This window comes from Benincasa hispida, chromosome 10 (genome assembly GCF_027475165.1).
Source record: "Benincasa hispida cultivar pf3 chromosome 10, pf3_genome.v1.1, whole genome shotgun sequence".
NCBI classification, from domain to species: Eukaryota; Viridiplantae; Streptophyta; class Magnoliopsida; order Cucurbitales; family Cucurbitaceae; genus Benincasa; species Benincasa hispida.
This window is the reverse complement of record NC_143487.1, coordinates 12,569,514-12,710,473: the sequence shown is the minus strand read 5'-3', so window position 1 is coordinate 12,710,473 and position 140,960 is coordinate 12,569,514. Positions and strand designations below refer to the sequence as shown.

The following is a 140,960-nucleotide window of genomic DNA, read 5'->3' as shown; positions in this document are numbered from 1 at the left end:
ACACATGCGTCTGGCAAGCCTAGACCCTGAAATGGCGAGAACTACCTTTATGATCATTCCATAACTCTAAAGGTGTTCCAGTAATACTTTTGGATAGAATACGGTTCAAAATATAGGTTGCAGTCCATACTACATAACCGCAAAACGAGTCAAGTAAGAAAGGGTAACTCATCATAGATTGAACCATATCCAACAGGGTTTGATTTCTCCTTTCTGACATATAATATTGTTGTGTACCAAGTACTGAGAATTGGGATACAATTCCATGTTCTATCAAATCGTTTTAAAAATTCAAATTCATATACTCTTCACCTCAATCAAATCGGAATGTTTTAATCGTTTTACTTAATGCATTTTCAACTTCAGCTTTGTACTCCTTGAACTTTTTATGTGCTCCTGACTTATGTTGCATTAAATTAACATACCCATATCTTAAATAATCATTAGTGAAGGTGATGAAATATTCAAACCCTTCTCTTGCCTTAACATTCATAAGACCACAAAAGTCTGAATGTACAAGTTCTAAGGGCTCTTTAGCTCTGTGACCTTTTTCGATAACAGATCTCTTAATCATTTTGTCTTCAAGACATAACTCACATACAGGTAAAGAATTTTGTTATAACTCACTTAGAAGTCCATTCTTAACCAATCTCTCACTTCTATTTATTAGGATTGATGCTCTAAATCTCGTAGGGTCCTATAGTTTGTAATTCTAATATAAAAACGTTTTATTTATGTAATAAAATATGTGATGTTTTATTTCAAAATTAGTTGCATTAACCACAAACCAATAAACTAACATCTCATGTCATCTTTTAGCTTAAATTTGTATGCAGAGACATACGGGTAGATCATGTTTAAATGATAACCTAAATGGTTTATAGTAGATGGATAAGGCTGGATACCTTATCCTGGTGACACTACGAGTATAACCCGCTTTGTAGATGTTACAACTATTGTAAAGTGCTACAAATGATTTGATCCTAATCATTCATATGGAGACATGTGAGCGGGAATGTGATTTATATTAAATGTAGTGAGAGAAAAGAAACTATAGGTGATATTGGATATGATAATATTAAAACTATAGGTTATATGTTATGTTTGATATAACATATAGTTTAATGTATATTATATAATAAGATAGTTATCATATTAATATATATTATATTATTTATACATAAATAAATTATTTTATTAATTTAATTATTTTCTGAAATAACTCCCTTCCATCCTTTTTTTTTCAAAACAATCTTTTTTTATCCTCTCCTCTCCTCTCAATCTCCCTTCCCTCACCAAAATAGTCAGAACCCCACAAACTTCTGGGTTCTCACCTGAGAATATCGAGATATCCATCATGGTGTTGTCCAATTTGGAGATCGAGGGTTTTTTCCAATTGAAGAAACGTTCTTCAAAAGGTAAGAGCTTTCTAATCAATTTTAATTTTCAGCAATTTCTATATTATGTATGTTGTATTTCTGATTTAAATGCATATGTTCTTTTTATCTCTATAAAAATTTATGTTCTGTAAAATAGGGGAAGATTGGGAAGATCCATTGCTTCTGCTCAAGAACCCTTCAAAGTGATCCTATAATTGGTATCAGAGCCTTTAGGTTTGATCCCAATTTTTTTTCTTAATTTTTAGATTTTTTTTACAGTACACTAGTGGGATTTTTTTTATGCATTCTGTTCATATAATGAATGTTTATGTTAATAGTTTGCATTAATGGATAATTTCATGATTGTAATGTATAGTTTATGGCTTTCTATTGTGAATTTGGTTTCGTAAAGGCCCATCTTTTGGGGCATAATTTTTTTTTAGAGTTTCTAAATTCACATGTTGAGTCGTCCGTGGTTGTTTCTGACTTGTTACTGGAGAATTAAAGATGGAAAAATGATGAAGTTTCGAAGCAGTTTGAAACTGTACAATGGCGACTGTACAAATGTGTCCCGACGCTGTGCCCTAGCATCGCGACGCTGCGATGCGAGGATCGAGAACAATTTTCGTAGCTTTGCGATGCTGGGCACGATGTCACGACGCTCTGAAACGGAGATTTCACTCGGTTCTGCTCTGGTTCACACTTGGTTCGTGGTCTATCGATCTAGTTCGGTTTGTGGGTTCTCTGGTTCGAGTTGTTTAGGTTCATCTGGATTGGTTCTTGGTCTGGTTCGAGCGGTTCAAGGCTTGGTTCACCTATGTCGAACTGGATGGCTTTATTTTTCTTTTTTCTTTTTTTTTTTAAATAATAGTTAGCCTTTTATTTATGTTTTTTAGAAGTCCAATCCTTGTCCGTTAATTGTTTTTATTATTATACATGTGATGTATGGTTAATCTTATATATATGTCATATTGTATGTCATATAATATAAAATCCTACAATAGGTTATGCATTTAATTTCATTCATCATTTGTATTATAAGTGTTATAATGTATGTATATGCATGATTTAATTAATATAGCATGCACATGCATCATATAATATAAATGTTATAATATATGCATGCATGCATTAATAGAATATTCATGCATTATTTATCTTATAATTGTTATAATATATGGTTCAATGAATGTATGATGTATGCTATAGTATGTTTCATTACTTTATTATATAAATGTATATATAATAGTAATGAAATGAAATTGCATGAAGCATGACACTACCTTAGATAATTTATAAAAGTTATAATTTACTAAAGTATGTCAAAGCATGCAATGTATGGTTTTAATTTATTTCTTTTGTTTATGACTATGATAATAAAATGAAATTAGAAATTAAAATCAATAATTTAGAGTTGCATGCAAACCTTAGGTTATAATCATATTTTAAAATTATTTTAAAACATGATTCACATAGACCTAAGATCACTTTTCTAATGAGATTATAAATTTAAGTTTAATATTTTAATCAATTTGATAGGATTAAATTGATCTTAATTAAAAAATTAAATATTGTAACAAATGTATTTATAAGGGACCTTTTGTCTAAGGTTAGTTTTGTCTAGATTGGGGTATTTAAGTTGACGGAAGCATAATACCCCTACCTGGGAACTTACCCGAAAAGGTGAATTAAATAGATCTATTACATGCATACAAGTTCGATTAAAGTTTGTTAAAGAGTTTAATGGACCTTAATCAAAATTGTTTAAACCATCCAAAGGCAAGTGTTGTTTTTTGGCAAATTAAATAATCACTTAGATAAAATCAATAGCCAAATTCTCTGAAGTTAATTACCCTAGGTAAAACGCTCAGTGGGAGGAAAATGGGGTAGATGTTACTTCATTTCATCCTCTTCACATTTATTCTTAAAGTTCACACCGTGAGATCTATACTCGACCTCGAGGCACCATAGGTGCCCCCAATGGGTGGCATTTGTATAGATCAATATCGAGGTGAATGGAGAGAATGGTTTTAGTAAGTGGGAGCGGGACATGTGACAACACATCCCTCGATCTCTCTCATTAGTTTGAAGTAAAATTTTATACATGGCCTCATGGCACAGTGGGTGTCCCTCTAAATGATGCTATTTTTGCATGACGCTTTATTCAAACTCCAGCAATGGATAGGGTTCCTTTAGTTTCATGTATCAATCGGTTTTTCCCCTATAGTTGGCTCATTGGGGCGGAACCCTATGACCTAAAATGAAGGGTTACACTTACAATAGTTGTTAAGCAAGTTTAACAAATTCTGGATCGAACAGTGGTGATTGATAGTTACAGTAAAATGTGTTGTTTTGTCTATTGATTGAAAATGTCTCATTTCAGTGAATGGGCACTTGATCACCCTACGGTGACTTTTGTCCTACCTCACTGAAACATCATTACAAAATAGATGTCACTTAGGGTACATTAGACTATTTTGCTAAAAACTGATTGGTTGTCTTATTGGTTTAATACAAATAAACTAATAATAAATAATGTCTATGGTTTCAGCAATATTTTATCAATATGACTTATGCTACCTTAAATCTACTCGTCGCTGACAAAATAACGGGCGAAAAGTACACTTCATAGAAAAATAGGACCAACACAATACTTATCATCAATGACCTCTTTTTTTTCCTTATGGAGGACTGTCCTCCCATTCCAGCTCTTGATGCTACTCGAAATGTTCGAGAAGCATACAAGCATTAGACACGGACAAACGAGAAGGCCCAAGCGTACATCTTGGCGAACCTTTCCGAAGTCTTGGACAAGAAGCATGAGCCCATGCTCACAGCCCGTGAGATCATGAAGTTCCTGAGGGGAATGTTCAGACAATCATCTGCATAGCTCAGGCATGATGCTCTCAAACACATCTTCAATGCCCGTATGCAAGAAGGGGCATCTGTTCGAGAACATGTTCTCAACATGATGGTCCACTTCAACGTGGCAGAAATGAATAGGTCCATCATCGATGAAGCTAGCCAGGTTAGCTTCATTTGGAATCTTTACCTGAAAGTTTTCTACACTTCTATAGTAATGCTGTTTTGAACAGGATTGACTACAATCAAACCATCTTGCTCAACAAGCTACAGAACTTCCAGTCTTTGAGGACGAGGCAACATTTGCCTTACTCTTCTGTTCCTTGACTTTTATCAAGGTGGTATATTTGTAGCTCGTTGAGCAAGGTGGTTAGGTTATGGTCAATCCTGTTCATAACAACATTACTACAGAGCTGTAGAAAACTTCCAGGTAAAGTTTCCAAGATGAAATTAACATGACTGGCTTCAACAACGACAGACCCATTCATCTCTGTCACATTAAAATGGACCATCATGTTCAGAACATGTTCTCCAATAGAGGCTTTTGAAGATGTATTTTAGTGCATCGTGCCTGAGTTTAGTGGATGACTGTCCAAAAATTCCCCTCAGGGACTCTATGATCTCACGGGCAGTAAGCATGGGCTCATTCTTGGCTAGGACCTCATATAGGCTTGCCAAGATGTACGCTCAAGCCTTTTCATTTGTCTGGACCCATCACTCATATGCCTCCCGAAAATTTCAGGTAGCATTGGCTGGTGGGACTTGAGAAACTCCTCAGCCAGGACAAAACGTAGGTCATCGATTATTAAAACTATATTGATTGTTTTTTCCAGATTACGTAGTTATCGTCGTTTAATTTATCGGGGGCAATCATATTAATTATAGTAGAAGTCATATTGAATACCGTTGAAACATACAATTTATTTATATTAGTTAAAGAAGCATAACCCAATTTGTAAAACCAATCGATTTTGCAAAATAATTTAGTGCACCCTTTGTGACATCTATTTTACAATGATGTTTCAGTGGGGCAGAGTAAAAGCCACTATAGGTGAACCATTACCCCTTCACTGAATTGAGACTATCTTAACCATTAATTACACCAGAACAACTCTTGTTCCTATAATTATTAGTCACCTTTGTTTGGTCCATAAAATTGAGACTATCTTAACCATTAAGAGTAACCTCTCATTTTAGATTATAAAGTTCTGCCCCAATGAGCTAACTATAGGGAAAAATCGATTGGGGCAAAAACTAAAGCAATCATATCCATTTATGAAGTTTGAGTAAAATGTCATGCAAATGCCATCCATAGAGGGACACAAGAAAAGGTGCCTCGAAGCCGAGCATGAAAGTTTACTCCAAACTAATGAGAGAGACCGTGGGATGTGTTAACACACATCCTGCTCCCACTTATTATAAAAACTCTCTCCATTCATCTTGTTATTGATCTATACAAACACCACTCGTTGGGAGCCACAAGCAAAGGTGTCTCGAGGTCGAGTATAGGTCTCACGATGTGAACTTTTAGGGAGAAATGTGATAAGAAAAATTAAGTATCATATACCTCATTTTCCTTCCACTAAGTATTTTACTTAGGATTAATTAACTTAGAAAAATATGGCTAATTATTTTTACTAAGTGATTGTTTACTTTGTCCAATGTAACATTACTTTGGATAGTTAAACAATACTGATTATTGTTTATTAAATGCTTTAATAAACTTTTATTAATCATGGCATGCTTGTAACAAATCTATCTAATTCATCTTCCAGGTAAGTTCTCAGGTAGGAGTGTTCCGTTTTCGTCAGCTTAAATACCCCAGTCTAGACAGAACCGATCTTAGATAAAGGTCCCTTATATATACATTTATTACAAATTTAATCTTTTAAAATTAACCAATTTAATCCTATTAAACTGATTAAAAGATTAAATTTATTTCTAATCATATTAGAAATAATGTGATCATAGGTCTACAGTGAATCATATTTTAAACTATTTAAAAAATGATTTTTAACCTATGTGAGCATGCATGTTTTATTATTGATTTTAATTTTTAATTTCATTTATTTATTTATTACTATTATAAAGAATAAATTAAGTAAAACCTAAGATTGCATCTAAATGATATACTTTAGAATATATATATATATATCATTTATAAATTACCTAAAGTAGTATATACTTCATGCAATCTCATTTTCATTACTTAACATACATAACATTTGTATATTAGAGTAATGAAAATAATTAACAACATTTACTCATACATACAAACCATATATTAAAACCATTATAATAGGAATGATGCATGGTAATGTTATATTAAAACCTTATATTATATGATGCATATGCATGCTATTAAATAAATCATGCAATTATGTTATAACATTTATAATATATATTATGCATGAATAATGCATAACCCATAGTGAGATTTTCTCTATATGACACACATTATTGTTGGGGTTGATGCCTTAAATCTCGTAGGGTCCTATAGTTTGTAAACATTGTATGAACAAACTCTTATGTGATTAATAATATATGATATTTTATTCACTTTGTCTATAAAATATGTGATATTTTAGTTGCATTAACCACATACCAATAAATTAACATCCAAGGTTATTGTTGTAACTTAAACATGTATGTAGAAACATACAGGTGGATCATATTTAAGTGATAACCTAAATAGTTTGTAGTAAATGGATAAGACTGGGTACCTTATCCTGGTGACACTACGAGTTAGACCCGCTTTGTAGGTGTTACAATTGTTGTAAAGTGCTACAAATGATTTGATCCTGATCATTCATGTATTAGACATACGAGCGAGGATATTATATACAAAGGAGTTTGTATAAGACCAGACCACGAAATGTTTAGTCTGGTTATATAAAACCGTTCATCATAGAGACTTTCATTTCACTAGGATGACCATAGGTAACATGACCTTAATCCTGAGTGAGTTATGAACTCCTATCTATGAGGGCGGTCCTCTGATTTGTATGGGTGAGAGTGGTCAGATCGCTGACTCAACAAGCCTACCATTTTGGGGATTCTTCTGATTGAGGAGCTGGGAACACAACTACACAAGATGGAATTCACTCATTCCTCAAAGTAGGGGTAAGTAGATAAATTGCTCCCTTAAGGGCTGATTCTAGGTCTTGAACAATGTGGTGCTACACTCTCTCCTAGTCCGAGAAAGGTTTAGTCATAGTAGGACTATGATCTATTGTTCATTGAGGGATCAGTGATACTTAAAGAGTTAGATGTAACTACAGGGGCAGAATGTTAATTTGGTCAAGCTAGAACAATTTTTGAAAGATCATCATACTGTTGATTGACACAAAAATATATCTGTAGTGCGAAGAGTGCAACTGTTAGTCTTTAATGGAGTGCCCGACAGTTAACATGATAATGTAATTAAAGAGTTTAGTTAATTATTCATGTATCGTTGGAGTTTCAAGCTACACGTCCATAAGGTTCCCTTGGTAGCTCAAAAGGATTTAGTTGAAAATCATTTTTTGGGTTAATTTGAATTGTTCAAATTAATAAGAGGGAATTTAATTATATATGATGTAATTAAATTGATTCAATTATATATGATGAAATTATTATAATGTATTTGATTCATTATAGTTTAATTGGAAGAAATAATATTTGAATGAGATTCAAATATTTATTCTATGAATGTGATTCATAGTTGTTAAATTTAATATAAATATGATTTATATTAAATGTCATAAAATAGAGAAAATGAACTATATTTTATATTGTATCTGATACAATATTAAAACTATAGGTTATGTGTTATATTAGATATAACATATAGTTTAATATAAATAAGATATGATAAGTTAATTATCATATTTATTTATATTATTTTGAATAATAATTCCCATTTTCTCTCCAACCACCTTAGTGGATGGTTAGTTGGTTTTATGGCAAATAAAATAAAGAATTTATTTTCTATTCTTCCTTACAGACATACGTGAGTACCTAGACGGTTGAAGTTTTTCTATACGATAGAGTGAACAGAAGTATTCTATATTCTTCAATCTTTTTCCTCCTTCAGACTCAAACAAACCCTCCAAACCAAAATAGTCAGAGCCCACCACTTCTGGACTCTCACCCTGAGAATACCAAAGACTCCCTATGGTAGTGTCTACTTTTGGTTCAAGAAGTTCTTGAAGAGGGTCTTCAAGTGGGTTGCTGTGTTCGAGTTCATGATCGTTCGAGGGATTTACAAGAAGAAAAATTCTTCAAAGGTAGTATCTCTTGAACTCTATTTCTTTATAAAGAGCATGTTGTAATTTGTTTATGAATGCGTATACTGTATGTTTACTGTAAATTTAGTTTTTCAATCAAAATAGAATTTGGACGATCCACTTCCGCTCAAGGATCTTTGTAAAACGAGTTTCTTCAACATATTATAAAATTAAATCATACATCAAGTGAATAATTTAAAATAAATAAATAAACACATGATGGGATTTGGATTGACTTCCTAACAATTAATTAAATTAATATAACATTTATATTAATTTAATTAATTAAAAAAACTAATTATTACAATAATAATAAAGAAAAAATAGCAGCTAAACCGCCTAGACCAAACCAACAGTTCGAACCACTGACAAATAGGACCAACCAAGCAAACCGACCCAACCACACTAATCGTAAGCGAACCAGACGAATACGCGTGCATCCTTTGTGTCTCGGAGCTTCGCAATGCTACGGAAACTTTTCCTATTCACCTCGCATCGGAGCGTCGCGACACTAGGGTACAGCACCGCAACGTTGCTGTATAGAAAGCTTCTGTACAACACGTATTTGCACCATTATTCTCTGTTTTTGCCCCGAAACGTCCAGATCTTCGTCATAACAAAAAACGAACGACCCGGACTATGAATATACAAACTCGATTGCAATTCACGCCAAAAAATATATAGGCCCTTACATACCAAATTTGTAAAATTAACAGCCAACAACTAAAAGCCAATCCCGAAAATATCCATAATATGAAAAAACCCTCATTCATCACATAAATTTAGTAATTAAACAGAACCCACTATAACTCTGAATTTTAATTCCAACAATTAAAAAAAAAATTAGGACTCAAAACCACATGCTCTCATACCAAATAAAGGTTTGTGAAAACCGTGCAGAAGCGAGACTGAATCCCAATTTAATTGTTTTACATAAACATATTAATTCAGAGGATGAAAACAATATGCATAATCAATTACAACATGCTTTAATTATAGAAAAGAGAGGAAATTAGGGTTTGCATTACATACCCTTGAAGTCACAAAATCTTCTTGTTTCCTCTCCGATCTACTGCTCGAACAATCACGAACAAAACTTCTTCCACTAACGCACGAACAACCAATTGAACACCACCAATAGTGTAACGTCTGTATTCCCTAAAGGGTGAGAATCAATAAGAGGTGTGAGCTTTACATTCAATTTTGGAAGGGAGGAAGAGAGATTTTTAAGAAGATGCAAAAAAACGCAGAGAGAAAAATCTTTGAATAGAACTCTTCTATCAAAAATCGAATAAAGAAGACGATCCTCTACCCCCTTGTCCCACGTTTCTGAGAGAGAAAAGGGGGAGGGAAGTTATTTTCATTACTCCCTCCCTTTAATTCAAATTTAAAATTAAATTAAAAACTAATAATTTTTTAAATTTAATTAATATATATTTTTTATAATAATTAACTTACTATATAATATATATTATACTATATGTTATATCTGATATAACATATAATCTATAATTTATATTATATCAAATATAATATAACCTACAGTTCGATATTCTCTCAGTAATCCTATAGTATTTAATATAAATCAAATTCATATTAAATTTAACCTATAGTTTTATATGAATCAAATTTATATAGTTAATATTTGAATCATATTCAAATATTTATTCCTCTCAAAATAAACTTTATATATTATAATGCATCAAATACATTATACTGTATCACATAAAATTAATTAATTATATCATATATAATTAATTCTATCAATTAATTTGAACAATTCAAATTAACCCAAAATTAATTTAATTCTTAATAATTCCAGTTGAGCTACCGATGGGGACCTTTTGGACCTATAGATTGAAGCTCTAATTGTACATGGATAATTAATTAAACTTTTAAAGAAATTGCCCTACTTCCATTAATTGTCGGTCATTCCACTAAAGACATTCGCACTACAGATATATTTATGTGTCCATTGGATATAACCAATCAACGGTGTGTGGCCCTTCACAAATTGCTTGTAAGTACAGTTGGGCAAAATTTATCGTTTTCCCTTGTAGTTAATCTATCTTCTTAAGTACCATTAATCCCTCTAATGAACAATAAGTCATAGTCAAACTATGATCCAACCCCTTTTGGCCTAAGAGAAGGTGTAGCATTACATTGTTCAAGCCCCAAAATGAGCCCTTATGGGAGCAATTTCTCTACTTACCCCAGCTTTGGGGAAGGAGTGAATTTCGTCTTATGTAGCTGAGTTGCCAGCTCCCCAATCCGACTAATCCCCAAAGTGGTAGATTTGAGTCGGCAATCTGGCCACTCGCACCCATACAAATCAAAGGACCGCCTTCATAGGCAGGAGTTCACAACTCACTAATGATTAAGGTCATATTACCTATGGTCATCCTAATGAAATGAAAATCTCTGTTATGAACGGCGTTGTATAACAAGACTAAATATTTTATGGTCTGGTATTATACAAACTCCTTTATATAAAGCATCCCGCTCGCATGTCTAATACATCAATGGTCAGGATCAGACCATTTGTAGTACAAACTTAATAAGTCTACTTGCATTACCACTTTTAAGACCAATTTTAGGTTTTAGCAAAATAGTTCTATTGTACCCTAAGTGACATCTATTTTGCAATGATGCCCCAGCGAGGCAGGATAAAAGTCACCATTGGCGTGATAAAGTATCCCTTCACTGGGATGAGACATTCTCAACCATTAGACAGAAACAACTCCTTGTAACTGACTCTAACAGTCACCATTGTTCGGTCCAGAATTTGTTAACAACCTTAACAATTCCGCATAAGTGTAACCTCTCCTTTTAGACACTAGAGTCCCGCCCTAATATGCCCACCATAAGAAAAAAGCAGATTAGGACAAGAGACTAAAGAAACCTTATCCTTTTCAAAAGACCAGATAAAGAGTTATGCAAATATAGCCATCCTTTAGGGGAACACTCCCAGGGTGCCTCGAGGCGATGCACTAAAACGTTATCCAACCTAATGAGAGAGACCATGGGATATGTTGTCACACGTCCTGCTCCCACTTACTATGAATATTCTCTCCATTCACCTTGGTATTGACCTACCCAAATACCATCCTTTGGGGGGACACTCACAAGGTGCCTCGAGGTCAAGGATAGATCTTATGGTGTGAACTTTTAGGGAGAAACGTGTAGAGGTTTAAGTGAATTATCATATACCCTAAGTACCTCCCACTGAATGTTCTATCTAGGGATCCATTAATTTAGTAAATTCGGCTACTGATTTTAACTAAGTGGATGTTTAATTTGCTAAAAACAATACTTGCTTTTGATAATTAAACAAGTTTAAATCAAGTCTTATTAAACACTTTAACAGACTATCATCAAATTTGCATGCATGCATCATATCTAATTCACTTTTCTAAGTAGGTTCCCAGGTAGGGGTGCTCCGTTTCCGTCAGCTTAAATACCCCAGCCTAGCCAGAACCCGCCTTAGACAAAAGGTTCCTTATAGATAGATTTGGTACATATTTAATCTTTTATTAGTCAATTTAATCCTATTAAACCGAATTAAAAGATTAAACTTAGGTATCTAATCTCATTAGAACCATGATCTTAGGTCTATCTCAATCAAATTTTAAAACTCTTTTAAAACATGATTAAAGCCTAAGTTTGCATGCATGTCTTTCTTATTGATTTTAGTTCTGATTTCATTAATTATAACACTTATAAAAAATGAAACAACTAAAACATCCACATTGCCAAGCTAGACTGGTATTTATAACTTTTATAAACTAACCTAAGTGTCATGCTTCATGCAATGTTCATTCATTACTACATATAACTCTTATATAACTTCTAATGAACTAAGCATACATGTTTCATACACCCTTATACTATAATACTTATAATATAAAGATGATGCATGGGTATGCTTAATGCATGCATATATTATAACTCTTATATTATATGATGCATGAGCGTGCTTTAATGTAATTTAATCATGCAAGCTACTATATTATAACTCTTATAATATAAAGATGATGCATGAATAAATGCATAACCTATGGTGGGGTTTAAAACTATATGACATACTTTATGACATATAATTAAACATACATCACATGTACATTCATCAAAAATCGATGGACCGGGATGATTAGCCTCCAAAAATCGAAAATAAAATTATCTATTACATAAGCCATCGAGTCAACCGGTTCAAACAGGCAAATCGGGTCCTGAACCGCCCGGGCAAAGCCTCGTTCCTTGATTATATAGCAGCTCCTTGTGTTCTTCGAGTAACGTTGATCGGGTAGAAACGATCGTGTAGCATGGATCGAGTGCCTTGGACAATGCGATGAAGCATGAAGGCCACGCGATTGTGAAACAAGCATCGTGTAACGCATTCCTAAACGATCGAGTAGACGAAAACTATGCGATGAAGAATGATCGTCTAAAAGATTGAGGAGTAAGCGTCGAGTATCTTACACCAGTGATCAAGTAGCCAGTGATTATGTGATGAGCATGCTGGCCTACTCGATCGTTTAGTGTGCGCGCCTACCATGTGTCGAGTATCATATACTCAGCGATCATTTACCTCAGCGTCTACGCGATCGAGTAACCAATGCAACACGATCAAGTAAACTCTTTACTCGATTGCTTAGCATCGGCCATGCGATCGTTTAGTAAATACTACACGATCAAGTAGAAATTTTCTACACGATTGTGTAGCCAAATCTAAACGATTGTTTAGCCTAGGCTACATGATGCGACCAACCCTTGGTCTCTTTCCTCAAAGTGAACACCATCTCCATGCGTTGAAGCTTCATCATGAACGACTTTTACAGACCAAAACACTTTGAATACAGACTCGATAGCAACATAATTATGCCAAGAAATGCAGGGGCCCTTACAAATTAACTTTGAAATGTAAAGAAAGCTTTAAAACCAGAGGAAATCATCCTATATATCCATCAATTCACATCCACAACTATATCTAACACTTAAGCGCATTGTGGAAACATAAAACCCACCAAGTCTGCAAATGTAATTCAATACATCAATGGAATTTGGAATATCATAACAACCTAGCTCTGATACTAATTGAAGGAACTCTAAACATAGAGAACCAATGAGCGGAAGCAGATCGTTCTAAATCCCATTGTAAAAGAACATGAACATTTACAATCTAACAACACAGTTATGCACCAAGGAGTAAATTACAGCATGCTACAAAGGTAAAAACCAACAAGGGATCGAGTGAACATACCTTTGAAGAACTTTTCTTCTAGTGTTTCCTCGATCCAACACCAAAGCATCAAATAGCACAAACATAACGTGAGCAAGCCAGTAAACAACATAAACTTTAAAATCCTCGATCACAATCGAGTTAAACTCGATACTCGACCCTCGAATAGAAACTCGACACTACCACGAGACTACCTTAGTATTCTCGGTGTGAGAATCCAGGAGGTATGGGCTCTGTATGAATTTCGTAGAGGGAATGAGGAATTGGACAATCGTGTAGACGATCAAGTAAGTGGGAGAAGACAGAAGTCTATCGTTTGGACTTGGGTACTCGATCGTTTAACAGCAAGTATCCATCGTATAGGATACTCGTTCGATCGTTTACTCTCTCAAAGCTATCGTATAACTTTTGCTTCTTGCATGTTGGATATCCAAAATGAAAACAATTTTCATTTTTTATCCATTCGGTTGCCATAAACTTACTAAAACCACCCATAAGGTGGTTATTGGAGAAAAAACTAAAATCAATTATCTTATAATTAATTTTATTATAAATAAATATCTTAATTAATTTATCATATTATATTTATGATCTATAGTTTTAATATTACATCATATGTAATATATAAACCATAGTTCTTTTTCTCCTTTATGACATTTAATATAATTCATATTTATATTAATTCCTCTAATCAAATAATGTATCAAATACAATAAATCAATTATATCACTTATAATTGAATCAATTTAATTATACCATATATAATCAAACTTCCTCTTGTTAATTTGAACACTTCAAACTGACCAAAAACCTGATTTTCAACATGAATCCATTTAACTACCAAGGGGACCTTATGAACCTGTAGCTTGAAGCTCCAACGGTACGTGAATAACTAACTAAACTCTTTAATCATGACATCCACCATCTGTTAACTGTTGGGCACTCCACTAAAGACCGACAGCTACACGTACTACAGATATATTTTCGTGTCCATCGGATATAACCAATCAACAGTATGATGACTCTTCATAAATCATTTGCAAGTACGGTTGGACCAATTTACCAGTTTGCCCCTGTAGTTACATCTAACTCTTTAAGTACCACTGATTCCTCTAATAAATAATATATCATAGTCCCACTATGAGTAACCATTATCGAGCCAAGAGAAGGTGTGACACCACATTGTTCAAGTCCCGAAATCAGCCCTTAAGGGAGCAATTTATCTGCTTACCCTTGCTTTAGGGAAGGAGTGAATTTTTTCTTGTGAAGCTGAGTTCTCAGCTCCTCAATCGGAAAAATCCCCAAAGTGGTAGGTATCAATCGGCGATCTGGCCACTCGCACCTATGCAAATCAAAGGACCACCCTCATAGGCAGGAACTCACAACTCATTCAGGGTTAAGATCATGTTACTTATGGTCATTCTAATGAAATGAAAATCTCTGTTATGAACGGTGTTATATAACGAGACTAAATATTTTATGGTCCGGTCTTATACAAACTCCTTCGTATAGAGCATCCCCCGCTTGCATGTCTAATATATGAATGGTCAGGATCAGACTATTTATAGCACTTTACAATACTTGTAATATTTACAAAGTGAGTCACACTCGTAGTGTCACCAGGATAAGGTTTCCCTTCTTTATCCATATACTACAAACCATTTAGGTTATCACTTAAAGCACGATCTACTTGTAGTCTCCACATACATGCTTAAGTTACAATGATAACCAAGGATCTTAGTTTATTGATTTGTGGTTAATGTAACTAAAATATCTCATATTTCGTAGACTGAAGTGAATAAAATATCTCATATTATAAATTATCAAACTGTTTGTTCATACATATTTTATAAACTACAGAACCCTATAAATTATCAAACTACAGAACTCCCTCCTACCCGATTTTAAGGATAGTAGATAGGTTGTTCTCTTAAGTGTTGACTCCGAGTCTTGAACAAGGAAGCCCCACCCTCTCATTGGCCTAAGAGGACTTGGTTTTGTGGTTGAACCACAAACCAATTGTTCATAGATGATTAGTGGGACTTAAAGAACAAGATATAATTACAGAGGTAAAACGAAAATTTTAACCCAGTTGTAAATATGAACAACCTGTGAAAGATTGACTTACTAATCATGGTTATATCGAGTGGGCAAAAATATATTTACAGTGAGGCGAGTGCAGCTACTAGGCTATAGTGGAGTGTTCTGGTAGTTAACGAATGTTGGTTAGTGATGCGTTATTTTATGATGTGGAATTATAGATGAAATGCGTTGATGGAGTTGCGTTGAGCACTCAAGTTTTCTCAGCGGAATCCAAGTGTAAACCCCACTGAGTTTCCTGATAAGTCCAGGGTCGAACTCAAGGACTTGGGAAAACAGGTTGCGGTGGTAATTTTTAGGAAAACTTTGCGGTAACCAAATAAATAAATAAGTTGTTCGAGTTGTTGTTTGCGGTAATGAAAATAGACAAATGCGGCAAATTTGAGAAAAGTCTGATTGTGTGATAGATGCACTGAGTATACAGAAGAACGGGTTGAGAAGGTCTTTAGCTAGCATTACTTGGGGATTGCGTCAGACTATGCGATCATGGTACAACCATGCATAGCAAGTCATTTTCCAATGCAAATGCGATGTTCCTAAGTCTAGGACGCATGTGTTGAATGCAAAAGTGTCCATAGAGCTTATTCCTAAGTCTCTACTCTTTTTCTATGCGGTGATGCAAGATGCACAAAGACAAGGTGACCGCACACAACCATATCTTATCTCTAGGATGCATGCGATGCTTAATAGCAAACAGTGCTTATTCCTAAGCTTCTATCTCTTGATCATGGTTCTAATCTGACTCTCCCGAGCCTAGATTCTGATCTGACCTTCCCAAGACTAGATCCTTCCTTAGACTACCTTCCCGAGTATCTCTAATGGACGAATGAAGCATACATAATACAAGATAATTGCATAGAATGAAGATCCCCAGTTAAGCTAGCTAAGTGCTTCTCAACCTATTCAACAGATTTAGCTACTCATGCGTAAATAACAGAGAATGAACAGATATAGAGAAGTAAATTCCATTTTTATAAATGAGGTTGAATACAAAATAACAATGGAAGTTAAAGGTAAAGAGCCCGGTAACAATCCCTTGCTGCCTAAGGCTTTTACACTAGCAACTCTATTCGGTTAAAAAAATATTCATGCTTCCACAGGAGTCAGCCCTCTCTCTGATCTTGAAACTTCTGGCGCTCTCCTAAGCCTACTAGAATGATCTGCCGGCACAACCTCCTTCTCTCACGTCCGCCTTAAAACAAAAGAAAATCTAAGAATAAGGCTAAACTATGAACAAAACTTATAAACTCCGAACTTTTGAATTGGTGACCCTTTTCTGAAGGATGCCTTTGGTATTATAGCTTCTGGGGTGAAATGCGGCTTCTCTTTTATGAATGCACAGATGGGATGACTTTAATTCCCTAACTAATGCGCCAAATATTTGTCACCGAAAAGCTGAATGTACTTGTTATCGTTAGCGGCTGTCAACTTAATTCGGATTCAACCGTCATTAGCTTTCTGTCCTATCGTGATTAATTATGCCTTTCACCCAGATGTGGCCACCAAGTTGCGCCAACTCTATGCGGCAATCCTTCTTGAGTGGATGTTTGCGAACACCATCACCGCAAAGCCTTGCAGTAATGCTGCGCTCGACCAATGATTTCTTATGATCGCTCTTTTCACCTTACGTCAACGCATATTCTGCATAAAAACACAAAAATCAACTGTTTCTATGCGATGAACGCATGCGATCGCAATATTGTGAATTTGATGCTTTTTGGACGCAATCGAACATATTTTATCAATGTAAACCGGCATTGTTTAAGAACTTAGCACTATGATAACGTGCATTTCTACCCGTTATCAGTTAGCTAGGTTAAAGAATTTAGCTAGTTAATCACGGATCGTTGGAGCTCATGATCTGTAGGTCAATTAGGTCCCTCTGCTAGCTCGTATAGGACAAAACCTTAAAATAGTGTGATGAGAGAATTTGAATTGTTCAAATTTGACTTAGGGAGTAAGCGTTAATTATACACGATGCAATTGACATAATCATATATAGTTTAATTGTGAATTAAACTATCTTACAAAGAGAGATGGAAATATTTAAATAACACATGAATAGAGATTCATGATTGGGATTGGTGTTATTTATTAATTTTATATTTGATATTAAATTAATACTATTAATTAAATTGTTTAAGTAATTATTTAAAATTAATTTTAATAATTTAATATTTGATATTAAATTAATACTTATTAAATTTTTCAACTAATTTTTTAAATTAATTTTATTTAAAATTGGTTTTAAGATTAATTATTTGAGTTAATTTAAAGTTTGAATTTTGGAAATTCAAAAATTAGAATTAGTGGAATTATCTCACATTTTACCTCGTTCTAACACCTCAAATTCCATTTACCATTAATGCTTAATTTGATGTCAATTTGGGATGATTGTTACTTTGCATGATTTCTTCTTTAAATAGAAGAATAATTTGCTGAAGTTGAGGTTGAAAAATAAGATTTTGAAGTTGAATTTTATCACTCAAAATAAAAGCTTCAAACTCTCTCAAACGCTATTTTCCCTTCAATTTCATCACAAATTTGGATCCCACAATCCGTTCTAAGGCCAGAGAATAGTGGGGAATACTCTAGCGGTTGTCCATAGAGTGTTCATGATCAGAAACAATCAAAAGATTATTTTAATTTTGAGCTACACTAAGGTTTGTTCATTAAACTCCGTTTTTACAATTTTGAACAAGCATGCTTAATCCTTAAAATTAATGTAAAGTATTTAAGATCCTAATTGCTTTCGCTTGCATGTTTCTAACTCCATCAACTGGTATCAAAGCATGTTTTAAGTACTCAATTTGCATTAATTTAAGCTTGATGGGTGAATTTTCATGAGATGAACGTTGTGGTTGCTAAAGTTGGATATATTACGGATTTGGCATCTTTTTAATTGTAATTATTGTAGTTGCTTGTATATGGGCTTTAATGTGTGAGGAAATGTCTAATTTTGCTAGAGTCATTAGAGTTGAAATTAGGTTGTAATTTGCAGAATTTTGGGGCAAAACACAATCTGAAACTGAAACAGGGCACTAGGACCCAAGGCAAAGCGTCACAATGCCCTTTAACAGCATTGAGTTCATCTTTTTTCCAAAAACGCGCATGCGAAAGAACAACGGTCCAGTTGGATCGATTCGGTTCGGGTCATTTTAGGCGGTTCTGTCCTGTTTCAAGCCTTGGAGGTTCGATTCGTGTTGGTTTGAAGTGTTCAAGAGCAATTTAAGCCTTTTTTAAAATTATTATTGTAATAATTTAGTTGTTTAATTTCTTAAGGTGCCAAAACCGGCCCACTTTAGTGTGTTTGTTTTATTATGCATTGTGAATGGATGTTTTAATTAAATTAAATTTGTTTGTGCATGAAGTATGCCATATAGATTTAAAATCTCACCATAGAATAAGCATGTAGCATGCATTGAAATTAGGTTATAAGTGCTATAATATATAGTATGCATGTGTAGGATTTCATGAGAATTAATATACGTTGTTTTATGAATTTATGAAATGTTTGATGTACATTATAGATATTGTTTAATTGTTTTAAAATGAATTGGACTTTTAAAATATATAACAAAGATAATTGCATGCTCACATAGATTTAACAACCATAACCTATTTTAATAGTAGAAATAGGTCGATAACTTGTAAAACTATGGTTACAACAAAACTCACCTGGCAAGATCATGTCTAAGGCTAGAGGTACTTAAGTTGACAGTTTATGGAATACCTACTACTTGCCGATTGAGCTAATTCTTAAGTTATGTTAGAATCGATTTTATGAACATGCGTAAACGATGTGAGGTTTTAAAGATTTTATCACTTAGACATTGTAGGTTAAATCCAGTATAAAAGTTATACATTTATAAACACCTAAACTTAGGTTGTATTTAATAAGCCGGAAGATACCTAACTAAAAATATGTCTAGAATACTTCAGCTGGAGAAAAATGGTATATATGATATATTATTTTTAGCTTTAACATCCCTAAGATTTCACACCGTGAGATCCATGCTCTGCTTCATGTCGTGCAGGGCATGGCATCCATTCAAAAAATGTTTGCATGGGCCAATAACAAGGTTAATAGGGGAAGTTGTTCAAAGTAAGTAGGAAAAGAAAGTGTGTCAACACATCCTACAGTCTCCTCCATTAGGTTGCACCGTGAGATTCTCATGTTCTGCCTGCTTGTCATCCTAGAGCAATCACCCATTTGGACGGTCGTAATATGAGGGTTGAAACACCAAAAACTTCATAAATGAATAGGGTCTCTTAGGTCTGTTATCAACATTGTCTTTCCATTTGGTAGCTTGTTGGGACCGATCTCTGGGATCTGAAAATGGAGGGTTACACTTACAAGAATTACTAAGTGTTTGTAGGTTATTGACTAAACAAGCGATAACTAAATGTTATAGGAATGAGAGTTATTCTAGTATTAGTATTTAGTCAAGAATATCTTGGTTCAGTGAATGAGTAATTGACGGCCCCTCGTTAGCGGTTATTTTGACTCACAGAAGTATCGTTGCAAATTAATAATGAGTTATATGGATACATTATTACTTTTTCTAAAACTTGATTAAATTTAATAGAAATTCACTAATCGAACTTGCTTATTTTGCAGCATATGTAGCTCTTTAGTTCAACTATTCGCTTCTAAAAAAAAATAAACGGAGACAACTACACAACTTAAAAATTGAATTTAAACATGATACTAGTAATTGATGATCTTAGGTTCTTTTTAAATAGGAATGTCCTCCGCATCTTGGCTCGTTAACAAACCAAAATGTTCGGGAATCCTATAATAGATGGATTAAGGCAAATGATAAGGTTTGAATCTATATCTTGGCGAGCATATCTGATGTTCTGACTAAGAATCACGAGAGCATGGTCACCGTTCTGGCTAAAGGATAAGAACGGGAAGCAAATGTTGTTACCTCAAAGAAGTTCCAAAAGGGATCATCCTTAGAAACTAAGTCCGAATCTTTATTTCAGAAAATAAGAGTATTCAAATGTAAAAGAAAGGAAAAGGGAAAGGTAAGAGTTCTAATTTCTGCAAAGGCAAAGGAAAAGCTGTAGATAAAGGATAGTGTTTTTACTACAAAGACGATGGGTACTGAAAATGAAACTACCCAAAATACCTTGCTGAGAAGAAAGCTGACAAAAAAAAAAAAAAAACAAGATAAATATGATTTACTCGTTGTTGAAACATGTTTAGTGGTGTATGATAACTCCACCTAGATACTGGATTTAGGGACCACTAACTATTCTTGTATTTCTTTTCAGGAAACTAGTTCCTAGAGGCAACTTGAAGAAGGCAAGACAACTCTCAAAGTTTGAACAAGAGAGGTTGTCTCAGCTAAAGCAGTGGGAGACTTGAAGTTGTTTTTTTGGAGATAGATTCATTTTATTATAAAATGTACTTTTACTTCCTAAAATGAGAAGGAAACTAATATCTATCTCTTGTTTGTTAGAACAAATGTACAAACTATCTTTTGAAGTTAATGAAGTGTTTGTTAGCTTAAGAGATATACAAATTTGTTCTATAAAATTTGAAGTAAACTTATATATATTAAGACCAATCGAGGCAAAAGCTATTTTAAATATTGAAATGTTTAAAATAGCTGAAACTATAAATAAAAGGCAAAAAGCTTCTCCTAGTGCCTATCTTTGACACTTGAGACTTGGCCACACTAATCTCAATAAGATTGGGAGATTGGTCGAGAGTGGACTCCTAAGTTAGCTAGAAGACAACTCTTTATCTCCATGTGAGTCTTGTCTTAAGGGTAAGATGACCAAAAGATCTTTTATAGAAAATGGTCTTAAAGCCAAAGAACCCTTAGAACTCGTGCATTTAGTTCTCTGTGGTTCGATGAATGTCAAAGCATAAGAAGGATATGTGTATTTCATCAATTTTTTTAAAAAATAATTATTTAAGGTATGGCTATGTTTACCTAATGCATCACAAGTCTGAAGCCCTTGAAAAGTTCAAGGAGTATAAGGCAGAGGTTGAGAACCTATTAGGTAAAACAATTAAAACACTTTAATCAGATCGAGGTGGAGAATCTATGGACTTGAGATTTCAGGACTAGTTAATAGAAAATGGAATCCAGTCTCAGCTCTCAGCACCCGGTATGCTGCAGCATAATGGTGTATCGAAAAGGAGAAATATAACCTTGTTGGACATGGTTCATTCGATGGTAAGCTATGCTCAGTTGCATGATTCATCTTGGGATATGCAGTAGAGGTTATTGTATACATTTTGAACATGATTCCATCAAAAGGCGTTTATGAAACACCATATGAGTTTTGGAGAGGGCGTAAAGGTAGTTTACATCACTTCATAATTTGAGGATGCCTTGCAAATGGCTTGGTACAAAATCCAAAAAAATTGGAACGTCGTTCAAAATTGTGCCCATTTGTAGGATACCCCAAAGAAACGAAATGTGGTTTATTTTATGATCCTCAAGATAACAAAGTATTTGTGTCAAAAAATGCTACATTCTTAGAGGAAGACCACATGAGAGATCATCAATCTCGCAGTAAACTAGTATCGAGTGAAATTTCCAAAGAAGCTACAGATAAACCAACAAAAGCTATTGATCAGGTCAGTCATTCAACAAAAGTTGTTGATGAAGCTGGTAAATCTGGTCAGTCACATCCTTCTCAAGAGTTAAAAGTGTCTCGACATAGTGAGTGGGTTAATCGTTAGCCCAACTGTTACATGGGATTAATAAAAACCTAGGTTGTCATACTCGATGATGGCATTGAGGATTCATTGACCTATGAACAGATAATGAATGATGTAAACCAAGACTAATGGATTAATACCATGGACCTCGAAATAGAGTCTATATATTTCCATTCGGTTTGGGATCTTGTAGATCAACCGGATGGGATAAAACTTATTGGTTATAAATGGATCTACAAAAAGAAATGAGACCAAGTTGGTAAGGTACAGACCTTTAAGACTCGACTGGTAGCAAAGGGTTATACCCAGAAAGATGAGGTGAACTATGAAGAAACATTCTCCCCTGTTGCTATGCTAAAATTTAATTAGAATCTCTTGTCCATTGCCACATTTTACGATTATGAAATTTGGAAAATGGATGTCAAGACATCCTTTCTAAATGGCAATCTTGAAGATAGTATCTATATGGCTCAACCATAAGGGTTTATTAAACAGGGTCAAGAGCAAAAGATTTGCAAGTTTAAACGATCCATTAAAGGGTTAAAACAAGCAGCTAGATCCTGGAATAAGATTTGACACTGCGATCAAATCTTATGGCTCTGAACAAAATATTAACGAATATTGTGTCTATAAGAAAATTGTTAAAACCACTGTAGCCTTTCTAGTGTTGTATGTTGATGACATCTTACTCATTGGGAATGATATAGGATTCTTTATTGACATTAAGCAATGGCTAGCAACGTAATTCCAAATGAAAGATTTGGGAGAGGCTTAGTATGTTCTTGGAATGCAAATCATTCGAAATTGCGAGAACATGACGTTAACTCTGTCTTACGCATCGTATATAGATAAGATGTTGTCTAGATATAAGATGCAAAATTCAGAGAGGGGTTTGTTACCTTTAGGAATAGAGTTCATCTGTCGAAGGAACATTGTCTTAAGAAACCTCAAGAAGTTGAGATATGAGACATATTCCCTATTTATCAGCAGTTGGTAGTATGATGTATGCCATGTTATGTACACGACCTAACATATGCTATGCAATGAAAATAGTAAGCAGGTACCAGTCCAATCCAGGATACGATCATTGGACTGCCACTAAAAATATCCTTAAGTATTTTAGGAGAATAGAGGACTATATGCTCGTGTATGGTGCTAAAGATCTGATTCTTATAGGATACACTGATTCTGATTTTCAAACCAATAAAGATTCAAAGAAATCTATATCGGGATCAATGTTCACTCTAAACGAAGGAGTTGTAGTTTGGAGAAGTATAAAGCAAGACTGCATTGCTGACTCCACCATGGAGGTTAAGCACATTGTTGCATGTGAAGTGACAAAGGAAACTGTATGGCTTAAGAAGTTCTTAATGGATTTGGAACTGGTTCCAAATATGCATTTGCCTATCACCCTCTATTGTGATAACAGTGACACTGTTGCAAATTTTAAAGAACTCAAAAGCCATAAGCGTGGAAAGCACATTGAGCACAAATATCATCTCCTCAGGGAGATTGTGCAGTGAGGAGACGTAATCGTCAAATAGATAGCCTTGGAGCATGAAATTGTTGATCCGTGGCCTTCACGGCTAAAGTATTTGAGGGTCATCTAGTGAGTCTAGAACTACGAATTATGTAAACCTAGGGCAAGTGGGAGAAGCCATGGGTATGTGATGCCCTAGTTTATTGTATTTATGTTTTTCTCTCACGCCCAACATTATATGTAAATGACCCCACTAGAGTTTTAGTCCAAGTGGGACTTTGTTGGGATTTATGTCTTAAAACTCGTGATTTGTAAAAAAAAATAAACGAATTCTATTTTAAGTTGTTATTGAGGTTTATTTAATAAAGATGTTATTGAGTATGTGAATTGGATTTAAAATCCCTAAATCCAATAAACTAAGAACCTCTGGCTATAGCATGAATACTTGATTTATATGTGGAGACATAAAAGTGGATTGAGTTCGAGTAATAGCCAAATCGGTCTATAATATAATGACAAGGTTAGGTACCTTATAATGAGGACACTATGGATGTGACTCATTTTGTATTTGATATGAATGATGTGATCCTGAATCATTCATGTAAAAACATGCAAGTGAGGCATCCTATGCAATGATTTTGCATAAGATTGGACCGCGAAATAGTCATTTTTACTTTATAACCCTGTTTACTGTTAAGACTGTCTATTTCAATACAATGACCTAAGTAATTCGATCTCAATCCTGAGCTAACTATGAACTCCCGTTTATTCAGGATTATCCTTTAATCTGGATAGGTGACAGTGGCCTAGTTCGCCGACTCAATAAGCCTACCATTTTAGAGGTAAGATCGGGTACATACCTGGGGATACCTGCAAGATGGAACTCCCTCCTACCCAATATTAGGGATAATAGATAGGTTGTTCACTTAAGTGCTAACGCCGAGTCTTGAACAAATGACCCACATCCTCTCATTGGCTTGAAAGGGACTCGATTTTGTGGTTAGACCACAAACCTTGTTCATTATAGGATCAGTGGGACTTAAGGAACAAGATATAATTACAGGGGTAAAACGGTAATTTTGACCCAACTATAATTACAAACATTCTGTGAAGGATAGACTTACTACTCGTGATTATATCAAATGAACAAAAATATATTTACAGTGAGAAGAGTGCAGTTACTAGGCTATAGTAGAGTGTCCTCGTAGTTAACAAATGTTGGTTAGCTAGGTTAAAGAGTTTAGTCGATTAATCTCGGATCATTGGAGTTCATGATCTGTAGGCTCATTAGATCCCTCTGCTAGCTCATATTGGATCGAACCTTCAAACAGTGTGATGAGAGAATATGAATTGTTCGAATTCGGCTTAGGGAGTAAGCTTTAATTATATGTGATTTAATTGACATAATCATATATAGTTTAATTGTGAATTAAACTATATTACAAAGAGAGATTGAAATATTTAAATATGATTTAAATATTATACACGTGAATAGGGATTCATGAACGGGATTGGTGTTATTTAGTAATTTAATATTTGATATTAAATTTATATTATTAATTAAGTTATTTAATTAATTATTTAAAATTAATTTTAAATAATTTAATATTCGATATCAAATTAATATTAATTAAATTTTTAATTGATTTTTGAAATTAATTTTATTTAAAATTAATTGTTAGAATTAATTTTATTTAAAATTTGTTTCAAAATTAATTTTATTTAAAATTAATTATTTGAATTAATTTAAAGTTTGAATTTTGGAAATTCAGAAATTAGAGTTAGTGGAATTATCTCACATTTTACCTCATTCTAACACCTCAAATCCCATTTATAATTAGTGCTTAATTTGGTGTCAATTTGGATTGATTCTTACTTTGCATGATTCTTCTTTAAATAGAAGAATTGTTAGGTTTAATGTCCTATAAACTCGTAGTTTGTAAATCATTAAACATATTCTATTTCCAATAAAGACGTTATTGAGGTTATTCAGTAAAAGATGTTATTGAATATGTAAGTTGTGAATATCTAACCTAAATCTAATAAATTAAGATCCTTGGCTATAACATGAATACTCGAACTATATGTAGAGATATATCATTGGATCAAGTTCAAGTATATAGCCAAAACTGTCTATAGTATAAGGATAGGGTTGGGTACCTTATCCTGGGGACACTATGGACACGACACACTTTGTATTAATTACAAACGATGAAATCCTAAATCGTTCGTGTAGAGACATGTGAGTAGGGGTATCCTATGCAATGAGTTTGCATAAGACAGAACCGTGAAATTAGTCACTTTCTCTTTATAACGCCGTTTACTGAAGAAACTGACTATTTCACAAGATGACCTAGGTAACTCGATCTTAATCCTGAGCAAACTATGAACTTCTGTTTATACGAGATTATCCTTTGATCTGCATGGGTGAGAGTGGCCAGACATCGCCGACTCAACAAGCCTACTATTTTGGGGATAAGATCGAATAGATAGCTGTGGATATATTCTCGCAAGACGTAATTCGCTCCTACCCATTTCAAGGATAGTAGAGAGGTTGTTCCGTTAAGTACTAACTCTAGGACTTGAACAAAGGGCCCCACCCTCTCCTTGGCCCGAGAGGGATTTAGGTTTGCTGGTTGGACCACAAACCGATTGTTCATTAGAGGATTAGTGGATCTTAACGAACAAGAAGTTCTATAAAGATAAAATAGACATTTGACCCGGCTATAGCTATGAACAACCTGTGAATGATTGACTTACCGAACATGGTTATATTAAGTGGACGGAAATATATCTACGGTGAGGGAAGTGTAGCTACTGGGCTATAATGGAGTGTCCTGGTAGTTAACGAATGTTGGTTAGCTTGGTTAATGAGATTAGTCGATTAACCTCGAATCATTGGAGCCCATGATCTGTAGGTCCATTAGGTCCTCTTACTAGCTCATATCGGAATAAAGTCTAGAACAATTAGATAGGAAACTTTGAATCGTTCAAAATCGGGAAAGGGTATTATCATCAATTGTGTTTGACACAATAATTTAATTATGAATTAAATTATTAAATGAGAGATAAAGTATTTAAAAGTGTTTTAAATACTATATACATGAATCAGGATTCATATATAATGGATTGCACAAGGTTAGAATGATTAATTGGATTAATCATATGAAATTAATTGAAAAAGTTTCAAATTAATTACCAAAAATTAATTTCAAGTTAGAAATGAAATTAAAATTAAAATGCAAGCTAAAATCAGATTTTGGATCAAGGATAGTAGATTTTGTTAGAATCCCACTTATGCATGGTGATTCAAAGTGGAAAAACAACTCATCTATGCACTCTTGCATGTCATACATGAACACCTAGAATCCACTATTGCTTGCATCTTGAGGCTTCTTGATGCATGGATTCACTCTATAATTAGAGGTAGAATCAGATTGAGAGCTGAAGACAACCATTTCCATACTGTTATGCTGGTGGAATTTGGTCTCAAACTCGCCTACTTTCATATATCTCTCTAAAGCTTGAACCTTCAAGTATTCCCTTCCCATTCCCTATCTCTATAGACTCCCACAAGTCCTTCTTGGCCTGGAGAATAGTAGGGCAGACACTAGAGGTGGTCCACACACCGTTCGTGAGCAAAGGAATTAAAGGGAGTTGCTGAATCGGTCTCCAAAAAGGTTGGTACAAATTCTGCTCTCTATTTACGGTATTTAGAAAACATGCTTTCATTTTCTAAAATTGATGTAGTTAAGTGCCTCTGATCCTAAAATTTCTTCCGCATGTGTTATATGAACACCTTCAAGAATGATTTGCTGAAGTTGAGGTTGAAAAATTAGATTTTGAAGCTGAATTTTATCACTCAAAATAAAAGCTCTAAACTCTCTCAAACTCTATTTTCCCTTCCAATTCATCACAAATTTGGATCTCATCCGTTCTAAAGCCAAAGAATAGTAGGGAAGGGGGAAGACTCTAGCGGTGGTCCGAAGTGTTCATGATTAGAAACAACCAAAAGATTTCTTTAATTTCGAGCTACAATAAGGTTTGTTCATCAAACTCTATTTTTATAGTTTTGAATAAGTATGCTTAATCCTTAAAATTAATGTAATTAGAGTGTTTAACATTCTAATTTCTTCCGCTTGTATGTGTCTAACTCCATCATGTTCCTAGCTCCCCAATCAGACGAATCCCCAAAATGGTAGGTATATTGAGTCAATAACACTAGCCACTCTCACTATGCAGATCAAATGACCGACTTCATAGGCAGGAGTTCACAACTCACTTAGGATTCAGGTTAAGTCACCTATGGTCATCCTGGTGAAATGTAAGTCTCTTCTATCAACGGTGTTATATAGTGAGAATAGTCATCTCGTGGTCCTGTATTATACAAATTCTTTGTATAGAACATCCCCGCTCACATGTCTCCACATAAATGATCAAAATCAGATGATTTGTAGCACTTTACAACAATTGTAACATATACAAAGCTGACCATATTTGTAGTATCACCAGGATAAGGTACTCAGCCTTATTCATCTATTACAGACCGTTTAAGTTGTCTCTTAAACATGATCTACTTATATGACTTCATATACATATTTAAGTTATAGAAGGCAACCTTGGATTTATTGGTGTTATGGTTTAATGCTACTAAATGTCAAATAAAATATTATTGTGGGTTAATGCTATTAAATATCAAATAAAAGACTACTTGTTTTATTAAATAAATAAATTGCTTGTATATTACAACTACAAACTACAGGACCCATGAGATTTAGGGCATCAACCCCAACACTGATCTCATTGTCTTGTAGTTTGTGAACTTTATTTGTACAAACAGATTATTTATTTATTTGTACAAACAAATTAGTTGTCTTAACCAAAAACTAATAAACTAAGATCCAAGGTTATTCGATATAGTTTAAACATGTTTGTGGTGGCATATAGGTGGATCATGTTTAAGTAATAACCTAAATGATCTGTAGTAGATGGATAAGGCTAAGTACCTTATCCTGTTAACACTACGGATACGACCCACTTTGTAGTTATTACAATTGTTGTAAAATGCTACAAATAATCTGATCCTGATCATTCGTGCTACATGTGAGTAAGGGTATCCTATATAAAGAGTTTGTATAAGTCTAGACCATGAAATGAATAGTCTCTCTTTATAACATCGTTACTAGAAGAGACTTACATTTCACTAGGATGACCATAGGTAACTTGACCTTAACCCTGAGTGAGTTGTGAACTCCTGCCTATGAAGGTAGTCCTTTGATCTGCATGGGGAGAGTGGCTAGATTACATGACTCAATAAGCCTACCATTTTGGGGATTTGTCTGATTGGGGAGCTGGAAACATAGCTACACAAGAAGAAATTCGTTCCTTCCCATTATTAGAGAAAGTAGATAAATTGCTCCCTTAAGGGCTGACTACGAGTATTGAACAATGTGAGACCACACCCTCTTCTAGCCCGAGAGGGGTTAAGTTGTAGTTGGACGATGACTAATTGTTCATTTGAGGGATCAGTGGTACTTAAGGAATTAGATGTAACTACATGGGTAAAATATGGGTAAAATGGTAATTTGACCCAGCTATAATTAGGAGCAATTTGTGAAGGGTCAACGCACTATTGATTGGTTATATCTAATGGACACATGAATATATCAACAATGTGAAGAGTGCAACTGTTAGTCTTTAATGGAGTGGCCGACAATTAATGAAGGTTGATTAATTTAATTAAAGAGTTTAATTAATTAATCTTGTATCATTGGAGCTTCAATCTGTAGATCCATGAGGTCCCATTATTAGTTCAATAAGGATTAATGAGAATCAAATTAAATTTTGATTAATTTGAATTGTTCAAATTAATTATAGTGAATTAATTGTATAAGATACAATTAATATGATGTATGATGATATATTATAATAAAAGTTTAATGAGAGAAATATATATTTGAATATGATTCAAATAGTATTTATATGATCCTCTTGATCTTCCTCTGTGAATATGATTCAAATAGTATTTATATGATCCTCCAAAAATCTTGATCTTCTTCCTCTGTGTTTTTTTCCTATGCAAAAACTCTCTCAATCACCCATCTCTCTTCACCAAAATTAAAACCAAAAGCCCATAACTCTTTATGATTCTTACCTTAACCCGACTTTCATTATGATCGTGTCCAATAGGAGGCTGTTGTGGTTGTGGTTGTTCTATTCGTGAGGAGATTTTGTGTTACTGTGAATGGGAGAGGTTCATGATCTTGCTAAGGAGTGGAAAGATGAAGAATTGGTTCTTCAAAGATTAGATTCCATTTCCCTTTTTCTTCTCTATAAATTCAATAGAAAAGCATGTTTAATAGTTGTTAGTTTATCCTTGTTTTCGTTCTCTGTTTTCTTAAGTTCTGAAAAACGAAAAGCTAATACGAATGCGTTCATATGCTTCCGTTGTGGAAATTTTAATCCTTTCAGTTGGTATCAGAGTCAGATTGTGTCTCTACTTTTTCATTTTGTAACTTGCATTCAGAGTTTTGGTGGGTGTTTAAAATGCATTTTGAGTTTGTTGGTTTGCACTTGGACGTTTAAAAAATTGGCATTAGTTTTACTGCCTTAAAGAGTTTAAAGTTGTAAGGCCCCAGTGTTTTGGACATTTATTTTTCGCTCTCGAGTCTGTAATTTAGTTTCAATCATTGTACAAGTGTTCTTGAAGAGTTTGGTGGCATTTGGAGCATGTTCGGGCTGAGATCAAAGTATAAAATATGCTTATGTGTTAGAGCGTAACGAGCAGCATAATTACATTACTCTTTATGTTGTTACACAAAATGATCAACGTTGTTACGCTGCCTTGAGGGCAAGGCTACGCTAGGCTAATATAGAGAGATGAAAGCCTCGTAACAACACTGTCGTGGAGCGTCATTACGCTCCGAGTGAGACGCACGTGGCCAAGCAGTTCCAAAACGTGGTTTCGAAATTTATAGTTGGTGTTTTGGAGCAGTTTTGTATTTTCTTGAATTTCTTGTAATTTAATTATATTTTAATTAATATAAAAGTTATATTAATTTAATTAATTGTTTAGGATGCCAATTTTTGGTCCAAAGTTGTTGTTTATTATTTTATGCATGTGATGTATGATTTAATTTATTATATTACATATTGGATGCAATATAGTTTAAAATCCCACCATAGGATAAATATAGAATCACGCATCATTTTCTAATATAAGTGTTATATTATGTAGTTGTATGATTTATTAAACATGCTCATGCTTCATATTAAATATAAATATTATATTATATGATTGCATGCATCAATAACATGTCCATGCATCATACTATATTATAATTTTTATATTATATAATTTGGATGATGGATTGTGTGTTTATTTTCATTACTTTATAACATAAGAGTTATGTTATGTAGTGAAAATGGGAATGCATGAGGCATGAAACTACATAGAAATTTTAATTGTTATTTTTTTCATATATGTCATTAGATGCATGTTTAAAGGTTTTAGTTGTTTTATTAAGCTTTATAAGTGTTATAAAATAATGAAATTAGAATTAAAATCTATAATCAATAGTGACGTAATCATATGTTAAAATTGATTTCACATAGATCAATGTTAAAATATTTCTAATGAGATTGAAAATAAGTTAATTTTTTTTTTTAATTTTCTCTTCAATGGAATTAAATTGAATTAATAAAAGATTAATTTATAACATAATTTTCTATAAGAGACCTTTGTCTAAGGAAGGTTCTATCTAGGTTGGGGTACTTAAGCTGACGAAAACAGAATACCCATACTTAGGAATTGACGTGAAAGATGAATTAGACAATTACGTTACAAGCATGCAATAAATGATTGTATTTATTAAAGTGTTTAATAAAAAAGAATCATTATTGTCAAACGATCCAATATAAGAGTTATATTGTGCAAATTTAACAATCACTTAATTAAATTGTTTGTCAGATTTACCTAAGTTAATAAACTCGGGTTTAAAATACTCGGTGGGAGGAAAATGATATATATGATATGACAATTTCCTTTCACGTTTCTCCCTAAATAGTTCACACTGTGAAATCTATGTTCAGCCTTAAGGCACCTTTGCAACACAAGTCTGCAGCCCTTGCAATGTTTAAAACCTTTGAAAAGTTCAAGGAGTACAAGGTTGAAGTTGGGAATTCATTAGGTAAAATAATTAAAACACTTCAAACTGGTCAAGATGGAGAGTATATGAATTTAAAATTCCTGGACTATTTGATAGAACATGAAATTGCATCCCAACTCTCAGCACCCTGTACACCTCAGCAGAACTGTGTATTAGAAAGGAGAAATAAAATCTTGTTAGACATGGTTCAGTCTATGATGAGTTATGCTCATTTATCTTACTCATTTTAGGGATTATGCAGTGCATACTACAATTTACATTTTGAACTGAGTTCTGTTCAAGAGTGTTAATGAAACACCTTTGGCACTATGGAATTGTCGTCAAGGTAATTTACGCCTTTCCAGGATTTAAGGTTCCCAACACACGTGTTTGAGGCAAATCCTAAGAAATTGAAACATCGTTAAAATTTATGCCTATCTATAGACTATCCCAAAGGAACAAGGAATTACTTCTACGATCCTAAAGATAATAAAGTATTTGTGTCGACAAATTCTACATTTTTAGAAGAAGACCGCATCAGGGATGATAAGCCCCACAGTAAAATTTTGTTAAGTGACTTTTCCAACGAAACAACTGAAACTTCAACAAGAGTTGTAGAAAAGGCTAGTAAATCAACAAGAGTTGTTGATATAAGTTCAACTAGTCGAACACATCCACCTCAACCGTTGAGGGAACCTCGACGTCATGGATGTTGAGGTTGATGCCCTAAATCTCGTGGGTTCTGTAGTTTATAATTGTAATATATAAACATTTTATTTATATAATAAAATATAAGATATTTTATTTGATATTTAATAGCATTAACCCACAAACCAATAAACTAACATCCAATGTTAACTTCTGTAGCGTAAACATGTATATAGAGACATGCAGATGGATCATGTTTAAGTGATAACCTAAATGGTCTGTAGTAGATGGATAAGGTGGGGTACCTTATCCTGGTGACACTACGAATACGGCCCGCATTGTAGATGTTACAATTGTTGTAAAATTTTATAAATGATCTGATCCTGATCATTGATGCGTTTGTACCATGCGATGAAATGAATAATGATTATGAGGTTATAACGCTTTTTTTTCCTGGTAGAACCCAAGTGTAAGTCCAACCAGAGTCTTGATAAGTCTAGGGTCGAACTTGGGGTTTGTTTACAAGTGTGCGATGAACTAATACTCAGATCTTAATGCAAATGAAATGTTCATATAATTGGTCGATTTTTAGTATTAGTCTAAATATAAATTTTATGCATTGAGGGTTGTGCTTTAAGTGAAATTTTGTGAGCGGTTGTTGTGGATACTAACATGCGATGATAGGGTCGAGAAGAATTTTCACCATTACTCCCTAAGCAATTGATGAGTTATGCGTTTAAGCAATGCACTCGATATACGATCAACACTTTTCAGTGTATCTAGCCACACTATCCTATCTCTAGGATGCATGCGGTGAGTAATATGTAAAAGATGTACTTATTTCTAAGGAGCATCTCCTCTTGTTTTACAAGTTCTAAATCCGAATTTATTCAAGTGACGTGAGTAGGCATACATAAAACAAGTGATCGCATAATTCTTTTGTTGCTTAGTTCATGTTGGTTATATGTTTCTCAACCCATAAAGAAATTTAGCTACTCATTATAATGATAGAAGAAATGAATAAAGAATGGGATAGAAAAGTATTCATATTGCAGACTTGAATTCTTCAATGTTGACGATACGACATAAATAAACTGTAAGATAAAGGAAGGGATAAACAATCAAGACCTGGTGTGCAATGTCTTGCTCCCTCCGGCTTTTATGCTAACTGCTTCACTCGGATATCGAACAATGGAGCTTCTCTTCCTCCATAAGAGACCCAAGCTTTCACCAGGGTGTTTTTATGATTGAACGAGAGGGATTCTTGCCAGAGTTTTTCTCTCATAAGTTTTATGACCCTCGTTTGTTTTGCATGGTGATTGCATGGGTATTTATAGGCGTCTGATGATGACTTCTCTTCTCTCACTCATGATTGTGCTAATAAGAATCATTAAATTCCATACCCTGATGCACCGCCTGGAACGCGTCAGAAGTTCATCGAATCTTCAACAAAGTTCTCTAATCAGCTACTAACTCAATCTGAGATTTAACTTCCACCGCTCATGTCATATCATACTTCATCGCCTAAGGTTGTCGGATTAACTTGTTATGTGATTGTGCTTTTGTTTCTATATTTCTTGTTTGATCGCATCAATGGATGTTCTGTATCAAAATAGCAACATTAGCTCAAAATTTAGATAGATTAGGCATTAGAGATGTAAGCATATTGTGATTACTTTATAAATTCTTTAGCAAAAATGTCCCACTTTTAGTGATTTTTTCCTTATTCTTTTAAGAGAGATAAAATAACTTGTATTTCTATAAGTTATCAATCATTCATGTGGAGACATGTGAGCGGGGATATTATATACAAAGGAGTTTGTATAAAATCGAACCACAAAATGACTAGACTCATTATATAACACCGTTAATAATAGAGACTTACATTTCACCAGGATAATCATAGGTGACATGACCTAAATCCTGAGTGAGTTGTGAACTTCTGCCTATAAAAGCGGTTCTTTGATTTGTATAGGTGAGAGTGACCAGATCGTCGACTCAATAAACCTAGCATTTTGGAGATTCGTCTGATTGAGGAGTTGTGAACACAACTACACAAGATGAAATTTATTCATTCCCCAATGTCAAGGTAAGTAGATAAATTGCTCATTTAAAGGCTCATTCGGGGGCTTGAACAATATGACGCCATATCCTCTCTTGGCTTTAGAGGGGTTTGGTCATGTGGGACTATGACTTAGTTCATTAGAGGGATTAGTGGTACTAAAAGAGTTAAATGTAACTGTAGGGGCATACGGTAATTTTGGCCCAGTGGTACCTACGAGTAATTTGTGAAGAGTCATCGCACTGTTGACTTGTTATATTTAATGGACATAAAAATATATCTGTAGTGCGAAGAGTGAAGCTGCTGGTCTATAGTGGAGTGACCGACAATTAATGGATGTTGGGTAATTTAATTAAAGAAGTTTAATTAATTATCCAAGTACCATTGGAGCTTCAATCTACAGGTCCATAAGGTCCCTTTAGTAGCTCTGGAATTATTGAGAATTAATTTTGGATTAATTTGAAATGTTCAAATTAATTGAGGAAATTAATTATATATGATATAATTAATTTGAATTAATTATAAATGTTATAGTTAATGTGAATTAATTATAAATGTTATAGTTAATGTAATGTATTTGATACATTCTAATATAAAGTTTATTTGAGAGGAAATAAATATTTGAATATGATTTAAATATCAGTTATATGAATTTGATTTATATTAAATGCTATAGGTTATATGAGAGATTATTAAGCTTATGTTATATTTGATATAACATAAAGTTAGTTATATATATTTTAATTATTAATATATATATATATATTATGGCTTTATTTTTTAAAAAGCACTTTTGAAAATAAAAGTGGAAGGGAGGTATGTAACTCCTTCCACATATCTTTCTAATTTGGGAATCATGAAAGTAGTTTCACAGGAAGGTGTTTTTTTGTGTGAGAAAAGAGATTCTCCGGTAGTGAGAGATCACACATAGAACTCTAGGTTTTTTTTCCCTTGAAGTACACAGAAAAACTCTCCCTAAAAAATTCCTCTCACCTCTAACTCTTTCCTCTACCAAAATTGAAGCAAAGCTCACACTTCTAGCATATTCTCAACCCTTAGGAGAATACCAAGGTTTCTATTGTGGTGTTGTCTAGCCTTTTTAGGTGTTTCTATTTTTTTGTCGATTACCAAGGAGGGTTCATGACCAATTGAAATGGAATACGTGAAGACTAGTTTCTTCAAGAGGTCAGTAAATCAACCATAATATTTTTTCACTGTATTTGTTATAGCATGTGGTAAATTTATGAAAAAATGCATAATATTGATCTTTGTAATTTGAATTCACTGTGAATTGTAGATTAGGACCGATCCTCGCTTTCACATCAGACCTTACAACTTTTCAATAGTAGCTTGCGAAGCTGCCAAGGAGACTGTTGTTAGGAAACTGATTCTTATTAATACTCTAATTACGTAACCGGCCGACACAACAATTAAATGAAGACTGAGTTTTTTATTAAACAATAGCGTCAAACAGGACTAAACAATCACTTACAATTACTACTCGATCGTTTATCAAATACTAAATGATTGTTTACAAGTTCTACATGATCGCTAAGGATTACTAGAAGATCGCTTACAAAATACTTCTGCGATCACTTACAAACTCCTATGCGATCGCTTACATTTTATTATATGATCGTTTACTGATTACAATACGATTCCTTACTACTGCTACACCATCACTTAGAAGAAGTAAACGATAGACAACACTCAATGATAGGAACTACATGATGGAACACCTGGACTCCCACTCTCGAGAGCACCCCTTTCCAACTTCAGAAATGCAAATCTTCACTGCCCGCCTTTCTGTTTCTTCCTTCTTTTAAACGATCAACTTCTGAACATAATTTCAGTTGCGGCTCTTAACCTCCCTAACGGACTCAATCGCTGACGTTAACGCTCTTTCCAACCTTTTACTCCTTATTCTTTGAGTAAGACGCCTATCATTACCTCCCCCCTCCACCTTTACCTTGTCCTCAAGGTAAAATTCGGGAAACTGATTTTGGAAGTCATCGAGGACCTCATGCTCCAGCAAGCTTTTCCACTTTACCAAAATTTCACGTCCCTGCTGCGACAGCCCCAGTCTAGAGCTCAAAACAACTTCTGGTTCCGGCAACCAAGTGTGATTTTCATTGATTAAGCAATCCATAGACGACTCCCCCCGGGGTTGGCCAACCAACTTCTTTAACTGCGAGACATGAAACACGGGATGTATAGACACCGTTGATGGAAGGTTCAATTTGTAGGCCACCGCGCCCACTCTGTCGACCACCTGATATGGTCTATAATACTTGGGAGATAATTTTACAAACTTCTTTTGTCGAGCTGAAATTCGGTGATAAGGCCTTAACTTCAACCACACCCAATCACCAATCTGAAATTCAACATCACGACGCTTCTTGTCAGCAAACTTCTTCATTTTCTCTTGAGCCTCCAGCAAATGGTCCTTGAGCACATGCAACGCCACATCTCTGTCTCTCATCTGTTGATCTAAAGTTTCATTGGCAGTACAATCATCCCCATAATAAACCAGCACTGGAGGCTGTCTTCCATACACAATCTGAAAAGGAGAGAAGCCAGTAGAAACGTTATATGTTATGTTATACCAATATTCTGCCCAAGGCAACCAGTTGATCCATTCTCTCGACCACTCTCCACAAAAGCACCTGAGATACATTTCTACACTGTGATTCACCACCTCTGTCTGACCATCCAACTGAGGATGATAAGCTGTGCTGCGGTGGAGCTTGGTACTCGTCAATCGGAATAACTCCTGCCAAAAGTTACTCACAAACACCTTGTCCCGATCCGACACAATTGACTTCGATATGCCATGAAGATTAACTATTTCTCTACAAAATGTATCAGCTACAATACTAGCATTAAAACGGTGCTTTAATGGCAGAAAATGAGCATATTTACTCAATCAATCCACGACTACTAAGATCACCTCATATCCCCTCGCCTTCAGTAAGCCTTCAATAAAATCCATTGAAATGTCTGCCCACATAACATCAGGGATAGGCAACGGCATCAACAATCCGGTTGGTGACAATGCTAACGATTTATTCTTCTGACAAACGATGCATTCCTCCATATACCTCTTAACAGCCGTTTTCATGCCTTCCCAATACAACTCCCATGCTATTCTCTTATATGTTCTCAAGAACCCGGAATGACCACCAAACACCGAATCATGATACGTATATAAGATTGTAGGGATCAATAAAGAGGAGCTAGAGAATACTAACCTCCCTTTATACTTCAACACCCTTGCTATATAGAAAAATCCTACACCCCATTCTCTTTCTTCAATATACAGTCTTTAATTCCTCGTAACCGGTCATTGAGCTCAACTTCCATTTGAATTACAGCTATATCAATCAAAGTAAGAGCTGATATTTGAGCCAGCTGAGCCTCGATCTCCACCCTGGATAAGGCATCCGCGACACCATTCTCCAATCTTGGTCGGTATATCACTTCAAAGTCATAGCCAAGTAACTTAGCTACCCACTTCTGATACTGTGGTTGTATCGTCCTCTGTTCCAGCAGAAATTCCATAGCCTTCTGATCGGTCTTGATAACAAATGTCGTCCTAACAAATAAGGACGTCACCTCTACATGGCCATGACAACCGCCAACAATTCCCTCTCATACACCGGCTTCGCACAATCCCACAAGGACAAAGTGTGGCTATAAAAAGTGATCAGCCACTTCTGTTGCACCAACACTGTGCCTATGCCATAACCGGATGCATCTGTCTCCACCTCAAATGGAATACTAAAATCAGGGAGTGTTAACACCGATAACGTCATCATGGTTATTTTGAGCTTTCAAAATCAAACTGAGCATCCTCTGTCCATCGGAATGTCCCACCCTTCAAAATTTGCGTCAAAGCCGCTGCTATACTAACATAATTTTGTACAAACCTTTGATAGTAACCAAACAAGCCCAAAAATCCCCACACCTTCTTCATTGTCTTAGGTACGGGCCACTCCAACACTGCCCGTACCTTCTCCGGATCAACCTCCACGTCCTGTTGAGAAATAATATGCCCCAAATACTCCACCCTATCTCTTGCAAACTGACACTTCTTCTTATTAGCGTAGAGCTCGTTCTCCCTTAAGACTGCCATTACTACTTCTAAATGCTGCAAGTGTTCTTCGAAGTTTCGACTATACACTAATATATCATCAAATAAGACTAACACAAAATGGCACAAATACGGTTAGAATATATGGTTCATCAATGCTTGAAAAGTAGAAGATGCATTAGTTAAACCGAAAGGCATTACCAGAAATTCATAGTGTCCCTCATGTGTTCGGAAGGCTGTCTTCTCCACATCCCTCGGATTCATTCGGATTTGATGATATTCGGACTTCAAATCCAACTTCAAGAAGTAGACAGCTCCATGTAATTCATCGAAAAGCTCTTCTACCATAGGGATTGGAAATTTATCCAGAATAGTAGCAGTGTTAAGGGCGATAATCTACAAAAAAAACCTCCATCCTCCATCCTTCCTTTTAACCAACAGAACAGAACTTGAATATGGACTGGTGCTCGGTCGAATGATGCCCGAGCCCAGCATTTCCTCCACCAGTTTCTCCATCTCGGCCTTCTGATGGTATACAAACCTATACGATCGAACGTTTATGGGACTAGTTCCTTCCTTCAAGTGAATGTGATGCTCAATATTCCGATGAGGAGGTAACTCTCATGGCCATTCGAATACGTCTCGAAATTGGTTGAGAAAATTTGACTAAGGCTCTGATACTGATTCAACTGCTCTATATTTCCCATGCTCATCAGTTATCTCGTCTCCATTCAACAATTTGCATTCAACCAAGAATCCTTGATCTTTTATCTCCCACGTTCTTACCATACATTTTAAACTGATCCTCACCTTCTTCAGACTTGGATCCCCCTGCAGAGTTATCTTCCATCCCTCATGAGTAAACGTCATTGTGAGATTTTGCCAGTCAACCTTTGTTTTTCCCAAGGAATGTAACCACTGCATTCCTAAAATCACATCCACACTTCCCAACTCCAGTGGCAAGAAACTATCACACACTTTCGAATCGCCCAGCTTCATTTCCACATTTTTACAGACTCCTTTTCCACGCACCGCAGTTCCTGATCCCAGAACAACTCCATAATTGGTCGTATCTGTGACATCCAACTGTAGACGATTCACCAGGCCTTTTGTTATGAAGTTATATGTAGCACCACAATCTATCAGTACCACGACGGATTCGCCCCTGATGACCCCTTTAATCTTCATTGTTCGTGGATTAGTTAATCCCACGACCGAATTCACAGACATTTCAGTAATTGGCGAAATTTCTTCGCTCAGCGTCAACATATTCAGCTCTAATGTCTCTTCTGCAACTTCATCGTCTTCACACAATTCCCATTCTTCTCTAGGCGCTTAAACTACAAGTAATCTCAGTTCTACATCTGTTAATCTCATTGCGGAATGTCTCTCCGATTATCGTTATTTGTCGTTAATGGTCCTCATCGAAAAGGCCTCTCCAGTTTTCCCTCCTTCTTTCAGTCCACCCCTGCCTACTGGTTTACTCACATTATCAATGTTGAATTTCGAAGAGTTCGAGTTTTGGAACTTACATCCGTATGTTTGCGTTCGTCCCACGTCGACCCACGCTTTTTCTCTATCTTCAACACGCTGGGCCAACGACATCATTTGCACCAATCCGGTAGGATCCCAGCATTCAACTTCCACCTTTATCCATTGGTGCCAATCCGTTCATGAATGTCTCCTCTAAAACTTCATTCGGCAGATGAGGCAACGATGCTACTAGCTTATCGAACAGATTTCGATATGCCTTTACAGCTGTTTCTTGTTTAACAGCCAATAATCTTCCACAAATCGATCCCTCCCTTAAATATCGGAATCAGACTAACATTCTTTTCTTCAAGTTTCCCAGTCTTTAAATGGTTCTCTGCCCTCTTTTGACTGGTACCAGTCTAGTGTGGCACCATCGAAGCTTACAACCGCCACGGTCATTTTCTCCGATTCAATCAACTTATGAATTTGAAAATATTGATCTGCTCTGAATAGCCAACGGATCGCTTCCGCTAAACACCGGCATTTCCACTTTCTTGAATTTACTACGATCGCCAAACGCTTCTTCCTCGGTTGCTTTCATTGAACTATTTGTTCCACAGACATTATCGGTATTTGATCCTTCCGCTTCCTCTGCCACTTTTGCTTTGCCCTTGGCCATTTCTGTAATGTAGGAAATGAACATCTCTTGGTATTTCTCTGCCTGCATTCCCAATCGTTCGATGCTCTTTGCTAACAATGTTAGATTCTCCTCTATAGTTGGCAACTTCTATATTTCGACTCTAAGTTCAGAGATCTCTTGGTCGAGCAACTCCAATTTCTCTTCAAAGCGTTTCTGAGTCATGCTTGCCCAGGTGATTTCTCTGATACCAATTTGTTAGGAAACTATTCTTATTGATAATCTGATTACGTAACCGGCCAGCACAACAGCTAAACGAAGACTGAGTTCTTTATTAAACGATAGCATTAAACAGGACTAAACGATCACTTACAATTTCTACTCGATCGTTCATCAAATACTAAACGATCATTTACAAGTTCTACACGATCGCTAAGGATTACAAGATGATCGCTTACAAAATACTTCTACGATCGCTTACAAACTCCTATACGATCCCTTAGAATCTATTACACGATCGCTTACTGATTACAACATGATCGCCTACCACTACTACACGATCGTAGGCCTCCGCTACACGATCACTTAGAAGAAGTAAACGATAAACAGCACTCAACGATAGGAACTACCCGATGGAACATCCGGACTCCCACTCTCGAGAGCACCCCTTTCCAACTTCAGAAATACAAATCTTCTCTACCCGCCTTTCTGTTTCATCCTTCTTTTAAACGATCAACTTCTGAACAGAATTTCAATTGTGGTTCTTATCCTCCCTAACGAACTCAACCGCTAACCCCGACGCTCTTTTCAACCTTTTACTTCTCATTCTTTGAGTAAGACGCCTATCAATTGTATGGCTTAAGAAGTATTTAATTGATCTTGAAGTTGTTTCAGACATGTCAAAGCTCATCACCCTTTATCATGATAATGGTGGTGTTGTGCCAAATTCCAGGGAGCCTAGAAGCCACAAACGTGGGAAGCATATACAGCGAAAATATCATCTTATCCGAGAGATTGTGCATTAGGGGTCACAAAGATCGTTTTAGAGCACAATGTTGTTGATCCATTTACATAAGCTCTCACAGCTAAAGTGTTTGAAGATCACCTGGAGAGTCTAGGTTTACGAGACATGTTTCATCTAGTCTAGAACAAGTGAAAGATTTTACTGGACGCATAGTATATGCCCTAGTTTATTGTTTTGTGTATTTTACTTAACATTTGTACTTTGTATTTGTACACCCCACTAGCTTTAGGACAAGTGGGAGATTGTTGGGGTTGATTCCTTAAATCTCGTGGTCTTGTCGTTTGTGAACTTTATTTGTACAAATAGATTATTGATTTAATAAAATAAGTATTGTTTTATTTAACATTTAGTTGCACTAACCCAAAACCAATAAACTAAAACCCAAGGTTATTCGATGTAGTTTAAACATGTATGTGGTGACATATAGGTGGATCATGTGTTAAGTAATAACTTGAACGGTTTGTAGTAGATGGATAAGGTTGGGTACTTTGTCCTGGTGACACTACGGATACGACCCGTTAAGTAATTGTCACAATTATTGTAAAATGTTACAGATGATCCGATCTTGATAATTCATGTTAAGACATGTGAGTAAAGATGTCCAATTTCCCGATTAGGCGTGGAATGAAGGAGGGAGTGGGGCAAAAATTTTCCTGTGATGGGAAATACATCCCCCGTCCCCGTCCCCCCCTCCCCCACCTCAGCCTCTTTCCCCATCCCAGATAGTCCCTATTTATTTATTTAGTATAATTATTTAATGTTATATTGTTGTCATTATTATTATATAAATGATACATTTAAATTTCAAATTTTATTGTTTATTGGTCAAGATAATAGATATGTTTAAATTGAATATTCAAAATTAGATTATATATGTGAATAATTTTATTTATATTTATTTCTTTCTACTAAAAAAGTTGATTAGTTCTTTTAGGCCAAAATTTGAGTATTTTATCTCTATTCAAAATGGCATGTAAAATTAACCATAATAAACAATTTAGTGATAGAGTTAATTATTTAATTAAAATTTGCTCACATTAATAGTTTAAATTATTTTTTTTTTTAAAAAAAAGGCTATTGAGGAAAATTTCCCTGCGGAACCCAATCCCACGGATTCCCCATGAGGAATCTACGCCTTGATCGCCATAGGAATTTCATGGAGACGAGGAATTAAATGAGGAGCGGGGATGGGGATGGGAAATGGCATCCCCAATCCTGCCTGCTCTGTGGACATCTTTACATGTTAGCAGGGTATCTTATACAAAAAAGTTTGTATAAGATCATACTACAAAGTATTAATCTCTCTTTATAACGTCATTACTAGAAGAGACTTACATTTCATCAGGATGACCATAAGTGACTTGACCTTAATCCTGAGTGAGTTGTGAACTCCTGCCTATAAGGACGGTCCTTTGATCTGCATGGGCGAGAGTGGCTAGATTCACCGACTCAACATGCCTACCATGGATATAATCAATCAACAATAAGTTGACCCTTCACAAATTACTCATAACTAAAGTTAGGTCAAATTACCATGTTATCCCTATAGTTATATCTAACTCCTTAAATGTCATTGATTCCTCTAACGAACAACTGATCTATAGCCGAACTATAAAGTAACCCCTCTCAAGCCAATGAGAGGGTGAGACCTCATTGTTTAAGACCTGAAATTAGCTATTAATAGAGTTGGCAAAAATCCCCACGGGGTTGGTTCCCCGCAAATCCCCAATTTTATCGGGGATTATAACAGGTCCCCAATCGAGGACGAGGAGGGTTTCCCCGACCTCAACCTCGATTAATTTTTTTTATTTTTAATATATATGTGTGTGTGTGTGTGTGTATAACAAATATTTATGTAATTATATATAATTATGTATATTACAAAAAAAAAAATCAGGGATGGGGAATCCCCCACTTCTCGCCCCGTCTCTACCCCATTGCCTATTAAGAGAGAAATTTATCTATTTTTCCTGACTACGTGGATGAGTGAATTTCATCTTATGTAATTGTGTTCCCAGTTCCCTACTCAGACAAATCCCCAAAAAGGTAGGTTTATTGAGTCGACGAAATTGACCACTCTCACCCATACAGATCAAAGGATTACCCTTATAGACAGAAGTTCACAACTCACTCGGAATTAAGGTCAAGTCACTTATGGTCATCCCAATGAAATGTTAGTTTCTACAAGCAACGGTGTGATCCAGAGAAACTAATCATTTTGCGGTCCGATCTTATATAAACTCTTTGTACAAGATATTCTCACTCACATGTCTCCACATGAACAATATGGATTATATCGTCTATAACACTTAAAACTCATGTAATAGTTACAAAATTGGTCGTGTCCGCAGTGTCAGCAGAATAAGGCACCCAACCTTAACCATGTAATGCAGACCTTTTAGGTTATTAGTTAAACATGATCCACTTGTATGTCTATCACATACTAATCAAGTTACATTAAACAACTTTGGATCTTAATTTATTGGATTGAGTTAATGTTATCTAAATGTCAAATAAAGTACTTCTTATTTTATTAATAAATAATTTTTATTTACAAATTACAAACTACAAGATCCATGAGATTTAAGACACAATAATATTTAACTTTTAGTTTAATTACATCATCTATATATGTTAAACTAATCTATCTTTTCATTTTTCTTTTCATTTCAATCTATTCTTCATTTAAAATTTAATGTAAAATATTTACAACTTATACTTAACGAAATGTATATCCATGCATAATTTATATTTCACTATACAATTTATGTTACAGAGATTTTTCAACTACGTCCAATGCACTTCATATTCGTTTTCTAACCATTGTGATCCTTTTTTTTTAATATATATACAATTTGTGCGGTAGGAAAATCGGTCATTTGTCCTCAAGATAGATAGTGCAAACTTTATGCCATTCAGTATTCAAAATTTACCTTTATTTCATTATTTGTAAAATTAAGTCAAATATTTACGATTTAAAATAAATGAAAAATATTTAATTCAATATTCAAATTCACTCCAAAAATTTATGCTAAAGAAATTTTAACTAGTAAAGTTCAAAAGTGCATCTCTTTTAAACTTTTAATTTTATTTCATAAATAAATAAACATTACTAACAATTTGGTTAGTTTAGAATTAAAAATTAAAGTATGACCTAAAATGAAGAACAAGAACAATAATATATATATATATATATATATATATATATATTATTGGAAGACAATAAAATTGGAGAGTTGGGAAGAGGACATCCTCGTTCCATTTCGATTTGAAACATGATTTTGTATATATATGCCATACGATGTCGATTCCATTCAAGGCTCCATCTCTGTGAAAGAAATAATAATAAAATTAAATTAAAAATTGTCATCTTTGTGTCTGAAGAATCAATTGAAAACTAGATTTATTTTTTTCTCAATTTTTAGATAGAGAAAGGAACAATCACAAGAAAAGAAAAGAAAAAAGATACTGAAATGATTTGAAGATAAACAAACATGTAGAAGGCACGATCCATGATTGACAAAAAAAATTCCTTCATAATTGAAACTTCGTTGTCCTAATAATGAAAGATGAGAAACGATGGTATATAATTTTGACACAATTATTCATTTTACGACATTTTGAATCAGATTCATGAAGCAATGTTATTTTCATCCTTTTACGGATTAAATTATAAAAAATACCCACATATTTCAAAGATATCATTATACTTTCAAAATTTACAATATTACCCTTAAAATTTCATAAACATTTCAAAAATATCCTTGAAGTAGAAATTTGTTAGAATTTAGATGGAATTTGAGATCGTGAAAGGGTGTGGTAGGTGATATAGAATGAAAATTTGAATCACCAAATCGTTTTAGGTCATCCCCCCACACACAGTTACAAGTCTTGATTTTTATTCTAAATTCTAAATAATTTATATTTCAAAGGTAGTTTTGAAATATTTATGAAAATTAGAGGTAATATCGTAACTTTTGAAAGTATATGAGTATTTTTTAAATAAAAAGGAAATTTCAAGGGTATTTGTTATGGTTTAGCCTACTTTGTACTTTAAAAAATTAGCTTTCATTTCTAAGTTAAGGGTATAAATGCAACTTTTGGAAGGTAATAATTTCATTTTAACTATTTTTAAAAGGTTTAGGGTGTCAATGCAACTTTTAAAAGTTCAGACAAATGTTTGAAACGGAATATTAATAGTCTTTGTATATATACTTACAAGAAGTGTATTTTTGAATTTTTTTTAAAACTTATAATATCGTATTAATAATTTTTGTCCAAAATTAATGGTAAGAATATATATATATATATATTTAATGTTTAAAGATATTGTCCAAACTTTTGTTTTCGAAACAATATACACAATTTATTTTGTATGATTTAGGCGAAGATTAATATTTATTCTTAAACTTGGCCAAAGCAAATGTATTGGTTATCCTAACATTTTACATGTGTTAATGCATGGTGATGTTTTATATGAAATTGAAAAAAAAAAAATTACAGCAAAATGATATTAAAGCAACATTTTTTAAAAGTATTTTTAGAATTTTTAAAGATTTTTCTCATATATTGATATTGTGCATTAACCAAACTTAATTTTCGACCCAATTTTATGTTTGTCCAAATTATTGAGTTTTGAAAGATTATTATTATTATTTAGTTTAAAATTAGTGTGTGAATTTAGTGAAAATTAAACAAATGGGAAAAAAGGGGCTTATCTGGACCTAAAATTCAATTTTGGCGTAAATAAAAAATTAAATTGAAAATCAATACACAATACCTAGGTGAAAATAATAATTCCTAAAAAAAATTTGACAATAATTTCTTTATAAGGCAATGCCAATAATTGACCACTAAAGAGCTTCACATCAATTACTTAGAATAGAACAACTTTAGATGCCGATAATTATACAAAACCTCTCATTTTCAAATCACATCTCATTTCCTTTGAATATTTAAAACACAATATATATATATATATATATATATATATATATTAAAAAAAAAAAAAAAAAAAACCCTACTAATTAACTAACCACTTGAAATTTCGTTATTACCCTTCTAATTACTGAAAACCACAAAACCTTTGTTTTTTTTTTTTTTTTTAATCTTCAAGTTTGTATTTGTTTTTTTTTCCCTCAATTTTTACAAGGCTCCGTAGATTTCATGCAATTTTAAGTAGACATTTTTCTTATTTATTTTATAGAATTTCAATATTTAAAAGATAGAATGTTATTATTCAGGACACTTGAAAATCCATATTATATGAGTTTTTAATATCTTACAAAAATGTGAAATTAAATATAGTTTAATTAATTAATAAATTAAAATCAATTATTTATTACTATTAATTTTAATTAATTGAATATAAATATATTATTTAGATTTAATAAATTTGAACTAATATCTTTACCATTTATATTTTATCTTATCTTAACTATTTAATATAAATTATTATTGTTAATTATCAATATTCTAATTAATATTTTATTAATTAATTTAATTATATTTAATTAAAAAATTATTTAATATTTATTTTATTAATTAAATAATTAATTAGCATAACAATAAATTAGTTAATATTAAATTTAATTGATCTCTTATATTTAATTAAGTATTTATTTACTTTTAGTTTATATATACAAATTATTGAACTGGACACACATATTTAATTTCCAGATATTAATTATCCTACACATCTAAACACAGACATTAATTATCCCAACATTTAAAACCCAAACATTCAAATTCCAAATATTTAATATATATACCCATGAAACAATATCTTCCAAACGGCCCCTAAAAAATCTATTTCATATATTTTATTTTCCATCGTTTTAAAGAAAATAAATTATGGAGAATGCATTTCAAAAACTGTAAATATTATCACTCAGTGCTTACTTTTCATAAACGTTTCAAAACCACTCTTAGAATAAAAATCTTTCTATATTTTTATATGAAAATTGAGACTTGCATAAACGAAAAATTTGAATCATTCCAACAATGTTGATCACCAACACACCATTTTACGTCTAAATTTTCATTTCAAATTTGAAAAAAAAAATGTTATATTTTACCACTTTTGAAATAATAAAAATATTTTAATAAAACAAATTACAAAGTTCAAAATCTTCTTTTTTTTTTTTTTTTTTTTTTGTTATAATGTAGCATTTTTCAAAAATTGGGCAGTAGAAGACCTAAAAGAGCAATATTCTCTTTGTTTCTCTCTGTTTTAATATATTTTTAAAAATATAAATTACTATTATGACAATTTTTAATCAAGTGTAAGAGTGAGTATAAGTATTTTCCTACCTAAAATGCTAGTGGTGGCTTAAACATGACTACATGGGCGAGGGGTGAAAGAGACGAATGAGGGAAGTAGGAAGGCCCACATGTGGTGGGGCCCATAAACACGTGAAATTACCTTTTATTGTTGTTGTTGTTGTTGTTATATTTCATTTAGCTTATCCGGTCACGGCTGTGAGTGCGCGGATGGGACGGCCGAAATGTGGAGTCACATCACATCATCAAACCCCTACTGCCTAAAGTATTTCTCCCTTTCATATGTTAATCTAACCTATATACATTATATTATAATATTATTTCATGTCATTTAACTTATCCCTAATTGTAATATGGTCCCCCCCCCCCCCCCCCCCCCCCCCAACTGGCCTTGGTTGTTTGAGGTAAAGGTCTCTAGAAACAGCGCAAGGAAGGCCGATGGAATCACATGCCTCATGTGACTACTGCTCTCTCCAATGGATTATGGGCCTCCAAGTTTTGGGCTGCCCTCCATTCTCGTGGCCCAATCCATTTCAATGTATCGGCCCAGTAGCTCATATTTAAGTTATACCCTTTGGTGGTGTATTCTGTTGAAGCTACTAGATTAGATTTGTCAGATGAGCTTAAATCAAAAGTAATTGACATGCATGTTCTCTTTTATCACTTGAGGTTGAAGGTTTATTTTCCTATCTTTATAATAGTTGTACTAATAAAATGATACAAAGCACAGATGCATATGAAAAAGAATAACGTTTTGGTAATCTAAGCTTAGTTTTTTTAGATAAAACACCAATTATCATCCCACTCTTGCAACAGTTTGAATAAATATAAGGTCAAATTATAACAAATATTATGGAGTTGACATTCAAAAAACGAAAACAATTAAGATCTTAAGCACTCTAATTACATTAATTTTAGAGATTAAGTGTGCATGTTTATAAAAACAAAAAATAAGGTTTATAGAGAACAACTTTTGAAGAACTCTTCGATTGCTCCAATCTCCAGTTGATTTCTCCTATCCAACAGGTTGTAGACTACCATAAGAGTCTCCCTTACTATTCTCTGGTCTTAAATTGGATTGTGGGTGAAGGGATTAAAATTGTCCGCAACAAAAGAAATCATGTCCCAATTTTAATTTTACATAACAATAATCAAAGGACAGAAACACAAGATAAACAAAACTAATTAAACATGCTTCTACTTTACAAGAAGAAGAAGGTTTAAGATATCACATACCCTTGAAGACTAATTTTCACATTCCTCTCCAATTCGTGTCATCTTCTCCTGATCCCACGAACACCGCAACCGGACACCACCACGGGGTCTTCTCCGTTATTCTCAGGGACGAGAATCGTGTAGAGGGTGGTCTTACACTCAATCTCGGCTTAGGAATGAGTATAAGAGATTTTTTTTAAGAAAAAAATATGTAGAAAAAAACAGTGAGAAGGAGGAGGAAGGAAATGATGATCAAAAAACCTCTTTTCTCTCCCTCATTTCTTTATGTAAAATCGAGAGATTTAAGGGTCGAGGGATTAACTTAATATATATATAACGCTCTCCCCTTTTCTTTTAATTCAAAATTTGAATTTGAATTATATATATATATATTAACTTAATATATAAATATTAAACAATATGTTATATCACATATAACATATAACCTATAGTTTATATTAAATCACATATAATATATTCCATAGATTTTATATAAATCACAATCAATATATTTTAATATTTGAATCACATTCAAATAACAACCTCTCTCATCAAACTATATAAATTTAATATGAATCATATTAATATTAATTTTAACATCTAGTTTCTATATGAATCATATTCACATAATTAATATTTGAATCATATCTAAATATTTATTTCTCTCATAAAATTATATAAATTTAATAGGAATCATATTCACATTAAATTTTAAAATATAGATTTTATATAAATCATATTCATATAATTAATATTTGAATCATATTCAAATATTTATTTCTCTCATAAAACTATATAAATTTAATCTGAATCATATTCACACTAAATTTTAATATATAGTTTTTATATGAATCATATTCATATAATTAATATTTGAATCAAATTCAAATATTTATTTCTCTCATAAAAATCTATCAACATACATTAAATTATATAATGTATCAATATATATTATTTAACTGTATCTTATACAATTAATTTTCTTTAATTAATTTGAACCATTCAAATCACACCAAAATTAATTTGATTCCTATCAGTCCCCATTGAGCTAACGAGGGGACCTTATGGACTTATAGATTAAAGTTCCAATGATACATAATTAATTGATTAAACTCTTTTAATCAAATTAATCAACATTCATTAACTGTAGTCACTCCACTAAAGACCGACAGCTAAACTCTTTGCACTATAGATATATTTGTGTCTATTGGATATAACCAATCGACGGCGCGTTGACCATTCACAAATTGCTCGTAAGTACAGTTGTGTCGAGTTACCGTTTTACCCCTGTATTACATATAACTCCTTAAATACCGTTGATCCCTCTAATGAACAATTAGTCATAGTCTAACTATGACCGAACCCTTCTCGAACTAGGACAGGATGAGACGCCTTATTGTTTAAGCCCCGGAATCAGTATTTAAGGAGCAATTTATCTTCTTACCCTAATTATAGGGAATGAGTGAATTTCTTATTGCGTAATTGTGTTCCCAATTCCCCAATCAAACAATCTCAATGGTAGGTCTATTGAGTTGACGAATTTGGCCACTCTCACCATACCAATCAAAGGATTTCACAATTTACTCAAGATTAAAGTCAAATCGTCATCTTGGTAAAATGTAAGTCTCTTATAGCAACGACGTTATAAAAAGACTTAACATTTCGTGATCCGGCCTTTATACAAACTTTTTTGTATAAGATACCCCGCTCATATGTCTCTACAAAAATGATAAGGATTGTATCATTTGTAGTACTTTACAATAATTGTACTAACTACAACGTGAGTCAGTAATGTTACCAAGATAAGGCACTCAACCTTATCCATATACTACAAACCATTTAGGTTATCACTTAAACGTAATCTACATACATGTTTAAGTTCTATCATATAACTATGGATCTTAGGTTGATTATTGCACAAGTAATATAAAACTAATCAACCATTGATTCAACTAACGCTACACTACGAGGTTTTAGGACATTAATAATGGTTCATTCTTGCAAGTAAAAAAAAATGTTCAATTCCAAAAGAGAAAAAATGTTAAATATGTGACAAAGCAAACTCTAACACAATTTAAGAAAAGGTTGAATTTTAGAAACATATAAATAAATAAATACCTTAAATCTATCACTCTAGATTAATTTGAAATATATAGTGTTAGGCACTTTTATCATAACATTGATAGGAGAGAAAAAAACAATATTTTAAGTTATAAAAATGACATTCACATATTGTCAAAGTTGCTTATGAATATATATATTTTTTTAAAAGAATGGGAAAGATCAGAATCAAATTAACCTTGAGTTTCCAAAATACTTTCATTGAATATTTGCTATTATGCTTCTCTGTTCTTCTATGTATATATCGTATGAGTAAATGTGATGCTAATGCATCCGTTTGGGGACAGTTCTGTAAATTGTCAACCTCTCATCTCCATCAACTTCTTGATTTTCGGTGAAATTAATCTTGGATTCTAAATGAGATAAAAATCATCTCTCAATCAACCTTACTCGGTATCCGTAAATCTCGATCGCCAATGCTGGTTACATTCAAAGGACTCGAAGCAATCTGCATTCCGGCATCTCCTAACACGGCAAGTTCGACATGATCAATGTACTTCGGCGCCTCCGGAAACTGGTCGTTTGTATAAACTGCGCTAATTGCTCCATCCTTGATCACCATATTCACTGCGTTCGTATGAAAAAAAATGCATAAATATTAGCAAATCGATTTGGAAATTACTGATCAACAGCAGAGGAGGCAAAAAAACAACAAGATGAAATTAAGACAAAGAGAATCGAAGGAAAGAGTATTAAAACTTGAATTAAAGCAGTAGTTCAACAAATTTTTGTTAAAAACAGAATCAGAAGTAGAAGAAACTACCAAATCACATATGCAAAGTGGATGTGATTAATCGATTGAAGAAAGTTACAGGAATGCGTCTGAGAAACAGAAAAAAAAAAAAAATCAGAAACTGGTTGTTCTTGTAATGAATTCTTGAAGAAATTTACAGGACTGGAAGATTCGGAAAGTAAACTAAAGAAACTACCAAATCACATATGCAAGAAGAAACAGAAACGAATCGTCAAGCGGATGATGAGATTATTCGATTGAAGAAATTTACCTGGATAAGAGGACCACCAGAGAATGAAGAGGATGAGGAGCAGAATCAAAGGAATCAAATGAATCCACCTCTCGGCGAATCTGTAGCGCGAATTGTGATCTCGTTTCTTTGTGCTGAAACGAGGATCGGAAATTGGAAGAAGACCGGCGTTGGAATCGTCCATTAATATTGATGATCTGCTTGGTGGAGAGCGTCTTCCTCGTGGTTCTTGTGTTGGAGTGCTGAAGATCATTATGTTGCAATGATCGTGATCATTTGTTGCTCGGAAAGAACTCAAGGCTCTCTGCTGCATTTCTGAACGATGGAGATAGTAATTGGCTTGCCTCCATTGATTTTGTATACGCTTCTTCTTGTATTTATATTCTGTTTGGTTTGTTAGGCATTTTTTGGCGGGAAATTTCACTATTCATGCCGTGCACGTGATAATCCACCTCTAAACCATTCTTTCAAATCATTTTATTAGTTAAATCCAAACGAATAAATAACAATCTAATATTTCAAAAGGGATTCTCATATTTTAATATTATTCTGATAGTTTATTTTAAATGAAAATAGATTAACTTGGGAAAATTAAAATAATTGAGATTCTCCGATTAAAGTAGATGATACTCTCAATTCAACTAAAAAACACTTTTTCTTCTAAGAGAGATGAAGGGGAAAAAAAAAAAAAAAAATCACCACATCCACACAAGGAGCAAAAGGAAAGATTTCTTCCACTATGTTCTTAACTCCGGTAAGATTCTCGCTTTTCTTGTTGAGAATATTGATGATCTCTTAGGGAAAGTTTGAGGTAAAGAATGAAAATAAAGAATTATGAAGTCTAGGAAGTTGTGAACTCTTAAGGTCTACAATATAAAGAGTTGATAAGATATAAAATTGATGTTTTTAAGTAATGGAACCCATAAATTCCTTGGGTCAAACAAGGAGTGGAGTTCACAAACCCTTACTTCTTTACTCATACTTCTTTTAACTCTTTGGACCAAACATACTTTAAGATCTTTAGTGGAAATTTCACGAAATTTCATATTGATGCATCTTAGACTCTCCATAATCGCCAATCCTTCCAAGAGCTTTAATTGACCAACTCTATCCCTATAGCTAGGGGTGGATAGTGAAACCGCATAAACCGAATCGATTTGCAAAACTGAGTCGAACCAAACCGAATTATCAACAAAATCGAAAAAATCGGTTCAATGCGATTCGTTGGAATTCTAAAATTGAATTTAAACGGTTCAGTTTGGTTCCAAGTTTGAAAATCGCTTCTGAAACCGAACTGAACCATTTTAATATATATATATACACTTTTAGTTTAGGTTTAGGGTTTTTAGTTCTTCCGTCTTCGAATCTTCTCATTCTCAGACTCTCAGTTCTTTCTCCCTAGTCCTTCAAAGGCTCGAGCTCAACGATCCCGATTCCATCTCCATTTGACCATTTCGATTCTCTATCATCTCCCTTGACGGCTCGAGCTCAATAGTCGACGCTCGACAATCCCGATTCCATCTCCATCTGACCATCTCGATTCTCTATCATCTCCCTCGACGTCTTGACGGTCTCGATTCTGTTCCGATTCCAGCCTCCAATCTCCATCTCCAGCCTCACCTCAAGTAAGGCTCACCTCCAATCTCCGATTCTGTTTATAAAATTGAACTAATTTTTAAATTGAAACCGATTTTTAAAACCGAATCGCACAAACGGTGTAGCTCGATTTTGTATAAAAGAATTCGATTCGATTCGATTTGACCCCAAATCGAATCGAACCGAACCGTTTACATCCCTACCTACAGCCTACACTAATTGATCTCGTCTCCCAATTGTTGAGCTAAATAAATAGAAAGACATATTGTTTCATTGTTTATCTTTCGTTCCTTTAATATTACACTTCTATTTTTTATTTTTTATTTTTTAAAGTGAACTTATAATTTTTTTGACGTTTTTGATGAGGATATTAAACAACTTATATCAATAAACTTAAAATTACTCATTTATATCCCATGTCGAATTCATATGAACTAAAATCTATCTAATATTGGAGACCATAAATTATTTACAAACAATTAAAATAATAAAGTTATTCCTTGGTTTGTCATAATTTAATTCTAATTCGATCTGTTATCAGATTAGAATCATTAGAGTTACGGTATTTAAGAAATTTTTCTACTACTGCGTAAGTACCATATTCCATTTATTCACATTATAAATTTGCTTTCATAAATATATGTGGACCCCAAATTAATGTCAGTAGATCTCACCTACTTTTAAAAATGTGATAACGTGGCACATAATAATTGGAAGTAGTATGAAAAATTATCTATACTACTACAACGTATGAAATAAATAAATTTCCAACACTTTCAATTACGAGAAGTTAGATTTTTTTTTTTTTTTTTTAATATGCAGGGTGAAGGATTGAGCATCTAAACTAGGATAGTATATACAAGATGTCAGTTAAACCATACTTTTTTTGGCATTAGAATAAAGTTAATCCAATTTAAAATGTCACTTTTAATGTTCTTTACAATTGGATTCCGTCATCACAAATGACAATTGTTATTCAATGGTAATAATGACAGATGATGGGAAATTTAATTTTCACCTTCAACTTTTAATTTCATCAAAATGGATTCTATGGTTAAAAAAGTGTTGTAATTTCTAATTCAATTTTCACTAATTCCACCACTAACAAAATACGATAAGAAAATTTCCATAAACTTTATACTAAATATATGACTTAACAATATTTCAAATAAAAGTTTACCAAAGGAAGAGAATTGCTTTTTTTTTTCCCTTTCTTTTCTTTTGTGCGATCGAAATCCTGCAATGAAAATCAACCTAACTTGACAAGTTGAGGAGTAAAAATTGATTTTTACATGATCTTTTTTTTTCCTACCATATTTTTGGAACAAAAATTATGTTTCAACTAAAATCAACATTCTAAAATATTATAATTTTTTACCTTCTCTTTCCTTTATTCCTTAAAACCAACAAACTACACGGACATTTTCATAATAATTTTTATAGTAAAAATTGGTATAACTTAACCACCGAACTCGATTTTATTAAAAAGAAATAAAAGCTCTATAAATAACGAAAAACAAAACCGATACCAAATGAAACTGTATACATGTTCTTACATAACTCGAACCTGATTCTATAAATATTCCTATCCCAATACCAATCCTATAATCATCACATAATAAAAGTAATCCATACTTCTTGTGGAAATATAGACCAATAATTCATATTCAGATATACATTATCAATATATTAAAATTGAGTATTTTGTGATGTTAAACTAATCCCTCCTTTGAGTATAAGTTTGAGAAGCAAGAAAATTCAAAGCAGTGACGACTTCTGATATTACTGGTCTCATTGTAGGTTGTTCTTGAAGACACATTGCTGCGACGGCAAGAGCTTGATACAATCCTCTAATAGGATATTGACCGTCCAGCCTTGGGTCCGCCATTACCAAGAACCTCTTTCGATCTCGGAACAATGGTCTTGCCTACCAACAAAAAGCACAACCAATTAATATTCCTAACCCAGATTTCAAGCTTTTAATTTGTGTTAATTAATAAAATTACTTTATTAAGTGTAAAAAAAGTATTTTTTTAAGTATTTAGAAAATAAATTCAACAATCCAAAATTACTTTTTATTGTATGTAATCAATTTATATTAGTTTTTTTTTTTAAAAAAAAAAACAAACTCTTTACAAAAAGATTAAATCTCATGGATTGGTACTTTCTTTAAAACGAATATTTGTTTGCTTTCATAAATATTTTTAAAATTACGCTTGAAGTAAAGAGATAGAAACAACAATCTCGAACAATGGAATGGTGACCTACAATAGATAATCTTGAATCTTAACATCATTTTTAGTCCCCATCACACCATTTGAGGTCCAATTTTTGTATGAAATTCTAAAGAAAACTTCTAATTTTTAAAATATTTGTAAAATCTAAGTCAAGGATAATGTATAATATTTGAAAAAACAACAAGAGCATTTTTTTTCAAACATAGAGAAAAGTCCATGTGTATTTTAATTCTCAAAAAGCAAAAGTCTATGGATATATTGTTTTAATGCTTTGGCTTTACAAAATATATAAATATATATTCTTGAACTTTATCCCGTATTTAAAAAATATATTTATTCCTTCAAAAGTTAGGATATTACCTTTTTAATTTACAATGAAGTTTTCAAAACTATCACTAGTGGAATAAAATTTTGGACAAAAATTGGAACAGACGCAAAATAGCTAATGTAGTAGTGACCTAAACAATGTTCGAGACATATAATTTACACTTCAGGTCATCACCACACACTACTCCCAGTTGGTCTCAATTTTCATCCAACAATATAACAATTTTCTACTCCAATATTAATTTTAAAATATTATACATGAAAGATCAACAAGTAATATAGTCACAATTTTTAAAGGGTTGTTTTCAAATATAATAAATTGAACTAAAATATTTACATGATATAACAAAATGTATCTATCTGTGTCTAGCAAATAGTAGTCTATCGCGATGTATCACAGATAGATGATAATATTTTGTTATATTTGTAAATATGTTCAGCAGTTTTGTCATTTAAAATAATTAAAAAAAAATTTTTTAAAAGAACATATAGTATTTAATTTGTAAACAAATAACATAATTAAAAAGGTTTTTTTTTTTAAATAAAAAAAATCAATAAATGGACTCTTAATTTTGATTTAAATAACTCACCCATGCTACCAAACTGAGCTCCTTTGATGGCCTTGTATGGTCAATGACTTTTCTTCCAGAGATGAGTTCCAATAGAACAACTCCAAAGCTATAGATATCAGATTTGAATGTCAATTGGCCTGTCATTGCATAATCTGGTGCACAATATCCATAAGTTCCCATAACTCTAGTAGAAACATGAGTGTTATCTCCACTAGGACCAACTTTTGCTAGACCAAAATCTGAGAGCTTTGGCCAATACCCTTCACCCAGTAAAATATTGGAGCTTTTTAAATCTCTATATATAACTGCTGGCCTCATTTTGTTGTGTAAATATTCCAATCCTCTTGCTGCCCCCACTGCTATCTTCATTCTTGTATTCCAATCAAGCACTCTTTTCCCTGCTGGAACATCTATACATAAACCCCCAACAAAACAACAATCTTAATCAATAATTCCTACCATACAGATTTTATCAACTATTAGACTAAATTCTAACTTTCTCTAAATCATAGAACCGATTTTTTTTATTTAACATTTTTTAATAAAGATAAACTGTCGACTTGAGCACATAACTCGGTGTAATTATGTATTATACTACATTTATTGAGGGCGGAGGTTCAAATATCTTCCCTCGTGTTTGTTATAATCAAAACAACGATAATAACAAGGTTAAAGTCAAAATATAATTTTAGTCCATGTGGGATCTAATGTCTAATTTTAGTTTCTGTATTTTTAATAAACCTTAAATTTAATCTCATTTTTATTGATTTTTTCCTATTTTTTTAATTATTTATTAGTCTTTTCACCGTAAATTTTAAGAACATTTTCATATTATTATTTTGCACAACAATTATAAGTATAGAAATTAAAATTGAACAAGTCTCGAAATACATAAAGCAAAATGATATTTTACAAGTCTTCATCATTTAACTTATATATATATTTATTTGGCCTTTGGAATTTTAAAGGTTTATAAGCTTTCAATTTTTTAGGGCCAAATGAATCTTTTAACTTAAAAAGAATGTCAAATATGGCCTCAAACTTTGTGTCACTAAATTTTGAAATTTATATTTGATAAGCCATTGTTCTATACAACATATTTAGAAATAAAATTGAAACTTAGAGTTTACATATTAGACATAAAATTCAATTGATGTATACATCAGTTAATTTTATGATTATTATTATTATTTGAATATGTGAGACATATTAGTTATTATACAAAAAAAAATGAAAATATATGATTATATTAGCACTCTTAATTAATAAATTAAGCATAAGTAGTTTGTGTTTTTTTAAAAAAAATGAAAGGAATAATAAACGTACCGTGCAAATGTTTGTCCAAAGATCCTAATGGCATGAACTCGTAAACCAACAGTCTTTGATGGCCCTCAGCGCAATAGCCGATCAATTTTACAAGATTTGGGTGATTCGCCAAACTTAATGTCACCACTTCCACCAAGAATTCTCTTACCCCTTGATCCCCACTTCGATCGAGTTGCTTTATAGCTACAAGCTATATCAAAATTAGAGTCCAACAACAATTATCAATATCAATTTCTCTTACTTTCTAAATGTAATATCGATTTTTTATTTTATTTTAAACAAACAAAGAAAAATAAAAGTTGTTTGTTTTTTGAAATTTTGCTCTGATTTTAAATATTTCTTTAAACATGTTGAAATGTTTAGTAAAAAAAATTGTGATAAAAACAAGCCATCTCCAAAAATATACCAAATGAAATAGTTATAACCAACACCAACCACTTAGTTTATATAATTCAAAACATTCTAACAAAAATCTAAATTTTTAATTTTGTATCTAATAGGTCTATATTACAAATTTTATTTATTGAATATTAAAATATCGATAGCCACATGATTGAAAATTTAAGGTCATAATATCGTTTTTATCCCTGGTTGAATTTTTAGTTCATATATTTTCTATACATCTAAAATATAGTCTCCATTGATTATTGCTAGTTTATTATTGATTTTTTCAAGGAAAAAAGATATATTAACAGTTTTACTATAATTTTTTATATATATATATATATATATATATATATATATATATATATATTCATTCTCATATTATATTTTCTTGCACAAAAATTATCATTATTATTTAACTAATTGAGAATTTGGCAAAGAGTGTGTTAAAAGAAAATTTCTTTGGGTACCTATTCTAAAAAGAAAAAAGAAAGAAAAAAAAAACTAACTTTGAGGAATTGAATTAAAGACTTCGTGAAAATATAAAGATTAAAATTGAATATTTGAAAGTAAAAAACTAAAATTGAGTAAACCTCAAAGTACATTGATTAAAATGATATTTTAACCAAAATTCAAAAACTTAATATAAATCTTTTCAAAGTATAAAAACTAAATCAACTTGAGTATAATACAACTATCATAAATTTGTAATAATATCAATCTCGAAATTAGAAATTCGATCCCTACCACACATGTTATCAAGAGAAAGAATTGATAACTTTAAAAGTTTAAGGACTCCATAGAAACAATAAAGCAAAAACTCAATAATAAAACTTGGTGATCAAAATTTATTTAAATATCATAAATGGTCTTTCAATATTTACTCACTAAATTATAGGTTAAAATACTATTTTGGTCTCCATATTTGAACTTTATTCAATTTTGGTCTCTATATTTTCAATAAATATTAAATTTAGTTTTCAAAATTAGTTTATTATTCGTTAAAAAAAATTATTCTCTGTAACATTTTTATTATAAATTTTGAAAATAATTAATTTCAAAACTGGTAAAAATTTTACCTTGTTGATTCTTCTCAAATGGCCCTTGTAAACTTTACCAAATCCTCCTTCACCCAGAAAGCAATCCGACTTGAAATTTCTTGTTGCTGCTACAAGTTCCTGGAATGTAAATGTTTCTATCTCTCTGTCTATTTTTGCTTCACTGGAAACCTCTTTGTTTATATTTGACGCCAGCTGCTCATTTTCATGAACCTCTTCTTTTACTTGTTCCCTTGTTTTTACCTTCAAATCCGCTTTTACTTTTACTGTATTAGTAGTAACACCCGAGGTAAAAAGAAAAATTAGCAAAAGTAACTATTTGTTATAGTAAATACTATATTCTATTCTCCAATGAACTACAGTATTTCAAAACCCCAATTTACTCAAGTATTTACTATTATTTGCTATAAATTTACTATTTCTTCTAAAATTAAAATAGTTTACACCTCAAACACATACTATTATATATATAGGATAATCGAACTTATAATTTTGAGATCGATAGTACAAATTTTATTTCAGTTAAGTTATACTCATGTTGACACCTTCAAATTTTACTTAAATTCTTAGAGTATGAATTATCCATAAATTCAAACCATACAAATTAAACTTTGGAGATCCAATTCTTCTGTTGTAATCTTGATTTTATAAATTACAATATTTACATCGAGAGATTAGCTGCATTTTGGAGAATAGATCTCCAGAAAAGGAATTAATTATGAACCAAAACCTTCCTTGATTGATTCACAAAACAAAAACAAAAACAAAAACAAAAAAAAGGCAAAAATCCCATCATTTCCAGAATTTGAAAGACACGAGACAGGCAAAATTTTACAAATAAGGGAATATTTTATTTTCCAAACAAACAGAGAAAACAGTAAAATTTATGTGAGATTTTCTTTTTACTTTAATAGAAATTGTTCATTCCAAAACACACAAAGTAGTGAAGAAATAAAAATAAAATAACCAAAATCAATCATAAAATTTGTTGCATTGAACGATTATCTGGACCCATGTGGGGAAGAATACCAAAACGACAACGCATCGATCTTCAAATCAAATGAACCCCTTGAATAAACGGTGAATACCTTAAATAATTTGAAAATTAGATGAAAATTACCTGAAGAAGCTGGTTGAATGTTTTGTAAATTGCTCCCTAATAATCTTTTCCTCTGTTTTTTGATATGGCTGAAGCAACCCATTTTCCCAGGCCAAAATTTGAAGCCAATGAAACAGAGAGAGAAGAGAAGAGTTGTCAACTTGGGCATAAAATTATCTGAGGAGTTGGCTATAATTAACCCAAAACAACAAAATAAATAATTAGTTATTGTGAATTTATATATTTTGATCTTTTTTTTATAGGGTTAATCCAATAATTCCTAGACGCGTGAAAACGAGAAATATATCTACAGAGATGGTAGCATACGTGGAAGTGTGATTGTGTGCCACGTCACTGTGAGGAATTTTTTTAATGAAAAAAATTGGTTTCCTAATGCAATGGAAGTACACGTCAGGATTAGTGTGTAATATGAAAATAGAGTTCTATGGGCTTACGTGGCGTGGGTTGATTAGTCCAACTATTTTGTGGCTGGTTGTGCTGGATTTGCAACAGATCTTTGTCCTTTTCTGGAGGGAAACGCTTCCTGTCTGGTCTGGTACGCCATTGACGCCGAGAACGCTGTCACGTGCGTGTAACTCACACGCTCGCCGTTCACAAAATACCGTATAAATAATTGACAGGAAAAAGACTAATTATCGATCTCGAACTTATATATTTGTTTTTTTTAAAGTAAGTATAAAAATAAATCCATTATCGAGAAAATTAAAATAATATAATAATTTTTAAAACAAATTATAAAAATACTGTAATTTTGAAATTATTTACAAAAATATTGCTATTTTTTTTAATAGGTCGGGTGTTGAAAATTCGACCAACCTAGGTCGAATTAATGTTGAAAATTCGATACCTAAGTCGAATTTTTAACATTCGACCTTTGTTTTTTTTTAAAAAAAATCCATTTTATAAAAACAATTTTTAAAAATATTTTATTATTTTATTTAACTTAACTCTAAAAAGAACAAATAAAAAAAATAATATCTCATAAAAATAAAAAAGTGTAAATTAAAATATCTCATTTATATAAAAATAATTACAAAAATCAATGTGTCCCACAGGTGGACGTCGTCGATTTCGAGCTGGTTGTCGTCGTCGACTTCGAACTTGAGGTTGCTCTAATTCTTCTTGATGTTGCTCTGATACTTCTGCATGCGCTTCATGATATAAATATTCATTATGCTCTCCACGACCTCAATTATGTCCATGCACGTATGAAGACGAAGGACCAGCCTCCGAATCATAATGTCCTGAACCAAATGCTGACATCATCATCTTCGGACTAACATAATCAATTTGACTCTGCGTCTGCATCACAGAGGCAACTCTTCCACGTTATGGGCAACCTCATCAAACTCATCCTCTTCCCGAACATGTCCCCTACGTTTAGGAGCTGGTAGAGGAACAATAGGTATATCGTACATATAATGTATCTCCTCTATATAGCTTTGGTTGTCATTACATATAGCAAGAACTTGATTTTGATCATTCGTAACATCACGGAGTCTGCTGTTATTTGATCTTTGTGAATTATAAAATAATTAGATAATATTTAAAATAAATTTAAATTAAAAATAATTAGATAATATTCATTCATTTACCACATGACCCATAGCTAGCTGCTCCCGGACGAGTGACGTAGTGCCTTGTGATATTATTATACCAATGAATGTAGTCTTGAGTGACATTCCTGTCAAATTGTTCAATGGAAACTCCTACTGCAATAAATCTTGCACGATAATGCCATCACACTACCAAATGTACAACTTTTTCGGACCAATTTATAGAGTCGATATCATGCAGCAGGGTTCATGCCACTCACCAATGTGAAAACATATGAGATGACTCATCGTCCGCCATATGTTTTGACCATTCATACAGAAAATTGGGCAAAGTATGCATAATAATTTTGTACGCCTCCCAAGTAACCTGAAACACAAAATATTATATTGGTGAACATTAAAGACAAATACAATAAAAATGTGTATGAAATAATCAATTAAATTCAGTGTAATATACATGATCAGGTTGAAGCAGATCAAACATGTATTTATACTACATGTGTGGTTGTCTTAGTCACACAAAATTTGTCTCTCCACCTAAATTTTTAAATTGATAATTTAGATTATAAATTAACTATATCAGTGATATAAAAATTAAATTGAATTAAAATAACATATCGAGAACCGTAGACTCGTCCAGCTAACTAAGCGTTATTAACATGTTGTAGCTGTGGAACCATTGTTGGAAATCGCTCCCAAGCCCATAGTTGCAAAAGTATGAGAGACCCAACTATCTCACGAACTTCATGTCTTGTTGTTTTGTATAGTTGTCTATACAACCATGCTAAACATGCTCCACCCCACGAATACTGCCCCGCATCATAAAAGTTAGTTAATAGTGGCAGGAATATCAAATAAACAAAATGACTTTAATTTTGTATGCAGGTGGGGTCACACCGAGGTAAGTTGACAAACTTGTGACCAGTCATCGTACATCACTCCGATGACCGGCTCACCGTCAATAGGTAACCGCAACTAGCAACCCATAAATTTAGGTTGTAGTGGTAGTATTCAAGGGTGGAGTGGGATAGTGCGCTGGAGAACTGCCTCTCGTCCCTTGCAAGATATTTCTCTGATAGTACGATCTCACCAACAAATGATCGATGAATGGACTGGTCGTACAAAACATTGGGATCAACTGATCCTGAGTTTAAAGCCATGATCTGAAAGAAAACAAAAAAAAATATTTCTCAATTAGAAGAATAATATACAAGTTAATTAACTAAATTAAATAATGTACAACTTAATTGAAAGAAGAATGTACAACTTTATAAATTATAAAAAAAAAAAAATTGAATATACAATAAAAGTATGTACACTTAATTAAACATACATGATAAAAAGATTATTTACTTCTCAATTAAATAATGTACAACTTAATTAAAAGAATAATGTATAACTTAATTAAAAGAATAATGTACAACTTTATAAATTATAATAAAAAAAAATTGAATATACAATAAAAGTATCTACACTTAATTAAATATACATGATAAAAGAAATATTTATTTATCAATTAAAAGAATAATGATAAAAAAAATTGAATATACAATAAAAGTATCTACACTTAATTAAATATACATGATAAAAAAAATATTTATTTCTCGATTAAAAGAATAATGTACAACTTTAAAAAATATTTATTTCTCGATTAAAAGAATAATGTACAACTTTATAGATTACTAGATCCAGTTTTGTATTATAGTCAAAACTCTCTGATGTGTGCAATCATTGACGAATCCAATTGCACATGAAGGGCATATTAGGTGCGTGATCCAATTCTGTATTATAGTCAAAGCTCTGTGATATGTGTGCAATCATTGACGAATCCAATTGCACATGACGGGCATATCAAGGTGTGTGATCCAATTCTGTATTATAGCCAAAGCTCTGCTCATCATACTTAGTGATCTCGAACAAGCCATGCGGTTTTTTCTTTATTGCACGAAGTCTCCACTTGCAACCTTCCTTCCACTTCTTACACCAAATTGTCCAAATCGTCGGTAAACTTTTTTAAACTATTTTTTCAAATTTAATCCAAAATAATAATAATAATAATAAAATATTGTATGAAGTATATTTAAAAAAATCACAATAACTTTGTATTAAACTAAAAATATTAAATTTTTTAATTTATAAACATAAACTTTGTAAGGTTTATGAACATCAACTTTTTAAACATAACAATAAATTAAATTTTTTATAACCATTTTTAAACATAACAACAAATTAAACTTTTTAAAACTATTTTAAACTATATTTTCAAAGTTAATAATAAAAAAATCAAATATCGTAAGAAATATATTTCAAAAAATCATAATAAAATATTAAAACATAAACATAACTTTTTAAACATAACAATAAACTATACTTAAAAACAAACAAAATATAAATAAGATTAACATGTTGGTATAACATCCCAACTACAAGATTAACACTAATAACAACTACTAAAATTAACACTAATAGAGAAAGAACTACTAATATCAATATGTAAATATTATTGAATTTAACATGATAGATCTACTAAATATAATAAAAATAGTAATAAAAAAATAGTAAACTCACAAATTTAACTTTATCTTTTTTGTTCTTTGTTTCCCAAATAGAAACAAAAACTATAATATATATATATATATATATATATATATATTATATATATATATATATATATAATAATAGTATAACAAAGTGTATAATTCTTTAAAAAAAAAATGAAATTTTGTATAGTAAAGATACAAACCTCACAATGTAATGGACGAATGTGGGAGAAGAAGAAGATTTGCTGAAGGCAGTGAGAAAATGTGAGAAAATGAGAGGCTGAAGGCAGTAAGAATGAGAGAACGAAGGCAGTGAGAAAATGAGAAGAGATGAGGGAGGTTATAAGCTTAAAGGTCACAAAACTTGACCTACGGGTTTGACGTTGGGAAAATAATATGGATAGGACGGGATGAGACGAGACGCTGACACACTGCAGAGATTCGGATTTGTTTTAAAGGAGGTCGACGGTTCAAATCACTTTGACACGTGCTGCAGAGATTCGAATTCTTAACTAAGCGATCGCTTAAGAGTTTGTGAGCATTGCAGTATGTCTCTCATCGTGTACTTCCACTAGGCGATCGTGTAGTAAAGCTCAGCGGTCGTGTAGCATTTGGTAGACGATCTTATAGTAAAAGATAGGCGATCGTATAGGTTTTGAGAAGGCGATTGTCTAATTGTAATAGCTAAGCGATCGTGTATGTAACGACCCGACCTCCTAGGATTTAAGTTAGGCCGTTACTAAATACATGCATGCATTGAACTTAAAACGACACCCTTTTATGGTAAAATAAATATTAAATAAATAAGGTAAATTCAAAAGTTCTTCATTAAATTCAAATATTAAAAACAAATAATTGGGTACCTATAAATCATAAATGATAATGAATAGGTCTGAAAACAATTCTTAATAGTAAGTTTCAAACATCAAAACTGGAAGTTAAGAAAAACATGAAAAGAAATCTAAATCTTATGAGCGGAAGCATAAAACTGGTCCCCAGTGGCTCTTCCTCTTGTCATTTGACAGTACATCCTTGCCCTTACTTGAAACATAAACATGAGAAAGGGTGAGTATAAAATACTTAATAAGTAACCCCACTACTGAGGTCAGGCTAGACATTTATATCCTCTAAATGCCTACCTTTGGTGAAACATATAAACTACTCTAGTCCTCATGGGACACATACATACATGAAAAGCTGATTTCTATCCAACTATAATTAAGTATGCCCACTACCTCTGGTGAATCCCGTAGGACCCACAACCTCTGGTGAATCCCGAAGGAAACACAATCTCTGGTGAATCCCGAAGGAAACACAATCTCTGGTAGATCCCGAAGGAAACACAATCTCTTACGTATGCATGGTTATGCATACACCTTTTTTGTATACACATAACCCACTTAATGTGTACCTCTTTCGTACACATGGTTACGTATACACCTCTTTCGTATACACATCTTTCGTATACATCTAATCCACTGAGTATGTACGTCTTTCGTACACCTAGTTATGTATACACCTCTTTCGTATACACGTAACTCACTGAATGTGTACCTCTTTCGTACACCTGGTTAAGTATACACCTCTTTCGTATACACCTAACCCACTGAGTATGTACCTCTTTCGTACACCTCGTTATGTATACACCTCTTTCGTATACACATAACCCACTGAGTGTGTACCGCTTTCATACACCCCAGATCCTCTCTATAAATGTAGGGATGCATACCTCTTTCGTACATAAGGTTATGTATACATCTCTTTCGTATACACATAACCCATTGTGCGTGCACTTCTTACGTACACCCCAGTACCCTCTAGGTATGTATCACTTTCATACACACCAGCCCTAGTACATCTTTTTCATGTACTAGCGCTCTTGGACGTGCATCACTTTCATGCAGTCGCATAGTCTGGAAAGGAAAAGAGATTGCATCTAACTTCATATTACATGTAACATTCACATAATCATGAGTCCTCTAAAATCTTCTCATCAAGGTCATGTTAATTAACCTCAACATACGTAATTAATCTAGAGTTAATGGATCTACTATAGTACATCACTTTCATGCACTAAACTATGTAAACAATCAAGTATTCGAGATTTCATAATATATAGTACGGTCTACACATTATCATAATAAATCACATAACTGTATGAATCAACAAATGTCGAATCCTCATCTAACTTTAAGACATTCTAGTAGGAGTGCCACTTAATTTATATTTAAGGGTCATGCTCAATCATCCTTTTAATATAACTCATAAAATTCTAAACCATGCCCATACATTAAAATGCTTCAGACATATTCTCATATACTCATATATCTTTTTTAAAGAGTCCATTAATCTCAGAACAGTCAAAATTATCCTTATAAGTAGTCTTAAAATCCTCAAAATAAATCATAAATTTATCGTCCGACACAAAGGCGATTCCAGTAATAAGATTACTTACTCAAAATTACGTCTAAGTGACAAGCAAAATAATCTTCCTCCTAGCTTAGATGAATCTTGAATCAGGCCTAAACATAAACCGAATTTACAATTAATAAAAAGAGCTTAGTTCCAATAACCAAATTAACCAAATAATTCCCAATAATCTTACCCTATTGATCCGAACATCACCTCATGCTACAAAATCAATACAACCCAACTACTCTAGTCACAAATCCAACCTTTACTCTCAATGGACAGCCGCTTTGAACCTTCAATTCCAACCTTTTATATCACAACTGAAACAATAAATAAGTCATTACTTAGTAGGTATCCAAAAATGATCACCGAAGACCCAAAACTTACCCAAAAGCTTGTTGAAACCACTTCCAAATCCTCTTGACAGCATAGCTTCTCCAAAACTCGATTTTAAAGCCCAAACAAATATCGAAGCGAAACACCACCGACCAAGAAATTCAATTAAAAAAAAATAGCCCAAACTTATCCAAACAGATCTGACGGCACCAAGACGACGACAGGGGCGGGGTGGCGTCGGACGAACGCGGATGACGGCGACTGATCTGGTGAGGTCGGTGTGCAGAAGGCCTGTGGCAGAGGAGATCTGCGACGGAGGATCTGGACGAGCGGCAGCGTGGCGCGGCTTCGCATCTGGGAGATTGGCTGGGCGAGCGAACGGCTGGTCGGGCTGGGGCGGCGACTTCCAGCGTCAGCGAAAAGGGGCGGAACAGAGATTGTGCGGCTGGGCTGTTCGGCGAGTGGAACGCTGGGCGATGCGGCTGAGACGCGAGGAGGGACGGCGGCCTGGGTCACGAGCGAACGCAGCTTGTTGGTGAGGGTTCGACTGCGCGAACGACGGCCCACGATCGAACGACCGACGAACTGGTGGCGGCTCGATCGGACGCACGGTGCCGGCTGGAGAGGAGATGGTCGGCGGCTGCTAAGGCACACAGAGAGGGTCGTTGGGAGGAAGAAGAGGGAGGGAGAGAACATTTTTTCCTTTTTTTTTAAAAAAAATATTTTAATAAAAGAAATAAAATATAATAATATTTTATTTTATTTTATTCCATTATATTCTATTTCACTTTTATTTTTACCTTTCCCTCATTATACAAATATATCTATATATATATATATACTTAAAACTATTCCCCTTTTCTCTTCAAATTCTAAAATCAAAATCAAATTAATTTTCCCAATATAAATTGAAATCCTCAATATTAACTTAAAATTAAATTAATGTGACATAAATCCAAATCTCCCCTTTAAACAAAACGGAACCTGGAAATTAACAAAATTGTCCTTGAATCTTACGAAAATACAGATTTTGAATAATGAAAAACTTGGGATGTTACAGGAGTTTGTGGGCGATCATGTAGTGAGGAAAGATAGCTCTCGAAAGGCCATCACAGCGTGCCACTCATCGTGTACTTTCACTAGGCGATCGTGTAGTAAAACTTAGCGATCGTGTAACACATGGTAGACGATCGTATAGTAAAAGGTAGGCGATCGCCTAATTGTAATAGCTAAGCGATTGTGTAGGAGTTTGTGGGCGATCGTATAGTGAGGAAAGAAAGCTCTTGAGAGTGGGAGTTCAGAAGACGCTGTAGCGGATAGGCCATCGCAGCATGCCGTTCATCGTCTACTTCCACTAAGCAATCGTGTAGTAAAGCTCAGCGATTGTGTAACACTTGGTATACGATCGTATAGTAAAATGTATGCGATCGTATAGGTTTTGAGAAGGTGATCGTGTAATAGTAATAGTTAAGCGATCGTGTAGGAGTTTGTGGCCGATTGCAGAGGATTTAGTAAACAATCGTTTAATCATACTGAGTGATCGTGAAGAGATTGTAAACGATCGTTTAGCGTCTCGTAAGCGACCGATTAATCTTGTTTGATTCCTATTGTCTAATAAAGAAGTACATCGTTCACTTGTTCTTTCCGGAAGTTTGCATCTATTGTTACGTTAATAAAGAATTACAAAACGATCGCATAGTAATTTTACTAAACGATTGTGTGCGATCGTGTATAATTACTCAATGATTCTTTAATTTCCTTTAGGTCGAGGGTTTCTTCTTTAATTTTCCAGATGTTGAGGGTTGAACCTTCAACCTCTTCTTCAAATTTTCTTTAGGTCGAGGGTTAACCCTCGACCTCTTCTTTAATTTTCGACAGGTCGAGGGTTGAACCCTCGTCCTCTTCTCAATTTCCTTTAGGTCAAGGGTTAAACCCTCGATCTCTTCTTTCATTTTCGACAGGTCAAGGGTTGAACCCTCGACAAAATATTTTAAACAAAATCCCCGCCTCGAAAACTCCAAAACAACCATAGATTTCCAAATAGTTTCAGAACCACTATATTTCCCTTAATTGTTTTCCTACTCACAATATTAAAAAAATAAAAATAAAAATAAACCTATTATCACCCATACAAACCCAAACTTACTATTTTAGTATTGATTTATTATTATTATTATGTTGCCTAATTTTTAAATCATTACATGATTTATTTAAATTCTTTCATAAAAAAAATGATTGATTTAAAATTAAAGAAGTTGTTAATTTTATTAACCTAACGATAACACATTATCAATTCATATTTCCTTTTTCATTTACCTTGACTCTTCTTACAAAAAAGAAAAAGAAAAAAAGACCAAACCGACTCGACCGATGTACGGATAAATTTTACACTCTTTTTTTGATCGATTTTCTCTTAAAACTGACACCGATCGAACGATGTACACCCTTAACTTTAATTATAATACCTTTGAAAAAAAAATGAGATTAATTTTTTTAAGTAATTAATTCATAAAGTTTTTTTAGATATCCAACGGCTAGAAATTTTGTTATGAATAATTTATTCTTCTTACATTTTGATTGAAACTTCGAAATTTCGTGAATGTCGAATGAAATTTTGAAAATATTTAAATGTCCAATGAAAGGTTGAGAAGATCAAAAAAGATGATGGATTTCAAGATTTCGATATTTTAGATGAGTCCCCTCGCCATATTTTATTTAATAATAATTTAACAATACAATACAATTTAGTTATATATCTATATATTTTTTGACAAAGAGTTATATATATTTTTTATACACTTCATTTATTTTATTTTTCAACTTTCACATCAACAAACATGATTTTTCGTCTTAAAAAAACCATAAATTTTCCATAAATTTCCCAAATATCTTATAAAAAATAATTAAATTACTTTTTCTATTTCACATTTTCTATTTTTTATTATTTTCTACCACCTACAAATATCTATCCATCCATTTTCACTCTCTTCACATCTAAATTTCAAACCTCTTTTTCTTAAAAAAAAAAAAAAAATCATTTTCATTTTTTAAATATCAAAAATTTATATTATCGCATCGACATTTACAAAACATTTACAATATAGATCTAAATATCAACTTACTTTATAGAAACGATAATTAAAAATGATAAACTATAGTTTAATTAAGCTACAACCCAAGTTTCATTAACTAATTATAACAATTTCTATCAATTTTCATCCATTTTTCATAAAGTTTTCCAAAATTTACATACATCCATATGTCCATAAAATCGGGGTCTCAATATTTTCATCCCATCAACATTCTGAACATTGATATTAAAGTATCGATATTGACATTTCAATTTTATTAAATATATATGTCGATATGGATGAATATTTTTGTAATTTAAAATTTTTATAAAAATTATTTAGATTGATAATTTAGTTTTAATTTTTTTTTTTAAAAAAAATTCTAAAGTAAGTTATTTATTTGGTTATTAGTGTATATGGATATTTTTGGAAAATATATTATTTTGGGCCTTAAATTTTGGTTTTGTGTTTAACTTTTATTTGGTCGTTTCAAAATGTTATACTATTACCCTGGAGTCTTGAGCTTAATTTATAACTACCTTCTAAACTTCAAAATATTCCATTTTTAACCTTAGTTTTTTAATTATATTATCTATTTGGTCCTTACGTTTCAAGCTTTACATTTTTAACATTGGTTTTTAACCAAACACTCACCTTTAGTGATGTTGTTAATGTAAGTTAATTAGTTTAAAAGAATTAAATTCGCTTTGTTTTCCCCCCTAAATCGAACTAAAGTAGTTTTTGCTAATTTCTCTATCACTATTCAATTAATTAAAAAAACTCACATCATAATTATTTTAAAATAATTAATTGAAAGTTAACATCAAAATTAAAGTGAATATTAATGAAATTTAAAGGATAAAAATGTAAAATATTGAAACGTGGAACTAAATAAAAACCAAACATCAAACTCAATCTTAAAATTGCAACATTATTTACAATTTAAGACTAAGAGTCTCTTTGGATTGACTAGAGAAATTTATTTTTTTCAAAAATCCATTTTCATTTAAATATTTTGTTTACACAAAAATTGCTTAAAATATAAACACTAATGTGTTTGGCTAAACTTTCTAAAAAATATTTTATATACAAGTTTGTTTGGTTTGCTATATATTAAAAGTATTTATATTGTGTCAAATTACTAAAAAAGACGACTATTAAACACTACGAATTTATAATTTAAAAATAATTTTATTAGCTGGTTTTGTTTGCTTAATTTATTAGCATGTAATCAATCTATTTGGTAACTAAAGTTAGTTGTTGGAGATAAGTATAGTTGCTTGCTAAAGCTGGTTGTTGCAAGAGCTTGTTGGAGTCGATTGTCGAAAGTGGCAATTGGAGTTAATGGTGGTCGTCAAAAGTTTGAATGGAGTAGTTGTTGGAGGTGGGTGATGGAGGGTATTTTGGAAGCGAAGTAGAGAACTAGTGGAGATATTTTGATAAATTTATATATTATATAAATTAGGATGCGTGCATTCAATACTAAAAAATCAATTTTCTAAAACTCGATATCAATTTTTTCTCTTAAACCAACTTATTTCATAAACTGAAATAAACAAAATTTATCAAAAGCTTTCTTGAGTAAGTGGTTGTGAACACTTTTTAATTTCTTTTTTCCAAAATTAAACACAAACCAATCATACCCTATGATTACAAAACTTACCAGTGCAATTCGATAAATTTGAAACTTGAAAATCTAAGACTCTGTTTGGTAACCATTTAGTTTTTTGTATTTATATGTATATAGGTACTATTTCCACCTTCAAATTTATTATTTTTTTTTATATATTTTTTACCAATGATTTAAAAAACAATCAAAATTTTAAAAACTAAAAAAATAACTTTTATAAATTTGTTTTCAGAATTTGATTATAAATTCAAACATTGTATTCAAGAAATATGCAAACCATGATAATAAACGAATAGAAAATAAACTTGATATCTAAAAATAAAAAATAAAATAATTATCGGACGAGACTGAAATGATTACTAAAAAAAGACTCGGGGTAAAAAAAAAAAAAACTGAATTTTTGTATAGGAAACCGCTCAGACGTCACCCGATGGGCCTGTATATTGCGGCCCACCGACTGGACCACTAGATTCAGATTCAAAATGTTGATGAAATGAAGGTCCGCTTAGGATCCGATCACGTGGTCTCTTTTCTAACTGATCAAGCACTTCCCGCTCGCATATCCTTTCAAATCCAAATCCAAGAATCAAAGGCAGCCGTAAGAAACTTCCTTCCTTCCTCCATCTCACAATTCACTCACTCACCCTCATTTCTACTTCCCAATTTCTTCCGGTCATTCCAATTGGCGTCGCCGGCGTTATGGAAACCGATATTTCTCTCATTGAAGTCGCCGGAGAAGACGATTCTCTACTGCAACAGATTCCAGAAGATGATCTTCTAAACCTCGAACGGAACACAGAGGGGATTACAGCTGGAAACAGCGGCTTCTTCTTGTGTTCGCCTCTCTTAACTGACAGATCCAACGGCACCATTGCTGGTTCTTCTACTGCTTCTTCTACTGGTTAGTTTTATTATATACATTTCCTCTTGTTTAGAATCTTTGCCCTAAGGTACTGCACGTTTATCCGAGTTTCAGATATCGTTTCTAGGCGTTAGTACTTGTTAAATTTGAGTGAGTTACCGGTACTTCAGAAATTAGCTCCGAAGTTGTTTGATTATTCATAATTAGATTGATGCTGAAAGCTGTAATTTATCGGAGAAGTTACGTTGCTGAATCTATCGAGGGTCTTACTCTCTCTGATTAGATAAACCTGCATTTTAGGCGGTTGCTATCTCTCTTTCTAAGAATATAGTTAATTAGGTTATTAGTATTTTCATTCGGATAAATTAGGATTTCTTAAGTTTTAAATATGTTCTACTATTGTTCAATAGCTTACACTTAGCATTCGTGGATAAGTGCAAGATCATGTTGGTTAAATTGTCGGTTCTTTTTTCTGTACAGATTATACCGATAAAGAAAATATTAATGCAAACAATATAGAAGGTCCTAAGCTTAGTATTATGCCGCAACAGATGAAGAAGAAGAAGAAAGCAGGAGGATATAATTTACGGAAAAGCTTAGCATGGAACAAAGCTTTCTTCACCGATGAAGGTTTCTATATGTTGTTACATAATGGATTTGTTTTATTTCCTTTTCTTTTCTTTTTTGTTTTCTGCAAATCAAACGGTAAAACATTGATTATAATATATGTACTTTCATCAGGAGTCTTGGATTCCGTGGAGCTATCGATGATCACTGGTAGTCTTAGTACATCTTGTGGTGAAGCATTAGGAGCAATTGACGAAGAAATAGAAATACCAGCTGTGTCTAGTGGTGGCTGTTACAATGATTTGTCGTTGAAAGATAAATTATTCAAGGATACTTCAACTAGTACTCCTAGTGGTGGTAGAAAGAATGGCCGTTGCTTGTTGCCAAAGCGTGGTTCATCAACTAAAGATAATGTATCCCAGCTTCTGCAGTCAGTACATTTCCAAGTTTAATTGGAAATTTTATCTTTGTGGTTCTACGTAGCTTTGGATATAGAAAGATTAAAAGATTCTAACCATATATGTTTGTAGGCGGACATGTTACAAACTTGTGTTTTTGTTTCTAAACGATATCTCAGGTCAAGTTGAAGGAGCTATCAGCCAAAGATGTCAATCGGAGTGCATCAAAACGTGGAAGCTGTCCGCGACCGGTGGCCTCGTCGTCATATCCTTTAAGTTGTTTCTTAACTTTTGTTTGAATTTTGCAGTGTTATCAAAAGTTTTCTTAGCCAGTCCATCATAAACTCACTTATAATTATGGATTAAGTTAGTTGTCCTTGACCCTTTCTATACTGTCAAAAGGCCTACAATCTCAACTACAACAAAAACTGTGAACAAAGAAGAGAGAATTTCCAAAATTCCAGTTCCAAAACGGGATCCTGCTGTTCTCTCTAGGGCTCCAAGGAATGCTGCTACTGTACGTCCAAATGATGCAAAGAGTAATCAGGTTGCTCAAAGAGTTAATCAGGTTGCTCAAAGAGGTAATCGTTGTAGAATCGCACGATAATTCTGTTTTCTTTTAGTCATATCACATTCAAAATTTCCTCTTTTTCGATGCTGTTGATTCCATTGTGTGATGTGTTGAATTTTTCGTTACAGCTGGAAATAATCCAAAAATGACTACGTTAAAGGGTTCGTCGGTCAATGCAAAAAGGGCATTAAACAAGGATGTCAATGCAAGCAAATCTTTGAAGGCTAAAACCACAATTGAACAACCGAGAAGAAAATTGGTGAGAACTAAAAAGTTTAGAAGTCGGGGTCTTTATCATCTGTGTACTTAAATTGGCAGACGAGAAGATGGTCAGAAAGTTTTAGTGGACATGAAATTTCCCACTAATTCGGAAAGCTCATACATTGTAGTGTTCACTTCTATTTTACAGGCCAACCCAGTATTAAAAGTGGATTCCTCTCGTTCACAACACGAATCTACCGATTCAAATGAGGGGTTAAAGGCGGCCAAAAATTCATTAATTTCAAAACCTCTTCCTTCAAATGATGACGACGCCAAGAAAGTTTCTGCTTCCATTACTCAAAACGCTCCCCCTGATGGTCGCAAAATCCTTAATCAAATCCAAATGCCAAAGCCATCTGGTTTGCGAATGCCATCACCGTCTATGGGATTTTTTGGTCAGGTATGTATAATCACCATTCGCCAGGCTTCATTGAGTGCTGTTACATACAGTTTAGATAAATACTTTTTTCTTCAAATTTTTGTATTTATAATTTTCTGTTCATGTGTGAATTTTCTCTATCCCAGAAAAAGTTTTCTTCTTTCCAAAGCGTGCTCCCAGATACTCCAGAATTGCACGATCTGTCTAAATCGAACATTCCCAATGTGCGAATAGCTGGTCCTTCGAATCCTATTTGTCAGTTGGCAACACTTGTACCTAGGAACACTTTGAAAGCAAACCATGGTGAGGCTTATGGAGAAACTAATGTAGTTTCATGCTTAAGTTCGGGTAGTTCACTAGAACCTTTTTCCCATGATAGAGCGAAGTCCGCCTTGAAAGTAGCTAACATTGTTGGCGCTTCAACAATGAACAAGGTTTTGAGCGCCCATGGACTGGAGAAGCCTGATGTTCGGTCCCTTTCTAATCCCGTGCTGGAACATCTTGGAGATGTTGCTAGAATACAAGATGAGATTCACGACCAATTAGAGGAGTGCCAACCCCATCATGTGTCATTTAACAACTTTGGTGACCCTACCAAATCACATCTTGATGAAACAATCGATTTGTGCTCACAAGGTATCCGAAAGGCTCTCGACAATCAGTTAAGTGGTGCACAAGATTGCAATGAACAATCTTCCGAGCAAGTTGAGTTTACAAACTCTTCCAATTGCAAGAATGAACGAATTTCTCCTGATCACGACCAATTAGAGGAGTGCCAACCCCATCATGTGTCATTTAACAACTTTGGTGATTCTACCAAATCACATCTTGATGAAACGAAAGATTTGTGCTCACAAGATATCCAAAAGGCTCTCAACAATCAGTTAAGTGGTGCACATGATTGCAATGAACAATCTTCCGAGCAAGTTGAGCTTACAAACTCTTCCAATTGCAAGAATGAACGAACTTCTCCTGATCACGAGAGGTTAGGAATTGGAACTTGTAATTCACTAAAGAGAAGTAGAAGTTCAATAGAATTTGATCGTGGTAGATTTGAAGATGTTAGTAACAATTCTAATGGTCAAGATAGCTGTTCATTTGATCAGGATGAAGCCTTAGATCCTCATAAAATGAGAATATTACGGACAAGGAAAGCAGAAGCATCTGACATAGATCAATGCATTTCAAATGAATGCAACAACGCTATGCAGGCCACTACTGCAGACTCAATGCATGTAGATGATGAAAAACCAACTGCTCCAATGTTGAATAGTAAACCATTGCAAGGATGTTCTCTAGTGTCTCAGAATGATTCTACTTCCTGTGAGAATGAGGGTTTGACAAGAGAAAGCAATGAAGTCCTTGAAAATAAATTGTACAGGGAGAATGATTGTTCTTCAATTCCACATTCAAAAGCAGATGCTTGTGTAGATAGCAGCCCAGTTGATAGGAATTGCAACAATCATACAGATGAGATGGTAGACATCGGATCTGATATGCATCAGAATAACACTTCCTCAGGAAAAGAAAGGAATCAGAATGATCAAGGTTCTGAAACTCTACCAATAAGCCAAGACATACGTTTGAGTGATACAGAAAATCAGCTGTATGAAGAAGTCCATGTACACATTGGATCTGAGCATGTACAGACTGAAGACGAACAAAATTCTCCGGTTCTAGTTAATGGTTTTAATCAACTACCTGGATTTTCTGAACTTCAAAATTGTTGCATCAACCAAGGGAACTGCTCAATTGATGACTTGCTGCATAGAAGCAATTCTGAAGAGAACAACGAAGAAATTATCATTGATAGTTCTGATGTATGCCCGCCAGAATGTCTTAGTGATTGTAATCCGATGGCATCACCCAAGGATAATAGCAGTATACATCAGATATGTGAAACAAGGACAGATGACAACATTTTAATGTCCTTGGAGATTGAAGCATCATTAAGAAGGTCAAGTTGTTCAACTGCTAAATCATCCGACTTTGACAAAATAAGTGGTGAAGTTACATTTGAGACAATGAGTAGAGAAATTATGTCTGATGCAAGAACGACCTGCAATGATCTGTCATTTTGTTCTCCAACTAAAGATTTGGGTTTGTCAATACCCAATAAACTAGACAATCATAAGTCTCTAGAGATGAATGGAAACACACCCTCTAAAAACAAAAGTGAGCTCAATAGTGAAATGGATCAGTTACTTGACACTAAAATGTGCAGTACACACAATGATAATGCACGATCAGAAGCAAGAACAACTTGCAACGATTCATCATTTTGTTCATCGACTAAAGATTTGGGTTCATCAATACCCAATGATGACATGTTGTCAAGGGAAAATAGAGAACAGTATATGGAAGCTAAAGAACTAGAGAATCAAAAGATGAATGGAAACACACTATTTCAAAATGAAAGTGAGCTCAACAGTGAAATGGATCACCTACTTGACATTGAAATGTGCAGTATATACAACGACAATGCACAATCAGAAGCAAGAACAACTTGCAACAGTTCATCATTTTGTTCATCGACTAAAGATTTGGGTTCATCAATACCCAATGTTGACATATTGTCAAGGAAAAATAGCGAACAATATATGGAAGCTAAAGAACTGGAGAATCAAGAGATGAATGGAAACACACTATTTCAAAACGAAAGTGAGTTCAACAGTGAAATGGATCACCTACTCGACATTAAAATGTGCAGTATATACAACAACAATGCACGATCAGAAGCAAGAACAACTTGCAACGATCCATCATTTTGTTCACCGACTAAAGATTTGGGTTCATCAATATCCAATGATGACATATTGTCAAGGGAAAATAGTGAACGACATATGGAAGCTAAAAAATTGAAGAATCAAGAGATGAATGGAAACACACTATTTCAAAACGAAAGTGAGCTCAACAGTAAATTGGATCACCTACTTGACATTGAAATGTGCAGTATATACAATGACAATGCACGATCAGAAGCAGGAACAACTTGCAACGATTCATCATTTTGTTCACCGACTAAAGATTTGGGTTCATCAATACCCAATGATGACATATTGTCAAGGGAAAATAGTGAACGACATATGGAAGCTAAAGAATTGAAGAATCAAGAGATGAATGGAAACACACTATTTCAAAACGAAAGTGAGCTCAACAATGAATTGGATCACCTACTTGACATTGAAATGTGCAATATATACAACGACAATGCACGATCAGAAGTAGGAACAACTTGCAACGATTCACCATTTTGTTCACCGACTAAAGATTTGGGTTCATCAATACCCAATGATGACATATTGTCAAGGGAAAATATTGAACAGTGTATGGAAGCTAAAGAACTGGAAAATCATAAGTCTCCAGAGATGAATGGAAACATACTGTTTCAAAATGAAAATGAGCTCAACGGTGAAATGGATCGACTTCTTGATACTGAAACGTGCAGTGCATACGACGGCAATTCACTATCACTGGAGCTGTAAGTACTTTGGTTTGTGGATGAACTTTTTGAATCCTTGCCTTTTCTCTGTTTAAAGATGTTTGAATGAAACTCTAAATGCTATTGGCAGAAGGAAGTCTGAGGATGTCGGGAAGCAAAATGCTCTGGGAATTATAACTTCAACAAATGCCGTTCCGTTTTCTGAAGAATGGTTGGCTGCACTTGAAGCTGCAGGAGAGGTGAGATATTTCCTTAAATTTCTAATAATCTTTTTTAACCTTCTATGTTCATAAGCGGTGTGTTTGAGACTGATTTTGAAATTGTTAAAATCACTTTTGTGATATTTAAAATCACTCAGAAACTCTCCTTTAATCATGCAAAATCAATTTATTGTTTAATTTTATAGTTCTTAAAACAATTTTCATATCATCAAAATTGATTTTGAACTATTAAAAATATGTTCGGAGTGATTTAAAAAAAAAAAAGAAGAGATTTTAACCATTTTGAAATCACTTCCAAAGATGCCCTAAGTTTAATGTTGTCTTGCCTTTGTGCTATATCTATATTTTGTGCCTATTATAAAAGTTGAAACGGATGAGTAACCTAACAATCAACGTCGGTGGCATTGGCATGTTTAAAAGGTATAACTTGAAAATAAATCATTGGAAGCCAAATGTGAATTATAGTATTATATAGCACGAAATACTTGATGTCAATTTCTAGGTTCAAGTACAGTAGAAATATTTTTAGTTTTCTTTATTCTTCTTGGTAGCTACCACTTTTAATTTTTCACTATTTTCTTCTACAAAGAAATTATCAGACTTCATTTTTTCACATTATATTTTGAATAGTTGAGTACTCTTTTATAGAACAGGAAATTCTTTTATTTTTGTTTGTTTTTTGAAGGGTCGAGTACTCGTTTATAGATGTCTGGGAGATTGATTGAGGATAATCTCCTGTATTCATTTGAAAATGCAGGAAATTCTGACCATAAAAACCGGAGCTGTACAAAATTCACCTCCCGACAAGTCTCAACCTGAACCAGGCCCATGGTCTCCGGTATGCTCTTTCACCCTTCTTTGGTTAAATTATAAAGTTAGTCCATCAACTTTTAGATTTATTCTAAAATAACTGAAGTTCAAAAAGTGATCTTTGAACTTTTTCGTAGAGTATGTTAATTAGGAAAAAACTTATTAGAGACAAAAGTGAAACATTTGGAATTTATTGGATTCAAGATTGAAAATTTAAAGATTTGTTAAAAGACTATTTCTAAAGTTTATGGATCAAATAGATTGAAACTTAAAATTTAAAGGATTAAATTTACAATTTAACCCATTAAAATTTACTAACTTTATTTTTTTCTAGATATATTTTCCGTGTTTTTCTATAGAGTTAAAATTGAACTTTGTAAATCATATTTATGAATGAAGGCTAAAAATATAGAAATGAAATTATTTTGTTCTGTTTTCGAATGCTTTGTTTATTAAAAGAACAATTTGGCTAATGTTTACGGAAAAGAAAATGATGTATTTTTATTTATTCGGAAAATCTTTTTTTAAGTACATCTTTTGGGTAACGGGTAAAAGTAAACTTTTCAATGGGGGTTTAAAATTCATAGTTTCACAAGATAAGTGATTTCAATTGCTGCTTTTAAAACAAACAAGTTATTCATAAAAACAGTGTATGTGAATTGTGAAACAGTTTAATACAATTTTTCTAATAAAAAGAAAGTAATTATTTAAATGCCGTAGAATGTTGATTTTTCTTTCTTTTAATTTTATTTTGCAAGGCTGACTTTCTTTTTTCTTGTTTTTCAATTTTTATACTGTATTTCAAATATTTTACCTCTCACAGTGGAGGTAAGGATTGGCAACGATGTGAGGCCAGGGATATTCTCCATCTCTGTCCCCACGGAAAACTCCACCCAATTGGCGAGGAATAGGATGGGGCGAGTTAAATAAATAAATAAATAATTGAAAATTAAATAAAAATAAAAAGTAAATTAAATTTAAAAATAGTAAATATATAAAGTCTAAGTAGGTAAATTAAATTAAAAAAGAAAAAGAAAAAGAAAAACAGAAAAAGAAAAATAAATTATTTGTAAATAAGTTTTTGCCATTTTGCTATATATGAAAAAACTCCGTACAAATAAAAAAAAAAGCAAAAACGCAAAAAGATCGGAAATAAAAAGGAAAATCGAAATAAAAAACTCAGAAGAAAAATACAACTGAAAACACATTATAATATATTTGTATTAAATATAGTTATATATGTTTGGGTGAAGTGGCTTTTGTCTAATACTAATTTTCTGTTAATCGACAAAGGTGAAACGGAAAAATAATCAAGGGATCGGACCGTTCGACTGTACAAAATGCACCAAAGCGGGCCGAACTCCATAAGTCCCGTCAGCCAGATGCCCTTCCTTCTCTTCTTTTCCACTAACGGTCTGACTTCTTCTTCTTTTATCACAAAAATGTATACAATCCCGAGATGGGTAGCTTGGGCGGTCAAAAAAATTATCTGTTCTTTCCTTTCATGTTGAACTCATGATAACATTTAACAACAAAATTCTTTGTTTAGACTCCAATTGCATATTCGTTACAACTTCTTTGAAACATACTGCATCTGGTATTAAAGTTTGGAAAACTAATTTCATTGAGGAAAAAAAAAAAAAATTGAAAGAATACAAACAAACAACCCACTAGAGAAAGTGTGTCCAGTTAAGAACAATGTTACCTAGATAGTAATCATAAAAAAGTTTCGTAATCGAAATCAAGAAAAACATGAAATCTCAGCACCTCACTGAAAGAGGGGTCAACCATCACTGAAAGAGGGTCAACCATTTTTAATTTCTACATACAGTTTATTTAAAATTGACCAATCTAAATATTGAGTCAACCTGAACATAGAAATTATTTAAGTATGTTCTCTCAACGTAGGAGTGAGAGACTTGAATTTTCCAATCTTACATGTTATTTAACTCGGGAAAATAAGAGCCAAATATTGCACATCATGCACTATTAATTTACCTTATCAAATTGTATTCACAAAAATAGGGCAAATATCAATATACATCCATGAACTTTGCAATTTAAACCTTAAAATTTGGGTAGTAAACCTCAAACTAATAATCGTATCAATTTAAACCATAAACTTTCATAAGTATATCAATTTAAACCTTAAACTTTCATAAACGTATCCAAATAAAATATAATAAAGGGTTTAAATTGATACACTTATAAAACTTTAAGGATTAAATTGATAAATTTATGAAAGTTCAAGGTTTAAATTGATATAATTATTAGTTTAAAATTTATATTGATACACTTTAAAGTTCAAGGTTAAAATTGATACAAATTATTAGTTTAGGGTTTAAATTGATACAACCTACAAACTTCAAGGATGTAAATTGATAATTGCCAACAAAGAAATAATGAAATTGATGTTTTTTTATACATGGGGCCCACGAAACTCTTTGAGCAAACCCTACCTTTAACATTTCCACTCCCTCGAACTCCAAATCTTTGGATCAAACATCCCTTTATGTGCATCATAGTCTACACTCATCTTCACATGTGTCCATCGATTGTCCAATCATAATTTACTTCTTCTTAAAATATTTGGATTTTTTTTATACGTGTATGATTAGGATGAGATATAGAAAGATGAGTGCATTCAAATACTACTCTACTACTAATTGGCCAAATATGACTTTAGTTCAACGGATAAATATAAGATATTATAATGAGATCTACTTGTCTATTGAAAGCAATACAAATAATCAATAAAAATATCATAGCTAAAAAATAAGAGCAATGATGAGATGAATTATTAGATAATTAAGATATTTTAGTTTAGATTGAAGTGTATAAATCAACTCTTAGTCGAACCTAAAATTCTGTTAAAAGTCAATTGTAAAAATGAGTTACCAAACTTTTCTATAAAAGGCAGTTTCTAAGAGAAAGAATTCACTAATATGAGAATACTCTGTAAATCTTTCCCTTGATTAATAAAATCTGATCAACTCCCATTTGCACAGTGGATGTAGGTTTATTATTGACCGAACCACTTAAATACCTATCTTCTTCTTCTTGTTCTTCTCTTCGAGCTCTCTATTCACTCAGTTTCTTCTTCTTCATATCTTCTCTGCATCTTTCATGCCGTTATCTTCAATTTGATCTCTTTTAATCAGTTTCATCTTCTCTATTTTCATCTTTGTTGAATGATCAATCGAAAGCCCTGCATGGATGCAAAAATCGAGTAAAGGTATCACGTGGTAGCCAAGTGCAATTTGTAAAGTAAAATACGTGTTCTTCTCTACAAATTGGTATCTGAGCAAGGAAACATTCAAGAAAGGTATTGAAAGGGAGAATAAGAAAACACAAGATTTACGTGAAAAACCCTAAAACAGGGAGAAAAAACCACGACAGAAAGATACTTTTTTTCTATTATTGTTCAACTTATACTCATACAAGAAAGGACCAAGATACATATAGGCTGCAGAAAACCCTAATACAGAAAGGGAAAAATAGGACAAAGTAATAATACTACAATGCCCTTAGGGTTAATACATAACAACCCCTTATTTCCAACACTCCCCCTCAAGTTAGGGCATAAATGTCAATTAGACCCAACTTGCTAACACAAGAATCAAAACTTTTCCTGAGTAATCCTTTGGTGAGAATATCAGCAACTTGTTGACTAGAAAGAATGCAAGGAATGTCCAATTTTTCTTTAATGAAGTGTCTATCGATCTCCACATGTTTTGTTCTATCATGTTGCATAAGATTGTTGGCTATGCTTCTAGCTTCTTTTTTATCACAATAGAGCTTCATAGGAAGATCATTGTCTCGATGAAGATTAGACAAAACTTTCTTCAATCAAATTTTCTCACATATTTCTAGACTCATAGCTCTGTATTCTATTTCATCACTGCTTCTAGCAACTACACCTTGCTTCTTACTTCTCCAAGTAACTAGATTACCCCACACAAACGTACAGTACAACCTACCTAATCAGAGTCAGTGTAAATCTCAATGCACCTTCTGTCAGTTTTCCTGAACATCAGACCTTTACCTGGAGTAGTTTTCAAATATCTCAGAATCCGATCACAACTTCCATATGTTCCTCGTAAGGTGCTTGCATAATCTGACTAACTACACTGATAGCGTAGGATATATGGTCTAGTATGAGATAAGTAAATCAATTTTTCCATTAAACGCCGATATCTCTCTTTATCAACAGGAACTTTGTCAATAGAATCTCCCAGCTTAACATTAAATTCTACAGGGGTATCAACAGGTCTACATCCATTCATACTTGTCTCTTTCATTATTTGGACCAAACATCCCTTTATGTATTTCCGTTGAGAAACAGAAATCCTCTCTCTTGATCTTGCCACCTTCAATCCAAGGAAATACCTTAGACTTTCAAGGTCCTTAATCTCAAATTCATCAGCCATTTTCTTTTTAAGCTTGATAATCTCAGCAACATCATCTCCTGACAAAATAATATCATCTATGTACACAATAAGAATAACAAATTTTCTTGATATTGACATTTTTGTCAACAAGGTATGATCAGAGTGTCCCTGAGTAAAACCTTGGGAGTTAACAAAGGTAGTGAACCTGTCAAACCAAGCTCTTGGAGACTGTTTCAAACCATACAAAGACTTCATGAGTTTACAAACCTCATGGTCAAATTGAGCTTCAAAACCAAGAGGAGGACTCATATACACCTCTTCCTCTAATTCACCATTTAGAAAAGCGCTTTTCACATCAAGTTAGTGGAGAGGTCAGTCTTTGTTAACTACCACTGAAAGAAGGACTCGAACTGTATTTAGCTTCGCTATAGGAGAAAAAGTTTATGAGTAGTCTATTCCATAGGTTTGAGTAAACCTTTTAGCGATGAATCCAACCTTGTACCTGTCAAGAGTTCCATCAGACTTATACTTTATAGTGAACACCCACTTGTACCCAACTATTTTATGTCCTTTAGAAAGAGTCACACGATCCCACGTATTATTCTTTTCAAGAGCTCTCATCTCTTCCATGACCACAGCCTTCCAATCAGGAACTTCCATGGCCATATGTATATTGTTTGGTATTGTTACTGTATCCAGGTTAGTAATAAAAGCCCTGAACTCAAAAGACAAATTACAGTAAGATAGAAAGTTATGCATAAGATACTTAGTGCATTACCTGGTGCCCTTTCTCAAAGCAATGGGTATATCAAAAGAGGCATCATAACTCCCTATTTTGCCTGACCCCTCATCAGTAAGAGGACGATGGTCACACTTAGTTACCTGCGACAAAGTCTCATCCTCCTATATTTCTCCTAATGGCTTATCACTCCCTGCAACTTTGTTATTCTCTGGAACTATTATATCAATTTTGTCACTCTCAACCACATCACACATATCACCCTCAACAAAAACATTATCAGAAATAGAAGTACCTTGAACTGGTGTTGGTTCTGATTCATGGACCATAGCCGGTGGAGCAACATGTGACATTATTTCCTTTCTGAGATTCTTCCTCTAGTATGTTATGCATGGAACTTGTTTAGTAGGAAGGACAGTATCACTTGTACCTAAGATAGGCCCAGGAAGAAAGTCTGTAGGAATTGAAGATGTGGACCAATTAGTCTCTTCACTAGTATTTATAAGGTGGAATTGAAGAACACGGGAAGACATCCGATTGATAAGGTGGGCTGCAGTCACAACAACATCTCCCCATAAGTAAGAGGAAAGAGAAGTAGATAGGATGAAGGAGCGTGCAACCTCGATAAGGTGACAAATTTTCCATTCAGCCACTATATTCTGTTGAGGGGTATAAGCATAGAAGCTTTGATGGACAACGCTTTTAGAAGCCAAAAACTCATAAAAGGTGTTATTAAAGAACTAACGGCCATTATCACTACGAAGGATGACAGTTTTGGTGTTAAACTAAGTCTCCACTATAGTCTAAAATTGTTGGAATATCGATGGTACCTCTGATTTATCAGTGAGAAGAAACACCCATGTAAGATGAGTGTGATCATCAATAAATGTCACAAACCAACGTTTTTCAGAAGAGGTAGTGATGTTTGAGGGACTCCAAACATCACTATGTGTTAGGTTTTATGTCCTAAAACTCGCATTTTGTAAAATGATAAACATTTTCTATAGTCAATAAACTTACTATTGATTTTATAAATTGTATACATGAAAGTCTAAATCCAATAAACTAAGACCCATGATTATTACATGATTACTTGAACTTCATGTAGAGACATAAAAGTGGATCAGGTTCGAGTAAATAGTCAAAAGAATTTATAGTATATGAATAAGGTTGGGTGCCTTATTCTGGTAACACTATGGGATGCGGCCTACTCTGTAGTTGTTATAAAGAGTTGTAAAGTGCTACAAACGAAGTGATCCTAATTCGTACATGTTATGACATGAGGAGTGGGGGCGTCCTATGCAATGAGTTTGCATAAGATCGGACCAAGAAATAAGTCACTCTTACTTTATAGTGTTATTTACTGTATAAGACTAACTATTTCACTTAGATGACCTCAGTAACTTCATTTTAATCCTGAGCTAACTATAAACTCCTGTTTATTCGGTATTATCCTTAGATTTGTATATGTGAGAGTTGACTCAACAGCGTTGGCTCGATATGCCTCCCATTTCAAGGGTAAGACCGAATAGATAGCTGGGGACATTGGGTGCAAGATAGAGTTCACACCTACTCGATTTAGGGATGAGAGAAAGGTTGTTCTCTCAAATACTGAATCCAGGCCCCACCCTTTCACTGGGCTGAGAGAGTTTTGGTTTAGTGACTGGTTCACAAACCAGTTGTTCATTAGAGGATCAGTAGGAACTTGAGGAACAAAAAGTAATCTCGAGGGTAAAACAGATATTTGACCCAGTCGTTATTACGAACAACCTGTGAAGGGTCAACTTACTAACTATGGTTAAATCATGTGGACATAATATATCCATAGTGAGGGGAGTGCAACTATGAGCTTTAGTGGAGTGACCCATTAGTTAACGAATGAAGGTTAATTTGGTGTAATAAGTTTAGCTAATTAATCTCGGATCGTTGGAGCCCATGATCTGTAGGTCCGCGAGGTCCCTACTAGTTCGTAAATGGATTAGCTTTAGAATAACGTGATAAGTTAATTTGAAACGTTCAAATTAGAATTAAGGAAATTAGTAATTATATGAGATATAATTATATATTTAATTTTAAGAATTAAACGGAATAGGAGAATTAATATTTAAATATGATTTAAATATATGAAGGTGGATTAGTATAAAAATTAATTTAATATTTGATATTAAATTAATTAGAATGATTTAAATTGTTTAAATAATTATTTATTAATTTTATTAGAAAATTAATTTATGAAATTAATTTTGTAAAATTAATAATTTTTCCAATTTTATAAATGAAATTAATTTTTGAAATCAATTTGGAAAAGTTGGAAAAGATGGAAAAAAAATATAAATGGAATTTTGGTTTATTCCATTATCACTTTATCTCTTTAGGCTTCAATTACTCCAAGCATGAGCTGCATCTCATGCAGCCATCTTCATTGCATGATAGTCTGCAATATATTGAGAAGATTGGAGTGAATTTGGAGCATGCAATCGATAGAATTTTTGTTGAAAAATTCGTGGTGAAGAAGGTGTTATTCAATTGGATTGCTGCTGTGAGCTCTTCTCAAAATTCTCTTCATTCAAGCCTATTTTGAGTCTCACAACTCAATCTAGAGCACTAAAAGAATAGCGGAAAAGATCTTGAGGTGGTCTACAATAAGATTTGAAGAAGTTTGCAGCTGAAAATCGAGCTTTGAAGAAGTTCTACAAAGGAATGTCTTGAAACCCACTTGTTTTTGCAAGAGCATGCTTTATATTATGCCAAAATTAATAAATTAGAGTGCTTAATGTTCTTTGTTGCTTCTGCTGCTGCTGATACAATCCTACAATTGGTATCAGAGCATCATATAAGCATTCAATTCAGTTTAATTTTTGTGTGGTGGGTGTTTATTTCATGAGTTATATGAAAACTGCACTGATATGGTTTTTTGAGTTTTGGCATTTAATTTCTCTTCGATTTCTCGATTAAATTTGTAATTGACTCTTGTTTGATGAGCTTATATGTGTTCTCAAGAGTCTGTAATTTATTGTGAGTCATTAGAGTTGAAAAGAAACAAGTGAAGAAGGCCGAGTTGCAGATTCCAGTTTTTCTAACATCTGCTCAAATATCGTCGTTAAGGTTCAGTGCTAAAAGATCGTTTAGCTTCGGGCGCTAGACGATGTGAAGAAAAGCTAGACGATCGTGTAGCTACGGGCGTTGAGCGTTGAAGTATTACGTGCTAGACGATCGTATACCTATGGGAGCTAAAGGATGCGTTGAAGTGCTATGCGATAGCACTACACGATCATGTAGCTTTGCGTGAGAGCTAAATGATGCGTTGAAGTGCTATGCGATGACACTACACGATCGTGTAGCTTTGTGCGGCAGCTAAGCGATGCGTTGAGATGCTATGCGGTACCTTTGTCCCTACGCTAAACGATCAAGTATGGCGCTTAGTGATCATGTAGTATTTGTCCGCGCTAGACGATGGTGCTGCACGATAGTGTTTGACACTAACGATCGTGTAGCATTGTTCGGGGGCTATACAATGGTGCTACATGATCGCCCAAGACGATGGTCGTCAATGCTAAACAATGAGCCTTAGCAAGATATTATGTATGAAGCGAGAGCAGCCGGTTCGACCGGTTCTCTTGAGGTCCGGTCTGGTTCAACCTCAAAATTTTTTTGGTTGGTCTGGTTCAAGCAGTTTGGGTTTGGTTTGGAGCGGTTCAAGCGGTTAAGAAGTGGTTTTGAAGCTATTTTGTAATAATTAGGCCTTTGTTTGCTTGTTTATGCCAAAACTAAAATCATATCAGTATGTGTCTAATTATTTATGCATTTGATGTATGTTATAATTAAATAAATCTTGTATGTGCATACAGTATACCATGTAGATTTAAAATCCCACCGTAAGAAGCATGTTACATACATTGAAAGTATGTTATAAAATGTTATAATATATAGTATGCATGTTAGGGTTTCTTTTATTTAATATAATTGTTATATTAAATATTGAATACCTTTGATGTATGTTGTGGATGTTTAGTATGTCTAAAATTTTGTAAGTTGTTATAAAATTGGGTTAGACGTTTAAAATCCATAACAAAGAACCACGGCATGCTCATGTAGGTTAACCACTTGTTTTAATAGTTAAAACTTGTAAAACTCGAGTTACAAACTCAACCGGTATATAATCATGTCTAAGGTTGGGGGTACTTAAGTTGACAGTCTATGGAACACCTCCTACCTGGGGATTATGGGCGAATTATTGAGCATTGTTAATCGGTTTTATAAGTATACGTGAGCGATGTGAGGTAATAAAATGGTTTATCACCTAGACATCGTAAGTTAAAATCCAATTATAAGTGTTGTACTTGGATAAGCCACATAGATTTAGGGTAGTTTGTTTAGCCGAAATGAACCTAAGTATAAATTTACCCAATTAATAGAACACTTCAGTAGGAGTTTAATAACTTCTATATGATAAAGTTATTAGAACACTTCAGTTAGAGATTAATAACATATACGATACGTTATTTTTAGTTCTCACGTCCTTAAGAGTACACAATCGAGATTTAAGCGGTACTTCGTGTCACCCTGGGAGTGACCTCCATACGGAAAGTATTTTTTTAACATAAATCTAGATTTTGGTGAATAAGGGGAAGTTGTTCAAACGTAAATCAATTATTTGATATATAGATTTCAACTGTCACGTCTCCACATAGTTTACGCCGTGAGATTCATATGACGTTTCGTGTCACCCTGGGAGTAATCTCTATACGGAAAGTGTTTGTATGAGTCAATAACAAGGTAAATAGAGGAAGTTGTTTATAGTAAGTGGGTGAAAGATATGTGTCAATATATCATGTGGTCTCTTCCGTTAGTTTGGACAGTGAGATTCCTATGTTGCGCCTACTGGTTTGCTTTAAGTGACCCTTGCTAGTCATTTAATGACGACTATCCCCTCGGAGGGTTGTAACATAGGATTCGGAATAACTCAAACTCCAGAAATGGATAGGATTTCTTAGGTTCATTCCTAACCTTGACTCTCCATTTCGGTAGCATAGTTAGGCCAACCTTTGACGTCTGAAAACAGAGGGTTACACTTACAGAATTATTAAGAGTGTTAGTAATTTCTGACCGAAAACGGTAACTAAACGACTATAGGAATAAGGGTTATTCCGGAGAAAGTGTTTGGTCAAAATTGTTTGCTTTAGTGATCTGACTGACCCTCGGTAGCACGTATTCTAACTCACTATAGTATCGTTACAAATAAATAATGGTTATGGGTACATTATTTACTAATTTTGCTAAAACTTGATTTTGGATTTAGTTACAATTTGCTAATTAGAATTTGTTTAAATTTTATCAGCATATCGAATTCTTCTAGAATACTCACTTCCGAATTAAATAACAGTAAAATCAAATCAACAAACAAATTACTAGCAGTTGATAACACCAAAAGAATTTTAATAGAGGATTGTCCTTTATCTCCGAACTCATCTAAAATTTTGAATAATATAGATGAGAATGCAAAATTCAAACAACAAGATAAATATGATTTACTTGTTATCGAAGCGTGTTTAGTGGAAAATGATAAAATCTTGATAATCGATTCAGGTGCCGCTAATCATGTTTATACTATTTCACAGGAAACAAGTTCTTGGAGATAGTTGGCAAAAGGTGAAACAATCTTTAAGGTAGGGACTTGGGAGGTTGTTTCAGCTAAAACAGTGGGAGATATGAAGTTATTTATAGAAGATAAGTACATTTATTTGAAAAGTGTGTATTACATTCCTTCTATGAAAAGGAATCTAATATCTATCTTTTGTTTGCTCGAACAAAATTATAAAGTTTATTTAGAAAATGATGAAATGTTCATCAATACAAGAAGTAAACAAATTTTTTCTGCAAAATTAGAAAAAAAAAACTTGTGTATGTTAAAATCGATTGAGGTTAAAGCCATATTAAACATAGAGATGTTTACAACTGCTAAGACTCATAAGAAAAGGAAAATTTCTCCAAATTCCTATCTTTGATACTTGAGACTGGGTCACATAAATCTCAACAGGATTGAGAGACTAGTTAAGAACGGTCATCTAAATAAGTTATAAGACAGTTCATTACCATCTTGTGAATTCTGTCTTGAGGGTAAAATGACAAAAAATCTTTTTCTGGAAAAGGTCTTAGAGCCAAAAGACCCTTAGCACTGATACACTCAGACCTTTGTGACCTGAATATTTCATCAGCTTTATAGATGATTATTCCAGGTATGGGCATATTTACCTAATGCACTAAAAGTCTGAAACTTTTGAAAAGTTCAAAGAGTATAAGGTTGAGGTTGAAAACCAATTAGGTAGAAAGATTAAAACGCTTCGATCAGATCGAGGTGGTGAGTATATGGACTTAGAATTCCAAAACTATTTGATAGCACCTGGTATCCAGTGTCAACTCACAGCCCCTGACACACCTCAGCAAAACGGTGTGGCAGAAAGAAGAAACAGAACCTTGTTGGACATGGTTTGTTCCATGATGAGTTAGGCTCAGTTACCAAACTCTTTCTGGGGACATGCACTTGAAATTGCAGTGTATATTTTGAACTTAATTCCCTAAAAAAATGTTTCTGAAACGCCTTACGAGCTTTGGAGAGGACGTAAAGAAAATTTACGTCACTTCAGAATTTGGGGTTGCCCAACACATGTGTTGGTGCAAAATCCTAAAAAGTTGGAACGCCATTCAAAAGTATGCCTATTTGTAGGCTATCCAAAAGAAACGAAAGATGGTTTTTTTACGACGCTCAGGAAGACAATGTATTTGTATCGACAAATGCAACCTTCCTAGAGGAAGACCATATGAAGAATCATCAACCTCGCAATAAACTAGTAATAAAAGAAATGTCCAGAAAAACGACAAATGTATCAACAAGAGTTGTTGATAGAACAGGTCCATCAACAAAAGTTGTTAATGAAACTGGTACTTCACATCCTTCTCAAGAGTTGAGAATGCCTCGTCGTAGTGGGAGGGTTGTGCAACAGCCTAACCGGTACATGGGTTTGACTGAAACTCAAGTCATCATACCAGATGATGGTTTAGAGGATCCATTGTCTTTTAACCAAGCAATGAGTGATGTGGATAAAGACCAATGGATTAAAACCATGGACCTTGAAATGGAATCTATATATTTCAATTCTGTCTGGGATCTTGTAGATCAACTTGAAGGGGTACCATCTCATTAGGAAGATTGTACATAGAGGAGACATGATTGTTACCTAGATTGCTTCACAAGACAAATTAGTCGATCATTTACAAAGGTCTTCTCGGTTAAAGTGTTCGAGGGTCACCTAGTAGGACTAGGTCTATGAGTTTTTCATCACTTGGGCAAGTGGGAGAATTTATGGGTATTGAAATGCCCTAGTTTATTGTATTTGTACGTTTTGTTCTCTCCGTGTAAACTCAACATTGTATATATTTGTATATATTGATCCACTGGAGTTTTAGTCCAAGTGGGAGTATGGTTGGTTTTTATGTCCTAAAACTCGCAGTTTGTAAAATGATAAACATTTTCTATAATCAATAAACTTATTACTTATTTTATTAATTGTATACATAAAAGTCTAAATCCAATAAACTAAGACCCATGACTATTACCTGAGTACTTGAACTTTATGTGGAGACATAAAAGTGGATCAGGTTCGAGTATATAGTCAAAATGATCTATAGTATATGAATAAGATTGAGTGTCTTATTTTGGTAACACTATGGGATGCGGCCTACTCTGTAGTTGTTACAAAGAGTTGTAAAGTGCTACAAACGAAGTGATCCTAATTCGTACATGTTATGACATAAGGAGTGGGGACGTCCTATGCAATGAGTTTGCATAAGATCAGACCAAGAAATAAGTCACCCTTACTTTATAACGTTGTTTACTGTATAAGACTGACTATTTCACTTAGATGGCCTGGGTAACTTGATCTTAATCCCGAGCTAACTGAACTGGGATTATCCTTAGATTTACATAGGTGGGGGTTGATTCAACAGTACCGACTCAATATGCCTCCCATTTCAGGGGTAAGATCGAATAGATAGCTGGGGACATAGGGTGCAAGACGGAGTTAACGCCTATCCGATTTAGGGATAAGAGAAGGGTTGTTCTCTCAAGTACTAAATCTAGGTCTTGAACATGGGGCTCCACCCTCTCACTGGGCTGAGAGAGTTTTGGTTTAGTGACTAGATCACAAACTAGTTATTTATTAGAGGATCAGTAGGAACTTGAGGAACAAGAAGTAATCTCGGGGTAAAACAGATATTTGACCCAGTCGTTATTACGAACAACCTATAAAGGGTTGACTTACTAATTATGGTTAAATCATGTGAACATAATATATCCACAGTGAGGGGAGTGCAACTATGTGCTTTAGTGGAGTGACCAATAGTTAACGAATTGAGGTTAATTTGGTGTAATGAGTTTAGTCAATTAATCTCGGATCGTTGGAGCCCATGATCTGTAGGTCCGCGAGGTCCCCTTACTAGCTCGTAAATTGATTAGCTTTAGAATAGCGTGATAAGTTAATTTGAAACGTTCAAATTAGAATTAAGGGAATTTGTAATTATATGAGATATAATTACATGTTTAATTTTAAGAATTAAACGGAATAGAAAAATTAATATTTAAATATGATTTAAATATATGAAGGTGGATTAGTGTAAAAATTAATTTAATATTTGATATTAAATTAATTAGAATTATTTAAATTATTTAAATAATTATTTATTAATTTTATTAGAAAAATTAATTTTGTAAAATTAATACTTTTTTCAATTTTATAAATGTAATTGATTTTTGAAATCAATTTGGAAAAATTGAAAAAGATGGAAAAACATATAAATGGAATTTTGTTTTATTCCATTATCACCTTTGAAGTTGCTCACACAAAATCCATCTCTTTAGGCTTCAATTACTCCAAGCATGAGCTGCATCTCATGCAGTCATCTTCATTGCATGATAGTCTACAATATATTTAGAAGATTGAAGTGAATTTGGAGCATGCAATTGATAGATTTTTTGCTGAAAAATTCGTGGTGAAGAAGGTGTTATTCCCTTCACTCAAGCTTGTTTGGAGTTCCATGACTCAATCTAGAGCACCAAGAGAATAGTGGAAAAAATCTTGAGATGGTCTACAACAAGATTTAGAGAAGTTTGCCGCTGGAAATTGAGCTTTGAAGAAGTTCTACAAAGGTATGTCTTGAAACCCACTTGTTTTTACAAGAGCACGCTTTATATTCTGCTAAAATTAATGAATTATAGTGCTTAATGATCTTTGTTTCTTCCGCTGTTGCTGATACAATCCTACACTATGGATAAGAGTAAATGGTTGGGAAGGTTTGTAGGGTTGTGATGGAAAGGTGACCAGATGTTCTTTTGCATAAATACACACATCACAAGACAAAGAAGAGATATCAACATTACGATAAATGATGAAATAAAACTTCATATATTGCAAATTTTGGTGACCAAGACAAAAGTGCCATAAGATATAATCTTTTTCAGAAGTTGAAAAATAAGAAGATAACAAATTAGTCCTATAACAATTCTTAGAGGAAGCATCATCATTAAGGAAATAGAGTCCCCTATCATGTCCGACAGTGCCAATCGTCATCCCCGAGCTCAAGTCCTAAAAGAAAATAGTATCAGATGTGAAAACAACTTGACAGTCCAAATCTCTAGTTATCTTATTGATAGATAGTAAATTGTTTTATATTTTTGGGACATGCAACACATTCTATAAAGTTAAACCCTTAAAAGGAGAGAGATGACCCTTTCCTGCAATAGGAGAAAATGACCCATCTGCAATACGAATTTTCTCACTACTAGTGCTTGGAAAATATGAGAGAAATTGATCAGATAAACCAGTTAAATGATCTGTAGCCCCTGAGTCTAGTATCCATGGTTTCTTACTGTTAATACTAAGGAGACTGAAGGACTGAGAAGTACTTGATTGGGCAATAACACCGACCCCAACAGTACCAAGGTCATTCGGTTATTCACCTGAGATTGAGACTATGAAACACCATTCATAGAATCACTCAAAAGTGCTTAGCTAGGGTTTGACTTATCGTTTGGAGGACATCGTCTGCCATTCGGAGGTTCGCCATGTAACTTCCAACACTGATCCTTAGTATGCCAAGTTTTTTTACAATGTTCACACACTGGAGGTGGTTTACCATTCTGCTTGTCACAATCAAACCTAGATGATTTTACACTAAATGCAGCAGAATCAGTGGTAGAGACAATAGGATTATTCATAGCACTCGATCTATCTTCCTCTAAATGAACCTCACAGCAGACTTCCATGAGAGAAGATATCGGTCTCTGTCTTAGTATTCGACTGCGCACTGTATCAAATTTGGAATTCAGACAAGCAAGAAAGTCATAAACATGTTCAATTTTCTCAATTTTTGAATATTGAACTCCACTACACGGGCAATCCAAGAAAATTTCACGACATAGATCCATCTCCTTCCAAATTAGAGACAACTTATTGAAATAGGAAGTAACAGCTCATTGTTCCATGTTTGCACTCATGAACCTGTTTACGCAAAGTGTACAATCATGATGGGTTCTGCCTCTTAGAGTACAATTTCTGTACTACGTCCCAAATATCCCAAGCAACTACAACATACAAGAAGGGTTTTCCTATATGTGGTTCCATACTATTAATCAACAAAGAGCGAAGTAAGGAGTCTTCTCCTTTCTAAATGTGCACTTGAGGATCTACGGGTCTAAGTCTTGATATCTCACCAGTTAGATACCCAAACTTGTGACGCCCCTCGAAGGCCATCATGATGAACTGAGACCAAGAGAAATAATTTTGGTCATTCAACTTCTCCCCTGTAATGAAACTTGTAGAGTTTCCCATAAATTCAGACAATAAATTTATTGTAGGTAACATAGGGAAGGCGGTTACCAGATTCTCTGAATACATCGGTAGACCGGAAGATAAATATGAATTTACAAGGTTCGATTGAAGGTTTGTGGTAGTCCCAAGGGCTGCCCCACGAGTAGCAATCTATTGTTGAAGGTTAGCTAATTGTTGCTAGACCACCATTGGAGACAGACCCATTGAACTTGAAGCACCATGGTTGGCTGACATATTTTGAGAAAGGCTCGAAGGTTAAAGAAGTTCTTCAAGTTACAACAGTCCTTGTTGGAGAAGAAACCAATGGTCTCTATCTAATAAAAGATGTTCAGATGTCTGCTTCAACCTTTAGAGCTACAAGCAGTAAATTAACTGAAGGAGACTTGTGGCAGAAATATCTCTCTAACATCAGTAGTAAAGGACTTAAAGCCTTGTCGAAAAGTGTTTGTGTGAATTGATCATGGTGAATAAGGGGAAGCGGTTCAATGGAAAACCAGATATACGATATATTGATTTCAATTCTAATGTCCCTAGATAATTTTCACCATGAGATCTATGCAGCACTTCGTGTCACCCTGGGAGTGATCTCCATTCAGAAAGTGTTCGTCACAGATGAAGACCAAAGTGAATGGGGAAAGTAGTTCATAGTAAGTGGGTGAAGGATACGTATCAACATATCCTTCGGTCTCTTCTGTTGGTTTGAACTGTGAGATTCCTATATTGCGTCTGCTTATCGTCTTTAAGTCGGCCTCGCTAGTCATTTAATGACGGTTATCCCCTCAAAGGGTTTTAACATAGGATTCAGAACAACTCAAACTCTAGAAATGGATAGGATTTCTAAAGTCGGTTTCAACTTTGACTTTCCAACTTCGGGAGCATCGTTGGGATCTGACTTCTGAAGTCTAAAAACAGAGGATTACACTTACAAAATTACTAAAGAGTTAGTACTTTCTGACAAAAAACGATAGCTAAAATGACTATCGAAATATGAATTATTCTGGAGATAGTGTTTAGTCAAGAATGTCTTGCTATAGTATCGTTGCAAAAATAATCTTGGGTATATTATTACTTTGCTAAAACTCAATTGGGTTTAAAAGCAATTTACTTATAATTTGTTTATATCTTTCAGAATGACAAGTGTACTAGTACAATTGTTGGCGTCTGATAAACTGATTGAGAATAATTATGCAACTTGGAAATCAAACTTGAATACAATACTAGTGATAGACGATCTACGGTTCATTTTAACAGAGGATTGTCCTCCTATTCCTGGCTCTAATGCAAATCAAACTATTCGGGATGCGTTTGATAGATAGATCAAACAAATGACTAAGCCCATGCCTATATCCCTGCCAGCATATTTGATGTCTTGGCGAAGAAACATGAGACTATATGTACTGCCAAAGAGATTATGGAATCTCTACGAGGGATGTTCGGACAACCGTCCTTGTCCTTAAGGCATGATGCTATTAAGTACGTTTACAACTGTCGTATGAAAGAGGGGGTCTCTGTCAGAGAACATGCCTTGGATATGATGGTCCATTTCAATGTGGCAGAAGTATATGGGGTTGTCGTTGACGAGAGAAGTCAAGTTGGTTTTATTCTAGAATCTCTTTCGAAGAGTTTTCTGCAGTTCTACACGAACGCACTTATGAATAAAATATAATACAACTTGACTACTATTCTGAATGAGCTATAGGCTTACATGAAAATGATGAGAGCTAAAGGTCTGGAACCGAAAGTACACGTTACTACCGCTGAGAAGAGAGGAACGTCCTCCAAAAAGCCTGATGTTGCTTCCTCTTCACAGAGTAAGAGTATTCCTGTTAAGAAGAGCAAAGGGAAAGAGAAGAAAAAAACTGCTAGAAAAAAAGGCAAGACTAACGCTGCAGACAAAGGAAAGTGTTTCCACTGCAACGAGGAAGAACACTGGAAAAGAAACTAAACTCAGTACCTTGCTAAGAAGAGAGCAGAGAAAGCAAAACAGGCAAACTAGTTCTTGAAGATTGCTTGTTGTCCTCAACATGACCAGTGGGAGATGTTGCTGCCTGAAGATAATCTTATCAATTTTTGTTATTATCTTATTGTAAAGAACAAATTGTATTTTTGTAAATGAAATAGTGAAATTTATGTTTATTCTATTGCATAGCAACTTCTGTTAAGAACCAACCTAGTTAAAAACCATTTGCAATATTCAAATATTTAAAACGGCTAGAAATCAATTAAGGCAAGTAGTTATTTAACCTAAGTGATAAGTTTAGAACACTTGAAAAGTTCAGAGTGTACAAAACTTGTTAGGTAAAACCGAAATACTTCGGTTGGATCAAAGTATAGAAAGTTTATGATTTCTAGGTCTATTTGATAGAACATGAAATCCAGTGACAAACTTTCTAGTTGCCTTAGATTGTTTTCCCAACATCATTCCAATTATTGTTATATTGTTCAAGATCACCTTGTAGTATTTGTTTTTATAAAAGCTTGCATTGAATTAACACTGTAAACAAGAGTTGTTTAGACAGGTCAGATGCGCCTTACTCAAAGAGTTGAGAGTACCTCAGTGTAGTGGGAGGAATGTAGGACTTTTTAGTCATTATAGAGAAACAAGTGTTGTGAGAATAAGATGCATTCCCCATATAGTTTAATAAGAAGTCTATTGTACACTAACATGTTTATATCGATTCTCTCGGCTAAAGAGTTTGAGAATCACCTAATAAGACTAGGAATACCAGGTGAATAACCTAGGGCAAGTGGGAGAAAAATCGGGTATGAGATACCGTATGGTAAACCATGTATATGTGATGCCCTAGTTTATTGTATTTCTCTGTAAAACTCAGATACTTAGTTTTATATATTCAAATATATAAGTTACCACTGAAGTTTTAGTCCAAGTAGGAGTTTATTTGGTGTTATATCCTAAAACTCGTGGTTTGTAAACAATAAAACTTATTCTGAAAATTCAATAAGTTATTGAATATATGAATTGCTTATTTCGTTTTAGAAATCCAATAAACTAAAAGATCCGTGATTATTACATGAGTACATGAACTTTATGTGGACACATAAAAGTAGATCAGGTTCAAGTAAATTATCAAAATGATCTATAGTATATGAATGAGGCTAGGTGCCTTATTTTGATAACACTATTGGATGTGGCCCACTCTGTAGTTGTTAAAAAGAGTTGTAAAGTGCTACAGAAGATGTGATCCTAATCCGTACATGTTATGACATGAGGAGTGAGGGATTCCTGTGCAATGGGTTTGTACAAGATCGGACCACGAAATTAGTCACTTTTACTTTATAACATTGTTTACCGTTTAAGATTGACTATTTCAAAGCGACGACCTAGGTAACTTAACCTTAATCCTGAGCTAACTATAAACTCCTATTTATTCGAGATTATCCTTAGATTTGCATAGGTCAGGGTCGACTCAACAGCGCCGGCTCAATAAACCTCCATTTCAGGGGTAAGACCGGGTAGATGGTTGGGGACATAGGGTGCAAGAAGAAATTCACTCCTACCCGTTTTCAAGGATAGTAGAGAGGTTGCCTTGAGTGCTGAATCTGGGTCTTGAACAAGGTGTCCCACCCTCTCATTGGCCCAAGAGGGACTCGGTTTATTGATCAGATCACAAACTGAACGTGAGGTAATCTCGAGGGTAAAACAGATATTTGACCCAGCCGTTATTACGAACAATCTGTGAAGGGTTAACTTACTAATCATGGTTATATCGAGTGGACATAATATATCTACCTTGAGGGGAGTGCAACTGTGAGCTTTAGTGGAGTGACCCATTAGTTAACGAATTGAGGTTAATTTGGTGTAAAAAGTCTAGCCAATTAATCTCGGATCGTTGGAGCCCATGATCTGTAGGTCCACGAGGTCCCCCTACTAGCTTGTAATGGATTAGCTTTAGAGTAGCGTGAAAGGTTAATTCGAAACGTTCAAATTAGAATTAAGTGAATTAGTAATTATATAAGAACATGTTTAATTTTAGAATTAAACTAAATTGGATAATTTAATTAATATTTAAATATGATTTAAATATTAAATTCATGAATAGGAATTCATGATGGTGAAATTTGTGTAAAATTATTTAAAATTTAATATTAAATTAATTAGAATTAATTAAATTGTTTAATTATTTATTTATTATTAATTTTATTAAAAATTAATTTTATAAAACTAATAATGTTTTCAAATTTTTTAAATCAAATTGATTTTGGAAATCATTTTGAAATTAGAAATATTGGAAACAAATGAAAAAGTTGGAAAACTCCATTATCTTCAACTAAGGAGCTCACTCAAAATCCAGTTGATTCTTGCTTCAATTTTCCAAGCATGAGTTGCACCTCATGCAACCTCCTTCATTGCATGATTGTCCTACAATAAATAGAGAAGATTGAAGTGGAAACCGATAACGCAAACTAATGCAATTCTTCAGTCTTTGCTGAAAAACTTGAGAGGTTGAAGAAGTTCTTCAAGTTACAACAGTGTGCCACTTCTCCAAATTCCCTTCATTCAAGCATAATTTGAGTTCCACAACTCAATCTAAAGCTTCAAGAGAATAGTAGGAAAGATCTTAAGGTGGTTCACAATAAGATTTGAAGAATATTTGCAACTAAATTCGAGATTCAAAAAATTCTACAAAAATATGAGTTGAAACCCTCTTATTATTGGATGAACATGCTTTATTTATAGCCAAAATTAATCAATTAGAATGCTTATTGATCCTTGTTGTTTCCGCTGCATGCTGAAATACTTCTATAGGAAGTGTTGAGGGTTTGGGCCGATCATTTGTGTTGGGCATAGGTTGAGAAGATGTTGGGCTAGAATGTGCTATTGATAATGGACTGGACCATTCGGTGGACTGAAGGCCCCATGGAGCACTCGGAATATAGCCTGTGGTACCTGGACTGAAGGAGTTCAACGATTCACCTGACAACCCAAAATCTGTTTCATAAGGAAATGAATTTTCATCAAACTCAACATGTCTTGAAATGTAAATTTTACCTAACGAGTTGAGGCATTTATGTCCTTTATGGACTGACTAGGGCCCAAGTAAATACACTTTTCTGATTTGTATTGAAACTTTTGAGAGTTGTACGGTTTGAGGCATGGGTAGCAGGCACAACCAAAAGTTATAAGATCAGCTGTCTTTGTATTAATTTTCCATGGGAGACTGTCCCCTTAACACCGTAGATGGAAGCCCATTAATGATTAACGTGGTTGTCATGAAGGCCTCTCACTAGAACTTTAAGGGCATTGAAGCTTGGGCTAGTAAAGTTAGTCCAATTTCAACTATGTGTTGATGCTTCCTTTCAGCTCTTCCATTATGAGATGATGTATAAGGACAAGAGAATCTAGATTTAATCCCCTGGTTAACACATATTTGATGTACCTTTTAGTATTCACCTCCATTGTCAGATTGAAAGGTTTTAATATATTTTCTAAATTGACTTTTCACCATTTTTAAAAAGTAATTAAAGGTAACCACTGCATCACTTTTTAACTTTAAGGGATATATCCAGAAAAACCTACTAAAATCATCAATGAAATGTACATAGTATTTGTAACCGTCAGTAGACATGACAGGGGCAGGATCCCACAAATCTGAATGAACTAAATCAAATGGAGTAAGGACATGAGATGAAAAGTATGAGAAAGGAAGAGCATGAGATTTGTCAAACTTATAAGCTTCACAGAAATTAAAATTTTCATTGGCTTTCACTAGTAGATTATATTTTTTAATGACATCATGTAAAACTTTTAAGGATGGATGTCCAAGTCTACTCTGTAAAACAGTTTTTGACATAACAATATTGACACAACTATTCTGCACAACTGTAGAACAACCCTTTATCTTATCTTCCAACTTCAAGCAAGAATCAACCAAACCTGAAGCACTTCCAGTGGCTCTTGTTGTTCCAACCTTGTAAAGCCCATCTTTAGTTTCTCCCTTCAACACCATTCTGCTCGTATGAATATCCTTGACAAGACAATAACCATCATGCAATTCAATAAACACCTTATTATCTTGAGCCAATTTAGACACACTAATGAGGTTTTTATCAATTTCAGGAACACACAAGACATTTTTCAGATTCAACATCCCATCAACAGTGGCTAAAGAGCATGAACCGATATGAGAAATAGATAAGGCACTACCATTACCAATTGTTACTTTCTCATTACCTTCATATTCAGATGAATGTGTCATGCCAGCAGAGTCTGAGGTCACATGATTTGAAGCCTTGTTATCCATATACCATCCAGGATCAATGACCAATTCAGGTGTGACAATGAATCGATTGTTATTTTGAGCAACCAGAAATGCTTGATTAGACTGTTGTGTTTGAGTGTTGGGTCTATTTTGTTGAACATTCCCTGAAAATGGTTGTCCCCGAGAGATTTTATTTTTGTTCTAATTGGAGGGAAAGCGATAACCAATTATTTTAAAGCAAGTCAAAGCAATATGACCTTGTTTAAAGCACACTTGACAAGTAGGACGATAGTTTCCACGACTGCGTCCTGTTCCTCGATTGTTCCCTCTTGATCCGTTGTTCTGTTGGGGAGGTCTGCTGCTTGTGAAGAACTGTTGTTGTTTGTTTCCACCACTTTGTGGTGAGATTCACTGAGGATGTGCTACCAAATGATGTTGTTTTATGAGTGTTTTGCAGATCAAGACGTTTTTCAAAACTCAACAACTTCGATTGCATATCGGACCACTTAATGTTCACCCTTCTTTGGATTATTGCGACCACTGGATTATACTCCTCATCAAATCCAATAAGGACTTGTGAAATTAAAGGTCGAGTTGGGACAGGACTAACAGCTAACTCCAAGTTATCAACATGATTCTTCATAACACGTAAATAATAGTCATTCATTTTCATAGATCCCTTAATAGTAGATTGAAATACCTGACAAAGATAGTCTTCTTTAGCACATAATTTGATGCCAAAAAGCTCTTGAATCGCATCCCAAAGGCTCTTGGCAGTTTCGTGACCCATTACATGAGTTGAAACTTCAGCTATCATCAAGTTGTAAAGCCATCCTAAAATGAGTTGATATATATCTATCCACGATTCATACAGAGGACTCACGGTGGGAGAAGATGTTGTTTAGGAACTTAAAGCTCCTGCGCCGGTTTGTACAGACGTGGTGCCTAGCCCAATGGCGATGAAAGTTGCGAAGGTTAGAGCTACCGGAGTTATGGGTGAAGTTGCAGCGGCTAGAGATTTGGTGAAATAGGTGGGCAAACATTTTCACCAGTGAGATGCCCCTCAATGCAATAACCCCTCAAAATAGGGAGGGCAAGGTTCTCCCATAGTAAAAAAAATTACTCCTGACCAGCTTGATGTTGGTAAGCTGATTTAAAAGCTGGTTTAATGGTGACCTGCTATAGATGGGACTACTGAAGGACCCAAAGGCATTAGCAGAGGCGTTAGCCATTGAGCTCTGATACCAAGAGAGGAATTAATTTTTCACAGTAAGACAAAAGAGTGCAATAAAGATGATACCAGAATCAAGAAAGGGAGAAAGCCCTTTTTCAGTATTTCATTCAATACAATCACTATAGCTATAAGGGTATATTTATACTAAAAGGGAAAGGGAACCCTAGACGGCACGATGGACAAAATAGGTGGGTCTTACAAACATTATTCACCAATGAAAAGAATATTACCGTGTATGGAGGGTATTTAATTAATTTGTGGAGTTTTATCTTCTAATTGAGATTTTTTGAAAAGAATATTACTGTGTATAAAGGATATTTAATTAATTTGTGGAGCTTTATCTTCTAATCGAGATTTTTCCTTCACAGATTGTTCCCAAGTTTCAATCCACATTAACCTCGGAAAATAATAGAACAAGAGAAGCGTATCATCCTAGTATTTCACATTATCTTCGTGCAACGCAATAGAAAGGAGAGTAGAAAAAGAAATGGAGAGGACAAAGCATTCGATAAAACTCCGGACACAAAAATATGAAGGAACAATTCGTACAAACCAATCGTGACTGCTTGATACGGTGGGAAGAAAAGATTCACTCCGCCAGAAAATTCATAAGAAATAGAAGAATGAATGCACACGAGAAAGAAATTTGAGCTCGGATATGGATAAATGAAATCATAAAGAACGAGAAAGTAAATTTCACCGAGAGGGAATAAAGAGTTACATTTTGGCACATATTGTTGAAATTGAGGGGGAAAAACAGAGGATGAACAGAAACATGTACTAGTTTAGTTTAGCAAGAGATTCAGAACTCACATAATTCATCATCAGAAAATTGCAGGTAACCATTGATCTCAATGGAAATCCGTCAGATTTTTTTACTACAATAGCGGTCTTCTAATCAGAAACGCAACGAAAGAATCAAATCACACAAAGTCAAAAATCAAACCAAACAAATTGATCGACTATTGAATTCAAGATCAAACGCACTAATCATGACAGACAGCCAGAAAAACGCTTAAGTGAAACGATTCAAGCATAAGAGAAAATTACGCAACAGGAAGTATCACCGGCCTAGATCGGAAGGTGAAAATTGGGATTATTCATCTTCCATGTCGATCACGCAATAAAGTATTCGAATCGCAAGAAAGTCAAGGAATCAGCATCCAATGGTCTCGAATTCTGCATCATCAGTTCGATTCCCTTTCTCCAACTCTCTTTTCTTTGATTTTTGAGCACCTCAAAGAATGAGAATAAAAGGCTGTGATCAATATAAAGAGAAGAAGATAGATGAAAACTTGGAATGCCAAAGGAATTTGAAATTTTCTTACCGATCAAACCCTAGAAGATGCGCCTGCTTGTAATACCAAAAGATCATGGAGATGAATATTTTGTTTTTTGGAGAAGAATTGCATGAAAAATGACCTCTGAAATCTGCACTTTAGCGCCCTTTTGGATAGCGTACGCCAAAAGCTTCAAGTATATATACGCCTTGATTCGGGCCCACAGTAACGGATTTTAAAAAGTATTTTTCTTCGAAATACTAATTTATGGATTTAAATTTTGTTTAAAAATGAAAATTAATAAATTTTAGGTTAAAGTATAAGATTTAGATTTTGTGTCGTTTCTCAAATTTTAAAAGCAATGGCCGCACTCTCTTTTAGAAAAAAACTCTGAACTCTTATTATTATTTTTTCTTACGTGGAAAAATCGAATCTCTAACCTCGAGATCGATAATACAAATATTATGTTAATTAAACTACGCTCATGTTGACTCTAACTCTTATTTTTTCTATTAATTATTTTCCTTTTTTTTTGTCTCTGGAGAGTAGAGGAGTCTATAGAATGTGGGAGGGTGATTTTTAACCAATTTTTTACAGCATCGTTTAATGGGGTTTTATTTATTTATTTATTTTTATATTGCAGTGATTAGATCCTTTAGTATTGAGGATCCTTTTAAATTGTACCGGTCGCACTCTGCATTTGATTGAGTTGAAAAGTTGAAAACCTACGATTTATCCAAATGCTTTGCTTCAAATAGTTCTACATTAAGAAGACTCTACTGAAGAATCCTCATTCAATTGTGGCTACTCGGTTTATAGCCGGTGCATGCCTTTTGTGTCTACAAACGACTTATAAATTAATGCTACAAATATTAGTTAATTAGCGAGATTAGCTTCTTGAGACTTTTTTTATATCCTAAAACTCGTGGTTTGTAAACATTAAACATATTCTGAGGTTTGCATAAGTCCGGATATTTTAATTATTCTCAAATATGTTTAATATGTGTATATTATTCTCAAATATACACATATTTTGAGGTTTTAATACATAAAAGTGGATCAAATTTTAGTATATTTCCAAAAAGGTCTATAAGTATATGGATAGGATTTGGTACCTTATCCTAGGGACACTATGAATGCGGCCCACTCAGTATATTGACACAAACAATGTGATCCTAAAATCGTTCATGTGGAGACATACAAGTGGTGACATCTTATGCAAAAGATGTTTGCATAAGTCCGGACCACAAAATAGTTACTTTTTCTTATAACGATCGTTTATTGTTAAAACTGACTATTTCAATTTGATGACCTAAGGTAACTCGATCTTAGTCTTTAGCTAACTATGAATTCTTGTTTATTCGGGATTATCCTCTAATCTGCATGGATGAGAGTGACATCGCTGCTCAATAAGCCTCCCATTTTAAGGGTAAGACTGGATAGAGAGCTGGGGACATAGTCCTACAAGACGAAAATCACTCCTACCCGTCTTAGGGTTAGTAGATAGGTTGTTTCCTTAAGTATTGACTCCTAGTCATGGACAAAAGGGCTCCATCCTCTTGTGGTTGAGAGGGATTCAGTTTATTGATAGAACCATAAACCAATTGTTCATTAGAGAATCAATAGAGACTTAAGGAGCAAGATGCATTACAGGGGATCGACTTACTGATTATGGTTAAATCAAGTGGACAGAAATATATATACAGTGAGGAGAGTGCAACTACTGAGCTATAGTGGTATGTCTCGGTAGTTAACGAATATTGATTAATTCAATTTAAAGAGTTAAGCCAATTAATCTCAAATCATTGGAGCTCTTCATCTGTAGGACCATTACGTCCCTCTACTAGCTCGTAAAAGGATTAAACCTTAGAATCACGTGTTGAGAGAATTTGGAATATTCAAACTCAGTTTAGGGTTTAGATTATTATATTCATATAATTGATGTTTAATTGTCGAATTAAACGATACAGTTTTAGAAAGTTGATAATATTTAAATATGATTTAAATATTTAATGAGGTATTATATTAATTTAATATTTAATATTAAATTAAATTAATTAAATTGGTTTAATTAATTATCCAAATTAATTTATTAAATTTTGAATTTTTTAAATTCAAAATTACAAAATTGGTTTATTAAATTTTGAATTTATGAAACTCAAAATTATAAAATTTGTATAATTAAAAGTTTTAAATGAATTTTTATTTATCAAAATTTTCCAATTTCATAATTTAAAATTAGATTAGATGGAAAGTGGGGTAATCCCACATTTTCCACACACCTCATGCCACTAATTTAATGTGAAGTGGCTTTCTCATGTTGAATCTGATATGCATGTTTATCGTCTATATATTGAGATTTAAAGATCAGATGGGTGGATGATGTAATCATAATTCAGAGATTACAAAAAAAAAAAAAAAAAAAAAAAAAAAAAAAAAAAAAAAAAAAACGTTTTTTCCTCTCTTCTTCAACTCTAAAAAAAACCACACCAAGTTCCCTATCAATTTGAGTTCCACCACTCAATCTAAGACTTGCAATTAATAGATAAGACTCTTGTGGTGGTCTACTGTATAGATTGAAGAAGAAATTCATAGTGAATTCAAGCAATTCGAAGGAATCATCAAAGGTATTCACTTGAAACTCTAATATTCTGAATACCATGAACATGCATGTTTTTTACTAAAGTTGATGTAGTTAGAGTACTTAAATCCTTAATTGCTTCCGCATGTTGAATGTCAACTCTAACAGTAATTACAGGGGTAAAACAGTAATTTTGACACAGGTGCAATTTCGAACAACCTGTGAAGGATCGACTTACTAATCATGGTTAAATCAAGTGGACGTAAATATATATACAGTGAGGAGAGTGCAGCTACTGGGATTTAGTGTAGTGTCCCGGTAGTTAGCGAATGTTGGTTAATTATGTTAAAGAGTTTATCCAATTAATCTCAGATTGGAGCTCATGACCTGTAGATCCATTAGGTCCCTCTACTAGCTCATATCGGATTAAACCTTAGAACGGTGTGATGAGAATTTGAATCATTCAAAATTGGAATAAGGAATTATAATTAATTATATACGATATAATTAACGTATTGATATAGTTTAATTGTTGAATTAAATGAAATTGGAAAGTTATAAATATTTAAATTCGATTTAAATATTGTACACATGAAAGGGGATTCACGTTCGAGATGGATGTTTTATTAATTTAATATTTGATATTAAATTAATTTGATTAATTAAATTATTTAATTAATGATTTAAAATTAGTTGTTAGAATTAATTTTATTTAAAATTGTTTGAAAGAAATTGATTTTATTTAAAATTAACATTTGAATTAATTTTATTTAAAATTCAAATTTAAAATTATATTAAAATCCATCTTAATTTAAATTTATGAAATTTAAAATTGCAAATGACCGTAGGATTAGTGGAAAAATCCCACTTTTTCCACTTCCTTAACCACCACAATTCCCACTAATTAGTGGTTTATTGGTGTCAAGTTTACATGCAATTTGATTGCATGTATTTCTTTTATAGATAGAAGAAAAGTTGGCTGAAAAATTCTTCATGCAAGTTGTGTTTTTGAAGAAGAATTGTTCTTCCTATTTTCATAAACCAAGAATCTCATTCCTCACAATTTCCTTCAATTTCATCATAAATAGGATTCCACGATCCGTTCTAAGGTCGAGAAATAGCGGAAAAGACTCTAGCGGTAGTCCACGAAGCGTTCGTGATCAAATTCAAGTAAAGGATTGCACCAATTTTGAGTTTCTACAAAGGTTGTATCTCAAACTCTAATTTCTTGATACGAACATGTATGTTTGATTCTCAAAATTAATGTAGTTAGAGTGCTTAAGATCCAAATAACTTCTTTATTTTAATAGGTTAGATATGTTTTCTTTGAAAAATAATGGCCAAGAATAAGATGTTTCTGCAATAAATCTACAATTATTAGATGTTGAGTTGAAATTCACTCATATAATTGTTAGATAGAAATGAAAGCCTGCAACTTTTTCCCATTTGGCAAGCCACACAAATGTTTCTAGCTCAGTCCAGCTAGAGACATCAATTAACTTTTGTTCATATAAAGATTTCAAGGCTTGATCATGTAGGTGCCATATTCTATTGTGTCAAAGAGAATAAGGAGCCTTGTTAAGTTTAGGGTCTGCTACAAATGCATCATGGACATTTTGTAAGCCTATTGGACCCAATAGCAATCAATTGTTCCGGCTTGTCCTTTAGAAATCGTTTGGTTTAAGATTTTAAAGATACCTTAAAATTAAATATGTCTGAAAATAAAAAAGTCTGGAAATAAGATTGCTAAGAATCAAGAATGAATGTCTTTGGTTGGACATGAGAATGTTATCAAAATTCTATGGTAACAAATTAGCTATGTATTTTATTTATAAAATTAATCACGGATAACTCTATAAAATTTTGATAGATTAACTAATAAACAATAAATTCAATTTAAAGTTTTGAGTAAAATTAATTATTTAACTATCAAATAATAATATTAATTAAATTATTAATTACAAATATTTGTAAAATGAGTAATTTATAATTAAAGTTATTTGATTACATAATTTGATGTATCGATTTGATGAATTTATATAAATATGATGTATTAATTAATAAAACCATCCAAATCAGTTTTGAAAAAATAAAGATAACCTTTTGTGATTAAAAAATAATGAATTATAATTAAGCAATAATAAACTAATTATAATTATTTAAAAATAATCTCATAAAATATTAATCATAATGATCATTAATTAATTACATATATAATTTATTAATGAATTAATAGTATTAATGCATCGATTCTTTACGGTTTATTATATAATTAATTAACACTACAAGAAAAATTAACACTTTTTACAAACTGCCTGGAGTTTGAGAACTCCCGACGCCTTCCTTTCATGCTTCAAGAGTTCCTCTCCTGACAGTTTTTTCTCGACCAAACTCCTGACGATCCATTATTCGTTAAGAGAAGCCGACGCATTTTCCACCCTTTCCCGGCGATTTGGGACGTCGGGAGAAGTTCAACTTCTTGTAGTGTAATTAATTTATGAATCTAAAGTAATTAAATTTAAATATTATAATTTAAAATTTAATATAATTTTTTAAATTATAAATTTAATATTCATATATTAATTAATTTTAATAATATAAAATAAAAGAATAAATCCATGTATTAAAAGATGAGAGAAAGTGAGCATCAAGAAAATACACACTTTTGGATGTGTATCATTCATGGGTATAAGAAGGACATGGGGATAGCTTATTCCCATACCCAAAGCTTCAAAACTTGTACCAAATAAGGAGGTGTATATCCCTTACCCATTCTCACCCTTATTCCCATCCCTATTCCCTCAATCCAAACACCTCATAAGGGGTTTCTATGTTTTAAATTGTTGTGTGGCTATCCAGCAATTATGGTAGCCACTCTAAATATGTGTGTTTTAGTGGATTTAGGAATTTAATTTAGTTGTTGTGTGTGACTATCCTACAATTATGGAAGTCACTTCAAATATATGTGTTTAGTGGATTTAGGAACTTAATTTGGTTGTTGTGTGTGGTTATCTTGCAGTTATGGTAGCCTCTATAGATACTTTTACTTCAACACTTTCTATCTTTTAGGTGTGTTTAAGATAAATTTTTAGGTAGGACACACTCATAGCTTGGGGAGAGGGGGTTCATGTGTTCTAATTATAACCATTTGAATAACTTTTTAGGTTTCCTTTATATAGTAAAATGGTTGTTTGTACACCTTTTAGAAAACTATATTACTTTATATGTTGGGGGCAGAGGAGAGAATTCACGCATTCTAACCGTTATTTAAATTGTTTAGAAAGTCAGAGTTACTTGTGCACTTTTTATAGGAACTTTTCTTTTGACTTATTTATAGGTTTTGAGAGATGGAAAGATGTTTAAGTAGATTTACAACACGCACGTAGGGGGGAAGAGAAATTCATGCATTCTAACTGTTATTTAGATTGTTTTGAAAGTCAAAAGGTTACTTGTGCACTTTTTGAAGAAACTTTCTTTTGACTTATTTATGGGTTCTAAGAGATGAGTTATATGTTTTTAGGACTATTGAATCACTTATTTAGCTTCAAAAGATTTTTAAGTGGATATATCACACACTCGTAGCATGGGGCTGAGGGGAAGGAATTCATGCATTCTAACCGTTATTTAGATTGTTTTGAAAGTGGAAGATTTACTTGTGCACTTTTTATAGGTGCTTTCTTTTGACTTATTTATAGGCTCCGAGAGATGAGTGGTATGCTTTTAAGACTATTGAATTACTTATTTAGCCTCAAAAGACGTTTAAGTAGATTTATGACACGCTCGTACATAGCATGGTATAGAGATTCACGTCTTAATTATAGCCATTTTAATTACTTTGTAGGTAGTAAAATGGTTGTTTGTAGTGTTCATGTTTTAGTTATAACCATTGATGGCGTGTTCATAGCTTGGGAGGAGAGTCATGCCTTGTAACCATTAAAAAAAAAATAACAATGTCTTCGTATGATTGTTAAGCTCTTTTGTGCATTTTTCTTTACATATTTTAAGAAAACTTTCATAATATTTACTTTGCCTATTTGAGGTTGTACGTGTGAATTCTCAATTTTTTTTTTTTTTTTTTTTTTTTTTTTGAGATTGCGGGGAGATTTTGAGATAATTACTTATTTTATTTTAGCATCACACTTATTTTGGCTTAAAGAATGTTAATTTTTTTTTTTTTTTTGTATAGGGGATTTGTAAAAAGAATTTTGGTTTAGCATGTCACTTATTTTGGCTTAGGGAATGTTAAAACTTTTTTTTATATAGAAGATCTATAAGAAGTTATTTTGGTTTAGCATCTCACTTATTTTGGCTTAGAGAATATTAAACTTTTTTGTATGAGGAATTTGTAAGAAGCTAGCAATGCTCCAACTTAATTTTATATATAATATTTTTATTTCTTAGAATTTTACCAGGTGTTGAACATTAAAGGTATTTTTAATATATAAGCTTATTTTTGTTATATTTGTTTGAAGATTAGATTTTGTTTGTGCAAAATTAGGTAATAAGAAAATAAAATTTTGGTTATTTAATTATTACAAATTACGTATAAAAATGTAAATATAGAAATAAAACATAAATCTATTTGAAAATTTTCATTTTTAGAAGTATGTTTTTGTCAATGCAAATATATTTCGTCGGGATAAAGTATATGCCGCAACATATTATTGCCTTAGTAGAAGTATACTTCTACAGAGAAAAACATTTGTTCGTCAGGAGAAAAACATTGCCTTATAGAAAATGCGTTGGCATAATTTTTTCCAACAATTTTACAGACTTTTTTCAACGTGTTTTTGCATTGGTAAAAATTAAAATTGTTGTAGTGGTTTTGTTTGGTTCTTTAAAATATTGGTAAATGTAGATTAGTGTTTATAGAATTAATTTTCATAGACCAAAAATCAAATACTTACCAAATGAGTCTTAAAAAATGCAAATATAAAAGTTTATGAACTATCGTTAATTTAATTTAAACATGTTTAATTATTAATCTGTAATATCATATAATTTAAATATAATATATATTTACATATTACATATTTTAATTTAATAAAAACACGGTGAACCGAAATACCATATACAAATTGTGCATCTGGTAAGACTATAAAATAGCTTCTTGTAAAAATTGCGAGAAAAGGTTTTGAAATCATCATTTCAGGAATATTCAACCTCGTTCTTAAAGAGGATTCCCTCAACCAGTGTTTATCCGTGGATTAGATTTAAATTGTAGTTTTTTTTTTTAACATTTTGGAGAGATAATTGCTCAATTCACCCATTTTAAAGGTCTAAAATATCATATGACCCAAATTTTAAAAGAAATGTCAAAAGATCTTTTGATGATGTCATGATCACATGAAATTACAATATTGTCCCTACTTTCTTGTTTTCTCCCAACTTCGAGGAGAGGAGAAGGAAAAGAAAAATGGGTCTTTTCCATACGATCATTTTGACATTTTTTCCAAAAACCAAGACATTTCATCTTTTATTCCAAATTTTTTGGTCATCTCGCACACCGAACCCATACATCTTCGAGGAAATGTTTGTTCTTTTTCTTTTACCAAAATATAACAACATTCTACCGATATAATGTCCAATCCAGGTTAATAAAACTCAATGTTAATTCTCTAGAAGTTGAATGTTCGATCCTCATTTCTATAATTATTGTATTAAAAAAATTAAATAAATTGATATAATTGAAACATGTTTGAAAGTAATTTTCAAATAATTAAAAATACTTTTGTCATTTTCAAAATTACTCTAAGATATATTTTTAATTATTTAAATCAATTTTGATGATATAAAAATTATATTTAAAAATGTAAAATTAAATATTAAATTAATTTAAAGTGATTAAAAGTATTTTTCAAATGATTCTGAAGGTTAAAATCATTTTAACAACTTTAAAAGCACTACCACGGAAGCAACCCGATTATTATTACAACAGCGATTGTAACTGTCAGGTCGAGATTTCTTGCTGTATTTTAAAGTAAAAAAGAGAAGCAGAAGGCAACAGAAGAGTAACAAATGGTGGGTGAAAAATATTATTTTTCACGAGGGATGTAAATGTGTGTATAAGCATTCATTGTAATGCCGATGAAAAGCAATTAGTTCAAGAAAGCCAACACACAAAATCTTTATGAAGGGCCTACGATTTCAATGAAAATTAAAGCACACGAGAGAGAGCGGCTTCGGCGTTTGAACTTCTCGGAAACTTAAGCATCCGCAAATCTGCAAACGAATACAATACACCAAATTCAGTCGCCCACTTTCAATTCAACATGATAATGGAGAGTCATAATTTGTTACTTAAAAAATTATGATAATAAAACTTTGGTTAAACTTACCCCAACTCTGAGAGCTTCAAATGAGCTTCGGCATAGTCAGCTAAAAAGGCATCTTCATCCTGTGAAGGGAAACCATCACCCAATAAATTATTGCTAAACTTCAAAACCCTTCGACAGTAGTATGTCATGTGGCAAATTACAATGCATCCAAGTAATTTAACTTTAAAATAGTATTGAAGTATTCATTCATATAATTAAATTTAGATGGTTTCCCAAAAAATAAATATATAATATTTTCGGTCTTTAGAACAGGTATGAAAGTATCAATTGACTACTTGACCTATGATAAGTAATAATTTAATCTCTCATATATTATTACTTATAAATTTAAAAGTACAATGACTAAACTATTAAAGAATATTAAGGGATTAGAAGTGTTTTTAACCTTAAATTTACCTACTTATAAGCTTAGGGTTGATTGATAAATACTAAAACCCTAAACCATAGTCCTATCAAACTGAGGCTTTTGTATTGGTATGGTCGACTTAACCAAAATTTGCTATATGGAATTAGATTGGATCTTTAGGATATATATTTTTCATGAAAGGTTGAAATTCAACATGTAAAAATGAAAATGGCAATGAAGAAATTTGATATTTTGATTACTTCGGTGGCCATGAAACAAAGCAAGTATGAGAAACGTATACCGCAGCATATTTCTCAACAAGTGGACGGAAGACGGGATCAGACAGAAGCGCCTCATCAGATGGCAGCTTAAGAAGCCCTGGTGTGTTTGGGGATAAGAGCTCCCTAATAAAACGTTTAAGAAAATTACCTCATATACTCAGAATAATGGAATCTATTTTATGGAGATTGATTTCTATTACGAAGCAAAGACTCACTTGAAGTAAGAGTTGTCGAAGACAAGATGATTGGTTGTCCAAGGACCTTCAAATCCAGATCGATCTTTGTGGGCTTTTCCCTGTATAAAATTAAAAAATAGTCAGAACCCAGATGGAAAAAGTTGATTAAAACTTTAATTAAGGTGAATGATTGAAAGATGCAATAGAAAAGGTTCGCAAATGAAACAAACCAGAGTATGGGCACCAGAAAGAGCAACGATGTCCTGGTCACTTAGACCCATTGTGTAGAAAACATCCCTTAAATGATCACATCCTACAAAACAAAATGATGGTAGATTTAGGTGCTAGTCATTCATTACTACTATATGTGAAATCACCGACCATAAGTTAAAAAGCTAACAACTGGAAATAATTATTATTTAAGGACGCAATGTAAGTAAATTTAATACTATATCATTTAACTAGACTCCATTGGTGTATAATCTCTCATCTCACACTTAATACTTTAATTATAATATCAACATTGTATCTTAGCTTAGTGATATTGACATGTAGTCTCCCTCTCCCCACTATTGTTGTACTAAAAATTTAATATTATATCATTTAACACTATAATATAATTTAATTATAGCATTTACAATGGTGCATAATCTCTCATCTCATGCTTAATACTTTAATTATAATGATACTTTAGTGGTGCATAGTGTTCATTACATTCTGCAAGAAGAAACGAAAATGTGGCAGAAGAAGATAATACTTCTACGAAGCAATAGTTGCATATATATATATATAAGAGAAACATATATAATAAATAAATGCAATTGATAAGAATTTATTTATAAAATTTAATATTATATCATCTAACATATAATTTAATTGTAACACTCCATGGTGCATAATCTTTCATATCACACTCAAAAAAATAATTGATTGATAGACTATGTTATTTTATGAAGACCCTATGTCATTATTAAATGTTGCTGTAATGATCATCGATAAGAGTATGAGTACAACACAAATTCATTATTATCACCGTAAGAGAAATTGTCTTAAATTATTTCTAATGTGTACTCACCTTTAACGGCATCGGGAAGGCGGCCTTCAGGCGGTGGCTCAGGCTTGTCCTGACGCCGTGAAACGCCGAGAATACAGTCAGCATTGAGATGAGAATTACAAAAATAAAGGTGCTACATGAATAAATTCTTTGGGAGAAAATCAAATAACACAAGCAAGTCATATATAACAAATGATTAACATATACATGATAAGTTGGTATTCACATCGTTATTGGGTATTTACGATGTAATCGTTAAATTAGTCATCAATATAATTATAAATAGTAATAACATAAACTATAAACTAGTTATGGAGTGTAAATAACTGTAGCGAAAGAGCTCAAAGAATGTACAAAACAAATAATTAAAATATAAACATAAATATTAAAATAATCAACAGGCCAACCGTATGAATTGTTGAAAAATTGGTGTATAGACTTGGTACTCAGAATTTCCATAAAGAAAACAAAGCAAAGTCGTTGTTCAAGCCAATCACAATTTATCGAGTGATTTACTGAATCATTGAGTTTAATCTCGCGAACAGAAAATCGATAGGTGATACGCGTACGCAAGCAATTGATTAACTGACAAGTATCAAAAAACGTATAAGCGTATCATCAGAAAAGAGTTTCAAACGCTAATTCACGATCGAAATAATAGTAGCGAATCGAGAATCCACAGTTATAAAATAAACTTCCATATGGATCAAAGGTAGAAAGAGACTTCGTTTAAACTACCTCTCTGCCAGGATGGAACGGGATCTCAGGTCCACCAGTAACTTCAACAGCAACAACTCCGGCAAGCTACCGTACAGCAAAAATACAAATTAAAAGAAGAAAGAAACATTACACAAATCATTCTCTCACGATTCATTCAATACGTTAGTCGATTTCAAATTTTCACAATCACCATTTACGAAATGTGCGAAAATAACGATCGTGCCGTACCTGGTAGAAGTCACCGTATGAAAGGATCGGCACCTGTTCCTTAATCGGTTCCAAAAGATTAACAGCGATGTCAAGACCTTTGTTAGCCCCGTGAGCGAGTTCTGCTGCGTTCTTCATTGTGCCGAATGGACCTCCCGTTTTAGTCTTAACGTCAAACGTTCCGGCAGAGTGCCATCTGAAATTACAAGTCCACAGTAAATCATCACCATTGATGTAATTAAAAAAAATCCATTATCAATATAATAATCATTATCGGGACAGAGAAACAAACGCAAGACGAAGCATAATAGGAGAGCAGTGCTTCTCAGCAACAAGAGCTCTAATCTTCCTCCTCGCCTTCGCTACAGCCTTCTGGTATTCGTCGCTGACAGTGGGATAGCTTTTTCCCATGGCCGAGTCTGATCTCTACAAAAGGAAAAAGAAATCAATTCACAGATCTGAAAGACGAAAACAAAAGAAAGAAGATATAAATGGTCGTCAATGGCAACCTTGAAAGCACGAAATGAAACGTAGAGATAAATTTGTCTTAAGGATGGCACGACAACAGTGACGGAATGAAGAGACTGAGAGAGAGCAGAAAGATTTAAGAGCAACTGTTGAAGAATTAGAAGCTTCTAGTAGCTTAATTTTGGCCGTTGGATTTCTTTCTCTATCCTACGGCTATTCAGCTTTTGGACCTGAAGGGTTGTGATTGAATTTTAAATGTAATATGGCTAAATATTAAAAATAATAATAATAATTAAATAAATAAATAAACTTAAAATTAAGAAGGTAAAGGGTAAAGGACCCTGGTTGTTGCGAATTATGGGAGAAACCGTTACCTTACTCAATTCACGCATGAAAATAGTGGTGGTTGTTTCTTTACTTATACATTCTAAAAAAAAAATTTAATGAAAACAGAAATATTGAAATTAAATAAAATTAAAAATAATATATGTATAAATAATTGTGTTATAATTAGTAAAATGATATATTTTAAAGTTAATAAAAAATTCGACTTGACTTGGGTTATATTAGGTGAACCCATGAATCAACTTTATTTGAATTCAATCCAATCCAAATAAGTTATAACCCAACATAAATTGTGGATTGATTGATTTTTTCGGGTTATCAAATTCTTTTAACACACCCCACGAAATTTGATGCATGTATATATAATATTTATGTCTAAAGTTTCATTTATAAAAAAGAAAAAGATCCAAATCACATTGTACGAGCTCAATATATCTGTGTTGGACTACTAATACTAGGATTAGGATTATGATCGTTGCAACTGAAAGTAAATACCACTCTTGAAATATGGTGGTGGTAGAAATTAAACCCACAAATTTTAAAATAGTAAAAATTACACTTGGAGATCAATCCCAAATGGGTTTGTTACTAACATGAAGTGAAGTGATATTAATTACAATAATTTATATTTCTATTTTTTTTTTTTTTTAATTCGGGTTACTTAGACAGTTTTTTAAATTGGTTGAATGTTTTTTTTTTAGTAAAAATGGGTTTTCGTATATTGTACTTATATGAATTTAATATTGTTGCTTCTAGTTTTTATACTTGTATTCAAAATATGTTTGCTACTAACATTATACTAAAAATAAATGGTCGCTTCCAATACAACTCTAATTGACTCTTCATATCCTTACATATAATAAAGAGACAAAGAACTAATGAAGTTTAATCTAATTTCCAATAAAATTCACACCTTCAAAATAAAAGTCACACATATATATAATGGTTGTCAAGTTCAACATCTTCAACATCTTATTGCTTTTCTTATTAGTTTCATTATAAACTATGAAGCACAGATATTTAATATAAGGCAAATAATTCGTATCAAACATGTATCGAATATTGATACTTTTCAAATATGTATCTGACACATAATTTGACGTATCTATTTCTACGCGTACTTTTTCTTAAAGAAAAAATATAAGCAACTCATCTAATATTTCTCAATCTAAAACTAGGCAACTTATTTAAAAAGCTTACTACTCCAATCCAAAATTAAAAGGAGAAAAAAATAAATAACGGACCAAATCCAAGACTAGAATCATCTAATCTTCATCTTCACATTTGAGTCCCCACAAAATCCACAAAAATATAAACTATTTAGATATTTTCAACAATTCAATGGAGAAGTTATTCGTTTATTTTCATACTTTTCTCTCTAATCTTCTTCTTATTTGCAATATGAGTCACTTTTGATCTATTGCATTTTATTAACTATTGTATTTCAACATCTTAGATGTTGCTTTTTTTGTATTATATTTCAGTGTTTGTATTCTATTTTGTGCTATTGTTATTAACTTGTATGCTAAATTTATCTATATCCTAGATTTTTTTAAAGAAAAAAAATATATATCTTCAAAGTATCAATATCCTCATTTTTTAGAAATATATATATATTAAAAAATATGTAAAAAAATGATGCATCCATATCTATATCTTAATTTTTTTAGAAATTGACGAATCGTCGTATCGATCATATTTGTATCATGTAGCTGTATTACTTTATAGATTATAAATCAACTTCAATTGATGTTTCCGGTTCATTCTGGTAAACTAGTAAAATTGTATGAATCTGGAGATACTACTTTAAAATGTTAATTAAAAACTATATAACAAAAAAAAATCATATTTATTTTATATGCTTTGAAGTTGGGGAAAAAAAGACATTTAATTAATTAGATAAATTTAGGAAATATAATTTTAAAAAAATCTTACATAAACGAGAAAAACAATAAAAATGTTATATAAAGAAATATATAAGATATTGATATTTTTGCTTCATAGAATAAGATGTAAATGTGTCCGCCTTTAAGTGTTTAAGATCAAACTATCCTTTAAATTATAACGGTATCTAATAATAAACCATACTTACAATTTCTACAATTTAGTGTTACACAAATATATCATGCAATCATCTAAAGTTGAAAAAACAATAATTAAAAAGAGAAAGCAAATCCGTTGCCGAGAAAAAAGTGGAAGATGAGACTTTATATATATTCTAAGAGATGATAAGTTACAAGCATTTTGGGGTTTAAAACCTTTCCAATCATATTATTAATTTGAATTAAACGTAAAATCATTAGAGTTATTATAAAATAAAAAAGAAATGTCATGATTAATCATTAATTAAATAGATAAAAGTAACTTACACCCACCAAAAATAGAGAGAAAGAGAGTAACGTGCAATTTTTTTGTTTAAATTTAAAGTATTCTAGATAGAGATAATTAATTGTTTAGAAGAAAAGTAAGGAAATGATTAAATAAAATTGGTATACTCGTAATTAATCCAAAATACAAAGAATTACACGGTTTTGAAGAAATGATTGGCATTTTCGTAATTCACTTAAAAATGAAGGATTAAATTGTCTAAAAGAATTTTCAAAGATCGTACCTTATTAATATAATATAGATATGGATGAACTTTCAATTGTGTGTCTCATAAATCATTTACCTTAAAAAAATTTGTAGTAAATGTAAACTCTAAACCTATTTTACTAATTATTTGTGTTTAAGTTTCTATGATTATGAGTTAATGGTGTTTATATAGTTAAATGTTATGTAAAGTGTGTTATGATTGTGTATAATGTTTAAAAGAGGAAAATTTCCTACATGTTAGGAAGGTGTGCTATCGGGTTGTAAAGGGCAGACGACGCTTAGGAAACTTGAGAGCTTAAAGCAATGGAAAGTTAGGCGTGTGGCAAAGTTGGAAAATGGTAGAAAAATAAATTTCCTCAGTATAGAAAGGGAGGCTCTGAGGTGAAATAAGTGGAAATGATACTTAAAAGAAATAAAAGAGCTTGAGGGGTTTTTTCATGTCATGTGAAGGTTTCAAAGAGAAAAAAAAATGACCAAGTATGAGTCTTGCATTGAGGGCCATGAAGAGGTTAGTAGAGCCTACCGAGGGAATGGGTATTGAGGATGTGTTGGCTTCACCAGAGGTTAGTGAAGGCCTAGGCATGTGGTGTGCGTGCAGTCAAACTTGCCTGAGAGAGCGCTTGAGGGATGCTAAAGCAAGAGATAGGCGGGTCGCAAGGCGCAAGGTATGCCATGGAGGTTAGCTAAGGCTTTGATGAGCCACAAGTCTCAACGCAAGTGCCTAAGATAAGGCGTAGGAGACAATGATTGGTAAGGCGATGGCCGAGAAGGAGGGGTCTAAGCGTTCAACATCACCCTATGCAATGGTGTCCAACCTATGCATTGGGTGAGGCTGAAATGCTTAGGATAATCACCTGGTTAGGGGGCCATGTGGCATGTTTAGAGCCTTAAGCTAGAGTTAGTGGCCTAAGTGTCACTTTATTAAGCCCTCTAATCATGCATATACTAGTATAAAAAGAATTTTAAGAAGAAGAGCTCGGTTTGGCCATTTTCACTCGGGCTATTTGAGAGGAGTTGCTGCCAAACTTAAGGTTGATCAATGTTGAGGGCGGTTTTAGGCTGCCAAGAAGAAATTCCCACGAATTGGAGCTGAAAGTTGAAGAATTTGTCAAGTGCTCAAGATTCTTAGGTTACTCAGATAGGTTGTAAAGATTGACGAATTTCAAGCTTGTGGAGAGGAATCAGAGGCTGAAATTTTAAGGTAAGTTAGTTGAAATGTCTGGGAATAAGTTCTTAGAAGGAAGTTTCCTAAGATTAAGTCTGAAATTTAAGTTATTTAAGTTGGAAAATTTAATTCGGAATTTTTTGTTGGATGAACAAGTAGGCAACTGTCACCCAAGCATAAGCAAGCAGCTGACCGTCTGAGGCTAAGTGCAGGCAAGCATATGCATAGGTAAAGGTGTGTGATAGAGTAAGCAAGCGCTGGCCGAAGTGTGCACGTAAAATGCGCGAGAGCTGCATTCAACGGAATAGGCGCGTTGAGGGTTGCGGCCACAAACGCCCATCGCATGGGCGAGGTAGGCGGATCCTAATGACATTGAGCACCTGTGTGTGGATTGCTACCCACTTAACCAATCGCAAGGTAAAAACTAGTTAAGGATGGTAATGCATTGAGTAAAAAGGAATGTGATGAACGTTGAACTAGATTTGGATTTAGTATATGTTAAAGTTGAATGATGAAGTTAAGCTCAATAGGGACCTAAAGGCATTAACCAAAGGCTTTTACTATTTTCACAGGACAAACGCAAATAGGGGAGGCTTACAACTCTTTGAGAAGTAACTCAAAGGCAGTAAGTGACTGGCTTCACTACAAGAAAATTCATATTCAGTGACAAATTTTTAGCGTCGTAAGAAAATTTTGTTGCTAAATGGTAATTTATAGCGACACAATGGAAAACATGTTGCAGAATATCATTTTTAGTGACAAAATTTATATCGGTGTCACTGAAACAATCTATGACGAACCAACACCATTAAATATTAAAATTCTTTAGCAATATATTACATTGTCTCTAAAAGGTTATTCAAAAAATATAATTAAAAAAATCCATTCTTTTCATTTTTCCCTCCTTTCTCTCTTTTTTTCTATCTTTGATTTCCCTAAAACCTATTTTTTATTTCTTCAACCTCCTTCCCCTTTTCGTTCCCTCTCCCGAAATCGAACCTCCAGTATCTCTCCCGGCATCACCTCCAAATTTTTAGGTGAGTTTTCTCTCCCCCTCTATATTCCCCCTCTGTGTTCCCCTTTTAACTCCCCATCAGTCCCCTCTTTTTTTTCCCCTACTTTTTACCTTTTTTTTTTTTTTTTTTTTTTAAGAAACATATTTGTTTGATAATCATTTTTGTTTCTTGAATTTTTTTTTAAAAATGTACTCCAATCTGAGAAACTACAAAAAAAAAAAAAAACAGAGAGAACTTTCTTTCAAAATAGTATAAATTCTTCATTTGGACTCTTATTCATAAAGGCCTCATAATACCATTTATAAATGTCAATCTCGTTACCTTGCCCTTCATATATCTTCAAACTAGTGTGTTTTGTGCAAGAATCACTCCTATTTCACAACCAAGCTATTTTTCTTGTAGTGTGCCTCTCTTAAGAAATCAATCGACGTTGTTTCCATTCAAATGCCTATTTCACTATTAGGTGGCCAAGTCTTTAAAGTTATGAATCTTACCCAATCTCTCTATATTTACTTTACTCTTATTACTTCTCAATAGACATTGGTTAAAGGAAGAAGATTATGAGATGATGATGATGTTTATTTGTTGGAGTTAAGAACTTTGAGAAGAATTTTACCCTCATTAAAACGTTGAAAGATTAAGGGTGTTTTCAATCATACGTGTTGCTTTTCCACTTAATATGGCATTGACACTAATAAGATCGACCTAACTTTGATTAGTGATTTAATTGCCTAATTGCATTTTTCCTAAGACTTAGATTCTAATAGTTTGATTTCTAATTTAGGTACTTCACTTTGTACTTGTTATGGATCGTAGTTGGATAAATTTAAGAGATCGAAGGTCTAGTCAATATTCTGACAGTATTGATAATTTTATTGAAGTCGCGAAGAATTGTTTAGATGAAGCAGGAAGAATAAGATGTCATTATTCAAACTGTGTGAATACAAATTGGAATAACTTAGATGACATAGAACGTCATTTATATAAATATGGCATGTCTCTGACTTATAGCCGATGGATATTCCATGGAGATACAGTCGATCATCCTCCATTTTTAAGGACTAATTCAAGGTTTATAGGTGCAACATTTTTAGATTCAATTGAAAGTATAGAAGACAATGAAAATCTTATAGCAAACAATAGAGATCATAGAGATAATGTGGAAGATGATATGCTAGAAATGATTCATGATTTGTATGGTCCAAATTTCGAAGAAACTAGAAGAGAATCTAGTGAGGAAGATGGAACAAGTGGAATTTTTCATGAAGTAGAAGAGAAGTTATATCCATGGTGTCTAAAGTTTACTTCGTTTAATTTCTTAGTGAAACTTATGCACATTAAGGTGTTTAATCGTTGGAGCGATAAATCATTTGATATGTTGCTTGAATTGTTAAATGAAGCCTTTTCGGATGGTGTAAAGCTACCTACCTCATACTATGAGGCTAAGAAAAGACTATGTGACCTAGGGATGGGATACGAATCAATTCGCATGTACAAGTTTGATTGTGCTTTATTTTGGAAAGAGTATGCATTGCTTGATAACTGTCCACATTGCGGAGAGTCAAGATACATATTGAATGATAGAAAGGGAAAAAATCCACATAAAGTGTTAAGATATTTTCCCACTAAAGACAAGGTTGCAAAGATTATTTCTTTCAAAACATACTGTTGAGGGTTGGAAGCATTTTGATAGCCAATATCCTTGTTTTGCTGCAGACACTTGTAATGTTAGATTAGCTCTTTCTTCTAATGATTTTAACCCATTTGGAAACATGAGCACATCATATAGCATGTGGCTGTTGAGTTTGATGTCCTAAATCTTGTAAGGTTCTATAGTTTGTAAATATTATGTACAAACGCAATGTTTATCTAATAAATATATAATATTTATTCCATTTTTTGTTGCATTAATCACAAACCAATAAATTAAGTTCCATGGTTATCTCGTAACTTAAACATGTATGCAGAGACATACGGATAGATCATGTTTTAAGTGATAACCTAAATGGTCTGTAATAGATTGATAAGGTTGCATACCTTATCCTGTTGACACTACGAGTATGGCCCACTTTGTAGATCTTATAATTGTTGTAAAATGCTACAAGTGATCTGATCCTGATCATTCCCATGGAGACATGTGAGCGAGGATATTTTATATAAAGTAGTTTATATAATACTGGACCATGAAATGAGTAGTCTCATTATATAACACCGTTCTTAATAGAGACTTCCATTTCATCAGAATAATCATAGTAGGACTATAATTTATTGTTCATTAAAGAAATCAATCTTACTTAAGGAATTAGATGTAAACTACAGGGGAAAACGGTAATTTGACCTAGTTGTACTTACGAGCAATTTGTGAAGGGTCATCGTACTATGGATTGATTATGTCCAATGGACATAAAAATATATCTGTAGTGCGAAAAGTGCAGTTGTCGATCTTTAATGGAGTGCCCGAAAGTTAACGGATGGTGAATAATTTAATTAAAGAGTTTAATTAATTATTCACGAACCATTGGAGCTTCAAGCTACAAGTCCATGAGGTCCCCTCCGTTGCTCATCGGATTTTATGAGAATCAAGTTTTGGATTAATTTGAATTGTTCAAATTAATTGAGGAAATTAATTATATATGATATAATTAAGTTTATGTAATTATATATGATATAATTAGTATAATGTATTTGATACATTATAATATAAAGAATTTATGAGAGGAATTAAATAGTTGAATATGATTCAAATGTTAATTATATGAATTAGATTCATATAATTAAATTTTAATGTAAATATGACCTATATTAAATACCAAAGAGAGAAAAAACAAACTATAGGTTATATATTGTATATGATACAATTTTAAACAATATGTTATATCTTATATATGATATAACATATGATTGCATAATATATAACGAGTTGGTTATTATATATTTTTGTTATGATTTTAATTGTGAATTAAAATTATTTATTAATTATTTTATTATTAAACAGTTTTCTAATTATTTGATTTTAAAGAAATTAAGGGGAGGGAGTCTTTTTCTCTCCACCACTCACGTAAGAAGTGGTAGAGGTCTCTCTTTGATATACCTATAAAAAGAAAAAAAAAAAAACCATAGAACACAGAAAGAGCGTTACTCTATGTAAAAGTTTTTTTGAGCTTTCCCAAGGTTGATCTCTCAAAATTCTTCCTTCTCCCTCAATCCCAAAATACTCTAGAGCCCACACTGAAGGATCTTGTTTTACAGAGAACCTATGAGCGGAAGTGGATCGTCCAAATTCCATTACAATTGAAAACAAACGTTTATAGTAAAACATTCAGATTATGCATCTTAACTAAAATTACAGCATGCTATTGAAACTAGAAAAATTAGTTCAAGTGATTATGTGTCACACCTCCAACCAGATTACCCTTCTTAATCCGGGAGTGAATGTGACGATAGTAGTTACCAACCCTTTTGTGGCACTTACTGTCTAACTAAAATCCTTGACCTGCTTAGGTCCCTGGAATACATATATAACATTCACCAAACTAAGGAAACTTTTAAAAAAATAACCTAATAATACTAGGGATCAACAACAACATAATTACATCATATTAATACATATAGAGTTCAACGGTCCCAATATACTTTACTAGACCCTAATATGAGCAATACATATGTAGACATTTACGGAATAAACACCTAAAACTTCTCTCTAGACTTTGGACTTTTAACTGGAGTCCTTGAGTGGCAGAGCAAGATGACAGCTAACCTCTAGGGAGATGACCACTACTTGGGAAAAGAAAAACATTTGAAAGAATGAGCTACTCGCCCAGTGAGTGACTTAATAAAAACATAAATCTCATGCTTAAACTGAAAGCTCGAAAACATAATACTGGAACTAAAATATGTCCAGAAGAGACTCCTACTTCGATCTCTTCATACTGAACTATGGCTAAGAGAGATCCCTACGTCGATCTCCTTATTGAAATACCTACGTGCACATGGAATTTTCTAAGTACCATCAATACCTTAGGTACATTTATTCAGATACCTTCCTTACCTTCAATATCCAGCTCACTTAAGTTATCAAGTTCTCGAAGAGCATTAAAAAGAATAGTTTTCAAATATAGCATAGAAATCTCTTTAGGATACCTTCCCTACCTTCAGTATCTTTTTTCATTATGTTTAGGAATACCAACACATATACTTTGATAACCTTAGGTACTTAAAACACAGTACATCAAGCTTCATTTAACCTTAGCTTTAACCCTAACGCATGCTCAACAATATTAAGAGCACATATGCTTTAAAACATAATACAAATACTTGTAATACAAATATGTCATAGAACCTCCTTTTGAAGACTACCATGATTCAACCATTGTACCAAAGCATATTTCATAAACTTTGTAACTAGCATGCGTTTATAAACTTTAGAGAAATGCATTGCTTGGAACTTCTTGTAAAATAACCAACATAAAAAGCATTGTTAATAAAGCATGGATTATTGAAATATTTATAACCCATTTATAAATCATTTATAGTCACTCACAGCTCGTCGGGCTCTTAAACAATTTATATGCCTCTCCTAGCTCTTCTTGGCCTGAAAGAACATAATCCCCGGTTAGATTCCTTAGAATTCTCAACAAAAAGCTTCAGGTAGCTCACTTACTAATGAAACTTTCATCAACAAAACAACATTACTAGTAAGATGATCATTATGGGCGAGATCACCCTCATGAGCGAGATTTACCACTTCTAGCGAGATTTATGACTTTCCAGCAAGATTTGTAACTTTCTAGCGAGATTTGTAACTTTTCCAGCGAGATCTTCATCCTTAGCAAGATCCTCCTCTTCCAACTCACTCTCACTCTCACTCATTTTCTTATCTCTCGCTTGCTCTCGTTCACTGTGGTGAGCCGCCTGCATAATCTTCCCAAGCAGCTGCCTGCTTACACACCGATTCCCTGTTCCAACTTCAAAAATTCATAACTCAAAATCCATGACTCTTTTTAAGAAACTTCCTTCTACAAACATTTTTAGAATTGAGTGAACTTTCTTACCTTCAAAATATCAGCCGAAAATTCCTTGTACGTTCTAGAGCTTCCCATCTTCATTCCGGGCTCTGATTAATCCGAGAATCTACCCCTTCTGCATATTCTTCACTTTTTGCTATTCTCCGTGTGAGATCTTTCACCGACAAAGCAACCTCAAAAACTAGATTCTCCCAGCTTTCGAACGGCATCGATCTCACTTAATTTGTTTAAGTCATTTTCCAAAATCGAGCTTCTGAAGTTCCTCTTCCTTTTATAATTCCTTCTACCTCCCCGGTTTAAGGGTCAAATAGCCACCTCATCCAGCATTTAGTGCTTCCGGCCAATTCCCATTAGTGAGTTTCTTCAATTTATTTATTTTTCCTTCCCTTCCTTCATAACCCACGTTAGACCTTCGCCTCATAATATAAATTTAGCGTGCATCGTATAGTCCATCATCTAACGCCCAGCACCTATCGTCTAGCACCCAGCATCTATCGTCTAACGCCCAACGTCTATCGTCTAGCACACAACATCCATCGTCTAGTGCCCAACGTCTATCTTCTAGTGTCTAACATCTATCGTCTAGCGCTTGTCGTGCTACTCATCGTCTAGCATTGTTGCCGATCATGCAGTGCCAATGCCCCATCGCTTAGCGCTATCGTCCAAAGTATAGCACTATCGTTTAACGAGATCCTTCGTATCGTCTAGCGCATCGTTCCGTTCCGCGTGATTACTACACGATCGCGCAGCCCCCGCCTACACAATCGCCTACCTCATCGTGTAGTGTCGTTCACTTACTAGACGATCGCTTACCTAATCATATAATGTCGCTCATCTGCTACACGATCGTCCAGCGCCTTTGCTCGCACATTCTTGAGGTTGCCGTAAGCCTTATCAACACATCATGCCTTTGAACCCAGCGTTCATCCTTAGTACCAACACATAGTTTATCCTTGCCTTCAACACTTAACCTCTACAAGCCTTGGTTGCTACACACGCAACTCCATGCATCCATAATTCTCCATCAACGCATGTCAACACTTTGCTTCCATACTTAGCAAATTTTCACTTGTTATATTATCTAAAACTCACCCTTGACTAAGTATTTCTAACACTTAGAATTTTCTTCCTCCATCAGCCTACCTTCTTTACCTCCTTTCATAATTTTACTTAACATGCTTGTTACTCACTTATGTAGGAAAAATGGAGTACGGGGTTTACATTATGCCTTTGAAGAACTCTTCTTCATGTAAATTCCTCGAATTAACTCGAACTCCTTGAACAACAATGAACTCTCCTCGAACAAATAGCAACCAAAACACTCAAACCAAAAGTGAAGGATACTACCACTTGGTGACCTTGGTATTCTCGGGGTGAGAACCCAAGAGTGGTGGACTCTGCCTATTTTGGTTAGGAGGGAGTTTAGAAGTTCAGAGGAGGAAGACGATCGAGGAAGAAACTCTCTATCGCAAAGGAAATTCTTTAATCGTGTAGAGGAACCAAGTCTATCGTATAAACTCTGACAATCTATTGTATAGAATTTTTTGTTTGTCATGAATCTCTCAATGGAAAAATAAAATCTTATTTTACTTATCCCAATCTGCCACAAAACCACTTAATTTCCCACTAAGATGGTTAGAGAGAAAAATGGAATAATTATCTAAATAATTAATAATATAAATAAATATGATAACCAACTTATCATATTATATTTATAACATATAGTTTTAATATTGCATCATATATAATATAAACTATAGTTCTTTTTCTCTATTTTATGGCATTTAATATAAATCATATTTATATTAAATTTAACAACTATGAATCCCATTCATAGAAAATATATTTAAATCACATTCAAATATTTATTCCTCCAATTAAACTATAATGTATCAAATACATTATGTCAATTATATCATCTATAATTGAATCTATTTAATTATATCATATATACTTAAATTCTCTCTTATTAATTTGAACAATTCAAACTAAACCAAAAACTGATTCTCAACTAAATTTTTTTGTGCTACCAATGGGATCTTATAGACCTATAGCTTTAAGCTTCAACGGTACGTGAATAATTAATTAAACTCTTTAATTACATTATCCACCATCTGTTAACTGTCGAGCACTCCACTAAAGACCGGCAACTGCACTCTTCGCACTATAGATATATTTCTGTATCTATTGGATATAATCAATCAACAATACGATGATCCTTCACAAATTGCTCGTAAGTACAGTTGGGTCAAATTATCGTTTTGCCCTTGTAGTTACATCTAACTCCTTAAGTACCACTAATTCCTCTAACGAACAATAGATCATAGTCTTACTATGACTAAACCTCTCTCAGGCTACGAGAGAGTGTGGCGCCATATTGTTCAAAAACCAGAATTAACCCTTAATAGAGCAATTTATCTACTTACCCCTACTTCAGGGAATGAATGAATTCCATCTTGTGTAGCTGAGTACCCAGTTCCTCAATCAGACGAATCCCCAAAATGGTAGGCTTGTTAAGTCAGCGATCTGGCCACTCTCACCCATATAAATCAAAGAACCGTCCTCATAGGTAGTAGTTCAAAACTCACTCAGGATTAAGGTAATATTACCTATGGTCATCCTAGTGAAATGAAAGTCTCTATTATGAACGACGTTATATAGTGAAACTAAGCATTTCGTGGTCCTGTCTTGTACAAACTCCTTTGTATAGAATATCTCTGCTTGCATATCTAATACATGAATGATCAGGATCAGAACATTTGTAGCATTTTACAACATTTGTAACATCTAAAAAGAGGGTCATACTCGTAATATCACCAGGATAAGGTACCCAGCGTTATCCATATACTATAGACTATTTAGGTTATCAATTAAACATGATCCACATGTATGTCTCCACATACATATTTAAGTTACAACGATAACCTTGGATGTTAATTTATTGGTTTGTGGTTAATGCAACTAAAATATCATATATTTCATAGACAAAGTGAATAAAATATCAAATATTATTAATCACATATATTTTTTATCATATAAGGTTTACAAACTATAGGACCCTACGAGATTTAAGGTATCAACCACGACACACACCTCCTAATTCTCACCAGAGATTACTGAGGACACCTTCGTGGTAGTGTACGAGGGATTCGATTGAAGAACATCTTCAAGGGTAAGTTTTCCTAAACTTTTTTTATTTATAATTTCCGAGGCTTGTTGTATGATTTATTTTTTCTAAATGCATATGCTGTAAAAATTATTTTCCTTTTTCAAAAACATTTGGGAATTGGGATAATCCGCCTCTACTGCGGTCTCCTTCACAGGGGTTCTTTCAGTGGCCAGTTATGCTCATTCCATACAATGTGCCCCATTGGAAGTGTATGAAAGCACCATTTATGTTTTTATCTCTACTCATCCCTGGTCCAATGTCTCCTGGTAAAGAAATTGATATTTACCTACAACCACTGGTAGATAAGTTAATGAGTTGTGGGTTAATGGTGTTTGAACATATGATAGTCAATGCTTATTTCTTCCAACTTCATGCTACACTATTGTGGACAATCAATGATTTTCCAACTTATGGTGATTTATCTAGTTAGAGGACAAAATGTTATAAAGCATGTCCAATTTGCAATGTTGATACAAGCTCAATGGGACTAAAGAGCAAAATTTGTTATATGTGACATCGTCGGTATCTATCTTTAACACATACATGGCGTAAAAATAAGCAACATGATGGAAAATAAGAAATGCGAGCAACTCCGAATATATTATCTGGACAAGATATTATAAATCAATTGAATTCAATAATTTTTCTATGCTCAGTAAGAATCCTGTAAGACCTGATAACAAACGAAAAATGATAATTAGTCAGCACAATTGGACTAAAAGAAGCATTTTTTTTTCAATTTTCCGTATTCACAAAACCTTAAGCTGCGTCATAAACTTGATGTGATGCATATTGAGAAAAACATATGTGATAATTTGGTGGGTACTATATTCAACTCGAAGGGAAGACTAAGGACACCACTAAAGCTCATGGGGATTTAGTGAACTTGAATATAAGGAAGGAACTTCACATACAAGAAATTGATAATAGGCGTGTCAAGCCTCATGCATCTTACACATTAACTATTGCTGAGAAAGTGAACTTTTGTACATTTTTCAAATCAATGAAGTTTCTTGATGGTTTTGCTTCCAATATATCACGGTGTGTAAATGCGAATGAGGGAAAAATCTCTGGTTTAAAAATCCATGATTATCATGTTTTATTATAAAGACTTCTCCCACTTGGCATTCGACCATATCTACGCAAGGATATTTATACAACTATATCAGAGTTGTCTAATTTCTTCAAAGGTCTAAGTAAAAAAACTTTGAGCATACCTGGATTAGACAAAATGCAAGCTGATATAGTATTCATCCTATATAAGTTATAAAAGATATTTCCACCAACATTTTTTGACGTAATGGTCCATTTAGCTGTCCATTGCCATGGGAAGAAAAAATTGTTGGCACTGTTGGATATAGTTAGATGTATCCAATTGAAAAGTAAGTAAATTCGTTTATATTTTTTAAGCCTCACTTTGTTATAGGTTGTTAATACATGTGCTTTCGATATTATGTATTAGGAGTTTGCGATATTTAAAACAATATGTTAAAAACAAAACACGACCAGAAGGTTCAATTGTTGAGGCTTACATCATAAATGAATCTTTAAACTTTTGTTCTATGTATTTACATGGAATTGAAACAAGGTTTAATAGAAGTGATCGAAACAGTGATAATATTGATGATGACAAGAGAAATAGTGGATATCAATTTTTTCTTAACATATACGATGGTTGGGTAGTGGCCAATTTCGAAAATTAACTTCTAATGAGTTAGAGAAATCACATTGGTATACTCTAAATATTTGTGATGAAGTGGAACCTTATCTTCAGTATGTATCGTTTATAACACTCATTTTATATTTGAAATATAAATGGAAAATTAAACTAACTTGTAAAAGTATAGGGAGCATATGAGAGTACTTGAATCAAATAATGGACATGATGTTTTGCATAAGAGGCAACAACTAGAATTTCCTGCATGATTCAAAACAGCGGTACGGCCTTGAGCGTTATCATACCTCTAAGTTAGATAACTCTACTTTACATAAATATTGTCTTTTATGATTAGGCCCAAAGGTTGCATCGTGATAAAATGATATCCGATGATTTGTATGTCCTTTCTTGTGGTCCAAATGATTGTGCTTGATAATCGTCGGACCACGCAAAATAGTGGAGTTACGGTGCCTGGTGATGATGAATTTGGGTAAATCATTTCTATGGTGAATTACATGAAATAATAAGACTACAATACATTTGTATGAAGGCAGTTCATCTTTTTAAGTGTGAATGGTATGATATCAGTTCACGAAAAAAGTCGAATTAAGATAGTTGATGGCTTTATATCGATAAATACTCGTCACCAATGGTATAAAGATGAGCCATTCATCCTTGTAAGTCAAGTTGTACAAGTATTCTACTTAGATGATTACAAACTTGGTCAAGAATCGAAAGTTGTTCAACAATTTCAACAGAAAAATGTGAGGGATATTTTAGAACTTGGAAGCAATGAAATAGAAGTAACGGTAGATGTAACCATACCTACATGTTATCCTCGAGTCGAAGATAATCTAGATTCACAAACATTTAATAGAGAAGATGTTGAGCCTTTGACTATTGAAGATCAAGTAGATTTACTTGTACAAGGTAATGAAGAAGCATCGACTGATGAAGAATATTTTGATTTCAATCATTCGAGCGGTGAGTCAATGAGCACGCATTTAAACACATCACTATGTGACGAAGATTGTGACACTTACGAATAAAACTATTTGTAAGGCTATACATAACTACTTAAACTTACATTATATGTATATGAATCTTAGATATTTTTTTCTTATATTGTTATGTTACAAGATGTCGTCAAGAAGTCATGGACCTGTAAATCGTAGTAGGCCCACCTCAAACATCTCACAAGTAAACTACAATAATGAAGATTCTATTAGTGAGCTAGAAGTTGGTTCGATAAATTCAAATGTTCAGAGTAATGTGTTAATTTCTATGAATAAGTATTCAAATTTCTTATATCCTTAAATGTACTAATATTTGATATTTCTTATGAAGGTTCTGGGACTCAAACAAAAAGTTGAGGAGCGACTAGATGGGTTGCTCTTGAGAAGTATGTCAAAGAAAATGATCGCAGTTCAATCAAAATTGAACTTGAAGATAGAAAACTCATTGTAAGGACTCGTCCAAGTTAAATTCTACCAATGGAAAAGAGGTACGTAGAATAGTACCTCTTAAATGTGAGCAGTGGTCAGATGTCTCTAGAGAGGTAAAGAAGGAGATAATAGATAGACTTTCGGTAAGTTAATTAGTTAAGTATATTTTTTAAATATAAAATACTTCTTTTAGATAAATTGGAAACTAATAGGGTTTGTTCTTCAATGTTAGAATTACTTCATTCTGGATTTGAAGGACCCCATAGTACAAAATTATCTTGAACATAAGATGAGTGTACTACTTAGAGAGTTTCGTTGTTCTTTACACAAACTTACAAACAGTATAACCCTCCAGCTGAAGCACAAAAACACCGCGACAAACGAGTTGCAAGAGATTCAGATTGGAATTGTTTAAGTGATCGATGGAAAAGAAAAGACTTTAAGTGTATCTTTGAGGCAAATACTAAGGCTCGAGTTGCTCTTGCATTCACTCATAGAGGTGGCACTTCAACATTTTTACGCCATAAGAAAAGAAAGGTACATATTTCATTCTTATGTCCATAATCAATCTTTCTTATTCTATAATTTTGATCATAACATGCAGGAATTAGAAGATGGTAAGGAGTTAAGTGATATTGAATTATTTAAGCACACTCATTTTAATGCAAAGAAGAGATGAGTGAATGATGAGGCAAAAAGAAATATGTAAATAAACTTTTGTGTTTATATATTTTCTTTCTTATTTTACACCACAATAATGATATGGCATATTTATTTTGTAGGATGAGATGATGACATTAAAAACAACTTTAGAAAAAGCAGGTACACCTATTGAAGATAGAGAAATCTGTGAAGAAGTGTTGGGTAAATGGTCAAGGAATGTGAACGGCAAAGATTGGGGACCAAGACCAAGAAATTCTAGGAATGATGCAAGCTATCATCATGCTAAATAAACAAATGCTCAAGTTGCACATTTGCAAAGTGTAGTTGAATCACAACAAGCCGTGATTGAAGAAATCTTAAAAAGGTTGGCAACCCAAGAAGGGGCATCTAACACAAAAAGGAGTTAACCATTTACAATTCTATTTTGTTAAAGTGTTTGATTAGATTAAGTGTGTAATGTTGGATTAGAAATTCTTCTTATAATTCTAGTTTATTCATGTTAACGGGGTTTGTTTACTTTTGTTGATATAGTGATCATGACTTCTATGAAAATGAGCTATTTTATTGATAGAAGATGATTGTGTTTTAAAGTGTTTGTCCTGAATTTGATATTAGGAATTTGGTTTTCTATTTCACTTGATATAAGAATGTGGAAATGTTCTAATATTGTTGATAGAAGATGGTTGTGTTTTTCAACTCCCCCTTCTTTAATATAATTATTTTAATGGTCCTATATGATTGTTTCTATGTTAATTGGGGTTTGTTTACTTTTGTTGATATAGTGATCATGACTTCTATGAAAATGAGCTATTTTGTTGATAGAAGATCATCATGCTTTGAAGTATTTATCCTTAATTTCATATTAGGAACTTGGTTTTCTATTTCACTTGATATAAGAATTTGGAAATGTTCTAATATTGTTGATAGAAGATGGTTGTGTTTTTCAACTCCCTCCCCCCTCTTTTAATATAGTTATTTTGATGGTCCTATATGGTTGTTTCTATGTTCATGGGGTTTGTTTACTTTTGTTGATATAGTGATTGTGACTTCTATGAAAATGAGCTATTTTATCGATAGAAGATGGTTGTGCTTTGAAGTGTTTGTTGACGTTGATTTTGGTGTTTGTCCCTACATGCTTTCTCTCTTAGGAGCTTTTGCTTTGATTTCTGATAGGTTTCATGTGTTCTCTTTTTCTCTTTCTCTTGATATTAGGAATTTGGAAATGTTTTAACATTGATAGAAGATGGTTGTGCTTTTCAACTCTCCCTCCTCGCCCCTTCCCCCCCCCCCCCCCCAATATAGTTATTTTGATGGTCCTATATGGTTGTTTTTATGTTAATGGGGGTTTGTTTATTTTTGTTGATATAGTGATCATGACTTCTACAAAAATGAGCTATTTTGTTTATAGAAGATGATTGTGCTTTGAAGTGTTTGTCCTGAATTTCATATTAGGAATTTGGTTTTCTATTTCAATTGATATAAGAATTTGGAAGTGTTCTATTATTGTTGATAAAAGATGGTTGTGTTTTTCAACTCCCTACCCCTCCTCCCCTCCCTCCCTCCCTCCTCTTTAATATAGCTATTTTGATGGTCCTGTATGGTTGTTTCTATGTTAATGTGGTTTGTTTACTTTTTTTGATATAGTGATTGTGACTTCTATGAAAATGAGCTATTTTGTTGATAGAAGATGGTTGTGCTTTGAAGTATTTGTTCATGTTGATTTTGGTGTTTGTCCCTACATGCTTTCGCTATTAGAAGCTTTTGCTTCAATTTTTGATAGGTTTCATGTGTTCTCGTTTTTTCTTTCTCTGGATATTAGGAATTTGGAAATGTTCTAATGTTGATAGAAGATGGTTGTGTTTTTCAACTCCCCCCCTCCCCTTATGATAGTTATTTAGATGGTCCTTTTATGATAGCTTCTATGTTAATAAGGTTTGTTTACTTTTGCAATACTGAGCATGGTTTTCATATAGTTTGTAAGAAATTGGATTTTGTGAATATCATTATGTCCCCTACTTACATATTTTAATTTTTATATGTTAGATTTTATATATTGATGGTGACGAGCTAGTACGAGATTTCACAAAGTTCAGTCTAGATGAAAATGCAAAGAATTTGGGGGTATTTTATATGTTTGTTTCAAACTGACCTTTTGTGCTTCAAATACCTTACATTGTGATTTTTGTTATGTAAACTCGCGATAGCTAGTGTTGGTACTAATTTTGATTGATATAACTTTGAGCTCATTTAGGAAATGATTGAAGTAGGTTGATATTACATTAGGATTTTTCTCATCCAAACATGTGATCAAGTTGGTATTTCATTTTGTTTCAATGATAGTATTTTGATGTTTCAGAATGTGTGCATCTTCATTTATAATTTTTTGTTTTAATTTAAAATGACTAATCAATTATTAAAATGTTTGATAGATTAATTTTAGATCTTATAATAGGTTCATACATTAAATTGAGCATCATTTTTTTATTCAATAAAATATTTTTAGCAACTATTTATATAACATTAGTAAATCGATGTTTTTTATTGACGCTTGTGTTGCAAAAGATGCTTGCAATGAGATGACCAAAAATTCACATTTAGCAGCAGTCTTATATGTCGCTAAAAATTAACTTTTAGAGACAAATTTGTCACGTCACTATATAAAAAAAATAGCAATAAATCGTTTGTTGCTAAAAGTACGCTTTTAGTAACGCATTAGTGTCTGTAAAAGTCATATTTTAGCAGTGTGTACTAAAATGCGTCATTAAAACTTTTAAGTACGCGGCTACCGCGACATTCACAGTGACGCGCCTCTACGTGTTGCTAATACTTTTAGTGGTGTTTTTACGCTTTTAGCAATCAATTTATTCGTCACTAAAAGCTATTTTCTTGTAGTGCTTTCAAAAGTTTACCGAGTGTCTCACTAATGAGTTTGCAACGCATAGTTAATTTTTACTTGATTTTCTTAACGCATGATTTAAGTATTGGAAATTGATGTTGATCGCTTGAGTATAGTTTAATGACAGATTTTAGATATAACTCCCATGCATTTCAATTAAGCTTTATGCCATGTTTTAACATGAGACTAAGATTTTCAAGGGTTTCCTAAAGCATGTTGAGTATGTTGTTTTGTAATGAAGATTCATCTAAAGTTAAAATGTTTTATGCATTGTGTGAAAAACCTACTCGTGGACATAGTACCGAAGGTATGGTAAGGTACCCAGTCACATGGAGATCCTTGCTACCGAAGGTATGGTAAGGTACGTAGGATCCTAGTCAGTTCGATGTGCACGTAAGATCTATGTTATCGATGTTGATGAGATCGAGAAAAAGGGCTCTCTCTCAACTAAGGTTATTAGGTATTGAGTACAAGAGCTCTCCCACATGCTTAGGCAGAGAAGTAGAGGCATTGTGCAGGAAATGATGATAAGTTGCATTCTAGGATTTTTATATGCCATGCTTTCACGTTTCTAGATTTAATTTTAAACCCTGTAAATTATCAAAACATGTTTATGTTATGTTATATTATTAAACATGTTTATGTTATTCTTGTACGAAAGTATGTTTCTTAAAATAGTCACTCACTAGGCATTTTATGCTCATTCTTTTAAATGTTTTCTCTCCCCAGATAGCGACCAGCATCTTGAAGCCTATAAGATCTGTTAGTCAGTCACTACTCAGGATTTTCAAGCATTAGTTTAGATGGTCCACTTTGTTATGTGTAGATCATTGGTTTTGTTTGTACATGTCATGGGGGAAGGGTAGAACTCGCATTAAGCTATTTTTGTACTAAACTTAAGTTTCCCGAATCTATTGAGGTATACTAGTTTGGTAACTGTTTAGTAGTATGTATGTATTGTTGGGGTTTGTGCCCTAAAGTCTCGTGTCCAGTAGTTTGTAAATAACTTTGTAGGAATACTTGTGATGTATAATATAAATGATATTTACTTCACTACTTGACTTTGCACATTTAGATTTTACCACAAACTAATAAACTTAATATCCCTGGTTATCTGTATATAACTTAAGCATGTATGTGGTGACATACAAGTAGATCATGTCTTGAGTGATAACCAAAATTGTCTGCAGTATATGGATATAGGAAGGAAACCTTATCCTGGTAACGTCACGAATGCGACCCACTTTGTGGAATGGTCACAAGTGTTGTGACTTGTCACAGACGGTCTGATCCTGTTCGTTCGTGTAGGGGACATGCGAACGGGGACATTCTATACAAAGAGTTTGTATAAGACCTGACAACGAAGTGTTCATAGTAAGTGGGAGTGGGAAGTGCGAAGCATATCCCTCGGTCTTCCTCGTTGGATTGAATAAAGTTTTTGTGCATCGCCTCGTGGCATCCTGGGTGTGTCCCCCTATAGGATGGTTATTTTGCGCATTTCTTTATTTGATCTCCTGTAAGAGGATAAGGTTACTTAGTTTCTTGTCCTAATTTGTCTTTTTCCTACAGTGAGCGCATTAAGGAGGGACTCTGTGGCCGAAAACGAGAGGTTACACTTACACAGGATTGTTAAGGGTTAACTATTCTGGACCGAACAAATGGTGGCTATTAGATTTAGTTCCAAGAGTTGGTTCTGCCTAATGGTTGAAAATGTCTCATCCCAGTGAAGGGTCATCCAATCACCCCACCGGTGATGTTTGTCATGCCTCACTGGGCATCATTGCAAAATAGAAGTCTTCTCACTTAGGGTACTTGGAATCTATTTTGCTAAAAATTAATTGGTTAATTAAAATGTGGTTTTTGCAAAGTCTTATAAAAGGTTATTCGTGTTTTTCCAGCAATGATTTTTTAATGGCATCAACCACTATCAATTTGCTTAGCGCCGAAAAACTGAATGGCCAAAACTATTCAAGTTGGAAACATATGCTCACGACGATACTCATCATCGAGGATCTGAAGTTTGTCCTTACAGAGGAATGTCCTCCTATTCCACCTCAGGATGCTACTTGAAATGTTTGAACAGCGTACGAGCATTGAACATAAGCAAATGAAAAGGCTCGAGCCTATATTCTGACCAATCTTAGTGACGTGTTGGCCAAGAAACACGAGTCCATGGTCTCAGCTCATGAGATCATGGAGTCCCTGCAGGGAATGTTCGGACAGCCATCTGGACAGCTCAAGCATGAGGCTCTAAAACGCATCTTCAACTCCAAAATGGAGGAAGGCACCTCTATTTATGAACACGTGCTGAAAATAATGGTCCACTTTAACGTGACGGAGATGAATGGGTCTAAAATTGATGAGGGTAGTCAGGTTAGCATTATCCTGCATTCATTGTCAGAGAGCTTCCTCCACTTTGTCAGCAATACGATTCTTAATAAAGTGGAATACTCCTTTACCACTCTCCTCAACGAATTGTAGACTTACCAATCCTTACTGAAAAGTAAGGAGAAAAAAAAGAGGTGAGCCAAATGTTGTCTCGTCCTCTAAAAGGTTCTCTTGAGGTTCGACCTCAGGAACAAAGTTTGCACCTTCCACTTCTAACTCTGAAAAGGGGAAGAAGAAGAAGGGTGGTAAAGGGAAAGGGAATGTGCCTGCTAACCCGCCACCTGTCGCCCAGAAGAAGCGTCCACCGCCAGTTGAAAAAAGAAAATGTTTCCACTGTAACCAGAACAGACACAGAAGAGGGATTGTCCTCACTATCTGAAAGAAAAGAAGGCTGCCAAGGCTAAGGCCAAGACAGACAAAGGTAAATATGATTTGCTTATATTAGAAACTTGTACGAACACTTATGATGTAAGCAACTTTGTAAACAACTTTCTAAGAACACTTATGATGTATAATATAAATGATATTTACTTCACTACTTGACTTTGCACATTTAGATTTTACCACAAAACCAATAAACTTAATATCTCTGGTTATCTGTATGTAACTTAAGCATGTATATGGTGACATACAAGTGAATCATGTCTTGAGTGATAACCAAAATGGTTTGTAGTATATGGATATAGGAGGGAAACCTTATCCTGGTAGCCCTACGGATGCGGCCCGCTTTGTGGAATAGTTACAAGTGTTGTGACTTGTCACAGATGGTCTAATCTTGATCATTTTTATAGGGGACATACGAGCGGGGGCGTCCTATACAAAGAGTTTGTATAAGATCTAACTACGAAATGTTAACGTCTCATTATACACCGTTCATAACTAAGACTTCACTTCACTAGGATGACATAGGTAACATGACCTCAATCTTGAGTGAGTTGGGAACTCCTGCCATTGAGGGCGGTCTTTTGATTTGCATGGTGCGAGTGGCCAGAACTCCGACTCAAACCTACCATTTTGGGGATTTGTCTGATTTGGGAGCTGGGAACTCAGTTACACAAGATGGAATTCACTCCTTCCCCAAGGCAGGGGTAAGTAGATAGATAGCTCCTTTAAGGGCTGATTCCAGGGCTTGAACGATGTGGCGCCACACACCTTCTCATGGCCCGAGAGGTGTTCACACATAGTATGACTATGTTGTATTGTTCATTACAGGGATCAGTGGTACTTAAGCAGGAAGATGTAATTACAAGGGCAAGACGGTAAATTGGCCTGTTGTATTTACGAGCATCTATGAAGGGTCA

General features: G+C 33.3%; 4 protein-coding genes, 1 long non-coding RNA gene and 1 pseudogene across 25 annotated transcripts; 2 read left to right on the top strand and 4 right to left on the bottom strand.

Annotated features, from left to right (window-relative positions):
• Positions 1–51,871: 51,871 nt before the first annotated feature.
• LOC120088933 (uncharacterized) lies at positions 51,872–53,035 on the bottom strand. The gene is made up of 2 exons (XM_039046370.2): positions 52,723–53,035; positions 51,872–52,285 (listed from the first exon to the last, which is right to left on the bottom strand). Exons 1-2 carry the CDS (start codon positions 53,012–53,014, stop codon positions 52,095–52,097), a joined length of 483 nt encoding a protein of 160 aa, XP_038902298.1. The 5' UTR covers positions 53,015–53,035; the 3' UTR covers positions 51,872–52,094.
• A 2,770-nt stretch (positions 53,036–55,805) lies between these two features.
• LOC120087570 (Protein kinase superfamily protein) lies at positions 55,806–69,029 on the bottom strand. 13 transcript variants are annotated; one of them, XR_016532583.1, is made up of 7 exons: positions 68,023–69,029; positions 67,873–67,939; positions 63,503–64,040; positions 63,335–63,414; positions 61,756–63,244; positions 61,322–61,389; positions 60,394–60,467 (listed from the first exon to the last, which is right to left on the bottom strand). XR_016532583.1 is itself a non-coding variant. In XM_039044380.2 (5 exons), exons 1-5 carry the CDS (start codon positions 61,467–61,469, stop codon positions 56,015–56,017), a joined length of 1,185 nt encoding a protein of 394 aa, XP_038900308.1. In that variant the 5' UTR covers positions 61,470–61,508; the 3' UTR covers positions 55,806–56,014. The 13 variants fall into 13 exon arrangements, 2 of the variants coding, with proteins under 2 accessions (XP_038900308.1, XP_090174547.1); XR_016532586.1 differs by having other exon boundaries at positions 63,335–64,040; positions 68,023–68,135; positions 68,217–69,029; XR_016532578.1 differs by having other exon boundaries at positions 61,756–62,836; positions 62,917–64,040.
• A 4,394-nt stretch (positions 69,030–73,423) lies between these two features.
• LOC120087775 (uncharacterized) lies at positions 73,424–81,950 on the top strand. 3 transcript variants are annotated; one of them, XM_039044666.2, is made up of 11 exons: positions 73,424–73,767; positions 74,209–74,358; positions 74,470–74,708; positions 74,873–74,958; positions 75,087–75,274; positions 75,393–75,523; positions 75,674–75,925; positions 76,051–79,385; positions 79,480–79,585; positions 80,325–80,405; positions 81,671–81,950. In XM_039044666.2, exons 1-11 carry the CDS (start codon positions 73,566–73,568, stop codon positions 81,743–81,745), a joined length of 4,845 nt encoding a protein of 1,614 aa, XP_038900594.1. In that variant the 5' UTR covers positions 73,424–73,565; the 3' UTR covers positions 81,746–81,950. The 3 variants fall into 3 exon arrangements, with proteins under 3 accessions (XP_038900594.1, XP_038900593.1, XP_038900595.1); XM_039044665.2 differs by having other exon boundaries at positions 79,477–79,585; XM_039044667.2 differs by having other exon boundaries at positions 73,638–73,767; positions 74,280–74,358; positions 79,477–79,585.
• A 19,036-nt stretch (positions 81,951–100,986) lies between these two features.
• On the bottom strand, positions 100,987–105,307 carry LOC150033109 (uncharacterized). Of its 6 annotated transcripts, XR_016523759.1 has the most exons (5): positions 102,869–105,306; positions 102,584–102,775; positions 102,287–102,377; positions 101,402–101,765; positions 100,987–101,326 (listed from the first exon to the last, which is right to left on the bottom strand). It is a non-coding gene; the product is annotated as an uncharacterized LOC150033109 (long non-coding RNA). The 6 variants fall into 6 exon arrangements; XR_016523762.1 differs by lacking the exons at positions 100,987–101,326; positions 101,402–101,765 and having other exon boundaries at positions 102,087–102,377; positions 102,869–105,081; positions 105,174–105,307; XR_016523761.1 differs by lacking the exons at positions 100,987–101,326; positions 101,402–101,765 and having other exon boundaries at positions 102,087–102,377; positions 102,869–103,033; positions 103,312–105,305.
• An 8,415-nt stretch (positions 105,308–113,722) lies between these two features.
• LOC120087817 (L-ascorbate peroxidase, cytosolic-like) lies at positions 113,723–117,515 on the bottom strand. 2 transcript variants are annotated; one of them, XM_039044727.2, is made up of 10 exons: positions 117,338–117,515; positions 117,121–117,254; positions 116,850–117,024; positions 116,640–116,705; positions 115,923–115,971; positions 115,078–115,160; positions 114,887–114,966; positions 114,692–114,794; positions 114,045–114,103; positions 113,723–113,928 (listed from the first exon to the last, which is right to left on the bottom strand). In XM_039044727.2, the coding sequence occupies exons 2-10, from the start codon at positions 117,237–117,239 to the stop codon at positions 113,913–113,915; spliced, it is 750 nt and encodes a 249-aa protein (XP_038900655.1). In that variant the 5' UTR covers positions 117,240–117,254; positions 117,338–117,515; the 3' UTR covers positions 113,723–113,912. The 2 variants fall into 2 exon arrangements, with proteins under 2 accessions (XP_038900655.1, XP_090161987.1); XM_090305861.1 differs by lacking the exon at positions 113,723–113,928 and having other exon boundaries at positions 114,041–114,103; positions 117,338–117,505.
• Positions 117,516–123,222: 5,707 nt separating this feature from the next.
• Positions 123,223–134,391, top strand: LOC150033108 (uncharacterized; annotated as a pseudogene).
• Positions 134,392–140,960: the final 6,569 nt, after the last annotated feature.

Excerpts from the sequence above, each read along its gene's own strand:
- LOC120088933 (XM_039046370.2), bottom strand. The coding sequence starts at position 53,014 with ATGCAGCAGAGAGCCTTGAGTTCTTTCCGAGCAACAAATGATCACGAT. Across the intron at positions 52,286-52,722 it reads CTGGTGGTCCTCTTATCCAG|TGAATATGGTGATCAAGGAT; the intron begins GTAAATTTCTTC and ends ATACGAACGCAG.
- LOC120087570 (XM_039044380.2), bottom strand. The coding sequence starts at position 61,469 with ATGCCCAAGTTGACAACTCTTCTCTTCTCTCTCTGTTTCATTGGCTTC. Across the intron at positions 58,950-60,222 it reads ATTTGAGAAGAATCAACAAG|CTTGTAGCTATAAAGCAACT; the intron begins GTAAAATTTTTA and ends ATTTTGATATAG. Across the intron at positions 56,225-57,451 it reads AGCTCAGTTTGGTAGCATGG|GCAAGACCATTGTTCCGAGA; the intron begins GTGAGTTATTTA and ends TTTTGTTGGTAG.
- LOC120087775 (XM_039044665.2), top strand. The coding sequence starts at position 73,566 with ATGGAAACCGATATTTCTCTCATTGAAGTCGCCGGAGAAGACGATTCT. Across the intron at positions 75,275-75,392 it reads TAATCAGGTTGCTCAAAGAG|CTGGAAATAATCCAAAAATG; the intron begins GTAATCGTTGTA and ends TTTTCGTTACAG. Across the intron at positions 75,926-76,050 it reads CTATGGGATTTTTTGGTCAG|AAAAAGTTTTCTTCTTTCCA; the intron begins GTATGTATAATC and ends TCTCTATCCCAG.
- LOC120087817 (XM_039044727.2), bottom strand. The coding sequence starts at position 117,239 with ATGGGAAAAAGCTATCCCACTGTCAGCGACGAATACCAGAAGGCTGTA. Across the intron at positions 115,161-115,922 it reads CCTTCCCGATGCCGTTAAAG|GATGTGATCATTTAAGGGAT; the intron begins GTGAGTACACAT and ends TTTGTTTTGTAG. Across the intron at positions 114,795-114,886 it reads TTCGACAACTCTTACTTCAA|GGAGCTCTTATCCCCAAACA; the intron begins GTGAGTCTTTGC and ends ACGTTTTATTAG.